This window comes from Pseudomassariella vexata, assembly GCF_002105095.1.
Source record: "Pseudomassariella vexata strain CBS 129021 chromosome Unknown BCR38scaffold_5, whole genome shotgun sequence".
Taxonomy (NCBI): Eukaryota; Fungi; Ascomycota; class Sordariomycetes; order Amphisphaeriales; family Pseudomassariaceae; genus Pseudomassariella; species Pseudomassariella vexata.
Window position 1 is genome coordinate 2,578,638 of NW_024467960.1, and position 134,158 is coordinate 2,712,795.

General features: G+C 50.4%; 31 protein-coding genes and 4 non-coding genes across 35 annotated transcripts; 17 read left to right on the top strand and 18 right to left on the bottom strand.

Moving 5' to 3' along the window:
• Positions 1-644: 644 nt before the first annotated feature.
• BCR38DRAFT_484143 (uncharacterized protein) lies at positions 645-1,103 on the top strand (the record flags this gene model as incomplete). Its single annotated transcript, XM_040863715.1, has 1 exon — positions 645-1,103. The coding sequence occupies one exon, from the start codon at positions 645-647 to the stop codon at positions 1,101-1,103; it is 459 nt and encodes a 152-aa protein (XP_040717494.1).
• Positions 1,104-1,733: 630 nt separating this feature from the next.
• Positions 1,734-9,320, bottom strand: BCR38DRAFT_512687 (polyketide synthase). Its single transcript, XM_040865046.1, has 5 exons — positions 8,929-9,320; positions 8,587-8,860; positions 4,847-8,503; positions 4,208-4,759; positions 1,734-4,149 (listed from the first exon to the last, which is right to left on the bottom strand). Exons 1-5 carry the CDS (start codon positions 9,213-9,215, stop codon positions 2,017-2,019), a joined length of 6,903 nt encoding a protein of 2,300 aa, XP_040717495.1. The 5' UTR covers positions 9,216-9,320; the 3' UTR covers positions 1,734-2,016.
• A 3,320-nt stretch (positions 9,321-12,640) lies between these two features.
• On the bottom strand, positions 12,641-14,952 carry BCR38DRAFT_408455 (cytochrome P450; the record flags this gene model as incomplete). Its single annotated transcript, XM_040858268.1, has 3 exons — positions 12,641-13,092; positions 13,157-13,221; positions 13,361-14,952. The coding sequence occupies 3 exons, from the start codon at positions 14,950-14,952 to the stop codon at positions 12,641-12,643; spliced, it is 2,109 nt and encodes a 702-aa protein (XP_040717496.1).
• A 6,662-nt stretch (positions 14,953-21,614) lies between these two features.
• On the bottom strand, positions 21,615-24,009 carry BCR38DRAFT_339941 (FAD binding domain-containing protein; the record flags this gene model as incomplete). The annotated part of the gene is made up of 5 exons (XM_040855734.1): positions 21,615-22,533; positions 22,599-22,665; positions 22,726-22,994; positions 23,056-23,581; positions 23,658-24,009. 5 exons carry the CDS (start codon positions 24,007-24,009, stop codon positions 21,615-21,617), a joined length of 2,133 nt encoding a protein of 710 aa, XP_040717497.1.
• Positions 24,010-26,873: 2,864 nt separating this feature from the next.
• On the top strand, positions 26,874-28,334 carry BCR38DRAFT_430585 (glutaminyl-peptide cyclotransferase). The gene has a single exon (XM_040860044.1). The coding sequence runs from the start codon at positions 27,030-27,032 to the stop codon at positions 28,161-28,163; it is 1,134 nt and encodes a 377-aa protein (XP_040717498.1). The 5' UTR covers positions 26,874-27,029; the 3' UTR covers positions 28,164-28,334.
• A 2,041-nt stretch (positions 28,335-30,375) lies between these two features.
• Positions 30,376-31,894, bottom strand: BCR38DRAFT_484150 (amino acid/polyamine transporter I; the record flags this gene model as incomplete). The annotated part of the gene is made up of 5 exons (XM_040863716.1): positions 30,376-30,675; positions 30,843-30,967; positions 31,019-31,390; positions 31,446-31,477; positions 31,569-31,894. 5 exons carry the CDS (start codon positions 31,892-31,894, stop codon positions 30,376-30,378), a joined length of 1,155 nt encoding a protein of 384 aa, XP_040717499.1.
• A 4,020-nt stretch (positions 31,895-35,914) lies between these two features.
• On the top strand, positions 35,915-36,969 carry BCR38DRAFT_484151 (Spherulation-specific family 4; the record flags this gene model as incomplete). The annotated part of the gene is made up of 2 exons (XM_040863717.1): positions 35,915-35,982; positions 36,039-36,969. 2 exons carry the CDS (start codon positions 35,915-35,917, stop codon positions 36,967-36,969), a joined length of 999 nt encoding a protein of 332 aa, XP_040717500.1.
• Positions 36,970-38,464: 1,495 nt separating this feature from the next.
• BCR38DRAFT_182637 (uncharacterized protein) lies at positions 38,465-42,222 on the bottom strand. The gene is made up of 3 exons (XM_040853947.1): positions 41,936-42,222; positions 41,347-41,785; positions 38,465-41,212 (listed from the first exon to the last, which is right to left on the bottom strand). The coding sequence occupies exons 1-3, from the start codon at positions 41,968-41,970 to the stop codon at positions 38,735-38,737; spliced, it is 2,952 nt and encodes a 983-aa protein (XP_040717501.1). The 5' UTR covers positions 41,971-42,222; the 3' UTR covers positions 38,465-38,734.
• A 281-nt stretch (positions 42,223-42,503) lies between these two features.
• Positions 42,504-43,498, bottom strand: BCR38DRAFT_512710 (uncharacterized protein; the record flags this gene model as incomplete). The annotated part of the gene is made up of 2 exons (XM_040865047.1): positions 42,504-43,333; positions 43,448-43,498. 2 exons carry the CDS (start codon positions 43,496-43,498, stop codon positions 42,806-42,808), a joined length of 579 nt encoding a protein of 192 aa, XP_040717502.1. The 3' UTR covers positions 42,504-42,805.
• Positions 43,499-45,045: 1,547 nt separating this feature from the next.
• On the top strand, positions 45,046-46,068 carry BCR38DRAFT_484153 (uncharacterized protein; the record flags this gene model as incomplete). The annotated part of the gene is made up of 1 exon (XM_040863718.1): positions 45,046-46,068. One exon carries the CDS (start codon positions 45,046-45,048, stop codon positions 46,066-46,068), a length of 1,023 nt encoding a protein of 340 aa, XP_040717503.1.
• A 5,843-nt stretch (positions 46,069-51,911) lies between these two features.
• BCR38DRAFT_t158 lies at positions 51,912-51,984 on the bottom strand. Its single transcript has one exon. It is a non-coding gene; the product is annotated as a tRNA-Lys (tRNA).
• A 568-nt stretch (positions 51,985-52,552) lies between these two features.
• BCR38DRAFT_340085 (uncharacterized protein) lies at positions 52,553-54,579 on the bottom strand (the record flags this gene model as incomplete). The annotated part of the gene is made up of 2 exons (XM_040855749.1): positions 52,553-53,354; positions 53,483-54,579. 2 exons carry the CDS (start codon positions 54,577-54,579, stop codon positions 52,553-52,555), a joined length of 1,899 nt encoding a protein of 632 aa, XP_040717504.1.
• A 6,958-nt stretch (positions 54,580-61,537) lies between these two features.
• BCR38DRAFT_t157 lies at positions 61,538-61,640 on the bottom strand. Its single transcript has one exon. It is a non-coding gene; the product is annotated as a tRNA-Thr (tRNA).
• Positions 61,641-64,266: 2,626 nt separating this feature from the next.
• On the top strand, positions 64,267-65,296 carry BCR38DRAFT_408465 (uncharacterized protein; the record flags this gene model as incomplete). Its single annotated transcript, XM_040858269.1, has 4 exons — positions 64,267-64,565; positions 64,632-64,778; positions 64,832-64,900; positions 64,960-65,296. The coding sequence occupies 4 exons, from the start codon at positions 64,267-64,269 to the stop codon at positions 65,294-65,296; spliced, it is 852 nt and encodes a 283-aa protein (XP_040717505.1).
• Positions 65,297-66,200: 904 nt separating this feature from the next.
• On the top strand, positions 66,201-67,694 carry BCR38DRAFT_473750 (xylanase; the record flags this gene model as incomplete). The annotated part of the gene is made up of 2 exons (XM_040862945.1): positions 66,201-66,787; positions 66,850-67,694. The coding sequence occupies 2 exons, from the start codon at positions 66,201-66,203 to the stop codon at positions 67,640-67,642; spliced, it is 1,380 nt and encodes a 459-aa protein (XP_040717506.1). The 3' UTR covers positions 67,643-67,694.
• Positions 67,695-67,936: 242 nt separating this feature from the next.
• On the top strand, positions 67,937-68,039 carry BCR38DRAFT_t153. The gene has a single exon. It is a non-coding gene; the product is annotated as a tRNA-Thr (tRNA).
• Positions 68,040-71,856: 3,817 nt separating this feature from the next.
• BCR38DRAFT_430610 (uncharacterized protein) lies at positions 71,857-74,230 on the top strand. Its single transcript, XM_040860045.1, has 7 exons — positions 71,857-72,434; positions 72,493-72,628; positions 72,685-72,869; positions 72,925-73,029; positions 73,088-73,470; positions 73,563-73,630; positions 73,690-74,230. Exons 1-7 carry the CDS (start codon positions 72,345-72,347, stop codon positions 74,067-74,069), a joined length of 1,347 nt encoding a protein of 448 aa, XP_040717507.1. The 5' UTR covers positions 71,857-72,344; the 3' UTR covers positions 74,070-74,230.
• Positions 74,231-76,843: 2,613 nt separating this feature from the next.
• On the top strand, positions 76,844-77,163 carry BCR38DRAFT_339661 (cytochrome b-c1 complex subunit 8; the record flags this gene model as incomplete). Its single annotated transcript, XM_040855716.1, has 2 exons — positions 76,844-77,027; positions 77,114-77,163. Coding segments are annotated over 2 exons (234 nt in total), but the record flags the coding sequence as incomplete, so codon positions are not given.
• A 1,660-nt stretch (positions 77,164-78,823) lies between these two features.
• On the bottom strand, positions 78,824-82,236 carry BCR38DRAFT_430612 (uncharacterized protein). The gene is made up of 4 exons (XM_040860046.1): positions 81,975-82,236; positions 81,765-81,882; positions 81,539-81,686; positions 78,824-81,480 (listed from the first exon to the last, which is right to left on the bottom strand). The coding sequence occupies exons 1-4, from the start codon at positions 82,049-82,051 to the stop codon at positions 79,115-79,117; spliced, it is 2,709 nt and encodes a 902-aa protein (XP_040717509.1). The 5' UTR covers positions 82,052-82,236; the 3' UTR covers positions 78,824-79,114.
• A 1,496-nt stretch (positions 82,237-83,732) lies between these two features.
• BCR38DRAFT_182831 (1-aminocyclopropane-1-carboxylate synthase) lies at positions 83,733-85,497 on the top strand. Its single transcript, XM_040853948.1, has 4 exons — positions 83,733-84,032; positions 84,091-84,132; positions 84,192-85,234; positions 85,287-85,497. The coding sequence occupies exons 1-4, from the start codon at positions 83,898-83,900 to the stop codon at positions 85,309-85,311; spliced, it is 1,245 nt and encodes a 414-aa protein (XP_040717510.1). The 5' UTR covers positions 83,733-83,897; the 3' UTR covers positions 85,312-85,497.
• Positions 85,498-87,266: 1,769 nt separating this feature from the next.
• Positions 87,267-87,686, top strand: BCR38DRAFT_457065 (uncharacterized protein; the record flags this gene model as incomplete). Its single annotated transcript, XM_040861994.1, has 1 exon — positions 87,267-87,686. The coding sequence occupies one exon, from the start codon at positions 87,267-87,269 to the stop codon at positions 87,684-87,686; it is 420 nt and encodes a 139-aa protein (XP_040717511.1).
• A 1,975-nt stretch (positions 87,687-89,661) lies between these two features.
• On the top strand, positions 89,662-91,584 carry BCR38DRAFT_430616 (cytochrome P450). Its single transcript, XM_040860047.1, has one exon. The coding sequence runs from the start codon at positions 89,711-89,713 to the stop codon at positions 91,307-91,309; it is 1,599 nt and encodes a 532-aa protein (XP_040717512.1). The 5' UTR covers positions 89,662-89,710; the 3' UTR covers positions 91,310-91,584.
• A 2,827-nt stretch (positions 91,585-94,411) lies between these two features.
• On the top strand, positions 94,412-95,145 carry BCR38DRAFT_296954 (uncharacterized protein; the record flags this gene model as incomplete). The annotated part of the gene is made up of 2 exons (XM_040854505.1): positions 94,412-94,965; positions 95,031-95,145. Coding segments are annotated over 2 exons (669 nt in total), but the record flags the coding sequence as incomplete, so codon positions are not given.
• Positions 95,146-97,179: 2,034 nt separating this feature from the next.
• BCR38DRAFT_t154 lies at positions 97,180-97,282 on the top strand. Its single transcript has one exon. It is a non-coding gene; the product is annotated as a tRNA-Thr (tRNA).
• An 841-nt stretch (positions 97,283-98,123) lies between these two features.
• On the bottom strand, positions 98,124-100,079 carry BCR38DRAFT_430619 (uncharacterized protein). The gene is made up of 2 exons (XM_040860048.1): positions 98,425-100,079; positions 98,124-98,362 (listed from the first exon to the last, which is right to left on the bottom strand). The coding sequence occupies exon 1, from the start codon at positions 99,860-99,862 to the stop codon at positions 98,597-98,599; it is 1,266 nt and encodes a 421-aa protein (XP_040717514.1). The 5' UTR covers positions 99,863-100,079; the 3' UTR covers positions 98,124-98,362; positions 98,425-98,596.
• On the bottom strand, positions 100,080-101,773 carry BCR38DRAFT_430620 (uncharacterized protein). Its single transcript, XM_040860049.1, has one exon. The coding sequence runs from the start codon at positions 101,473-101,475 to the stop codon at positions 100,288-100,290; it is 1,188 nt and encodes a 395-aa protein (XP_040717515.1). The 5' UTR covers positions 101,476-101,773; the 3' UTR covers positions 100,080-100,287.
• A 175-nt stretch (positions 101,774-101,948) lies between these two features.
• BCR38DRAFT_430621 (trafficking protein particle complex subunit 10) lies at positions 101,949-106,959 on the top strand. Its single transcript, XM_040860050.1, has 3 exons — positions 101,949-102,086; positions 102,151-105,062; positions 105,121-106,959. The coding sequence occupies exons 1-3, from the start codon at positions 102,053-102,055 to the stop codon at positions 106,873-106,875; spliced, it is 4,701 nt and encodes a 1,566-aa protein (XP_040717516.1). The 5' UTR covers positions 101,949-102,052; the 3' UTR covers positions 106,876-106,959.
• Positions 106,960-111,122: 4,163 nt separating this feature from the next.
• BCR38DRAFT_408476 (uncharacterized protein) lies at positions 111,123-111,990 on the bottom strand (the record flags this gene model as incomplete). The annotated part of the gene is made up of 5 exons (XM_040858270.1): positions 111,123-111,278; positions 111,378-111,406; positions 111,442-111,644; positions 111,706-111,803; positions 111,898-111,990. 5 exons carry the CDS (start codon positions 111,988-111,990, stop codon positions 111,123-111,125), a joined length of 579 nt encoding a protein of 192 aa, XP_040717517.1.
• Positions 111,991-118,522: 6,532 nt separating this feature from the next.
• BCR38DRAFT_182893 (terpenoid cyclases/protein prenyltransferase alpha-alpha toroid) lies at positions 118,523-120,119 on the bottom strand. Its single transcript, XM_040853949.1, has one exon. The coding sequence runs from the start codon at positions 119,821-119,823 to the stop codon at positions 118,546-118,548; it is 1,278 nt and encodes a 425-aa protein (XP_040717518.1). The 5' UTR covers positions 119,824-120,119; the 3' UTR covers positions 118,523-118,545.
• A 362-nt stretch (positions 120,120-120,481) lies between these two features.
• On the top strand, positions 120,482-121,117 carry BCR38DRAFT_340171 (increased loss of mitochondrial DNA protein 1; the record flags this gene model as incomplete). The annotated part of the gene is made up of 2 exons (XM_040855762.1): positions 120,482-120,619; positions 120,695-121,117. The coding sequence occupies 2 exons, from the start codon at positions 120,482-120,484 to the stop codon at positions 121,115-121,117; spliced, it is 561 nt and encodes a 186-aa protein (XP_040717519.1).
• Positions 121,118-121,476: 359 nt separating this feature from the next.
• On the bottom strand, positions 121,477-126,180 carry BCR38DRAFT_430625 (N-acetyltransferase B complex non catalytic subunit-domain-containing protein). Its single transcript, XM_040860051.1, has 9 exons — positions 125,744-126,180; positions 124,755-125,030; positions 124,616-124,696; positions 124,467-124,562; positions 123,997-124,409; positions 123,636-123,942; positions 122,746-123,574; positions 122,570-122,688; positions 121,477-122,519 (listed from the first exon to the last, which is right to left on the bottom strand). The coding sequence occupies exons 1-9, from the start codon at positions 125,903-125,905 to the stop codon at positions 121,692-121,694; spliced, it is 3,111 nt and encodes a 1,036-aa protein (XP_040717520.1). The 5' UTR covers positions 125,906-126,180; the 3' UTR covers positions 121,477-121,691.
• Positions 126,181-126,338: 158 nt separating this feature from the next.
• Positions 126,339-127,155, bottom strand: BCR38DRAFT_182943 (uncharacterized protein). Its single transcript, XM_040853950.1, has 3 exons — positions 127,081-127,155; positions 126,892-126,999; positions 126,339-126,805 (listed from the first exon to the last, which is right to left on the bottom strand). Exons 1-3 carry the CDS (start codon positions 127,143-127,145, stop codon positions 126,727-126,729), a joined length of 252 nt encoding a protein of 83 aa, XP_040717521.1. The 5' UTR covers positions 127,146-127,155; the 3' UTR covers positions 126,339-126,726.
• Positions 127,156-128,109: 954 nt separating this feature from the next.
• On the bottom strand, positions 128,110-129,330 carry BCR38DRAFT_457072 (uncharacterized protein; the record flags this gene model as incomplete). Its single annotated transcript, XM_040861995.1, has 3 exons — positions 128,110-128,122; positions 128,440-128,675; positions 128,794-129,330. 3 exons carry the CDS (start codon positions 129,328-129,330, stop codon positions 128,110-128,112), a joined length of 786 nt encoding a protein of 261 aa, XP_040717522.1.
• A 1,291-nt stretch (positions 129,331-130,621) lies between these two features.
• Positions 130,622-131,733, bottom strand: BCR38DRAFT_182946 (uncharacterized protein). Its single transcript, XM_040853951.1, has 2 exons — positions 131,220-131,733; positions 130,622-131,160 (listed from the first exon to the last, which is right to left on the bottom strand). The coding sequence occupies exons 1-2, from the start codon at positions 131,633-131,635 to the stop codon at positions 130,809-130,811; spliced, it is 768 nt and encodes a 255-aa protein (XP_040717523.1). The 5' UTR covers positions 131,636-131,733; the 3' UTR covers positions 130,622-130,808.
• Positions 131,734-132,894: 1,161 nt separating this feature from the next.
• On the top strand, positions 132,895-133,392 carry BCR38DRAFT_430633 (uncharacterized protein). Its single transcript, XM_040860052.1, has 2 exons — positions 132,895-133,317; positions 133,360-133,392. The coding sequence occupies exon 1, from the start codon at positions 132,907-132,909 to the stop codon at positions 133,294-133,296; it is 390 nt and encodes a 129-aa protein (XP_040717524.1). The 5' UTR covers positions 132,895-132,906; the 3' UTR covers positions 133,297-133,317; positions 133,360-133,392.
• The last annotated feature ends 766 nt before the right edge of the window (positions 133,393-134,158 follow it).

Sequence of the window (134,158 nt, forward strand, 5' to 3'; positions counted from 1 at the left end):
CACTTCCATCTTGACAGAACTATTCCTGACCTTGAAGATAATTCGCAGAAACTAAAAGGATTACAGCGATCGTATGGAAAGTTTGAGCCCTAGGAGAAGCTTCGTATTGCCTGGAAGGGCATTTTGCGGTCAGCAGGCGCCGTGAGATTCCTCCCCTTAACTGCAGAAGTTGAGAACTCGCGCGTCGTCGATGCCTTCGAGTTTCTTATTCCACTGAACTGTTAGGCAACCTTGATGGGCTTTGCCAAGACCACCAAGGTTACCACGTGACTTAGCCCTTCGGGACTAAGTCCAACCTTCGTGCTCCATAGGACTAGATAGAATGTCATGCTTTTACAACCTCACAAATCTTTGACCACCTTTGCGTGTAACATGAACTGTCAACCTGTAACCTTCAATTCATTAAAGTGACTCACGCCACTGGCATTTATTTACCACAGTTCATGAAAATTACCGAAAGGAACGCCTGTATGACATTATCAAGCTAATATGCTGGGAGTCGACGAGTCGGAAAAATGGGAATGGTCGGGGTCAGAAGAGACAGCGGGGCGATTTCATGATTCCAGAAGCGTTTTTATCGCTGGAGGAGAACAACATCGGCCGGTTCTGCCACGGAGCCTATCCAGGTACCTCCTTGATAGACAATGGAGAAGCAACCCAGCAAGCGGCCCAGCCTTTCAAAGCATGCCTATCGTCAAAGAGCCTCAGTCCTCAGAGCCACAATCGTGGGTGACATTCCTATCCGTTCGACGGCTGCTTCGTCTGCAAATGGAGGCAAGTCTGAGCTTCGACGCCCAATCGATGGCAGCAAGGCTGTGTCCTCGACACCACCCTACAGCTATCGAACTGCCATCGACGCTCTTCAGGGACCTGAGGGTTTCCGTATTCGCGGACTGTCTCTCTCTAGCAACATATTGAGTAGCATTGAGAAACAGTATCAGCAGCACCGAGACCGGCACCAGCTGGAGGATAATCCGACCCACTGTGTCCTCAAACGACGTCTCAAACAGCTTGCCGAGCTGAACGTAGCCCAAGACGAGACCATCAAGCAGCTACGTTGTGTGATTAAAGAGCAAGATAACACCATCAAACGCTACAAGTAAACCGTTTAGGGGTCAAGCAGATACTCGATTTTTAGATTCGACCGAGTGCGTGGGATGGAGCGTGCTGCTTTGGCAATGGTTGGTGGGTTTTCTTGAGTTTCCATATTGCGCAATTTGGTCCACTGGAAATGTTGGGCGTGGGAGACTTTTGATATGGCACTGCCGGCTGCATCTGTGGTCGCAAATTTGCGAGTCTACGGAAAGCAGGATAAAACGATATTGCCAATTCCATGAAGGGCTGGATGGATTTTGGCCCCAATATTTGTTACTCAGATACCCTGTATATGTAGTATGTGATGACTAGCAGCCAGGATTGCCTTCCCCGCAAGTCCCACGCGAGGGAGAGGGGACGGGGTTCAGGCTATTCCTGACCTGAAAGGCCGGATTCTGGTGTCCTGTTAATCAGTGATACTGTCGCACATGTGCAACGTATGTGGCCACTTGCTCTTGTCGCTAGAGGCATGGGGGCATACCATTGTTCTACGACAACACCAGATTCTGCCATGAACAAGCATTAAGTGGTATCCCAGTTGAACCTATAGTAGAACGATGCGGCATAAAACACCAGAAGGTTTCAAGTTACTGTAATTATATCAATTTGTCTCTAAAGCTAACACTACCTAAATCGAACCGTTATTGAGACCTTTCAAAATGAAAAAAAATAAATTGATAGCGTATTGAAGAATTTAAATCTATCTTGCCTGTGTGTGCCTTCCTTTTGCAGACCATAACAAACCATGTGTATAAACAAACCAGATAACCACTGACCCAGTAAACGAAATGACTACTCAAGGAAAAGTCATCTTACAAAGTGTCTTGAAAACCCTTATTCTCAAATAACCTCAACCCAACGCAAACTCGTAGATTTCAACGAGTGGAAGTAGCTTCAAGTCCCATCACCACCCTCTGCTCCTCAGTTCAAGAATCCAATTTCCTTCCAAATGTGCACATACTTCCTGGCGACCTCCTCACTCACCGGCCCAACCTTCCTCAAACTCTCAGAATGTTCAAGAGTCCTCTTCACATCCAACACCAACCCTCCACATGACATTCTCAAGAAGTTGTCATCCAAGAAATCCAACAAGGTGGCCGCGGGATTGCCCCTCTGAGGCGCATGCCTTACTTTCTCCAACCACTCCCCAAACGGCACCACGTTCTTTCTATTGATCCCCAGCGCATCAGCCAAGACCCCTGTCATCTCTCTCCAGGGCTGTCCGACGGGGTTCTCAATATGATAAACCGGGTACGGCTCCTTATCCATCAACACGAGGTCCGACAGAGCGGCCGCGATGTCGTTAACGGACGTCCAGTACAGGCCCCCCTCGAGGTCGGGAAGCGCATTGAGCGTTTGAGAGGATTTGACCAGGAACCCAAAGTGCTCCATCGGGTTCCAATATCCGCTCGTCTTGCTGCCGGCAATCTGGCCCAACCGCACGGCCATGGTGCGGAACCGCGTCGGGTTCTGGTGCAGCGTGGCGTCAAGCATGAGCTCGCAGCCCCATTTGGCATCGCCGTAGCCGTTGGGCAGGACCGAGTCGATGGTTGTGCGGGCTTCGGGAACAAGGGTTTTGGGCTTGGACGGGTTGTATTCATCGTGGACTTTGGAGGTGTCGGTGTTGGAGTAGAGCCCGTAGTGCCCCACTACGCCGATGGAGGATACCATTTGGAAACTGAATTTGAATCCCTGTGGCCGTCGAGTGGAGCCGTCCCGCGATAGGTCGAGAAGGTTCCGCATTACCTGGAATTGGGACTCGAAGCCCGAGAGGGGGCGCTTGGCGCTCATGGGCCAGGCGTTGTGGATTAGGTGCGTGACGGAGTTAACCAAGCCTTCGTACTCGTTGTTGGTGAGACCGAAAAGGGGTTTAGCCGTGTCGGTTTGGTAGACGAGCAACTTGTGCTTAAGGGCTTCGGGGAACCGGATCCCCTTTTCTCGCATGGCCTTTTGCTGGCGGATGTAAGGCTCTGCTTTGTTCTCGCGGTTCAGACAGACAATGGTCTTGATGTCTGGGAGGGCGGCGAGATGGTACACCAGGTTCCCGCCTAGTGATCCGGAGGCGCCGGTGACGAGCACGACCTTCTCGTTGGGGTTTGCGGCGGGGAGAGCGCCGGTAGGGGAGGGAACAGAGAAGCCTGAGGTGTATTTGGCTACTAACTCCTCGACGGCCTTTTTGCGTGATTCCAGGGCAGCTTTCTCAGTATCGCTCAGTTGTGAGGTGCTCTTGAGGACCTCCGACACGGGAGCAAGAGCCGTCATTGGTGGAAGTGACTCGGTCTCGTCAGCCAGCGATCGGGCGTAACCGGCCCCGCTCTTGGTTGCAGTGTCTCCTAGGAGCAACTGCTTCAGATCGGCCACGGTGGGACACTCGAGGAAGAGGGACTCGTGCTGAATGTCAAGGTTCAGCTCATCACGGAATCGACTGACGACTACAAGGGATAGAAGAGAATCCACCCCCGAGTCGGCGAAGTTGGTGTCATCAGTAAGATCTTCCATCGCGACACCACTCTCTTCCGAAACGATTTCAAGAGCGCGCTGGAAGTCGAATCCCTTGGGGGCAAGAGAGTCCTCATCAGTGACAGGAGTGGTCGCCCCCGTCGCCGCGGCGCTCGCAGTGGCACTAGTACCCGGCGTCGTGGTCCCAGTGCTAGGCCCCGACTCTCCCAGCAGTGTCTTGAGGTCGCCAACAGTGGGGTACTCGTAGAAAAGCGAGTTGAAGTCGAGATCCACATCAATCTCCTCCTTGAACCGAGCCGAGATGGTCAGACCGAGGAGAGAGTCAACGCCGACGTCACCAAAGACGGTGCCGTCCGTCAGGTCCTCCACAGCGAGACCGCTTTCCTCGGCGATGATGGCCAAAGCCTGGGTCGTCTTGGGCGCTTGTGGCTCTATAATCACTGGCAAAACAGCTTTAGGCGTACTGTTGTACGAAGCTGTGGATGCCGCGGGAGCCGCTGGAATAGCCTGCTGCCTCTTCTGCGCAGCCTGGCTCTTCTGCCCGCTTTCGAGGGACAGGATGACCTTGAGGACTCGGCGGGGAACTCCTTGGATCTGAATAGAAGAGTCAGTCATGTTGGTATCCCATACCCGTAGGAAACGTAGTACTTGCCGCAATCTGCCCAAGACTAGCCACAACCCTATCCCCATCAAAAATAGCCACGTCGCCATGCCACAACTTATCAGCCCCCTCCTCCATCTTCGTATATGTGGTATATTCCTTATCAAAATCAATCGGCTCAAACATCTGGAACGAGCCCCACCCATGATTCATATAAACCTGATTATCCAAATCGGTCGCATCGTTGCAATTCATCGTGAACCCGCAACTCTGCGTCAACGAGTCAATGATCGCCGGATTGGTGTGGAAATCCCCGCCACGCTTCACGCTCCCGTAGCTGAGGCGGGAAGACGCCTCGAAGGTCCCGCTGTTGAGAACTATCTCGTCGATGGCGCGGTAGTCGTCGTGGAAGCGGGCGAGGGGCCGGATGGCGCGGTAGGCTTGTGGCCGGTTGAAGCGCGCCGTGACGCCTTGGGCGATGCCATCGCGGAGGGTTTGCATCTTTTGTTTGATGGAGGCGGCCTGCTTTTGGAGCGTTTTCTGTAGGCTGCCGTCTTGGAAGCGGACTACGCAGCGGGCGTGTTCTTGAAGTTTTTGTTTACTCTGTTTCCAATTAGCTCAAGTATACTTGACCAACGAGGGGTGATGAAAGTAAATGAAAGGAAAAGGGGTATAAGAAAGCAGACTTACATCAAACGACATGAACTTAACCCTCGCCTCATTCTTAGCCCAATCCACATCTGCATGCGCCTGCAACATCTGCGGTCCCTCCCGGGGCTGCAAAATCAACGCCTTCGAAATCGTCATATCCGCCACATCCACCAGCCTCTCCTTCTTACCTGGGCGATGGCGCTCCAAGAAATACGTACCGAGCGTCAGCGCAATATCCGCATACACGGACGGCGTGCACAGCGGGATCCCATCGACTTCGTGTCCCTGGACCAGAGGACTCAGATCCTTGCGCGCTATGTCCGCTTCGACGACCATGTGGATCTTGTCCGAGTCGGCTGTTTCCTCAACGACGCGGTGGATCGTCGTGCTCTCGAGTTTGGTCGACTTGCTGTTGTTAATGATCAAGGGAGGGTCGCCCTTCCGCAAAGACCAGTCGTTCACGTATTGGATCCAGTATTCCTTGAGATCCCAGTTGTACGCCGGCAGCGCGAGGACCTTGTGCGAGGCCTTGAAGTCGGCGTGGTAGCCCGACCAACGAATGTTGGCGCCGTTGGCATACAGCGTCTTCAGGCTTGTTGCCAGGATCTGCCAGGTTGAGCGGCCGCGCTGCAGCGAGGAAAGGGATGCGACTTGGGACCCTAAGACAGCCTTCACCATGCCTGAGATGGCCGGGTGCGGACCAATCTCGAGCATGGCTGTTTGTTCGGACAGGAGGCCGTGGGTGTGTGCTGTCTCGAGGGCTTGCAGCATGTTGACGGGTTCGCGGCAGTGGCGGGCGAGGTATGAGGGGCCGAAATTGGTCTTGTCATCGCTGTTGACGATGCTGCCGTCCAGGGGGCACATGATGGGGATTTGAGGCTGGGAGTAAGTTATACCCGCTGCGAGTTTCTCGAAATCGGCCAGGATGGGGTCGACTTGCGAAGAGTGGAAGGCATAGGGGACCTTGAGCAGAGTGGACTTCATCCCCGCATTGGTGAGTAGTCCCTGGAATATGGAGATACTGCTGCTGGGGCCAGCCAAGACAGTCTCTACGGGCGAGTTGATGCAAGCAATTTCGTGCTTATGCTCCTTGAGAACCTTGGAAATGGCGTCTACCGCTCCCTTGACCACGAGCATCGAGTGCGTATCCTTTGTGCACTTCTCTTGGAGAAGCTCGGCCCGTTTTCCGACAAGGTAGACAGTATCCGCATCGCAAAGGACTCCAGCGACATTAAGAGCCGCATACTCGCCCAAACTATGTCCGACGACCGCAGTAGGAAGGATATTCCACGATGCCCAGAGTCTGCTCAGCGCAATCTGCAGGCACACACTCGCGAGCTGGACAGCCGTAGGCGAAAAGACGCCGACGTCTTGTTCATCTGAAGTGATGACGGTAAGAATGGACGGGAAGCCCAGACTCTGGCCAATCTGGTCCAGACGGCGCATCTCGTTGCGGAAGAGGGAGAAGCTCTCGAAGAGCTGCTTGCCCATCCCGGGGTACTGTGCGCCTTGGCCCGTGAAGGTGAAGACTACCTTTGGGGCGCTCTTGGGTCTCTTCATGCCCGTCTGGTCTCGCAGTGCAGCCTCGATCTGGGTGCAGATTTCTTCAGGGCGCGAGCCGGTGAGCATAACGCGGTGCTGGTGGTGTTGGCGACGGGCTGTGGTGGTGTAGGAGAGTTGACCCATTGAAACTTCCGGGTTCTGCTTCAGGAACTCGAGCATGGATCTCAGGTTGCCCTGGAGAGAGGCGCCGTTCTTGGCCGATACTGCGACGACGTGGGGGTTTCGTGGGTCTTGTTCTTCGCTGGAGAATTCCCGCTTGATGATGGGCGCATCTTCGATCAACAGCGCCGAGTTTCCGCCAGCGGCACTAAAGTTGTTGACGAAGACCCGCCTGGGCTTCGCAGGGTCGGAGCTCCTGTCCCAAGCCGTCGGCTTCAAAGCGATCTTGACATTGCGTTGGTCGAGGTCAGTCGGGAACCGATGGTTGATCTTGGTCTTGATACCGCAGTGCGGAACAATGGTGTTCTTCTGCATCATAAGCAGTACCTTAATCAAACTCGAGACACCCGACGCCGCCTCTCCATGTCCGATATTAGCCTTGGCCGACCCCAGGTACAGCGCTTCATCACTAGTTCTGCCCTTCTTGACTACCTCAAGCGGCGGCGCAAAAGTGTCAAGAACACTGGACATCTCCCCTCCATCGCCGGCTTGGGTGCCAGTCCCGTGCATCTCGACGTAGCTGACCGTGTAAGGGTCCACAGCACCCTGGTTCAGAATCTTGCTGAAGATGGCACGTTGAGCACCTACATGCGGGCGGGTGATAGACTCGGACTCGGCCGAGTGATTGGTGTACGCGCCCAGGATGACCCCCTGAATCGGGTCGTTGTCGGCAATGGCGTCTTCGAGACGTTTGATGATGACCGTCCCGATGCCTTCGCCACGACAGTAACCATCAGCCGCATCATCAAAGGTCTTGCAGTTTCCAGTCCGCGAGAGGAAGTGACCTCGGTCGAGCCCAGCCGTGAAATCAGGGTTCGTCAGGACGTTGGTGCCACCAGCAATAGCCGTGTCGATGTCCCCTCGCCACAGCGAATTGCAAGCCAGGTGGATACCCGCCAGACTAGAAGAACACGCCGTATCGACTGCATAACTTGGACCACTGAACTTAAAGCAGTAGTTGATGCGCCCGGGTATGAAAGCCCGATTTCCACCGGGTATGAAGTAAGTGTCGATATTCTGGGCGGAGTTGGTCTCCATCCAGTCATTGCTAGTGACACCATAAAAGACGCCCACGCGATCTCGTCTAGTCGAAGGGGTAGCATCGGGGACAATGCCAGCCTGCTCAATAGCTTCGTAGGCCGTCATCAAGGCCAGCCGCTGCGCGGGGTCTATCTGCGGCGCTTCTCGGGGCGATATGTTGAAAAAGCGTGCATCGAACACCGCCGGGTCGTCAAGCCAGCACCCAAAAGGGGTCGTGCTCGAGTTTTTGGTGGCGCCTGTGGGATCCACGTGCGTTTTGGCGTCCCAGTGCAATGCCGGGACAGGCTTGTGCACGTCGAGGCCTTGGTAGAGGAGGTCCCAGAATGCCTCGTTGTCCTTGGCCCCCGGGAACCGCCCGGACATGCCGATGATGGCCAGCTTGGGTTTCTTGGGGTTGGAGCTGGTCAGATCTTCCGGTGCAGCAGAAGGTATGCTCTTTGCCGGTCTGGATGGGAGTAAGGAGCGCAGGGAGGTTTGCTTGAGCGCCGTGTAGATGAGTTGCTCGGCAGTGGTTCCGATGGGAACGACGCTGAATGTCTTGGGGCCCACTTTCCGGATGCATGTCTGCAGTTCGTCCAGAACGGCATTCCAGCGAATCGGTTCCAGCAGTACTTGTGTCACTGCATCCTTTAGCCGCTTCTCAAAATTCCCGCCTTCGACTGTGATCCCAGTGCTCGACAGGACGGGTATTTGGTTGGGACGTATGGCCGCCCTGCTGTCAGGGCTCAGCAGCCCATTAACAATCTCTTCGACATCATTCTGCGAAGAAAGATGCGGAGCATGGTATGGGGCATATATGGGAATGCTCTTGAATCTGAAGTCCTTGAAGATTGCCGAGCTGCTCAGCTGTGCCAGCGCGCTTGGCGGGCCGCTCACGGTAATTCCGTTGGGCGCATAGGCGCTGATGTAGGGCCTGCTGGTCAGGGGTAGTTTCTAATGTTCAATATTTGGTCAGCAACCGAGGAAAAGTTCATGATGAGACACAACGAAAAACAAGGAAAGCGTCGTGACCTTACCGTCTCTTCGCAAAACTTGTGCACCGCCGCGGATGACGCCGTTCCAGGCACGATGATGGACCAGAACTGTTCCGAATCCTGCGAGGGCTCCAATCGCTTCCCAAGATCAGTCACATGCATGCCTATTCTAAAGGCAACAATTACGGCCTGAACAGCCTTTGGGACGAGGTCAAGCGTGCTGCAACTGCAACTAATAGCCGCGGCGGCTAAGGCCCCTGTGCAGAGACCGAGAATGCGGGCATTGTCCGCATGGGGGTACCAAGGGTCCGCTTGGCTGCACAGTGCATATTAGCTTCTGCTGGCCAAGACAAGGGCACATATATTTCGTAATAAAATCCTTACCTGATGAAGAACCCGAGCTGATACATACAGGTAACCGCCATATCTAGGGGCACACATCGCTTCCCGCCTTGCTTCCACAGAACGAGGTCATCCAGGCATGTGAACCGGGGAAGATCATCTCGGACCTGGCCTGGGAGCTTGAAGATCTCTGTCCGGATGGCATCGTAGGACTTGACGAGGAAGTCTTCTAGAACAGGGTTGTGTCTGTGGCGGAGGAGATCTTTGAGATGGGGCTGTATGTCGTAGGTCTGGTCTCCGAAGAGGTACAGCTTCAGTTGGTCTGACATGATGAAGTAAATAAGATATCAGTCAGTATAACAGGGAGCCTCTAAGTGTTTGTGCTGGCCTGTACCTATGACTTGGACCGGGGAATGATTCTGTGTGAAAGTATGATGCCCGAGATATATGGAGTGCGAGAGCTCTGTTATTTACATCTTTGACTGAGACGATGGTACTTCATATGTCTGCCTGCCTGCAAGAAATGGTACCCTTGCCTTGCCACCGTTCCACACATTCAGCCAAGAATACCACACGATAGCAACTATAGCCTCGTCCGTACTTGGGAGCCTAATCTCGGGAGAAGCTGTCGCATCGTTCCACCGAAGTTGGGAGCTATGAACATAGTCGGAGCGAATCCCACGTCAGCCATAAACAACGTAATACTTCAGCTCACGTCATTACTGTTGATTTGGTTCCCCGAAAGCATGAAACGGCGACAACTTCACATGGGAAACAAACCAGCTCTGCTATTCGACGGCCACGCCATTCAGCCTCCAGCTATGCCCGAGGATTATCGCTACAAAGGGAAAGAACCAACAGGGTGTCTTCCTCATTAGCCAGCATGAAATAGAATGATGTACATGGCGTTTCTCATTTTCCGAAAGTTGTTGAGACTAGGACTTGTGGCGCCGTGGAATGGAGAGACTATTGTGACAAAGGCTTCTGGAAGATATGGCTAGAGTACCCGCCGGGGAATTCTCCACAGATCTAACGTAATGCAGGAATAATAACCAGATGCCTCTTTTCTTCCCAATAATCCATACGAGCGAATCACTAGAGCCCAGAAAGGCGCGTACCGCTATACTCAGAATGGACTGCGTTATCCAGATTTGTTTAGTTTAGAGAGCATGACTTTTGATCTGTCCTATCCCTCATGGCGTGCAAATACGTCCTTTTGACAGGTTACATGACATAGCCGTCGTTTTTACTTATTTTTAAGGTTTCATGTCCTCTCGGATGATCACATCATGGAATCTGGAGCCTTCAACAAGGAATATCGATCTAGAAGCCTTCGCAGTTTCACCACTAATGCGTCGAAACGGCCACCTGCGTATCGGCCGGGTTGGAATCTATATGAACAGCTGCACGTAGGTGCCGCACGTATTTTGTGACCTTACGGCGCCAACATGGAAGGGAATGAGCGTGATTCTCGGGTAATTCTGCGGGTTATATTTCCTCACCGTTACACGTTTCCGGACCATCGGGTTTTCCAAAACCACGTAATACACCATTTTTCTTGGGCTGACGAACCGCAGAGCGGCATTAGGCAGTGATATTACCTAGTCTCTCCCGTGGCTTCGGGAGGGATTTTGGACAGCTAAGACAAAGGGGTTTTGCACGATTGGCCCATTGGCGCCAGGTTATAAACACCTATGTCATGCAATGTAGTTCAATTGAGTCGATCACTTCCTCGTCTGAAATTCTAATACTCCGTGGGGGTAATTTTTGTGGGTGGTGATTGCTCAGATGCCTCTGATCCTGCACACACCATGTCTCTTTTTTTAACTGCCTTACTAAAGTCCCTCACTCGGTGTAGATAACGTAAGGACAAACGATACACAGAGAACTCGATAATGGACCGTAAGTTGTACGATACGCCAAGGAAATAAGTTATTTATCACTTCGAGTCCTGCATACTGATCGGAAGCAACTTGCAGAACCCTAATGCCACTATTCTCGTATTGGTTTTTTGTCATCCCCCGCCGTGCGCTGTGAGAAATGTGCTAAATAGGTATGATTGAGTGCCTTGAGATGACCGCTGTATGGGGATTCCGCTCTGCGTTGCGGCTCGCGCATTCAAACTTAGGACGAGAATGTTGGTGACACAAATGGGACTTGCCAAGTCGGTGCTTACTGAATGACATTCTGAGAAGTAAAGTAGGTCTGCGCTCAGCTTGCGTACTGGTGTGTTGACCGAGATAGATGAAGGTGGGGGAAGGAAGTAGCTCAGGAGAGCAGGTTTCTTCGGAGGAGCCGGCAGGTCCCGTTTCGCTGGTGCTTATGCTGCCACCTCGTGGGAACTTGACTCGTTTGGTTGCTTTGCCGCGTTGTGCTAGACTGAAAAAGAGGCGCTACACTGGGGGTACAATGTCGATCTTCGTTCAATATACCTTATCGGCATGGCAGCCAATAGATAGGCGCGACGTTCGGGGCCATCGGTGGCTGATGGATTATCAACGTGTGGTTATCTGCGCCGCTGGATGAGGGTGAGGATGAGGGCTGAAGTTATGCATGAAGTTACTTCAGGTAGGGCTGACGTAAGTGGAACAGCTGCAGAGTCCCCCACCCTTCGTGAGCGACAAGTTGGGGGAAGGAGGGGGGGTGGTGGCTGGGTTGTTAACTAATCCAGTCACAATTGACAACAATGGTCCGGTGAAGTGTCTCGGATCCTGCTTGTGCAACGATCCTGCAACGTTGATTTGGTTTGTTCTTCACCATGTCCTGATTCCTGAGTGTGTCTATCGTTGTGGGAAGACCGTTTTAAGCCCCTTGTTCACATGGATTGAAATTTGTCTGGCCAAGTCCCACTGTTCTAGACTGGACTGTTCAACAGATCATCAGATATCTTCTAAAAGTTTCGCGGCAATAATTCAACCTCTTGCAGCATGCCAGACACTCCACCTCGACGGTTGAAACTACGATCGAGCTGTGACGCATGTGGTGCCGCCAAGCTCAAGTGTAGTCGGACCCAGCCCTCGTGCCAACGCTGCGTGTCTCTCAGCCTGGTCTGCGTCTATGGAGTGTCCCGGAAATCTGGCAAACCGCCACGAGAGTCTCCGAGGCAAATGCAGAGAATCAAAGCTCCAACGTCGAGCGATCATCCCGTGGGTATGGATATTGATCTGCTTGGCGACACTAGCAGCAACGGCGGAGGCATGATGCTGAATTTCGGGTCTTTGCCGACGGTAAATAGCGTCCTCCGGGATGATATGGACGACAGTATCAACAGCAACAATCTTATGGGCGGCGCTGATGGTCCTGACGGGTTTGGCACTCTGTTGGGGCCGCCCATTTCGATGGACTTTGAGGAATGGGTGTTTTCGAATGAATGCAGCGATAACCAACTCGCTACAAATATTGAGACTACACCGATATCCACGTGTTCAGATAACGGGGCACCCAACCATTCAGCGACACATCAACTCGACGGCACCACAGGCCACGACTGCCCTCGAGAAGCCTACGCGATCCTGGGCAGCCTGTCCTTCGTAAACATCAACCATATCGCCGCTCTGGCTCCAGCAAGTTCCGTACCAAATTCAACACCCCCCTCCTCCACCGCTCCAGCCGAGTGCGTCCCCCTAGACGACGTCCTTCGCATCAACCGCGAAGCGAGCGAGCGCCTCAGCCGGCTCCTAACTTGCTCTTGTTCTCGCTCTCCGCACCTAGCCCTCCTCTACGCCTCTATCCTCAGCCGCGTGCTAATATGGTATCAACAAGCGGCTGGCTGCACCCAAAGCGCCTCTTGGAGTCCCGCGGCCGCGGCCGTGGAACCGGTACTCCGCAGTGCGCCCGCCTCGGCATCGGGATCCACTTTCGGATTGGCGTCTTCGCCTTGGTCGAGCACGGCGGTAAGCACCGTCAGCACCGGGTGCGCGAGCACGCCTACGCTGACGCAGGCCACGGGATTGGAGGTCGCGCCGGCGCAGATGGCGATTGGGTCATTTAATATTGATGATGAGCGGGTGCAGACGGCGCTGAAGATCCAGCTGGTGTCAAGCGAGATGCGGAGGGCTGGGCGCGTGATTGATTTGTTTTCTTCGCAGTGCTCGGGAGCCCCTTGTTCTTCCGAGGCGTGTTCGTTTGGTGGAGTTGATAGTCTGTATAGGAGTTTGAGTTCGTGGCTTAGGGGGGAGCATTCGAGGATTACCGGGATTATGAGGACTAAGGTGAGGCAGTTGAGCGAGGGCATTCACTAGACTAGACTTCCCTTGTTATATAGACACACATCCATCAACCAATACTTGCGTGACTGGTTTCTCTGCATTCGCATTTGCATGCCCTTCTATCGATCTATCATCATATCATACCCCCCATATTGCTTGCACCCTTCTACTTGCCCTCTTTCCCTGCTGCAATTTTACCCCCTTGATCACCCCTTTAATACTGTAACATTCCATCCACATCAACTGCCACCCCCCTGAGCTCATACCCCTCCCTCTCCGCCCTCTGCCACTGCTCCTTCACAATTTTCAACCTATCCTCCCCTCGTGGCACAAACCGAGCCGCAAACGGCTTTGGCGTCGTGAACCCCGCATCCGGGTACGCATTTTCACTCAAATCCATGGTCTGCTCCACGCCGTCCACAACCGGCGGCCGTATCTCAAACGCCCACAACATATTCGCCAACGCGATATCGAGTGAGTTCTCCGCCAGTCTTGCACCCGGGCACGTCCGTCGCCCTGTGCTGAAGGTGAAGTGGTCCCGCTTGTACGGGTCGCTCATGGCCGCGTACTCGGAGCTGTACAGGTTGTGCTCCAGGTACCGCTCGGGCATGAATTCGAAGGGGTTTTCGTAGCGGCTCGGGTCGTAGTGCAGGAATGCCGTGTTAGCGAGTAGGATGGTGCCCTTGGGGATCACGTGGTGCTTGTACACGATGTCGTTGTCGGTGTAATGGCGGATCCCGGGGGCTAATACAGGGTTGATGCGCAGCATTTCTTTCACACAGGCTCGAATATAGGGCAGGTTGCGCACGTCGGCGAAGGTGGGCGTGCGGTCTGGACCGACAACGCGCATTAGCTCTTCCTGAGCGACGGATTGGACGCGTGGGTAGGCGGCGAGGTGCAGGACGAGGCTGTTTAGTGTGGCCGCGGAGGTTTCAAAGCCGGCTTCTACCATGCCGCCTGCTACCCACGCTAGGTCGATGTCGTTCAGACCTTGGGCGTACCAGGATTGCTTGGTCTCGAGCATTTCGCGCCCGTAACACGCTGGGGCCCGGCCTGCTTCGTGCAGTTTTTCCAGTCGGCGCCAGAGACCCATCTTAATATCGAGCACCTGCTTGGCACACTCGGCGGCGTATTTTCTTCCGGGCTGCAGCCACTCCGGTAAATGAGCCAGAGGCGGCAACTCATCGACAAGGAAAGCACCCGGCCGCGAAGTAGCCCTGAGTATGGTCTGGCTACGAACGGCATTATGCACATCCGGATGGTCCCAAGTCTTGACCCTTGTGCCGAAAGTATTCGTCATGATGATGCTAAATGCAAACCGCCGCATATGCACATAAAAGTCGCGCTCGTTCTCGTTATCGGTGGCAAGGTCAAACAGCAACTGCTTCGTCTCGAACTCCTGGCTCGGCACAAACGTCGCCGTGATGGGCACCGACGTGATCTGCCTCACCACGGACCTTTGTGCCCGCCAATGGGGGCCATACGGCATGGTCGGCATACGGAGACCGCCCGTTACCAAGTCGTGGCCTAGTGGAGAGGGCGCCTTGGACGAGGTGTTGATGGCTTGTTTCTCGAGGATTTCGCGCACCGCTTCGGGCGTGTTGATGACGACCCAGTTGTACCAACCCACCCGCAGCTTGAAGACGTCGCCATAGTCTCTGGCCCACTTGCGGAAGGTAGCTGGGGCTTTGGGAGGCAGTTTGTAGCCGACGCCGATTAAGGGGTAGCCCTTGGGTCCTGGGATCGTGTCTAGTCTGCGGTCACGGTGGAGCCATGCTGTGAGGAGCGCCGCGATGCCAAGGACTACGGCCAAGACCGGGATTCGGTGGTGTTGATAAAGGGAGAGTATTTGGTCCATTCTGGAAGTAGTGAAGGGAATGGTATTCACAGAAGGAGGAGATATATAGTGTTTGGAGCTTTTTTATATGAAACGTTCTCATTTACTGTTATGCCGCAGAATTGGAGATGTGCAACATTCCTATGCAAGAACCCAGAGTAGATGCTTCGATGGCCTGCAGAGATGTGTTGTGTCAACCAAATACTTATCTCGGTGAAACCAGACTATGAGTGCTATTACTATAGAGGCTTCCTCCCTGCCTGTCTGGAGGGATCACGTACAATCCTTGCCGTCTCGTGCCCCGTAGCGGCACAAAACTACCCTATGGCCACGGAGATTAAGGGCTTTGACGTGAAATATATCTCCGAAATCCCGACGACCCCCGAGACTTTGGACAAGAACAACGCCCGAGGTAGCATGTGTTTCACACCTTGAGCTGCCTAAACCTGAATAAGCCTAGCCAGCCACGCTTTCGGAGGATACGGCACACGGAAGCTAAACGACGATCATGACGGGAGACCAGGGTCCTATCTTTAACCAATGGGATAAAACTTTTAAATCCCGATCTTTCAGCCCCGAAAAGCTTGGCATCCCGCCCGGCTAGATTCCGTATTAGTGAGAATCCCACTCGGCAGTCACGTGGGATGCGGCAGATTAAGATGATACAAATCTCACCCTCGCGTATTGAAGCAGATTTGGGAGGTGAAAAGCGCCTGAGTGGGGGTGTCAGCTTGCCAGGAGGGAAGGAATTGGAATCTTTACCCGCTAAACATTAACAAGTGGGTGTGAGTGAGATGGTGAAGGGAACTCCACACCCCCCCTTTCCCCCACACCACACCCCCTTCGAAGAGCCAGCCAAACGGGTACGCGTACGTTTGACCTAATATGTTTCTGTCAGATACGGGGATCCCGCTCCGTAGTACTCTGAGGCTGTAGAACGTATCTTTGTAGTAGCATGCGAAGAAGGTACATGCGGCTTAGGAACACGAGAATTCCGACACATCCCACAGGTCGGTTTACGAACATGACAATTGCGACCATGAGTGGCTGGCTCGCTGTTTCTGACAAATAGAAAGTCAGTTGCGAATTGCAAAATTCTGCGGTTGAAAGCAGTGTGTTGAAAGCAGTGTGACGTGATGTGACGTAAGGTAGTTTAGCAGAGGGACTGCCTGCGCAAGACAAAAAAAGAACCAAACTTTGGCCTAGGTTGTAACTCCGCCCAAGTTTTCTCCCAGAGGCTTCCTATAATGGCGTCCAACAAGGAATCTCAGGCCACAACAGCATCCCCTGCTCCCCCCTCCAGCCAGCCGCCTATCCGTCCCCCGTCGTCTTTGGCATCAACCTCTTCGCGCTCTGCATCGCCGTCTTCTGCATGGCACTGGATAATACCATCATCTTGAGTGCCATCCCCCGCATTACGGATGAGTTACACGCCCTCGATGATATGGGATGGTATGGTTCTTGTTAGTTTTCTCCTTTTCCTGCTTTTCCTCGTTTCATCCCTTTACTGTGATGCTGATGTTAGTTGCGCTGCGTACTTCCTCACAGCATGCGCCTTTCAACTCCCCTACAGCAAGATCTTCCGCCTTGTCAATTTCAAACGGGCATTCCTCGTTTCGCTCTTCATCTTTGAAGCCGGATCGCTGATATGTGCGCTCGCCTACTTCCGTGGCGTCGATTGTTGGCGCAAGTCTTTTGTAACTTCGAATAGACACTAACGTAGTCCACAAGTGAACGGGTCACCTAACCGAACGGGTCACGCCAACTAGCAAAACATGGAATTCAACACGATTTCGCAACCACAACGCCGTAAATCAATTAAAACTACTCAGAATACTCTTGCCCAAATGATTCTATCTCTACCTGACAGGTTCGCGCATTATGCCCGGTCTTCCCGCATACGCCACAGCGCCGTTGCCGTGGCTGGCCACGATTTGATCCAGCGCTATTTCCACGCATTTCCTGCTGTCCTTGCTGCGCAACGTCCTTTTGATCTTGAAGATCTTGTACGTCTTGTGAATTAAGTAATCCTCCAATCCGTACTCGTGTTTTTTTGGCCCTGCACCGCTTGCTAATTAGAGCATTTGCCTCTCGAAGTTCGGCGACCTCAGCTTGGAGTAAAGCCATCTTATGCATAATACTCCGCGCTCCTTTCGAAAACTGATCGATAGCATCGTAAATTGACGTCGGGGAGCTATTTTTATGCCTGGTAATTCGAGATTTAATAAATTCGGATTGCGAAGTAGCCTCGGTTGGGTTGTTTGGCGTCCGAGAAGCCCAAGGAAGTGTTTCCCGCGTAGGGGGCCGGGAGGACGTTGGAGTCTGTAATTTCACATCCAGCTTCTCAATAACAATATCTGGGCTTAAAGGCACAAGCCCAGCCCCTTGAAAGCCTGCACGAATATTTCTTTCGGTCAGGCTCTTCTTGAACGCGTCGCAAAATGCCGGAAGAAAGTCCTCCTTTGTGATATGCGAGTCGCGTAGCAGTCGGTTTGCCATATCTTCAACAGCACTTAGCTGGGGAGGAAATGCTTGCGAATTTAGCTCAATTATCCTTTGAATAATCTGATTTTCTTCTAGTTTTGTTAAATTCCGACCTTTAGCTTCGATATTGCGACGTGATTGACGTTTTTGAAGACGCGCTTGGAGAGTAGTATTCGAAACTTTGTAGATTTTTGCAGCACGTCGGATACTAAGTGTTGAGTCATTTCTGATAGCCTGAGTTGCAAGGAGTAATTGAGATTCTTTTTGAGCAGAATCCATCGAGAATTAGTTGCGTGGTAAAGTTAGGAAGTTTAGTTCTTTTTTTTGCTATGGGCGTGACCCGTTCGGTTGGGTGACCCGTTCGCTTGTGGACTACGTTATAAGATATTCATATTATTAGCAGATACCGAAAGAGGGCAAGTATTTCGGCCTGAACCGACTGGAGGCGTCTACGCTGTGCCAGATCAGGACGGAAAAAATAGGACTAGCAGCCTTCTTATTCAAGACAGGGGCTTTTGGCGTGTACTCGCCGCTATGCCGCTGTGGCGATGCCCCTGAGACGGCAGAGCACGTAATCCTCTTTTGCGGGCTGTTGGAAGGACCGAGGGAACGATTACGGGCCGCCATCGCACCACGGCCACTATACTCTCGCAGAGACCTCGCAACGGCAACAGGAGAACCAGTAGTTAGTGGGACTATTGTAAGATGGCTGCTAGGGACGGATCGGACAGCTTCAAGGCCCAGATAGCATCGATCTTCTCAGGGGGGACTTTGTTGGTAGGTTGAGAACCAACGTAGTATGGTAGTGAACGCAACGCAGTCGCCAATAGGGCGAACCGACGACGCAGCGTATGTATTTAGTCCAGCCATTAGGGCATGGTTTGACATACGGGAGTACTAGTAGAGGTACCGGGGGCTTCGAGCCTACGGCGTATTTAATAATAATAATAATAATCATATTATTATGTAGCGATATATTGCCGGCATAGGCACGGCAGGCGTGTTTTCAGGGGCTCTCATCATTATCGGGCACATGTCGCCCTGGAGAAGAGGCCAATCTGGCAAAGTCTACTTAGTGGAATGTTTGGAATCTCCTCCGTTGTTGGATCACTTGTAAGAACCCCACAACTCTTGCCCATCCGAGAGCCGAGTACTGATGTCGGATAGGTGAGAGGTTCTTTCACTGACCACGTCACCTGGAGATGGTGCCTCCGGATCAGCCTCCATCTTGGGTCAGTATCCGTCATCCCTATCTATGCGATACGTTATTGAGGGTTAAGACATGCCTGACCGGGTAGCGGCATCACGGCAGTACTCATCGTCTTCTTCCTGCATCTCGCTGTCCATAACCCCCCTTAAGGACAAGACCCCATGCAGGTGTTCTGGGACTTGGACCCTGAGCTTCCAATAACCACCAAATGCAGCACAGTCAGTTCTTTGTCGCAGATATTCCAATAGGTATTTCCATCACGCTCTTCTTCCGCCCTTAGGTGCGGCCCTGTTTGTCGATACCGGTAATAATGTGCTGAATGCTGAGCTGCTCCGGCGCCTGAACGAGTGCGCTCTCCCAGGTGTTGATCCTGAGGCGATATTAGCAGCCGGAGCAACCTCATTTCAGACCACAGTGCCTGTAGACGTCCTGGGTGCTGTCGTACCTGTGTATAACACTGCTCTGCAAAACACGTTCCAAGTCGACCTCATTATCTCGTGCATCGCCGTCGTTAGCGCCATTTTCATAGAGTAGAAGAGCGTCAAGATGGAGAAGGGACCACCAAAGCCAACCGAAGAAAACAAGGCTGAGAAAGCTGAGTCTAGTGCTGGCGAGGCACCTGCATCTTATCATGGCCTGGTTGAATCTAGTGCATATGATTCTGGTCTAGCCAAGAAAGCTCATATTGGCCCTGCAAAGAAGACACACAAAGGATCTTCTTGATAGAATGGACCACAATTCAGGTATGCATGATATAGTTGAGTCAGTGATACAATACCGTATCACCTAAATTCGGAGGATTTCCTGATTTTGTAAATACCTCCAAAATCTACACTATAGAGCGTGGCGATCAGATGAATATCAGTAACAAGCATCATAAAACCTGATTTTATCGATATATATAACGTGAATGTACACCGAGCTGGCCATGACACCGAGCTGGCTACTTTCATGCGCCAACGCGACCGGCCAACTTAATGTTTGATTTTCTCAACAACCAATTATGGAAAAGTCATACAACGAAGCAGACTTAATGCTAGCCCTTCAAGCTCTCAAAAATGACCAAAAACTTAGTCTCGGACAAGCGGCAAAAACGTACCAAGTCCCCCGAAGCACCCTCCAAACGCGTAAAAACGGCGTACCTTTCCGACGCGATATTTTGCCCAATTCACGAACTATGACAGAATTAGAAGAGGAGGTCATTATCAAGCATATACTGGACTTAGATGCACGAGCGTTTCCGCCCCGGATTGCTGATGTGGAAGCAATGGCAAATTCTATCCGCGCGACACGTAACGCAGGGCCCATTGGAACGCGCTAGGCCTCGAGGTTCGTCGCACGCAAATATTTTCTCAGCTGTCGACCAGTTTGCGAAGGGAGCAAAAATGATAATGCACGAGCTCGCCCTCGTACGGGCCGAGTGCGCTGAGCTTCGAGAGGCAAATAAGATGCTAAGCCGGCGCCGGAGGACTAAAAAATGCAATTACGGGAAGGAGAATCACTTATTTTCCAAGAAGGACAGGACCTACGGGACTCTAGGGAGTTGGCGACGCAGATACAGCAAGAAAAGCGCCGAAATGGTGGTCGCGCAAAGCGTGTTGAAACGCGCCCGAGGCGCTGTGGTATTTGCAACGGGACTGGGCATAATGCGCGAACTTGTAATATCGCATTGCCATCTTCTGGAGAGGAAGATCCAGAGTAGTTTCAATTGATTTACGGCGTTGTGGTTTTACTATCGTAAAATTTCTATGCGAGGTTATGTAAGGGTGGCCAGCTCGGTGTACATTCACGTTAGAGACTATGAATTGAGGAAGTATATTAGAGATATCGATGACACAATTTGGTCGTCCTATTGCAGTCTCTCTGAATTACTGTAATGTGTGACCTACTCGAAGACAAGCATTTACATGATTCCCCTGCAACAGTATAATGTGGCATTCCTTAAGAGTGGATGTAGCACTAGTGAAATACCAAGATGACAGCGAAGTTTCAAAGTACCAGCCATTTTGCAGAGATTTTCAAGCAAACAGGTCTAAAAGTCTTATAGGAAGTCCTACAGGGCTGGCAGGGACCTTTAAAACGTTCAAATTACCCCAACATAGGGCTGAAAGGGCTGCCCAGCAAGGTCCAAAGAGTGATTTGAGTCTTGGCGACCATAAACCAACCAGGTTGCCTAACCAGGGCCTCCGGTGAGGTTAGCGTTGGTAACCAAGACTCTCCTCAGGAGAATGGTGGGGGTATTGGTGATAATCAGCGCTAACCCTGGCTCACCTGGATAGCTTGGTGAGGTAAGTCAGACCCTTGGATGTAGTGTTGCTGATCATAGATTTATATCAAGACCAAAAAAGGATGTTGTTTTTCTTTCCTCTGATGGTTACTTCTGGTTTGAGGCGGGGTTTTGTAGCCCTGTGATTTGCCGTACCTTCCTATGTATCATATCCCCTGCCGGATGAGCGCAAGGTTGATCACCCCCTATTCTTTGACAGAAGGATTGCCGTTGCAAGGAAAAGGTCAAATAGCTGGTTTGTAGTATACTTGAAATACAGAAAATACATTGAGTAATCAGATTCAGTCACTAGAAGCCAGTAGGTGGTGGACTTCTCTAATGTAGGAGCAAGTCCCCCTTCCCCCATTAGGGTCCATCCCTAGCTTCGTGTGCGAGATTTTCTGGTATGTTAGGCCATGATAGGTAGTTCTATGCCTGTCTGGTCATCGCAATTATAATGCTACCTTTTTCATCTTATTCATCGCATGCCCAATACACTGCTAAATAATAGATATGTCTCCATATCATTAACAAATTGTAGTATAGGAATGTGACAGTAGTGCGCAGTTAACACTGAATGCAGTGAATTAAGAGACGGTTTCAAGGAATAAATGGCGATTCATCAACCAACTTTGTCTCCATGATACTATTTATCCGTTAATAGATATCCAGCAGGCTTTACTCTGGTCATGGGAAAATACAAAGTTAAACCCCTTTCAAATCTCATGCCGAAGCAATCAAGAAAGACGACAAATACTTGTCCACAGCCCCCGTGTTTTCGGGCCATGTGCTCATGCCCACGATCAAATCTGGTCTCACAACCACTACACCACCCCTAGCATGGTTCACCCCGTAGACATAGTGTGCATCCTCATCTGGCGCCCGATCATCATAGACCACCGTTGAAACTTCGGCCAGACTCTTCATCTCTTCATCACGCAGCAGGTCATCAGCGTCATGCGGGAGAGCCTTGGTGACAAGCACGACATTGAACATTTCCTTCCCACCGAACTTGTTGAAGAATCCCCCCTTTGCGAACCCCTGAGTCGAGAGAAGGCCAAGCCTCTCGCGAACATGGCCCTGCAAATCTGACGTAAAAATCAGGACATGGAACTTCCCAACGCCCATCATAGCATCATACAAGTACGCCGTCTTCGCAGCGTCAAAGCAGACCCTCACATTCGGCGCTCTAGCCCCATTGATTAAACTCACAACCCTCCTCCCCTTCCTCTTCTTCATCTCCTCCTCGCTTATGGCCGGACTCAACACCGTATCCACGGACGGAATGCCCAACCCTTGATTAAACCTTGGAATCTTCCCAAAGAACCGTCTCAGCCACCCTCTCGCATCATCGGGGCTCATAGTCCCCAGGGGAGGCATTTCCTGGTCGTGGACCTCGAGGTCATCTCCCATGCCGCGGAGCGCGGCGAGGGGCAGGTCGAGTTGAGAAAGGAAGCGCAACCAAGCGCCCGAGAAACGGATGACGTGGTTGGCGAAGATGCGGCGCTCGGCGTCGTAGGTGGGGAGGATTTTGGAGGGGGATGCGAAGCCACGAGCTGCGAGACCGAGTTTCCAGGATAGGTTTGCGGCGTCGTAGATAGAGGAGTTGAGGCCGAAGGCGCCGAGGACAGAGTGGACGTGGCTATTGTGGGGAAAGGGGTCAGCGATTAACCACAGATGACAGAGGTGAGGGGGTAAGATACATACGCTGCATCGCCTCCAATGTGGACTCGCTGGTTGGGAGTTGAGAAGGATCGAGCTACTCGTTCATTGACTGTTGCTCAGGGGTTAGTCGTGGAAGCGAATAATGAAACATTGGAACATGAAAACCCACCCCGCCAGACGGCAAACCAACTCATGGGCCCAGCAAAATCAATCTTCCAAGGCGCCATGATCTTGTTCAGCTGCTCTTTGGCCTCTTCAGGTGTGATACCGTGGTCATACACCTGGGTCTCGCCAACCGTCGAATGATTCTCTCGCTTGCGTCTTCGCGCCTCGGCAACCTGGGCCGCCTTTTCGCCGGTAACTTGGACATAAACCCTCGTTACGCCTTGCTCCCGAGGCACGATAATGACACCACCGTGTTCCGTGCTAATTACCATGCTGTGCGAGTCCAACATTAGCTGGCTACAAGTTTGACTGGGAGAGAGCAAAACTTTCTCACCTGAAGTCCAGAATGTACGGGTAGTCCGTCTTAACCTCACAATCCATAATAGTAAAGAAGCAATCCGTCGCCAAGCCATCAAAAGGCATGCCCAAGAACTCACGAACCTTACTAGCCGCCCCATCAGCCCCGACCAGATACTTAGCTTTGACGACCTCCTCCTTGCCCGTCTGAAGGCTCGTCACCTTAGCCGTGACAGGATGAGTTACAGCGTCCGCATCATCTGCAACCTCGAACCCCGACACAGTAGTCTGCCGCTCGACGAGCACCTTGTGTCGCAGCAGGTCGCGCACGTAGATCTTCTCGATCTGCCCCTGTGTCGCCACGTGGTTGCCCCGGTACCGCGAGTCCGACTGCAGGTTGTAAGAGTGCACCAGCTTGACGCCATCGCGGTGCATGATCAGCTCGTTGATGATGGGACCTTCTTCTGAGACCTCATCGCCGAGGCCCCAGGCGTGGAGGTACTCAAGGGCCCGGGGCTGCACCGAGTCGGCGCGGCCCGAGTGGCAGGGGCCTTCGGCTTTGTCTGTAGTTTCCTTGTAAGCACCAATTCGAATTTGGAATAAACCCAGGTGTGGTGTGCAAAAGGGATTAAGACTTACCGACTATGCGAAACGAAACCCCCTGTCTCGCCAAGTTCAACGCCACGGCCAGACCGAAAGGTCCGCCGCCACAAATCAAGACATCAACCTCGCTGGATGGCTTCCACCAAGATGGCAAGGCCTGTCCTCCCTGAGTGCCGTTGTACAAGCCGGGCCAGCTGCGCAGACTGGTGAGGCCAAACTCATTCGCCACCGTCGACGTTGGCTTCTCGCCAGGATCGGAGACTGAATAGTGTGCATGCTGGCCACTCTCAGATTCAAAGTATGTTTCGTCGGCCCAGCCTGGTTCTAATTCCTGCGACGGCTCAGCAAAGCCGCGCTGCCACGTCGACCAAGCAAGTGACCGAGCCATTATATCTTGGGTGTAACAGAATGTGATTGATAACCTTTGGTTTCCTAGTTGTGGTTGTGGTGCATCTGCGTCCTTGGCCTTGTCTGCTTTGAGGCGTCTGGTATTCATATGTGCAATGCCATGGCGAAGGTGGGCGCAGAACTATTTTATTACCCGTTCCAGTAGTGTTGAATCCCGAAAGGCAAGGGTTTTCTGCAGTGGTGTACTACGGCAATTACCCGTCTGACTAAATGGCTATTTGCAACATTTTCGCTGTACGCAGCGCCGCGCCACCAACGAAAAGTGGCGGCTTACACCATAACAGCGTCAGTCTCGGGGCTGCACATTCCCCGACAGCAGGATCCCCGGGTCGAACCCCGGCAAGATCCCGTATCATACGACCAAGAGTATGACTACCGCCAAATCCCGACATATCTCCCGACCAGACCGCTAATAGGGTTAATGGTAGAGGATGTGATTATTTGCATCAATCATGTTACACCAAGAAAAGGCTCTTGATCTCGAAGCAGTCCAGCTTGTTATTTGTGAAGTATTGTATGGTTCATGCCACTGTAACAATCCGATTGTTGAAACTATACTGATATGCGCCCGACATCTGGTGGATGATCGAAATATTATTCAATAGTCAGAACTAACAAGTTTCAGCTACAATGGCCGTTTCTAGGATGCAATTTTCCTGAACTTGAAGGCAGTTGCAAAAGGGGATGAATCATCTCTCAATTAGCGCCCCGTCTTTAGACTAGGTGAACCGGGTCATTCCGAGGCTTGTGTGTGAGAACTTGAAACGGCTTACAACTCTCTGTTTCTGTTTCCATGATATCTCCATGTTCCCCATTTTCTCTTAAAGTGTCCTGTTTGAATACCTCATCTACGAAGTATTCGGCGAGTTTAGAATCACGGGTGTGTAGCTATAGGCATTACACATATACCCTGATGCCCATACATATCTGAAACTGCCGCCGGGGACTTGACATGGATGACCACGGCCCGACCCGCTTGTGCATAGGGTTGTGGGACATGATAGCTTGCCCTTACGTAAAAGACCCCAATGCATGGAGATCTCTAATCCTTGGTATTATATCCGAGTTGGATATGAGCGCCAAGCACCATGATTGTACCCTACACCCCCGTCAAACGGGCAGTTAAAGCCGAGAAGACCTCCATGGAAAAAGGTGTTAGGCTGGAGCAATCTCCAGCTATCGTCCGGAAATCTCTGAGATAGAAATGGAGGCCCCGAACACCAGCCATATACATCAAGCCGTGACTGCATAATAAGTGCACATGCTATCTGCTCGGAGTAGCCGGAGGAACAGCAGAACAGTCAGTCCGGCTGCAATATCCCAGGCACAAGTTGCAGGATAGGTTATACTTTAGCATTACCCCGTACTCTACTAGAGGTCAATTGTGATCTGCAATGTATGAAGGTGTCGGCGTGGATGCTAAAACCAACCGAGCCATAAATATTATTTCTAGAGTCCGGAATTGCTAGCCAGGAAACTCACAGGAGCCTTATGATGGGTAAAGTGAGTTTACCTCGGATTCATCGTCGAATAGTGGGCATTATAGACAGTGAACACGTGGTAGCAATCTTGTGAGGGCTGGTGAAACAATGTCTTGATGCTGGGAAAGGGGCGATATATCAGGCTGGTAGTTTTGTGATCAATTTTGCAGTATGGCCTTGAGGCCGGTAGGCAACGCCCTCCCAGAGGGCCAATTAGATCCTCTTGTTGAAGTGGTGAACCTGTTCTGAGGGGGATCCAGTCATTCCGTAGATTTGTCCCCAAACCTACATGCAACTTTTCCAGCCTTGAAATCCTAAGGATATCCAAAAGTCCGAACTGGTATGTGCTGATTAGAACGTTAAGCTTTGCAATACCCTAGGCGAGATATTAGCCAAGAAGCAGATGATCGACTTTAGAATGCTTGCATGGAAAACACAGATTATAGCTCCGCCAACTCTTGATTTGTGGATAACCTGCATAGCTGTGGGCATCTTGCCACTGGTGGAACTGTGAGTGCCAACCATTCTCAAGAGACGTCCAGTCCAATTACTTGAGAACCAAATACTGACCAGAGTCCAAATGGAAACCCAAACGCCAGCCCTGGCGACTCAGTTCTTTTCTACACCACGCAAACATAGATCGACTCTGGTGGAAGCAGCAGAAGGCCGACCTGACGGCGCGCCTTAACGACATGAGCGGCCAGATCATCCGCCTCGGTCCATCGTGACGCAGAACTGGTGACTCTACCCGTCAAAGGCGTACACGTACTGCGATGCTGATCTGGGCAACCAGTCAATGATGAACCATATGCTCTGGATGGCGGCATAATTCTCAACCAGATTGTAGCGGATGTGATGAACCTGCGGAATGACATGCTCTGCGCCAAGTTGAGTAAAGCTAATCAAATATTTGGGAAAATAGATAGTAATGGAAAGAAGGAATGAATTTTGTGTTCGTGATCTCCCGAAGCTTGCCTCGAATCATGTGACGTTGTGATGTATGTATAGGCCGTAGGCAGAGAAGGTCTATCTATCCTCACATCCATGTTGCTGTGACCGAGATGACACGCAATGCCAGGTCTTTCATTTCCGTCGCAATTCATGCCCCAAGTTGGATATTAACTGATCAGATTGATGAATCGAATCTCGTGCAAGAAGTCGCAGTTCAACTCCGAGCTCATGACCGTTTACCCAAAAGTGATAAAAGGGAATAGCAGCCCCTGAAAAATTCGAAGTTCGAAACGCCATGGCTCAGGCGCTGAAAATTAGACTTTGAAGCAGAGTAAGCCACACTGAAATTGCACCGCCACAGGTACAACCTTGAGCAAAGGACAACAAATAGTGAACACTGCGCACCTGGAACTTTGCATTGTAATTGTTTATCCAGCGGACTTCACAGTTTCATTGATAAAGCCCCTTCTCAATTGTAACGCCATTGTCCCGGGACAGTAATAATACAGGGAAAATCACTCGCTCCCCCAATTCAAATGTGTGACCATCTCGCAGGCCCGAGATAGCAATGACACGCCATCTTCCCTTGTTCGCAACAAGCCAGCATCTCCTCTGCGCCCTAATACTACATCTTCTCATCGTCACGACCGTGGCTTACCAGAAACTCTCCGACGACTTCCTCAAGAACATCACCTTCAACGACGCCGACTTCGACATCCACAATGCTGGGCTCCTAGCGCCCCTCCTTATAACCCGCGTCCCGGGCACCCCGGGCCAAGTCGCAGCACAACAACACTTCGTCAATTTCTTCCAGAAGGAACTCCCCAAATGGACCATCGAATGGCAGAATTCGACATCGACAACCCCCGCAACCGGCGATGAGCAACTCCCCTTCGCAAATCTAATCATCAAGCGCGAACCGCCATGGACGAAACCGGGACAAGCCAACTACCTGACCCTCGTCGCGCACTACGACAGCAAGATTAGTCCAAAGGGCTTCATCGGCGCAACCGACAGCGCTGTCCCCTGCGCCATCATCATGAACACGGCGCGCTTCGTCGATAAATACATGACGCAGATGCACGACGAGATGGTAGCGCTGGGCGAGCTGGGCGGCACGGTGCCTATGGACATGGGCGTGCAGATCCTGTTGCTGGACGGGGAGGAGGCCTTCGTAACGTGGACGGCGACGGACTCGCTATACGGGGCGCGTTCGCTGGCCGAGGAGTGGGAGGGCATGCGGAACCCGGCTATGTCGACGTATCGCGATCCGTTGAGCCAGATTAGCATGTTTGTTCTTCTGGATCTGCTGGGTTCGAAGGATCCCCACGTCCCGTCGTATTTCCAGTCGACGCACTGGGCGTATCAGGGCATGGCCAGCATTGAAGAACGGATGCGCAAGTTGGAGCTGCTGGAATCGAGTCCGAAGAGCCCGTTTTTACCGGATGCGGGAAAGCTGCCGATTCAGTTTAGCAGGGGTTACATGCAGGATGACCATGTGCCGTTTATGCAGCGTGGTGTGCCGACGTTGCATATCATTCCGTCGCCGTTCCCGGGTGTGTGGCATAGGATGGAGGATGATGGGGATCATTTGGATTCGCCGACCGTGAGGGATTGGGCCAGGATCGTTACGGCGTTTGCGCTCGAATGGTTAGACATGATGGAGCTCGTTCCCGGGGCGACTTCGCCACCTGTATCATGATATAGTAATTACGATGTGGAATCGATGTTTTAACACTGTGCGTGGATCGTTCACATGATTATTGGCACTCCAGGAAACTCGAGGTGGGTGTTGAAGTAAGTGCATGGCCGCCGTGAGTCTAAGCCGGGCGGTGTAAAAGCCTGTCTACGAGTTTGGGTGTTTCCATATGCCTGCTCAAGACACACTTGAAGGTCTGTTCAAGTGTTAGATGACTCGGACAATCCCAGCCCTATTGTAGTAGAAAAAGAAAATACGCGTGTCTTCCAGGCACTCGGCGACTATAGCTTGCCTGATTAGACCAAGCAAGCAAATATCCCTGCTCCTATAGCGCCCAGTCATGTTTACGAAGTGACACTTGCGTAGCTATTACAGAACTAGGTGTAAAATCCATCATTACCGTCGATAGACCCGTGGTTCGATTCCCAGTCGTACTAGCTACTAGACTGGACCTAGTGGAGCAACTCTCGAACAGTTCTCCTTACCCTTGTTCATTCTCTATCCGGTGCTGATACCTGAGGCTGCGTTTTAGATTCCGCTACATGTGTCTCTGACTATACCGAGTTCAGGCAACACTGAAATTTATCTTACTTCCCTTGGAATCTTCTCATTATAATCGATAGCTACGGCTAATCGTAATTATTGTCGATAAAACCGTAATATAGCTGTAATTTGATATGCTGTCGAACAATAGATAATATGATCTGAACCACGATGTCTCAATGTGCTAGCCCTAACAACGCCTTTCCCACTCTGTGTTCACCACCCCAATTGTCAAGCTGTTCGTAATATTATCGATTTATGATAAGAATTACATATATTTGTAGCGCTGCAACAGATTGGAATTTTGTTATTGTCAAATAAGGCTTTGGGTGTCGATGAACCTGGCCTGCAGTTCTCAGACAAGATGGGTCTATGTTTAGTGGCCATTGCCTTGGTTTGGCATCTCAAATGGATACTATCAGGCCATGGTAGCCGAGGAGGTCAACATGCATTTTGGTGGTATCCAAATTGTGTACTACAATATTACGGCCGGCCGCATACTATGTCCGTCACCAGGCAATCCCATCTCCGCATCTGACCTCTCTTCCTCCCCCCCTTCCTCCCCCCCTCTCCTCAGATATCTCCAAAATGACGTCGTCGCAGCGAAACTCGCACCACACCAGCGAATCGCTTGATCGGATGAGAATTATGGTTGCAGTCGACACGAATTTTCTGACGTCAAGTTGTACCACGACAAAGGATAATTGTACAGGAGTGGTTATATATGGTGGATGGCATGTCCAGCCCCGCCTGCCAGTATTCTACATTTGCAATCAACATTTGCAATCAAGCTCTACCAGATAAGCAGTATTTGAACATCTGAACAAATTATCAGTCGTCAAAAATGTCGGCAGATGGTCATGGACTCCCAGATAATGCCATCAAAGGCGCTCATGACCTGATCCATCACGCTGAGCAGGAGGAGCACGAGCATGAGGCTGCGGCGAAGCGCGGCTTGACCGACGAAGCCGTTGAGGCGGAACATGAATTCCTCGAGCGTGTGGAGAGTGAGGGGCAGCAGGCGGAACAGGTAAATCTGCTGTTGCTGTTTTTGATGTTCAACGTTGGCAAATGCTGATTAAGCGGCATTGCAGAAATCATCGAATGGCCCTGGGGCCAAGATCAAGAAGACTATAGAGAAGTTGAAGGGGAATAACAATTGAGTAGGATGAGGAGAATACGTCTAACGTTGGGCCTTGTCGCGACATTGATTTGTTGGATTATATGTGTGAATTATGTTCTCATCTAATTACAGACTACCCATATTTCCTCCTGATCGAAATGATGTTTTATGCAAGGGCCCAAAGAAAATGACTGATTGATGCCTACCACCACATCATCAACATGCAAAGGATTTGAATAACATATTCCACAGGTTCATTGGGGGACTGCCGCCGTGCTAAAGATATACAACAACATGGAATACCGAAGCTTCACACGAGGTACATAGACCATCGGACATATTTTTGTACTGCATCTGCTCCTTCATGGCTAAAATATATTTAAATCTTGATGTCTTGTATCAAAAAAGACTATGACTCTCGGAGGATAATATCAATGATGGCTTGGTTAGGTCCCTCCCAATGCTTCCTGCCCCTCACAAACCACACCGTCAAAACCAATACCAGAACCGCGCCTAATGACGGACCACAGTAGTTCATGTTAGATACACCTACGGGGAGAATAGAAGGGACAGGGCAATGGTGATGATAGACGTCAATGCCAAAGCCCGAAGAGGTACGCGATGTTTTCCGTCAACGTGGCCAAACCACTTGGGAAGTCCACCGTCTCTTGCCCACGCCCAGGTAAGACGGGAAGTGGACGAGATGCTCGACATGTTGCATGAGATGGCCATGACCATGAGGCCTGCTACCATAGCTGTAGCCGCCTTAGTAGATCTGGTTGCGTGGAGAAGGACTGTAACAAACGGGCTGGGCCCGTTCAAGACTGTCTCCACGTCCGGCATGCATATCTATCATTGGGAATAAGCCATAGGAAAAGGATTTCTCAACACTGAGTTGGTGAAAGGAAACATACATGTAAGAACAGAACAAGGCTTTGCCTTGGCCAGGTCTAAGAACCAACAGACGCAAACTAGCCGCGAGGTCACGAGAGGGTATAACAAAACAGAATACATACCATCAGAGTAACGAGCATTACAAGTCCTATCCAAAAATTGGTAAACATCGACCAGAACATAGCACAAGGCACGGCACGGTGAGCATTCCGAGTCTCTTCACTCATGTGGATCACGCCCTCGAAAGCTATAGAAAGATTAGTTGAAAGTAAAACAGACACCGTTCCGGATTTTATACCAATAAATAAAAAAATGTGAGATAGAGAGCCGACATTAGCGGCGATGAAGTAGTCCTTGTAGCCCGATGAAACGTTGGTTTGCCAAAAGATGTCGGCGCTGTTGCGTGGAGACATAACCCAGAGGACGACGATGTAGATTACAAATAGGCACACGTTCAGTATCCCGGCGAGCATTTCAAACCAGGGCACAACTCTGAATGCGAACATATTGATGAAGACACAGAAGGCGAGGTTGGCCAGGATTTGCAGAGTTGTGCGCCAGCCTCCTGGTTCGTAGCTGGGATAGTTCATGGCAATCAGGCCTTCGAAGATGACGGCATTCGCGTTCAAAATACTGCCCGTGATGGCAACATATGCAGTCCATGTTGACCCTGTTGTTCTCGATGAGCAGTCAGGAGAGGGTGTACAGCTGTAAGGTAGACATACAGCCTTGGAGCCACGTAAGGAAGCGTTTGATGCTCGGAGGGGCAAAGTGATAACGATAATAAAATCAGCAGTTGTCAAACGGTCAAGGTAAAGACATATATCCTTACATATGTCCAATAGTACTGAGCGCCAGCAACAGGCAGGATGGAGGCCATCTCTGCAAATGAAGCCGCTTGGGCGAGGACACCAGACACTACAATGAAGTAGCCAAAAAACCACGCCGTAGGACCGCCATTGAAAAGGGCAAAATACATGTTGCTGCCCACACTGCCCCAAGTCATCAAGTACATGATTGAAAAGGCGAACAACTGAGCAGTAGAAAACAGCCGTCTCGTTCGTGTCTGCTTTTCCAACTCGGTCGGAAAATTGTCGATGGGTCCATCACGGGGCTGGGAGACCTGGTCCGACACGTTCATCGATTTCAAGTCGTACTGGTCGTCTGCACCCATCGTTCCGGATTCTGTAGGAATATCGCTGCCTCGACGCTGGAGTAAAGGATGAACAGAGAGAGGCGACGATAGTGCAAAGTAAAAGTTCCTTTTTGCAGGAACTCTCGACTTCCGCGTAAGAAGTACGGCAAAGTGAAATAATACAGGGAGCGAGATAACCTCCAGCTTTTTGCACTCTTCTAGATATTGGGGTATGTCGCAGGGAAAAAACCGAACCGCTGCGGGCATGTCTTAGCTTCTCTTCGCTTGATCGCAACCCCATCGAGGATCCTAGAACTTGCATGAGATCCAAAACCCACGTCACTTGACCTAGGATCAAAACCAATACCACACAGTGACCCGGGCTTCTCGTGCTACAATAGTGTTGCGGTATGGGCATGACTGTTAAGTTACTATCCCTAAAGTCCGGTCGCACCCCATTATCTCGCCAATGGAATTTAGGTTATCGTCTCAGCTGTTAGGTCCTTATCAAATGGGCCAGCCAATTTCCTGTAACACTCGAGAATACACCCCTGGATGGGGGAACGCCGAGGTACCTCGAATCGGGGCCACCGTGTTTTCATCGCCTTCCTGGTCAGATTCTCTAAGACGCGGACTGGTTTCCGTCACCCGTACAAGTACAGCACGGCTACTAATGAAGCGACAAGCCACCCATACTATCATAACTTTCAAACTCATTGCTTCCCTCATCGAAATTCAGCCATTGGTTAATGAACCCGGGAGTTACCTGAATTTGCGATCCTGCGGACTAGATTGGCAGACAAGGAGAAAAATGTAGGGGGGAGGGTTAGGCTTCGTCTACGTGTAACCCTGCAGCACATAAATCATGAACCCGTATGACAGTTCAGTCCGATTCTCAGATTGCGATGCATTCGTGGGTGCCAAGCCAAGTGCGAACCCAGCCGCCTCAAAACTAGAGTCTCTGATAATGCAATGTTGATGGTAAATGTGACGGCTCATCAAGCTTGCTGATATATTGTATTTCTAAATATTCAGGCTGTTGGCGTCGGCTTCACTGACCCCCTGGGCTCCAGGAAGAGACTTTCTTCATGGGCTTAAACGGTCTGCTGTTGTGTTATTATCATTCCCCATTTGCCAAGGCCACAAATCGGCTGGCTGTTCGTTCTCTGCAGAGCCCGGGCCGCCTTCTTGACTTCATGACAACTTACTGAAGCATTTGTCGGCGAGCTTTTGACGTGGACCTGGTAGAACGCAGGTCACCGGATTCCACTTCGAATTAATGAATAAGAATGTAATTCACCTCTGATTTTCAAGGTGTGACGACCCTTGCGCGTCCCAAAGGGAATTTGCTGGATTGCATCAATCGCTCGGCGTAGCCAAAACCAAGTCACATAATGCAAGCAATAAACGCTCAATGGGAGTTTCGCAAACAACTTGGAAAAACTCACACTGATGCTTTAACTCTTAAATGATAACCAGCACGACTTTGATTGGGTATATCTTCCTGTGCTTCCTACAATGACCGACAGTTAAGTCTTCGTCACCTCTTGAAATGGACAAATCCGGCATGGGGAATATGACCACATTCGACCCGGACTTCAACTTCGCTGATGACGATCAAACGGCCCTCACAGTGGTACCTTCTCTCACTTGCACAATATCTATGGTCATAAGCATCATTGCCACATTTTTGATTCAGCGCAACTTCGCTATCTCCATCAATTCAACTTTGTCCTTTTTATCTGCGTTTTGCTCATGGTGATGCAGACTGGCTGCATTGTTCATGCTGCGAACTTGGGGTTGGGTAAACATTGAATAACCCGAACCCCCTATCAGCCTTGACGTGGTTTACAATGTATGTACTGCATACAGAGTGCAGGCTTTGAACATTCTGAATCTCTGACACACATGTTCTCTAGTTACTATACACTGCCTCGCTCCTTTCACTAGCCGCCATAGCATGCATGGCATGTTCAGTCTGCCTCCTCATCATTTCGATCAACTCCTATATTTCCTTCGCTACATGATCCATCGCCGGCCTTGTAGTGGCGACTTTCCTATATTTCTCGCCGCAGCATTCCGTTGTCCACCCCCCTCGCCATGGTTTGCTGTCAGCGCTGCCCAATGCCCTAGAACTGGGTGCGTTTTCATGCACAACGGGATCTCGAAAATCACGACTGACTTGCTGATTTTTCCTGGATATTGCACTGGTTTGGAATTTCCAGAAATCACGAAGGAATAAAGCACTCGTGATGGCGTTGTCTGGCAGTCGACTTCTGTAATGCTCATGACCCATTGTCCCAATGCTAGCCCCAGCTGCAGTAGGACTACCCTCTGCTCCAGCTATCCTATAACCATGATTTGTTTAAATATAGTAAGGTTGATCACAATTAAATATAGAAAAATTAATTAAAGTTAAATCAAACTTGAATAATTTAATGGACCCCTTCTCTGACCGACACGCAACATCTATATAACGATCCCGTCTCCGACTCGACCTGGCTCGCCGTCCATCCCACAGTGTGCCTAAAATCTCCTTCGATCTTTCCTTAATTACGGCATGCATCCCCAGCATGAAAGGTATATTCGGCATCCGCCTGAGCACAATATCGGTTGGCCTGGATATACCCTACCAACTCAAGACCTAACTCGGCGAGGGACAAATAAGTGAGAGTATCAAAAACCTCACGGATGCAGTCATCGTTATCAGAGAGGAGGTGGAGGTTCAATACGGTGGCCAGGAGCGCGCGGTCTCTGCTGATGGCTTTCAGGTTACGGTGGAGAGTGGTTATCTTCGCAAGGCTTATGCCTAGCTATACCAAGTCACCCCGTCATCCAAAATGGCATGGCTATTGTTGAAGAAATGGTTTATTGTTTTCAAGTGCCATAATGACGACGGAAATTTCGTTCGTTCTCCGATTATAGTGCTGTGAAGGCTGTGAAGACTCCATGTTGATGACTCGAAACTGAAGAGTGACAGTCGCGCGTGCCAACACCGTTATTGATTACCATGCGTACTTATTTAGGCACATTCAGCGACTGGTGAAGGGAGAGCGACGCTTAGTCCCATGGCATTATTAAAAAAAGTAAGCTGACATTCGCGCCATTTCGTAAGATTATTCGCGCACTAATAAGAGATGGGAAGGTACGGCCAAGTGGTACGGCCAAGTGTATGGCTACAAAACCCCGCCTCAAACCAGAAGTAACTATCATAGAAAAAGAAAACAAAACATCCTTTTTTGGCCTTCGTATAAATCTATAAGTGGCTCCCTTAGATGGGAAGGTACGGCCAAACGTAGGGCTACAAAATCCCGCTTCAAACCAGAAGTAACCATCATAAAAAAAAGAAAACAAAAACATCTTTTTTGGCCTTCATATAAATCTCCCTTTATCGACCCCTTCGTCATAAAGCCGCAACATATACAATCGCGACAAGCTAATCGAGTAGGGCCGAACCTTTCTCCACTGGATTCACATGATGCAATTAAGGAACGAAAATAAGCATGTAACCCACGTACAAATCCTTCATTACCTCGTTGCATGGTTGAAGCTGACATAACTAACCCATTTGGGCGTTTGCATGTCAAGTTGTTGGTTAGTGTAGGCCTTCTTCATTTCCTATTGGCTCAACTTGAGCACTACTATAGTCAAGCCCGTGGTCGTATTGGCCGGAGAACCGGCTGAAAGCCCGCGTATCCGAGGACGGCGTAGCGCTGAGACACTTTTATATGGTACCATATGTCAGCCCTTTCCCCCATGATCGTGCTTGGAAAGTGGAAGTTCTTTGGATAGGAATTTATGAAGACCCAGCGATGATAGTAGGTTGGAACCCATTACACAATACAACCATAGCTTGGCATTCCTCTGTTTTTTGATGTCAATGTTGCAATGTGCTAGTCTCGTTAAGTCTACATTTGAATAACCGCGAATAACTATAAATTAGCTGGGTTTGTACGTCAACTCTGGAGAACTTGAATCGCAATCTCCATCATCTTGTCCTCCCCCCTTTCCAATTAAATAGTTCACATCATTTTAAGTTCCCCGAACCTCAATATCATAATGAAGTCTCTTTTCGCCTTGCAGTTCTTGGCCACTACGGCTCTTGCTAGAACTGAGGTCATGCTTCCGTGAGTATACCAAAACGACTCCGTAGTTCACCACAAACCAGTTGACCCTTCTCTAGTCTCTACAGCTCCCCCATCGACGGAAATCTAAACCTAGCCACATCACTCGACTGGCAAGCCGCAATCGACACCATCAATTTCCACCGCGACCTGCACTTCTACGTCATCATCAACCCGGCGAACGGGCCCAGCAAGACCTCCTACCCAGACGACCCCACCATCGGGGCCAAGTGCAACATCGAGCACGGCTGTAACAAAGACTGGACTTATAACATCGCCAAGATCAACGCGCTGGAAAACGCCCAGACCCTAGGTTACATTTACACCCGGTACGGCGACACGTCCCGCCGCAGCATCGACGACATCGAGACGGACATCGCCGAGTACGCCAACTGGACCACAGCCCCGACGTGGGATAATCTCAATGGGAACATAACAATGCACGGCCTCTTCTTCGACGAGACAGCCACGGAGCCGGAGCACTTGGCTGAATACCGCGACCTGGTCAACTTCGCCAACCAGTCTTTCGCCACGCCCGACCGCGGCCTCTACAGTGTCGTCCTGAATCCCGGGACGAATCTCAGTCCCATGAATAACTACGAAACCGACATGTTTTCCCTCGTTACCGCCGTCGTAACCCGCGAGACATGCTGGGTCCCAGTCGGGAGCGATAGCGTTGACTGCCCCGGTAACTACACGCCTTTTGACTACGCTAGCCTAAGTTCTGGGAATGGTTTGCCCAGCAACCCAGCTTTGAACCCTCAGGCGGTGGTTATTGTGCACCAGTTCCACGATGCGACGGGTGGCAGACCGGCAACGAATGAGACGCTGCTTGAGCAGCTTAGGGGGATTGTGGGGTTGGGGCTGCATAGCACATATTTTACGAGCGGGTCGTGGCAGAACCAGACTGTGCCGCCGGCTGATGTTGGGAACTTTGCGGACTTGTTGAGTAGGGCTAATAACGATACGGCTACTGCCGGGAGACTCTGATTTGGGTCCATGCAAATTATTGACAACCTCAGGTGACCGGGACGAGGATCAAATTTTACTTTTCTTTCCACGGGCCTTCAAGGGTCCCCTAATTTCTATTATGAATGAGTAGTTAACATTGACTGCTTTTTGATGGTTTGCTGGTATTCAAACGGGATGGGGACGGACATGGGAGGTGGGAAGATAATTAGAGCATCGTTACTGTTGATGTGACACTAAAAGTCAATTATCTGCCCATCAGTTCCAGCAGTGTCCTGGACTATATACTACGAAGTCTGGTGCTACAGGCAGTTTCTATTCTTAATTCACCTCGTTGCTCCTCTTTTCTTTTGTTCAATGGCGGTTTGGCTCTGTTTCGTTCCTGTAGGAATTTTAGGTGGGCTGTTTGGGTTGTGTTCTTCTAGGCAACTCCTCTTAACTGTCCTCTATCACCTCGTTCTTAAGACTATTACATGGATAGTGTAGAGCAAAGATCTTCTAGATATCTACCGCGAAGATCGAGTTCAATGTCAGCTGTCCAGCTCGCTGGAGTAGGCGGTGGAGACAGCATTAATAGGAAGTATGACGAGAGTGAGCTCATTACATGTTAGGTTAATATCATTACGGCTGAATCAAGAGAATTGTAAAGAGATCCTGTAGGGGGCATCACAAAGTTATGGGAATGTATAGCCGGATACTTCGTACCACTTGACGAGGTGAAGAATCATACTTAGTACATCACGGGCATAAGGAAGACATTGTTAAACGTCTGCTCGAGTGTTTGCCATTTTTTGTCCTTCTCTTTCATATAGAAGCAAACCCCATTATTGCGTGAACCCCTTCTCTGAGAACAATGCATTGCATTAATAAAGGCTTCAGGCGTCAAAAGGGATCTCTAGTTCTAATGGTACCTAACTGAACAGTGTCGTTGCTAGAGCTAGATTGCGGGATTTGCATAACTTTGGGGACCAAGGTCCACAATCCCGTCACTATTCAAACAGATATTCCCATCAACTGCTATTAGTGAGTCTTGTCACTTGAGAAAGCTAGTGCGGCAGTGTCTATTTGGCATTCGACCATAGAAATTAATGGGCAAATGAGAAGGGCCAGGCCTGGAGCCGAGATAATTACATTATGGAAGAACTAATCAGATTTGCAGCGAGTGATAACTACATTATCACCGCTGTGGGCAACATTTATAGTGCCTGAAAATGTCCTGGGTAGCTCAGTGATGATCAGAATATCCCCATCTTTGGCCGAGGGTAATTTCAGGATACCGGGTTTGCCAGGATAGTAGCTTAGGGCGACATAGGGAGCCTTCTTCCCATCCGATTGGCATCAAACGTAGAGGATCCGCCACATTCGGAGGTATCTTGATATCGTTCTCTCTAGTAAGGGAGTCTCCTGGACTTCAGTTCACTTTCCGTGGTGCGTGCCGTCAGGTCCTGCGCGCCACTTAAATCCTGTGCATCCATGCTCCACTTGTCCTTAGCATCTTCACTGATCTTACATCATCCTCGATATTTATACCATTTTACAGCCATTGCTGGGAAAATGCCATTATTTGCGGACTGCAGGAGGTTATACATGATTGTGGTTCTCACCACATGAGATTCTGCGCCTTTGGCCCGACTGATTTTCCGTCCGACACGCGCGGTAAACCTATCTCGAACCTAATATACTCTTTCCATGTCCCAAAGCCATGCCAAGCGAATATTCCTCTCTATTCATTCCACACGTACCGAAGTATCCGAAGCCAGCCAGCCATGTTCCAGCCCTATAGTGTTTATGAGACATACCCCAACTCCTCACGCCGATCATCCACAATCCTACCCCATTCCAGCAGCAGCCTAAACATATAAACTTGCATATCCTCCTTCCTAAGCGCCTTCTCCGCCCACTCGCGTCCCTCCCGCGCAATCTTCTCAGCTTCCTGATCGCCTTCACCCCCAAAGTACCCAACAACCCGCCAGAGATCGCCTAACCTCACGTCGAGAGGAACAAAATGTCGCCAGGCGTGCACGCGCTCTTCCCACCAGGTGCGAAAGAGGGCGGCTCGATAGGGGAGGGACCCGGAGCGTAGGAACGGGAGAAAGCGGGCACTGAATGCAGCACCATCGAGGTCTACGAGGTGGCGGTGGCGCCAGTGCTCTTGGAAATCGACGGAAGGCGGTGGTTCAGCGGAGGCGGGACCGTAGAATTGCGTCTTTTCGAGGGCACAGTCACGTGTGTCGCAGCGGTGCCATTCTCCAACAAACGTTACATTTACCTCAACAGGCGAGGCTGGGTTCTGCGAGGAGCGCGGCAGCTGAGACCGCGAAGGAGAAATGTAGTGCAGTAGTGATCGGGATTTGGAGCGTAAGACGGCGTCGGCATGGGTCGCCATGTTCACGAAGCGCGCGCGGAGGAATGTTTGCCAGCTTCCGGTGACAGCATAGCCATCTGAAGCCGCACCGCGCCAAAACACGCTCTTGAGCTTCTCATTCCATGCTATGCCTTTCTCTTTCTCAAAGCTAACTTCGTCTCTCCAACTCCAAGGGCTCGGATGTAGAATGTCATTGAAGTTGTGCATGCGGCTCTGGCTAAACACAGGAAACAAAGTGTGTGACACCGCCGCGATGGAAGGCGATGATAAGAATCCATGTAGATACGCCAGGTCCGGTTGGTGGCAAAGATCCCCGGATAGCTTCCAATCTGAGACAACACCATCCGTCATGTGAGGGTCACTGCAAGTTGGACAGTCGGCCTTTCTGTTCCACCAGTGAAACTGGCGGACAGGTGAGTCTGGAGGGCACGTGGAAGAAATCCACTCGTAGAATATGGGAGCTTTAGACCAGTTCTGGAACCACGGTGATGTTTTCTCTGACGCGGTTCCTTGCACCAGGAACTCTTTTGACACAGGCAGGCTTTGTCCCTTGCTGAACCCGAAGAAAGCTGATTTAGACGCCAAGCGCGCCCGAGACTTCAGCGCTTCGTTTTCGTATGCCTGTAGGAGGTCGAAGGGGACAGAAACTCTACATTCGTCATCGAGGTTAAAGGCAAGCTGCATATCCGGCAACCACTTGGCAAAGGGTTCTATCATCTCTTTCATTTCGTCTAGCATCCATTTGTGGGTGCCATGAACATGCGCAGACAATTCCACTTTGCCATCTTCGATCGTAAGACCTCCAAAAGAATTGATAGGATGCTCAAGAAGGTGAGCTGTCCGCTGCCGGATGACAACAGGTAGAGTTCCCCAAAATGGAAGAAAGTCCGAATGGATTTGTCCGAAGTCATCGATGATTGGGGAGTCAACCAAGACCGCAAACCGATACCACTTGTCGAAGTCTGGTGGCGGTGGGACACCGTACCGTGTTCTATACTCCAGGACAGCCTCATCCAAGGTATTGCTCTGCTTCGCCTTGGATATCCAGTTTTCCGACATGGCTCTCGCCTCGTAGAGAACGTACGTCGGGAAGTTTGGACTGGTTCTGCTGTCTCCCCACAGGATTGCTTGGAATGTAAGTAGCAGGGCCGTCAACCCAGCAAGTACGAAGAACTTAGACCTGTAGAATGGCCTGGGCCTGTCGCTCGGTGGCTGTGGCCGGCCTAACGGCTTTGCGTGATGAAGCAGAACACCAGGACCAAAAACGACAACGACACTGGCAATCAGGCCCCAAGCACTGGAGCAAATCCTATTCATGGTTCCGTCGAATATCCTTCCCTCCATATAAACGAAGACGCTAGTCGCTCCAGCTGCAAGGGCGACAGTTGTCGGATGAAGGGCTCCAAGCAGGTAAGTCCCAGCTATCAGACCTGCCGCTGCCGCAATGCTATCCAGTGCTAGGTCTCGCACAGTCACCGAGTCGAGGTACATATTCCATCGAAAGTTCTGGCGGGAGAAAAACGAGGGTAAACTCAATAACAACAATATCCCAGCCGACACAAGCAACAAGGAGGCAACTGACCACCAGCTCCTCTTCTTGTCTTCGCGACCTTGTCGCAGCCTACTCACAAGAGTAATAATCAAAGCATCGCATCCCAGTGTGACCAATTGGGCCAGGGGTATCAAACGTTCCCAAGCACCGGGCGCACATATCGCCCCAGTGAGATGCTCTGTCATAAAAAGGATGTCGGTAGCGGCGATGCCCCAAACAGAGGCAGTCACGACGTAAAGGGCGATCAGGCTCTTATTGTGGCTTGTCGTCTCATAAGTATTGCTTGGCAGCACGAGAGGCCGCATTTCGAGAATCTCGACGACACGTAGGACGAGAGGAAGAAACGTCTATTGATTGGGTGGTCAGCTCCTGTGCGCAAGACAATGCTCGAGTGCCGACGGTGAGAGGAGTTTGCCAGACGAAATCCCTGGTCCAATCCCCATCCCATCCATGAATCTTTTCATTAGGTTCACCGGGATACCTGTCCCTGACTAATGCGTCCCATGGACAGACGAAACACGGAGGGTCGGCAATTCGACCCACTCCTTGTCGCATTTAAACGCACCTGCAGTCCATCCCAGGAGCAATGTATCGTCTGTATCGTCCTCCAGTACAATATCGTCCGACCCACAATGCAGAACAGCAACAGAAACCACGACGGCGATTGGCTTTGCGCAACGGACCTTGCCGCGATCTCTAGATGAGACAGACGACCGCCGAGCCATGGCCTGCTCCATGTAGTGCTATTCGTCGTTGGTAGCGACTCAAAACGGCTAACCTGGCGATAGATAGGGCGCGCCCATGCGGCGATCGCAAGACCTGCAAGGAGGAGGGTCAGGATGGAGAAATGGAACGGCCGCTCGAACGCTGCGCTTTGGTAGTATCGCGATGTCAGGAAAGCAGAAGATACGCCGAGGATGCTACAGAAAGATCGCAATCAGTATTCAACGAGGAGAATGGAAACGGAAGCCATAGCTGTTGCACTAAATCCTGCTTTGCTCAGAAAATCTTTACCAGCTGACTTGGACGGCGGCCGCCGCCCTGCGACGATAACAAGCATAGGTACTTACAAAAAGGAGAGAACAACATTCTGCAACTGCGCCATGGCGGGCAAGAACCGCTGCGGTTATCAGGAGAATGGCTTCTGACGTAGCTCGGATGATCCACAGACAAATCACAAGGAAAAGAAGCCTGGGAAGCTCTTCATATTGGGATGGAAAGACGTGGCGAGGCTGACAGTAGTCTCCTTTCCAGCAACTTTAATTGCACAACACTTAACCCCACGGCACCAGGGTCTCACGCAATCAATTAATTGTTTCATTCGCGCCTGCCCGTGTGGACAGCTTTTGGCCACGGGTTGACGTCATAGGAAAGAATGGAGAACTGCAATTTCGTGCAACTTGGAGGTCCCAGCTGACAGGGGTTAGGAATAAGTGGATCGGTTCATTTCAGACAGGGGTTAGAATTTTCTGCCCCGCACGTGTAACTTGAAAGTTGGCAAAAGCTCCCTGGACCCCCTGTAAACACAGCTTATCTTGGCTGGGCGCAAACTCGTAATGTGGGGAACTGGCCGCTAATAATGGGGAGCACTCCACCAACTTCAAAACAAGCATTTTGATTTCCCATTAGCTTGAACATCAATTCTTGGCTGCTAACTTCAAGGAGTCCCACAATCAATGGTTTAACGTGAAGACATCATTGTCAAATCACAGGTTACTTATCATTTGGCCACAACGAGCATGGTAGTATAAGAATGTTTATTCCATGAGCCCCTCATGGCGGAATCTGTCGACAGTCTGGTACTTCTGCTTCGGCTCAGCAACGGATATAACCACCTGTTGTCTATTTGCTTGGTGTGCGTATATCTATCCTGGCAAATCTCATGTGCTTCTTCATCGAGCTAGCAAGAAGATCCATTGCATTTCTGTCTCCCTTCCGCACTATCGACCCGGATCTTGTGCAGGACTATCTCGATCCAGCGACACCAGTTCTCCCCGTCCCTTCCCCCTGCGGGAACTGATCTCCACCACGACCTTGGCCTCGACGGGGCTGTCCCCGTCCTTGAAAATGTCGACGAGATCTTGCTTCATTTGGGCTACTTCAGTGCCGGGTATCCCTGCAAAAAAAGAGGGAATGTGTCCGTTTCGTCGCTTATAATCCCTGATATAGCTGTCATACTCAGCATAGACGGCCTTCTTGTCCTGGTCACTTGGTCCGGTGAAAGTGGCCAGCGGAATGACCAAATAAATGACTTTTAGAGATGTGTTGCGTGCGACAGTTGTTCGGTCAAAGTGGCCAAGTCCAGGGTGGACGCGTTTGTTCAGAACAAGGCCAAGCTTCTCAACGCTGAAAAACCAGTGCGAGGCATGCAAGGCAGACGGCGTAGTAGTTATGTAAGGACATGCAAGATATTGCAGCCAGTTATGTGCGCGACCACTTTGGTAGTTTCCGAAGAAAAATACACCACGCTTGAAATTTCCATGTAGAAAGAACCGGGCTCTGAGATCAGAGGGGTTGGTGCTGGAAATTCCATTGGCGAATTCGTCAAGATCTCTTGCAGAATTTGCGCTTGCTCATCGTACCTTCCCTGTCAGTCGAATGTTGGTCTTCGAGTCCCCAGCATATGGGTCCATTGTTTCTGTGTAATCTGGATTGTTAACGCCAGTCAGTGTGATTGAGGTGACGTCTAAGTTCGCTTGGTGGTTTACTGCCGAATACGGGCGCTCTCCACGCCCGTAATAGGTAGCTCCGTCATAACGAAGTTGGAAGTAGTGTCGGATGATAGGTAAGTCTTCTTTATAGAATTCCCACACTATGATCTGAAGCTCACGGGGGAGTCTTGTGAAGTAATGAAACCCCTGCTGCGACGCCATAATCTTGAAATGAAAAAGGCAGCTGAGATGTAGGCGTTATTCAGTGGCTGGCGATGTTAGATGAGAAGCCTCTGGAACTTAACAGTTTGGGACGCATTGAACTCCGTAAAGTCTTCCCGGGGGCCATCACAGAGTTGATGGGGAAGGAACTCTCGGAGTCAGCAAGTGCTTGTAGAGTCCAAAGTGATGAGTTGGCTATATGCAAGTCGAAGACCGCACAGTTGGGTACTCTAATATAGCTCTAGGAAGCAGGCTTCAGAGTCGGCGAGTTTTCGTAAGGTTGTGGTGAAGGCTGCTGTGACCCTTAAATCTATGTTGGGGAAAACAATGCAAAGGTGTAGGAAGGTCGGTGAAGGGTACTAGAGAACCCAGTTGATGAATTCACCACACGGGAGCCATGGAATTCAGCGATCTTGTGTGAGGTGAAGGTGAAGGTGAAAGTAGTGGAAGGAGCCTTTCACACTGATGTGTGGTAAGTTGAAGGTGCAGGATCCTGGCATCAGTGAGGTCCTACAAGTTATTTAATGGTGAAAATGGCAGTTTGGAGGCTCGGGAGTTGGCCATATTAGATGAGGTGGAGGTGCAGGATACGAGAATGCAGTTATAATTCAAGAGCTTTCAAAATCAGCAGGTAATAGAATTCTGATAGAGGTGAATTAAATGAGGGCTTTCTAGAATTTGCAGGAGGGAGTCCTTCCTGCATCCATATCTTCTTTAAGGTATGTCTCACACAGGATAAAGGGGGCCTCATGTCCTAGTATTCAGATTCTTCAACAAGGCGTTTCTTGTTTGTTAGTCTTAATATGGAACATATATGTTCAACTGACCAGCGTAGGAGCAAGCCATTATCTGTTATTATATAGGTTCAATGTTCCGATGCTTCACCCAGACATGATCGTCTGAAATCATCAACTCATCCTCACAATGAAACTGAAGCTCCAGATATGCTACTTTGAGTGCGTTCTGGGACAACTACTTGCGATCCGTTGTCGGCAGCCTTGATGTCGCATTTGACGATAGCTTCAACCGATTATTATCTAATCAAGACCTCTGTGAACTGAAATCCTCGTGAATACCACACTTCAGCCTCTTTTGTCTACTGCATTCGGCAAAAACCAGTCTTCCTCTTCTCCTTTAGTATCATTATCACCACAACTTCCTGCTTCCACCCATTGTAATCTCTGAATATTTGCAGAATTCAAGACGCCCAAAACCCCATTACATGCTTCAATCTGACCAACTTGTTTTCATCATCTTCTTCTTTTACTAGACCATCTTCCCATCACGATAATTGCCACCGCGTCAAGATGGCATCCACGCAAGCCTTGGAGCATCTGAGCACTCAGGTTATCCTCACAAAGCCCATCCAGTCAAAGATCTCGCCTCGCACCAAATTCTCCCTTTTCACTAAACTCCCACCGGAGATCCAACTCATGATTTGGGACCAAGCCCACGCCAGCTCCCAACAGCAACCCCCACCTCGCCGCGTCCGTCACCTCTTCCGGCTCGCCAAATGGCGCCCCTTCTATAACTCTCTCGACCCAGCAACCGGTAAGCACATGCCTTTCTACAGCGAGCAAGGCATCCGAACTCTCCATCCTCAACTCGCCAATCTCTTCTTCCCCTCCCTGCGCCACCGTTTTCGCATCCACGCCAACGGCGTCGAGACTGACAAATCCCTGGTATCCGTCTATTCGCCCGGCCAGTACAATGACAAGATGGTACTCGAGAGGCGACCGTTCCTCTGGATGAGCTTCGACAATGACGTCTTTGTCTTTCACGACAACTGGCAGAACGGGTTTCCCGGAAACTTCCTACGATTTGTTTCGGGACGGGTGGGCCTTCAACAAGCATTAACACTCCAGGGCATTGCGCCTTGGTTCTTTAAGATCCAGAAACTTGCTTTGGTCCCATGGGACACTCATAAGCTCGACCCATTCGACACGCTGGCGCTGCTCAGCAACTCTTCTCTCGAGGTGATCTACATCATCGCGCGCCGCAGCCCCATGTGTCCCTACCTGCCGTACCTACGCCAGCTGATCCCAGCTAACGCCGACGGGTTCGCACCGCACGATGATTTCCGGCGCGAGCACATCAACCGTCAGTTCGACGAGCTGGAAGCTGATATGATGATACAAGGGTGGGGAGTCTACATTGAGACTGGGGAGATATATAGACGTGAGCCGCAAAAGAAATGTGTTTGCGACTTGGCTGCCAATACTGCGGGCCTGCTGAGGAGGGAGCTGGATGAGATGTTTGTGAGGGCGGGACGGATGGACATCGAGATTCGGATTGTGGTGGAGTGGAATCCTCGGCAGGGGGAACCGTGAAATGGGAGAAGGGCATCATCATAAGTGTAAAAGGAGCCATGAGGTCTGGAAAGGCCTACAGCAACTACATGTGTTGTTCATTTGTGCCAGGAAAAGTCTCTAGGATTCGCCAGGGGCCTAGAAATATGGCCTTGTGGTACAACATCATCACGTTGGGCGTAGGGTACCAAAAATATCATCTTGTATTTCTATACGCGTATTGCTTTCAGATGTGATGAAGGCGTTGCATGTGGCCAAAATTAGTAACGAGTTGCAATATCCTCCCTGCGAGTCCGCATGAGCGCGTAGGCTGAGTCCAAGCTGCATAGTTTCACAACTGGAAGCAGTGCTTGCTTTGTCTAGCGCAGGACTATGGCTCAGATATGATTCCAATCATTTTCGCTGTATTCGTCATCGACCTCCGAACTCTCTTCTAAAATCTCACCCTCCGTGTCCAGATCCATATCATCCGAATCCATATTTATGCCACAAACATCTGTTCCATCAACTCCTTCGAATCCTGCTCGGGCCCCTCCGCCTCCCACCTCACAATAAAGTCCCGGAATGACCTCCTTGTGCCTTGTATTTCCCCTTCTCCATCTGCTTCTCCCCTTTGCACTTGATTCTCCCATCCAGCGCCAGCTGGTGGTTGCTATTACTGACCAACACATACGCAACCATGACGAGACGGAAATCCACGGTATCCGGGCTTCTTTTGATTGTTAACGCGCTCGAGCTATCTCGGAATGTTGATCTTGTAAGTGACCTCCAGAAGCTGATTTAGCTTACGGCAGACGGTAATGTAGTCAACCATGATGGTATCCATCGTTGTGCAAAGATAATCCTCGAGCTTAGATGACGGTTGCGTCATGGATACATGGAACCGGGCGCTCTGATGTTTCCTCCTCTTCCACTCTGGAATGACCAACTAGAACTTCGTCACAGAATGCTCGGCAGCCTTGCTTCTGATAGCCACAATTATCCAATTGAGCGTCTCATTGCGTCCAAAGAAATGCCTGAACGCCACCGGCGATGAGAATCGGCTTCATTTCGCGAAGGTTAAGTGTCATCTTCATGGATTGACCGTGGTGCTCGAGTCACGGTATTTGTACCGGTTCTTTCTTTTACTTGGTAGGATAGCTTCGGCGAACATGGAGCTGCCGTGCGAGTCAACCATGTGCTCCAGCTCGAGCCACCGGAACTCGCAGCCGTCCTCACGCATGAGTTCGCCAAACTGCTTGCATGCATTACGCAAGCAGGCTACCGCGAGGATCATTTCCTGTTAGTTGGCGAGAGCGAGACTGGTCGCCTTCTTGCGAATGAGTATATGCAGGATGGCGGTGCCACGGTAAGAAGGTTGTGCTTGACAGTCATCTCCTTGCCATCCAGGGAAATCCAGTCAAAGTTAAAGTCAGACGGAGCCACCACCGCAGCCGCCGCAGAAGCTACCTTCGCTAGGTCCTTCTAGCGTAACTCCTTGTCAGAGTGCTGGATGAATAGCACCGGTTGTGCACCGGTGTAGCACCGGTATAGGGACGTGCGAGTCATGGCATAATATGGAAGTCTTGGTATACCGAAGAATCCAAGGAACTAGTGCCCTACGGCTCCGATATACGGGATCTACAGCTCCGACTCCGGGCTTAAGCTATCTATGCAAGGGAAGGTATCTGGGAAGAAGATAGGAAGGTTAGAGATCAATGAACCACTTTGGGCAACCCTACCTGAGACCGCTAGTGACCTCCAGTGACCACCCGGCGCTAAGCAGGAGGGACGCCTCCTACTCCCCATCACTCTGTACTATTGCCTTTGGCCTCGCCGTACGCTGACACTCCTCGGCATCCCGCCTCTCTACTTCTCCAGTTCCTCGACACTACTGAGACCCCGCTCTAACGCCCGAGAAATCTTCTCACGCCATAATTTCTTTTATTTCCGAAGATGCCGAGCTTTCTCTTCAAGTCGATCTTTTTCCTCCTTCACGGCCTCTAATTCTTGCTCTAATATTTAGGGTTAAGTAGTCAGACGCCGTATCTGAACTAAAGACAGACCGTTAAAATCATAGTCCGTTAGTTTACGCTCTATGTAATGCTAACAGCGACCAGAATCCAATTTGTCGCTTATTCGCTTAGTTTTTATATTTTGTCGCATTAGGTAGACTCCTGTAACGAAACCTCTAATAGTCTAGCTGCGTAAACCACTAAAGAGTCTGTAAGGGTTTGTGCTAGTAAGTAAGTCCTGCTGCGGAGTCCTTTAGCAATAATATCGGGGTCTGACGTATGGAGTATAGAGCTCTGGGTAACTGAAGTATTCAAGTAGGGTAACTGGGAATAGAGTTGTCAAGGCAGTTTGCCTCACCAATGGGTTAGATTGATGCTTAGATTGATGACTGAAGTAGAGACACTCTATCTATGAAATGCCTGGGAGTCCTGTCCCTTATATATCCATTCCCTCCTTCACTGATAACTGGGGCCATTAGATCCTTCATGGATACTATTGGTCCTAACTGGTTGATTGATTGATTGAAATTTAACGTCTCATCACGTGAGACGTGCCGGGCGCAGTGCCGGCATGGTCTATGCTAGTCGAATCTATGTTACAGGGGACTGTCTTCATCTAACATTCCTGTTCAGTGCGATGGGCAGATCTCAGTAAAGAAATTGGTCTCCTCCGCCCATTGACAAAACAAACGAGCTCCCTTGGCCGTGCCTAGGAGGGAATCTATACTATTCTTGGCCATATGCGCTTTTAGATGACCGGGCGTGGCCTTGCGGCCGCGCTTGCAAAAGTAGAAGTGGACTGGTGTCTTTGTCTTTCCACACCCGCAGTTGAGCAGTGCGTCGCGATGCTGGAGTCTCTCGTGGTAGGTCACGAAATCCCCGTGGTGCGACCTCGCTGCGAGTAATCTGCCTAGGTGTTGCCGGGGCAGGCCAAGTTCGGGGGGTCGCGGGTGGATAGCGATCCCTAGATCTCGATACTGTTGAGGGCAGGTAGTGGCCCATCGATCGTTGAAACTCTTCCAAGTGTAGGATCTCGCGATTCTCTTTATATGTGCGAATGAGGCCGGGTGTTGTGTCTTGGGTGGTTGCTCACAGGCCGCTTTGGCCTGGACATCTGCTTCTTCGTTTCCGGGGATGCCTACGTGTCCTGGGCACCACCAGATATACACTTGTCCCGGGGATGTCCAGGGTTTTCGCTCTCTCTGTGACCAGGTTTTGGACAGCTCTTGGAAGGCGGTGAATTTTGCTTGACTGCTTCCGGGACTTGGACAGATGAGCCTACCCGCAACCGCGAGATTATCGAGGCAGATGTGGATGTTATCTGCCATGCTGTTGGACGGAAGCTTTACAGCCTCCTGAAGCCCCCGTAGTGCTGCGTGGGCTTCCGCATCGTATACCTCTATCTGAGAGCCCAGTAGTTCGGACCCGCAAAGTAGTCTTTTACCGGCCTGATAACCAGCCCAGCCTGCTCCAGCTAAGGTCCTGTCGTTGGTCCTAACTGGATATGTTGGATCATTTCATATCCAAATGATCCACCCTTGTAATTCACGTGACTTGTGATCCTTGCACTAGCTGGCTCCTCCTGCAGCTAGCCACTCCTGTGTGACTTTACCAAATGGATCGAACGCAGAATACCGCAATGAGAGCCATGCTCCCTGTATACAGGACCACGCCAATACCGATCCTGCAACGGGAAGCGGCACTACCGCCAGCAGAAATCGCACTCGACGCAAAACTCTATGCGGCTTCTGTTAGATTACACAAACTGGATAGCCGCCATCCCTTACGCAGGAGGCTCAGACATCCTACGGGCCCCGATTCGAGGTTAAGGCGTATGGCGAGCCTAACCCCAGATACTGCAGAATATATAGATCCTCTGCAAATACCGCCCTGGGAGCAGGCTGGCGAATGGTCCATCACCCTCGCCAAGATCGGTTATATCCCAGGACAGTCAAAGGAGGAGGCTGCCCGCTCGTTTCTACAAAGGATAAACGAGTTTTCAAAGCGCGATATAATAATCTATACAGACGGCTCGCTGGCTACCCATAGCGACAGGACCTTAGCTGGAGCAGGCTGGGCTGGTTATCAGGCCGGTAAAAGACTACTCTGCGGGTCCGAATTACTGGGCTCTCAGATAGAGGTATACGATGCGGAAGCCCACGCAGCACTACGGGGGCTTCAGGAGGCTGTAAAGCTTCCGTCCAACAGCATGGCAGATAACATCCACATCTGCCTCGATAATCTCGCGGTTGCGGGTAGGCTCATCTGTCCAAGTCCCGGAAGCAGTCAAGCAAAATTCACCGCCTTCCAAGAGCTGTCCAAAACCTGGTCACAGAGAGAGCGAAAACCCTGGACATCCCCGGGACAAGTGTATATCTGGTGGTGCCCAGGACACGTAGGCATCCCCGGAAACGAAGAAGCAGATGTCCAGGCCAAAGCGGCCTGTGAGCAACCACCCAAGACACAACACCCGGCCTCATTCGCACATATAAAGAGAATCGCGAGATCCTACACTTGGAAGAGTTTCAACGATCGATGGGCCACTACCTGCCCTCAACAGTATCGAGATCTAGGGATCGCTATCCACCCGCGACCCCCCGAACTTGGCCTGCCCCGGCAACACCTAGGCAGATTACTCGCAGCGAGGTCGCACCACGGGGATTTCGTGACCTACCACGAGAGACTCCAGCATCGCGACGCACTGCTCAACTGCGGGTGTGGAAAGACAAAGACACCAGTCCACTTCTACTTTTGCAAGCGCGGCCGCAAGGCCACGCCCGGTCATCTAAAAGCGCATATGGCCAAGAATAGTATAGATTCCCTCCTAGGCACGGCCAAGGGAGCTCGTTTGTTTTGTCAATGGGCGGAGGAGACCAATTTCTTTACTGAGATCTGCCCATCGCACTGAACAGGAATGTTAGATGAAGACAGTCCCCTGTAACATAGATTCGACTAGCATAGACCATGCCGGCACTGCGCCCGGCACGTCTCACGCGATGAGACGTTAAATTTCAATCAATCAATCAATCAACCTGTGTGACTTTCCCCTCCTTCTTTGTCCTGTATCCACTGGGCCTGCCATCGGGCCTGTTGCATTGGTTAGAATCGTAGATTCGTAACAGATTTATACAGCTTCTCTATAATAGTGATATAGTTAGACCGCCACCGTAGCTTATTCTACGGTTTTACCGATAATAACAGCTTTCCTCTCCTTGCCTTTACGGCAGTTTCTGGGCGCGGAACCTTCAATCAGCAGCGACATTAGCGACAGTAGAGACATTTTCCTTCTGTTTCAAGCTGTATAACTTTGTAGCAAGTGAAAACTAGAAGAGAAGCATGTCAGTATCCTCTTTGTAGCGGCGGCAAATACCTAGTATTTGCTCTCATGATGCCGTCTACATGAAGAATTCATAACAACGGCACTGTGGTATCTATCCATCCTCATTTCATGTTCATGAACTTCTGTGTTTGAAAATTTCAAGACACATCGAGCTTCAGCGCCGGGCGTGCCCGAGCTGGATCACGACGATCTAAAAATGGTACCTAAGATTGAAGACATGGTGAGGATGCCAACATCCGACCGAACTGCAACAGGTTCAAGCCCCTATACGAATTGCTTGAATAGAATAACTCGGCGTTGAATACAAGATAGCAACCTTTGCAGCCAGAGCAGCCAGTGTCTTCTTATCCGGCCTCGGACTCTTTTTCTCACTAACCGTTTTCTGCCAGTGGGACCCAGGTGGCGAACTCCTTGATAACAGCGGGACGTACCCTGAACCCGCGCAAAAAGAGAAACCTGCACAAAAAGAAAAAAAAACTTGCAAAAGAATTTGTTACGTCTTCCAGTCGTCAGGAAGGCATCGGGAATTGAGCCCAATGCGGGGGTCGAACCCGCAGCCTTGAGATTAAGAGTCTCACGCTCTACCGATTGAGCTAACCGGGCGGGTCTAAGATGTCAAGTCAAGGGTTTACCAGTCCATTATAATGGTCAGACAGTGGTCATGTGGGTAATGGCCCCATCTTAGTTCCAGGGTTTTCCATGGCTTGTTGAGGTATGAATTGAATGGGTGCTGATTGGTCGGAAGAGCGAGGTGTATGTGGCCGCTCCCATTAGTTGAACAATTCAAACTAGTGACACGTATCCACGGACTAAATCAACCACTTCATGCTTCTCATCATCGATATAATGATCGTCTTGGGGTTTGAGGGCAGTTGACTGCTCTGGCCGACCTGCCTACTGGATCACTAACCACGAGCAGCTCCCACTTCAGATCCAGAATCAAACTGACTTGAAATAAGGTGATTAACCACTAACATTAGGAACAAGACGACGACCTCCCAGAGGCAGGTAATGACCAATGGATATCATGAAAAGCAAACCCAGGAAAGAAACACCAAGTATCCTGTGACCCCCAAAGCACATATAACAAAACCGCCCACCCATTAGTTCAGCCCGACCTCCCCATATATACAAGCAGAATTTCGCTCACAAATCCAGCTCGACGACCACCTCAATTTGTCACCCCACTCGCCTCACCCTTACCCTTCGACCCGCTACGCATGAATTCCTTCTGCAGCGCCTTCATGGTACCATCTTGTTCCAGCGCATCCAGCATGCGCTCCTTCTTGCTCTTGCGCCCGGCACCGGCCGATTGCTCCAGCTCCTCCGGGTCGCTGACGTCGTCCGAGCTCATCGAGCTCGAGCTCGGGCTCCGGTTGAGTACCATGTGGATGTTCTCGCCCTCCTGCCTTTTGACCTTGCGCTGTTTCTCTTTCAGCTTCTGGTCCTCCTCGTCATCGCAGCCCAGCGTCACCACGCCCAGACCGGGAAAGTTTCGTTGGAGAAACTTTTGCAACTCGGGCAAGACCGACTTTTCGGGCCGGTAGGTGCCGCTGTCGTTGTCGATGACCAATTGATAGTACTCGGGCTTCGTCGGCGGTGGACCTCTAGGAGGTCCGCCTGACAGTTCCTGAGTCGGGTGTGTGGGCTGGTCCGGCTTGGGATCCTCGGATGCTGTCGGCTTTTTCAAGCGTCGGACGAAGAACTCGCCCGAGCACGCAATGTATGTGGCTACGTCGCTGTGCATGGAGTGTTTGCTAAGTAAGTCGATGCCGAATTCCTTACCGGTTTCGGTGAAGCGGAACAACCCATCCAGCGTGAGGACGTAAGTGAAGAGACGACCGCCCTGGTCAAAGTGCACCAGTTTGAGGAATTGTAAGGTGGCTTCTTCAGAACAGGGCTTAAACTGCCCATATTCTGTGGAGCTATCGAAATTGTATATTCGACCGTGTTGATGAGCCAAAGCTTTATGTCTAGACGACAGGTTAGTATGATGTTCTTAACACATAAACGACTTTCCTAATATAGACGTGTCGCCTGCACGGCGATGCTTGCGATTATGCATTCGTGGAAAGAAACAAGGAGTCTGGGTGCTGCTCACAAAATGCGACCCCGAATGCCACTGCGACTAAACATGAGGCCGATCAATGGGCGGAATTCGACATATCGATGATATAGCTTTTCAGGAACCGGTCCCTGGAGTTGGATCTCGTTCGCTTGGAAGTCGTACTTTTGGGTCTTCTTGTCGCCCTGTTTAATCTGCTTGTCCTGATCACCCTCGGGTGCCTTTGGCTCATAGCTCGTGGCCCCGTTGGCATTGGAATCATGATCTTCGTCCTTGTTGACCTGTACTCCGGCGAGCCGACCTATCATGGGTGAAAAGTGCCTGAAGTACCTCGTCGGACCGAGGGTGTACATTTGGCCGTGGGGAGGATCGGATACACCGAGGACGGTTGCGCTCACGAACAAACTCGGTGTCATTGTCACATCCGCGTTGAAGGCGGCACTGGCCGCCTTCAACAGATAAGCGCGCTTACTTCCCACTCGCTTCTTCACCTCGAACTCCCTTTGCGAAAAGCCATTCCATGTCTCATCGACCCGGGACACAATGATGGTCACGTTACCGAGTCGGTCGTTGTGGTCGGGCCAGTCTTCATCGTACAAGCGGCACTTAAGCTTGAAGCCTGACGCTGGCACGTTCGCCACGATCCAGTCCTCTTCCCATTCTGGGTCGACGGTGCGTCTGATAGTACGGGTCCGGTGGAACAGGTCTGGGTCTTCCTTGTGCCGTTTCGGCAACGAACTCGTGAGTGTAGACTCAATAAATGGGTCCGAAGCGTGCGACCCGATATCCGCGGCGGGCAGGTTGGTGGCGCGATGGAAAGTGAACTTAATGGCATAGCCGGGGGGTGCTTTTGGTATCGGCGTCGTATCGTAGCCACCGGGAGGCTTCGTCTTGGTCTTTATTTTTTCCTTCTGGTGAGTGAGTTGGCGCTTGATATTGAAAGTGCTATGGCGATCCGGAACCCCTTGCTCCTCTTGGTTGCCTCTCAGGTCTGAGTCGCCCGAAATGGTCGGGACCGGAGGGTCGTCGGTGACTTGTCGAACATTTTTCTCGTGGTTGACTCCATTGGTTCCCGTCGAAATGGGTGCCGGGTAAGCCCCGTTGGACTGCTGAACAGTTTCACCGTTGGACATGATATGGTAGTCGTGTATGATGTCAGTGCCGTCTTGGCCACTGGTTGACGGAGGAACTGAGCGCAAGTGGTTGTTAGTAACGCAACGGAACGCGACGCGGACAAAATAGTCCGGTGAGCTTGTCCTGAAGCAGAGCAACAGTCTTCCTGTGGCTGCTTGAGGCCTTGTGCGAAAGAAACCCCTGCGCGCGGCGCACTGCGATCGCCAAGAATTGTATCGGGAGAGGCGCAATGATGAGTGCCAAGACAACGGGTTATCCGGGTGTCCACCGACTTGTGCGTTATACGCGGTTCGGGCCCAGGTCGCAGCGCTGCCAATGCTGTTGCATAAATAGACACAAACAACGGCGAAGCGCCGAATATGACAAACTTGCTCTACCAGCCTGGGAAAACGCTTGGCGATTGATGATTGATGTTGGGGAAAAGAGCTAAACACAAATCAACGGAGGATGGATAGTCTGCTTGAAAGTCCATTGCTACGAAAACTTTTGTTCCAACTCCCGGTCTTCCATTCATCTGACTTCCAACTGTGCTGACGTCACCCCAGGAGCTTCTCAAAGCCGCAGTGCCGCAGTGCCGTGATATCCAGCCGTGTTTTCCGGTTACGAGCGAAGGCAGCGGCACCGGATTAAGTATTATCCTTAGCCCAGTTTCTCTCCAAGCTTGGACTGGTCTAGACCTACCGAATGCATCACGGACTTGCACAATACTACCTCAAGCCAGGCTTGCAGGGATGTATCGGACGACAGAAACGACAAGCTTTTGACGTGCAAGGATTCCCCATCTTCGCCCGACCGAGCCGCCCGAGCTTCTTCGTCATTTGTTGGGTCAGTTCTACTCTGGAAGTCGAGACCTCCTTTGCTGCTTGTACACAACCACCGGTACCAACAGTATCCCAAAATTATCATCCCCTTCATATTCTATCGTCTTCATGGGTGAACAAGTTTTGCAGACGTTGTACGCAATGGGTGGGAAATTGCTTCGGAGTCGAGTAAATCGACTGTGGAGTCGTGGGCTCGGCGTCGGATCCCGGCTTACGCCAATACGAGCATTCACAATGCACGTATGAATACGTAGTTGCATCCCGATCCCTCTATTCTCCTTCATGCGACGTCCTGTATTCAACATTGGTATCGAGGCTCAAGACATTTGAGCAGCCTGAAAATACTCGGGCTATTCAACGTTGCGGTTCAATGTGGTAGGAATGTGGTTTGGCCAGAGACATGGGACTGTGCTAGGGTGCGTATGCTATTGCTGCTCGCCCCTCCAAGTGCTTGCGCCTGACAGCCCGACTTCGCGCCCCCTTAGCTTCGGTTCCAAAGGCTTGTCGACGTAAACAAGGCGTTCTCTACTCGTTCCTACGGTTTCGCCTTGGCTTGGCGGCTTGGCTTGGCGCCGACATGTACACAGACACAAATGTAGGCGTTTCTTCGGTTAGACACGTTCTAGACCTGTTCAACGAAGAGAAGATGCAAAACGATGTGCACAACTTTGCCGAAGGTACAGGAGCAACTTGGAGATTCGATGAGACCCCCAACGCAGCCAGGATACAACGTTCCTGACTGTCCACTTGATTTCCCGGCTTCCTCCATAAGGACACAACATGGCAATGCCGTCATCCAGCAATATATACTTTGCTCAAGTACAAAGCTTGCTCTTCTCCTGAATATATACGTGCCTGCATCTATCGAATCCAGCCGCAAGCCACCCAAACGTCCATAGTGTGTGTCGTGGCTTCAAAGTTCTGATTGTCGGTTTTCTGGTTTGGTCAGGTCATGATTCACATTAACTCTCAAACAGCTATCCGCGAAAATTACAGGCTGCGTTGTGCTTCACGGGAACATAGCACTCTTGTCAGCCGGGATACTACTTACACTTCAATCTCGTATGCAAACAACGTGACAGTGTCGAGGGATCTCGTAAGACATAAGGGGAAGGGTCGGCTATTGGGTCACTCATTCGCCAAAATGACTAATGGCATGGGCTGAGCGATTCCGCTAGTTAATGGGCAAGGAGTCGTTTAGCCACCTATGTCCACCATCGCTCTGTTGAGCAACGCCAGGATGGCTATTCGACTTACGGGGAGAAGCACTAGGGCCATCAACAACCTATCCTATTAGTTAGGTTGAAAATACGCCCCTAGCATGTTCCTCGGGTTCTTATCGCAGTGCGTTCCGACGACGAGCTTGCATGCTTTTGCCAATAATGGATAGGCTAGTGGCTTGCCCCCTGCATCAATAGTCGTCGCCCTCATAGGATGGGAAACCCAAAGACTTGGTAACCGGGTCGCTCTTCTTGCAATAAGGCATCATTCCCTCATCCGTCGTATTATTTATTATGGCAGCGGCTGCCATCCCTTCTGCGTTGTCCGATCACCCCCAGATTTGATCGTGCGCCTGTCAGTCCGCTTTCGGGCAAAGTATTTGCATAATTTTCCCCATAATTCGGTCCAACTTCAGTCATTCGCTTATCTTTGTAAAATTTCCGTCACCATGGTCCGTTTCTTGAATATATATGGTAGCAGCATTCTGGTTGCCGCTGTGGCCGCCACTTACACAACCAGCAAGGAGGAGGACTTCCCTCCGGAGACCGAGTCGTCGTATCTGCCAAGCTTGACTTCAACTTCGTTGGAGTATCCTACGTCGACTTATGTCCCGAGCTCCACTAGCTCTAACGAAGATGATGTGAGCAACTTCTAGTTATTCTTCTTCTCGTCCAGTTTCCCTGAGTGTAACACAAATTCGAAGACATCACAGTTTGAAGTCCCAGAATACCACATATTGACCAACTTGTAGTGCCCACCTGAGACCGAATCATCCAGCTATGCCACCCTAACCGAGAGCTTTTCATACTCGGTGACATCGACCTACGACACGAGCTCTACTAGCTCTGATGATGATGACTGTGAGGTGCCCTGATAGGAACCAAAGTTCTTCATCTCTCTCGTGTTCGTGTCAAGGGAGTAGTGAACTCTGAAAGGAGCAGTCTCTTCTCTTAAGACACAACTAAACCTCACCTGATAGGCTATCGGTATCGATTGCTAACACTGAGAGTTAAACAGACCCCGAAACCGAAACCTCCAATTATCCCATTATTGCGGAGACTTCTTACGAGGCGACTTCTACCTACAGCGCCACATCTTCCAGCTCTGAGGATGACTATGTGAGTACATGAGTACCCCATTGTCAAAGATCACACCTAATGCATTCTATTAGGCAACAAAAGAGACCGAAACGTTCAGCTATCCAACAAGGATCGGATCGTCCGGCTACGCCAACACCACCATATCGTCCTCCGGTTATGAGACATCAAGTCACAGCTCAACCACGAATAACGAGGATTATTGCGTATGTATCCCCAAGCATAGTCGGGTTCACAACGAACTATGTCACTGACTTTGACTGTAAGCCGCCTGATGAAACTGAAACCTCGTCCTATGTTACTGGAACTGCTCCCTCCTACTCGGACACCGTCATTACGAGCAGTTACAAGGCCGCTACATATATGACCACCGCGTATCCAAACACGTCGTACTCTGTATTCGTTCTTTCGGAGTCCACCTCCACTGCTTACTCAACCATCACATACACGATTAGCTCGTGTGCACCGAATGTGACTGACTGTCCTTACGGATCGACGACTACCACAGTCGTGCCGTGCACCACTGGGTCCAGCGTCTACCCCACCACAACTGAAACGTCGATTTTCTACCCAACCACCACTGAGGAGTTCAGCGGCTACCCCACTGCAACTGAAGAAACTACCGTCTACTCGACGACCCCAGGGGAGTCAACGGCAACTGCTTACTCGACCGTCACCTACACGATCAGCTCGTGTGCACCGACTGTGACTGACTGTCCTTATGGATCGACTATCACCACAGTTGTGCCGTGCACCACTGAGTCCAGCGTTTACCGCGACACGACTGAGACGTCGAGTGTCTACCCATACATCACTGAGGAATCCAGCGGTTACCCCACTGCGACTGGAGAAACTAACGTCTACTCGACCACCCTAGGGGAGTCAACGGCAACTGCTTACTCGACCGTCACCTACACGATCAGCTCATGTGCACCGACTGTGACTGACTGTCCCTATGGATCGACGACTACCACAGTCGTGCCGTGCACCGCTGAGTCCAGCGTTTACCTCGACACGACTCAGACGTTGAGTGTCTACCTCACCACAACTGAGACTTCGAGTGTCTACCCACACACCACTGAGGAATCCAGCGGTTACCCCACTGCGACTGGAGAAACTAACGTCTACTCGGCCACCCTAGGGGAGTCAACGGCAACTGCTTACTCGACTGTCACCTACACGATCAGCTCATGTGCACCGACTGTGACTGACTGTCCCTATGGATCGACGACTACCACAGTCATACCGTGCACTACCGAGTCCAACGTTTACGTCGCCACTACTGAGACGTCGAGTGTCTACCCCACTGTGACTGAAGAAACTACCGTCTACTCGACGACCCCAGGGGAGTCAACGGCAACTGCTTACTCAACCGTCACCTACACGATCAGCTCATGTGTACCGACTGTGACTGACTGTCCTTATGGATCGACTACCACCACAGTTGTGCCGTGCACCACTGAGTCCAGCATTTACCTTGCTACGACTGAGACGTCGAGTTTCTACCCAACCATCACTGAGGAGTCCAGCGGCTACCCTACTGCGACTGGAGAAACTAACGTCTACTCGGCCACCCCAGAGGAGTCAACGGCAACTGCTTACTCGACCGTCACCTACACGATCAGCTCGTGTGCGCCGACTGTGACTGATTGCCCTTACGGATCGACGACTATCACAGTCGTGCCGTGCACCACTGAGGAGCCTAGCGGTTACCCTACTGCGACTGAGGAGACTATCGTCTACCCGAATGCTCCAGGAGAGTCGGCGTCGACTGCTTACTCGACCATCACCTACACGATCAGCTCGTGTGCGCCGACTGTAACTGATTGCCCTTACGGATCGACGACTACCACGGTCGTGCCGTGCACCACTGAGGAGCCCAGCGGTTACCCTACTGCGACTGGGGAGACTATCGTTTACGCGAATGCTCCAGGAGAGTCAGTGTCGACTGCTTACTCGACCGTCATCTATACGATCAGCTCCTGCGCACCGACGGTGACCGACTGTCCCTACGGGTCAACAACCACGACGGTCGTGCCCTGCACAACAGAGTCTACCGAGTACCCGACGACCACTGTTAGCACTCCGTTGCACTACGACACGGCCATTACTGTCCCAACTGAAACATACTCTTCGTACACGGATACCGTGATCACTGCTCCAACAGAGACTTTGCCATCGTACTCGGACACAGTAATCACTGTGCCCACTTACACAGCTTCGACTGGGAATTTTCCTTTGTATTCAGAAACCCTCATCACCGACACAGGCGCAAACGAGAATTTCCCATCTTATACCGATGTCCCGACTTTGTCGACTTCCGTCACATATGGAGTCAACAGTACGGCTCCCATCGGCACCACGACTCCGGTTGTTACTCCTATCCAGCCCAGCATATCGGCTACCGGAACCGAAGCCACGACTGCAAGCGCCACCAATTCTGTGGTGACTGCGGGAGCAGCTGTCTTCCGCAGCAATGTTGCTGGAGGTGCTATGGCTGCTGTTGCCCTTGCTCTGGGCCTTCTTTAGTGGCCGGATGTGTTTTCGCACAACTCTCTTACGAGGTGACATGATTTTATGAATGAAGGATACTATTAGATTGCATAATGTATAGATCATATTTTTTGCGCCGGGATATCATCTACGACGGATGAACCGCAACTCAGCGTCTCCTGTGAACGGCTTTCCCGTGTACTTTAACAATAGTGATTATTAATAATCAAACAGTCACACCCCTCTTAGGCTCCGACCTTTTATAGATTTTTGTGTTGCCGTATATATGTTACGGCCTAACCGGATAGGTAAGATAATAGGGTACTTCATGGTATGGTGTTAACACCCCGCTTCGCGGAGTCCTGCTGTTGAGCATAATCCAAGGATCGTTGAACTAAAGTGTTGATTCCCGAGAGTCGATAGTATTGGATGGTAAAGAAATACTGAAAGCACTGTGTTATAGATAAAGAAAAATAACGAATCAGACCTCAATAAAGGAGATAAATTTCTACTACCGAACTTGTATATGTAAATAAATGGCCAATTTCCCTCTAGATAGACTTTGATGAACATATTACTATAGTAGATAAAAAATAATATTAAATACGCCATAGGTGTTAACCCTCGGTACCTCTACAAGTACTCCCTTAAGGGGCTATATATGATATAGCGGGCCCTTAAGCCGCGTCGGGCGGTTATACAGGTAAACTTGTAGCCAAATGACTACTAAACCTCCTGTCCCTCCCTAAGTCTGTGCTACAACCCCTGCCTGAACTACCGATAAGTGTGGTAATGTGGCACTTAAATTCGTCCTCAGGGGTGGGATGCTGCTGATGTGCAGAAGATGCTCGACTATTTTTTTTGTCGCGACAAGTCGTAGTATCTGCTAATTGGGGTTCTCGTCGAGCGTATACATCTCAACCATACGCTCAAGTGGATAGACCGTAACGTAGTCTATACGCTCGCAATAATCGCGGCGAGAGGGGGTCCGATAAGGGGTCGGATTAACGATTCGAATTCTGGACCGGCTGTCGAGTTATATTCCGCCGACGTAGTGCTTGACGGTCGACTGGCTAGGATGCTCGTAATCCTAAACTGCACCAATCTCCCTATTATCGCTAGGTAGGCGAAGTCAACAAGGTGGGCAGCGCGCCTGATGCGAGTGCATATGAGGTGTGAATTGTTGTATTGGGAAACGATGGCCAGGTCAGCTTCTGGCCTGGCAGAGCTCTTTTATAGCTCTTATCTATCTTATCTCTAGCTATAGGGCAACCCCCCATGGGGTCACGTATCAGCGCCGTAAGGGTTGACTAAACCCCCTTGTGTGTCAGCTGCGGGATTCGAACCCGCGACTCGTCACCGATCCAAGTGGGCGAGGCTCAAATCGGGACTTATCTACCAGCGAAGTGACCAACTACACCAGCCGACTATAGTAGATAATAGTATTAACCTATTACACTCTATTACTCTTTCACTTAACGAACCAACCTAATAGTTACCCTGTAGCTACTAGATAGCAATCCACAAATATCCGCTGTATACTTGTCACCATTTAATAGATATCAGCATCAAATCGTTGCCTGAGGCGGCCCAGTAGTGCATGTTCATTTGTTCATCAAGGTTGGCTCGCTCCCAGAGCTACCGTCACTGAGGGTGGCTATCGTAAGGGATACTAGAGAAATAGAAGCCCTTCGGCTGTCAACAACGACAAGGGCAAGCCCTTAAAGAAACCTAGACCGAGAGCAAATCTCAAGAAGGCTGCGAAGAGAACCTGACTATGCTCTCTAGATAAGAAAGAGATCGGCCATGGTCTCAAGATTACACTTGTGCCCTGGCAGTATCACGTTAATCGGACATCCACCAATAAAAGGCTTCACAGCGACTAGCATGCAAACTGCATATCTTTTGATCTTGACTATAAACGACAACAGCTGTAAATAAATGTCAACTTCTGCCGTGCATTTTTTTCAGCAATAACAAACTTATCACATCGCTTCAAATCACACCAATTTAGTTTGATGAGACGACACCATTTGTTGTCGCGGAACTCAACAATGGACAGGCCGGTGAGTTATTAGCAGTCAGTAGGTCAAGGGAGCAAACATGTATTCGACAACTTATTTGGCATGATTATGGCAACTAATATCAGTGCCCTATGCACCTATATGGATCCCTTCAACCCTTGTAGGCCTACCACTTAGTTACCTGCATAGGCACGGTGGTGATGTTAGTTTGTTGTGGTTTTACGCTCCATTTTTTGCACCAATGATGAGGAGCCGTTGCCTAAATAACCGCCCTGGCGGTTAACATCAAACCGCTTCGGCTACCCGCATTTTCTCGCCTGCGCCTTTTGATTTCAGGTCGATTGTAAGGGTGGACAAGTCGAGGTTATATGAGTGATGAAGGGGGGGAAGAGGGTAGGAGGGGGAGAGTGGAGAAAGGGGGCAATATTGAGAGTATTACGCTCATGTCAACTAGGTCAATCCATATTACTGGAAATACGTTTCATCATTTTCACTTTCTAAAATGCTATATAATTCGCATAATCAATTGTAAATCTAGTAATGAAATACTGGTGAGGACTGCTCTAGTAACCACCAGTTAATACCAATACTTGAAAACGCAATGTTAGACTACTTCTGGAGATCCCGAATCCCCCATAACTTCAGTCGCCTTCATAATACTGCGAATTCTTCATAGCGATCTAACTCAGAGTTGCCCTGATGATCTTAATTAGCCATAGCCACAGACCCTCCAAGCCGACGTTGCGGACGCGACAGCAGGGAGCAACAACCAAGGCATGCGATTATTGTGAATGATTATGGTATCAAGCTCATACTACAACATTCGAGCGTATCTAGAGTCCAATATAGGGAGGACACAGAACTCAACCAATCATTAGCGTGATAATAATCGTCTTGATTGCCCAATTACTCCCATATTACAAATGAATAAACTGGTTTATCAGGTTATCCCATATTATTTACCCCAGTTGCAACGTTTATTCTGGCATGCGGTGACATCTGCTCAGACTTCGGTAACTACAGGCAGAGAATTTTGTGCTGCCATGCTGGTCAGCATGGCATGACTTGATCTACCTCCGATCAGATGACGAATCTGATGCCCGATTGTGCAATGATTGCAATACAGCGAAGATTCTCTGGGCCATGGGTAATATGACTTCGTGGCAATGCTAACGCCATTTCTAGGAAATTCGAACACAGTAGCGAAGCCTTCAGAATGCGTAGAAAAATGATGCATGTATCTTAGCCGCGTATCCTCATGACTGACGTTAATCTCTGTTATCGGTATTTGATCAGTGTTTCATGAACAGCTGCCTGTGGCCGTTGATGGTGAATATAAGAAACATGCGGCTATAACTAGAACACCAGAACGATTTTCAAGATTATTCGTAGAACACCACCGCTAACGCCTGAAAAAATAATTTTGTCACTACCTAGGTACCATTTAAATCATTCGGAAGACGTCAAACGTGAACTGCACTAAATATAGTCTTGTCAAGTGCCATGTGGATTATTGGTGGATCTGACCCCTATCCCTGAGTAGGACGGAAAGTCCCGGACTGCGTGTTGTGTTGTGGAACAAACAATATCAACGAAACAAATATACAAATGCCGAGCCCTGGCTAGTCCGTTTCAGTGAGTAGTTGGGTGATGAAACAAATTGAGGAAATTATTTTCCCCAAAACGTATAAATTGAAATAAAACCATTTTTCAAGGAATGGCCGGCAGACTTCCCCAGAACAGCCCAGTGCATATTGTGATCAATCATTCCACTGGGTGAAGCACCCCTGCCCATCAGATATTTTCCACCCCACTCACATGTTCCTTTGGACGAGAAGCACAAATGCTTAATTCTGGATTCATGACCACAAGGGTTGGATCTGGACAATAAAATAATCTGTCTTCCATAGGATTTGTCTTTCTCGAACTTCAAAACAACCCACACTCTTTTCTCGTCGACGGCAGGTTCCTACTTTTAGATCTCACACACCCATTTTGTCAACAGAGTTGCCTCTTTCCACCCACTCAACATGTATTCTCGAACCGTCCTCGGAGGCCTGTTGCTGTTGGCCAGCACAGGCGTCACAGCATCGTCCATGTTCACCAAGCGTGACTCTTGGGGTCCCGCCTTCAGTTTGGGCCCGGCCAAGCAGGAGATTATCAGCACGAAGACGACCGTCTACCCCGGACAGATGCCTGCCGACCAGGCCGGATACCTCTTCGTGTGGCTGGGTATCTCTAACGGAACCGGTGATCTGATCCAGAGCATCATTGGCTCGTACCCTAAGGGACAGAGTGAATGCAGCGGCTCGGCGGCTGATACTGCTTGGTAAGTCTTCTTGGGTGTTCATGAAGATAATCGTGGTGAGAAGTCCGGTCGCTTACAATCACGCAGGTGCATTTCTTCCGAAGTCTATGGGCTCGCTGATAACGGATATCCCAACCAGTGGGTTGGCAGCCTGACGACTGCCGATGTCAACTACGAGAACGGAATCGTCCTCAACTACACGCTCATCGACAAGTCGAGCTACCTTTGGCTCCAGTAAGTCGCCCACTCGATCCTGCGTCAGTTGCCCATACTAACTGCAACCCTAGAACCATGACTGACGCCGTCACCGGTGAACTCCTCTCCACCTTCAACAAGACCTCCGGTCCCATGCTCGGGTAAGTTATCTCACCTCCCCATCTCGTCCTTCCTGTATTGTCGACTAACAAACACATAGCTGGGGCACTGCCATTGAATGCAACGACAGTGACGACGGTGTCGCCTGCACCGGCACTGTCGCCGAGCAGACCTGGCTCAACTCAACCATCATCCTCGAATCTGCCGACTCCACCTTCGTAGAAACACTCGGCGCCTCGGAAGGAACCACCCACACCGACATGGTGTCTTCCGACAACGGCAAGACTTGGACCATCGCCAAGATCACCATTCCCGCCATGGACAGCTCTACTGCGACTGAAGCTACTTCCAATGAGACTGTTGACACTGCTGCCACCACGACTTCTTCCGGTGGTAACGGCCGTGGCGGCAGGGGACGGTGGTCCGGCCGCATTTAGATTGCGTTAGGCATTTGGTGGATGATGGATTATTTTTGTATATACTTGCACTTCGATTGCATATTCGCAAATAAATACTTGTCAGGGTTTATTTCCATATGGGCGCAACTCCTATTTCCTCGCCGTTCCAACGCCATTGAATCAGAATAGGTCTTCGGTATGATGCATACTTGGATGCATGGGCGTTCAACTGCATGCTGCGTTAGCAGGTATACTGGCGAGGCTCTGAAGGGACAACTTCTGTTGAAAGTAATCTAGATAGGCTTCTCTTCGCAGTTCGGCGAAGGTGGAGGACGCATCAGTCCAACATCATATTGCTCTGCTACAGTGGAAAGAGCCCATCCGCTATCCAAGAGTAACGTGGATATGGTGTCTTTACCGATTATCGAGGTTTTTATTCATTACACCTTTTGAAAACGAACTCGCCCAATACTGGTATCAGCAATCAAGCTACCTTCAGCTCTTGTCTATCCAATATGCCGAAGCCCAGATCGCCTAAATCTTCCGCGTAAATGAAAAATTGTGTCCTCTGACCGTTTTGGGCATCTCGGACCCTGTCTCGAGAGACTTCCCCGCATTGACGATGTTGCCATAAATAGGCAGCTAAATAGAGTTTGAGGCGACGACCCAGAACTGTCCCAAGAACCGTCTAACTGGGTAACATTCAAGTCAACTGAAATGTGTCTCGCCAAACAGGTCATATATGCGATCCACTTAGAGTATTATATATATAGTGCCAAGTACGTCAGGAGGGCATGGCCCCGAAAACAGATCATTAGGAGTCTTTTATACTCCCGACACTTGAGTTAGCCACCTGAGTCGGTTTTCTTAATAACACCATGAGTCGCTACTCCTTTCCCTCGTCGCGAGTCGACCATCGCAAAGTTCTTGTTTCCGCTCCAAGATGTTCAACGTGAAGGCTGCTGTGGTCATATGGGCAAGCATCGGCCTGTCGCTCGCTCAGACTCAAGTCACCGTCAACGTAGGTTCGACACTGCAGAAAATCGACGGCTTTGGAGTATCCCAAGCCTTCGGTCGTGCCGCAGAATTCCAAGCTTTAGCAGAAGGCCCTCGGCGAAAGGGGCTAGACTACCTCTTTAACACCACCACCGGTGCCGGCTTCACCATCATCAGAAACCGCATTGGTTCCAAGGGTGCAGACTCTATTCTGCCAAACAGCCCCGGGTCGCCGACTGCAGATCCCAAGTATGTCTGGGATCGCAATGATTCTGGACAAGTCTGGTTCAGTAAGGAGGCGATGGGATATGGAGTGAAGAATATCTACGCCGATGCGTGGAGTGCACCGGGTTTCATGAAGACGAATGGTAATGAAGCAAATGGTGGGTACCTTTGTGGCGTCACGGGCCAGACGTGTAGCTCTGGAGATTGGAGACAGGCGTTTGCGAACATGCTGGCGCAGTATGTCAAGTATTATCAGGAAGAGGGCATCCAAGTCTCACATCTTGGATTCTTGAATGAACCCGATTACACGTGAGTCTATGTCACCCCTCTAATCTAGACGACGTAGTAAATCTGACTCTATCCAAATTAAGCACCTCGTATTCTTCCATGCGCTCGGATGGCGCCCAAGCCGCTTCATTCATCCCAACTCTCTCCAAAACCCTGCAATCCAACAACCTCTCCTCCGTCGCTCTTGCCTGCTGCGACAACATGGGCTGGGGCACTACCCGCACCACGGCCTCAGCCCTCATCTCAGCAGGCATGGAGTCCTACCTGACTCTGCTCACCTCGCACAACTACAACGGCGACCCCAACTCCGTCATCTCCACCCGTCTCAAGACATGGCAGACGGAAGCCTGCGACCTGCAGTCGCGCTGGTGCACGACTTGGTATAGCAACGGCGGCGCCTGCGAGGGCTTGACGTGGGCTGGGAAAATCGCGACGGGCATCCTGAACGCGAATCTGAGCGCGTACATCTACTGGCAGGGTGTGGAAGTCAACCAGCAGCAGGCATCGAGCTATCTCGTGCTGAGTGATGGGACGGAGGTTTTCCCCTCGGGAAGGCTGTGGGCGATGGCGATGTGGTCCAGGTTTATTAGGCCCGGGGCGTACAGGGTTGCGACTTCTGGGTCGGTGAGTGGGGTTTCAGTTGGGGCTTTTAAAAATACGGATGGGAGTGTGGTGGGGGTGTTGACTAACACGGGAGGCTCAAGTCAGAATGTCAAATTGGCGCTGAATGGGTTTACGCCTAATGCAGCGGGGGCATGGTTGACGGACAATAGTCATCAGGTGGCGGGTGTGGAGGTTACATTGGATGGGAGCGCGGTGACGGTGGCGGTACCGGCGAGGTCGGTTGTTACTGTTAAGTTGACGGAGGCTTCGTGAATCAAGCCGAGTTCAGCGGCGATCGACACCAGAGTATACGATGGAAATGTGCAGTAATCTTGATTTTATATATATTCATTGCTTCGCAGTGAAGTAGTTAAGCAATCCTTACCTCGTTAGCAATCTAGAGCGTCAGGGAGACTACAGGTAGAGCCAGGCCTATGACAGGATGGGTCTGCTTCAGTTAAGTTCCAAAATGGGTATACTTGAAAAAGACTCCTATACTAAAGATCCTCCACGGGATACTTTACGAAGCAATAACTCAAGCTAGTTGTTACAAAATTAATATAATAAGTCGGCTGGTGTAGTTGGTCACTTCGCTGGTAGATAAGTCCCGATTTGAGCCTCGCCCACTTGGGTCGGTGACGAGTCGCGGGTTCGAATCCCGCAGCTGACACACAAGGGGGTTTAGTCAACCCTTACGGCGCGCTGCCCACCTTGTTGACTTCGCCTACCTAGCGATAATAGGGAGATTGGTGCAGTTTAGGATTACGAGCATCCTAGCCAGTCGACCGTCAAGCACTACGTCGGCGGAATATAACTCGACAGCCGGTCCAGAATTCGAATCGTTAATCCGACCCCTTATCGGACCTCGCCTTTCCGATAACGCTCGTCGGCGAACCCGTCCCCTCACGATAGAAGGCGCGCAGCACGCCCTCTCGCCGCGATTCTTGCGAGCGTCTGACCACGTTACGGTCTATCCACTTGAGCGTATGGTTGAGATGTATACGCTCGACGAGAACCCCAATTAGCAGATACTACGACTTGTCGCGACAAAAAAAATAGTCGAGCATCTTCTGCACATCAGCAGCATCCCACCCCTGAGGACGAATTTAAGTGCCACATTACCACACTTATCGGTAGTTCAGGCAGGGGTTGTAGCACAGACTTAGGGAGGGACAGGAGGTTTAGTAGTCATTTGGCTACAAGTTTACCTGTATAACCGCCCGACGCGGCTTAAGGGCCCGTATGCCAATCTTCGTTGCCACAGGATAACGTCCCACACCCACATCCGGGACACACCCACATGTGGGACGCCCTAAAAATGATGCTGTATATTATAACCATTGACTTTAACCTTTTTTTACACTTATTCTGATGCGACTACAATACAGCTTTCACCGTCACTAGGGTTTTCAGACTCGCTAGACTCATCTGTACTATCCTCAATTTCACCAGCCTCGATTTGAGCCTTCCGAATAGCCTTGATATTAGTAAACTTCGAATTAGGGCTCATCTTGACCTTCCTCCGCTTCCTAGCCCTACTGGCCTCAAGCTCTGCCTCTATTGCCTCAATATTTCGCTGTGCGACAGCTAACTGGTAGTCCTTCTCATCAAAGCCCTTTTGAACTTTCCGAAAGAGTAGCCGCTGGGTATTTGGATCACTATCAAGCTTGCTGAATAAGCTGAGTTGATCTTACTTGGATTTGATGTTCCCGTTGAAGGAGCAAAAGGAGGGCACATATGCCTAACCTGTCTGTATTGTAGCTAACTCTGGTCCTCTCTTCGAGGGTCTATGTATGGAAACAAAAGAGTTCTTATATAGTCAATGAATGGTAGACTTGCTGATTAATTCAGACAAGTTGTAGAAGCATATAGATAAGTAGGGAATGTTCTATCCTTGCCACATTTCTCGTAATAGAGGTATGTGGGGATGGTCGCCGTTCTAGGTGGCGATAGTGGCAAGTATAGGACCCACATGGCCCACAGGGCCCATATTGTCCAACTATCTTGGAGCTCATCTCTCCTCTTAGGCGTTGACCAGGCTACTGATGATGTCTCTAACGCCCAGTCCTGACTACTAGAGTGCCCTTTGCAAGTCTGACTAGGCTGTTTGATTGGTGCTGACGTATTCTCAAGGAGCAGGGGGCTCATAAGGGGTCTAGCTATGCTCGAAGGCCAGAGACTAGTATATTTCCATCCACTGATAACGTTCTTGACGGTCAATGCTGCTAGACGTGCCTTTCCATAGCAGAGGAGAAAGTTTCTCTTCCCTACGACAGTAGTAGTATCCCATTGGTTAAGGTAACCAAGCTCTTTCTTATAGGCTGCCTTGAGGGGTCCAAAGACTGACTGATCGAGAGACTGGAGAACGTGGGATGTGTGTGGCGGTAAGAAAAGCAAGTGTATCTTGTTTATGAAGCAGAGGTACATAAACTCTGTCGTTTCGTGGCTACTATGCCCATCTAGGATAAGTAACCTAGTCTCTTCAGGGTCCTCTGGTTGAGTCAAAGGAATAAAGATCTTTTGTAGCCACTCAATACCCGTAGAGTCTGACGTCCACCCATTCTCTGTTGCTGTAAACCTCCAGGCTTCGTATGGAGTCAAGTCCAGAGGAAACTACTGCTGCTGGACAGACTTTCCCTTGTATATCACAAGTGGGGCTGGTGCAGTACCAGTCGCAGAGATACACTCTATAAGAGATGTCCAAGCTCGAGATCCAGGCTGTTTCTTCCGCATAGAACGAGTCTCAGATGATCCTAGAACAAGACCATTTGATCCTCTACCTTATAGAATACCTGTCTCATCCATATTGTATCGATTCGAGGCCTTAATAGCTTTGATCTCAGGGATAGCGAGGTATTTGAACCATTGCCTGATCACATTAGCTGAGGCTCCATTAATACGTTGGGAATCGATAGCTCTGCTTCTCTGGACCTTGACTGAAGGGTTCCTCTTGATAAAAGCCTGGACCCAGTTCTTTCCAAGTGGTTCGGTGTCTCCGTGGATCTGTAGGATACGCTCGGCGAAGTCTTTGAGCTGTTGATGGGTTGGTGGGAGGCCTAGGGCAGCCTGGATTCGAACCCATTCAGCCAGATGAGATTACTGGGCTGGAGAGAGCCTCTGGTAGTCAGCGAAGGCTATATCTCTTCACTAGGCTCCCTGAATCCGTCGTGAAAGAGTATACCTTGGGACACCATGCTCATATGCTGCTTTCGGAGGCTTTGACTGGTAGCTATTGCTTGAAGAGCTCGATAAATATAATCTTCGGTATATTGACTTATATTAGTGTAAAGAAGACGTACGTAAAATGTCGTAACGATTGAATCGATATTGGTAACGATGAAAGAGGTTGAAGTTAGAGGCTAGCGGTGTTGATGAGGCATTTTTGGGTGTCCCACATGTGGGGTGTCCCGGATGTGGGTGTGGGACGTTAATTCCACTGACCGTTGACTCTCCTCACACCCTGTTTCAATCGTTGCGTATGTCAACTTTCCCCAAGTATTCATGCAGTTTTGAATAGTGGTGTTTTCATCTAGATATCGCAAACTGAAAGCAACTGAGCTGCCAAATCCCAACAAGTTGGAAGTGGCCCGAAACTAATCTGTAGTGTCAGGAAGGTGGCGGCAGTAGACTGAGCCTGTTTGACTGCGAATGTCTAACGGTAGGCACATGGCAGCGCAGTGTCGACCTCGGTTCCTCAGCACAAGTAGTTGCGACACGTCATTTCATGTCAAACGCAGTGGATCAATCCCACACTATGGATGCAACGCGACAATCTTTGGGATGATTATTCTATGGTATGGATTATGGTCGTACCATCTGGATCTAGATCAAACGCAAATACTGGAATGACGCACCTTCTTTATGGCCAGTGATGAATATATATGGTACTACCATTATTCACCGGCAGATGTATGTAGGAAAGTCTTTTCACTCGACAAGGTCGCATTTTGTTGAAGCTTAGAGGCGATCTATTCTACAAACTAAAAGAAGAGGAACCCACCCCGAATTTATCTACCCCAGATTATTGGACTCCTTTGGAATCGTCGGGTTTCGCCCAACCGTGCCAACCCTAGGAGTCTGGCATCTGTACCCGCAATCCTGACAGGGGCTGGCAGATCTCGACAATATTTCATCAGCTGTCCAAACGCTAGCTGTTTGAAATACAACTGTCCGACATCATCTCTGTCTATATTTCTTCTCCTGCTTTTGGAATAGTATGCATTATTGTTGTTGGCCGCGCGGAATGTGTAAGTATGTCAGTCCGGGTTTGGCATGCCAGCGGCCTAACGGTTAGACCCAGAAAAATGCACCTAACGGCGATCTCCTGGCCGGATCTTAATGACTCCAAGTGTCAGTAGATAGACGCCGGAATCGGACTGTGGAACGGAACAGCAGATGATTCGATGTTGATGTTCTAGCCCAATTCTACGCTACCAATTTTGCGGTACCAATTCTGCGTTGCAGCAGTCGCAATAAATGCAGTCTGACACGTTGCCCCTGCAGTAATCAGCCTCCTCTCCTTGGTCCGATGCGCGCCTGTAGCTTATACCCATTTCAGGCAGGTCAAGATCATGTCGTATGCTCCGCCAAGGGGCGTTCTAGGGCTTTTCCCGCGAACCTTGTAACACCGAAGGTTGAAAACGAAGAAAAACGTTATTTCCAGTCTGTCGCCACTATGGCCATATTACCGTTCATGCACAACACGACCAGGAACCCACGAGGAAATTTCACTTGGGCGCGTCTGCTTGACTGCTTGGTTGCTTTTAGTGCTGATATAACACTGCAGATCCGAATGCATTCAGACATTCCATTACCTGATGGCCCACTCAGTCCCAACCAACCAACCGTCGATGATGGTGGACATCGGCTCATTACTTATGGAGTCGATAATTTTCGCTCGGGTGGGCTCCTTCACTTTTGAGTCCCTCTTGTTTCTGGGATTCCATTTCGTTTGAATCCCATATCAGTGCTCAAGATGAGGTTTCAACATTCGACTACTCTGCTTTTAGTTGCGGTGAAGTCGGTGATAGCTGTCCCGAGCCAGGTGGAACCGCCGAGATGTGGCGTAAGTCGGACGTTCACTTGGCTCTATTATTCTTGTAACCTCGTTAACAAATGTCCAGCTTCTTTGCATCTCCCAATCGACATTCGCATCGACATGCGACCTGATGGATTTGACTTGCATCTGCAGTAACGAGCAGTTGCAGGCGGAGATACAGACATGCGTGGCGTCGAACTGTACGATACGGGAGCAACTAGGTGTGCAACGGGCCTGCGAGTTTTATATCAAGTTAGCCAATACTGACAGGGCTCAGCAACGAAGAAGTACTCGTACGATGCTTGCGATGTAGTCGGCGAGGACAGGAGGGCATTGGTGTGGATCATAGGCGTTGTCTTTGGCGTTCTCGGGCTAGTTGCGTTCCTCCTCCGCTGCTTCGCGAGACTCTACATCGGCCGACAGGCATGGGGCATGGATGATTGGTTCATGTGTCTGGCCGTGGTATGTCAGGTCTGCCATAAAAAGATGAGTGACTTTGCTAACCAAACCGCAATAGGGGTTCATGATGCCAGTATCATTCATGTCCGTCCCCATTGCTCAACATGGGCTGGGATTAGATATGTGGAACGTCCCTTTCGACGACATAACGTCCATCCTTTACGTGAGTCTCTCATTTCTAGTCACTACTTACAGCGCGCGCTTACCGCGTATTTACCTAGCTTTACTTCTGGGATGAGATATTGTATGCCATAGTGCTGTCTCTCACCAAGATTTCGATACTGTTCTTCTACATCAAGATTTTCCCGAAACGCTCATTTCGTTACATGGTCTACGGACTTATGGGATTGAATCTGTGCTACGCCATCGCCTTCGTATTTGCGCTAGTATTTCAATGCACGCCGATCCAAGGTGCTTGGCGAGCATGGGACGGCACTTTCGAAGCCAGGTGCCATAGCATCAACGTCATCGGCTGGTCCGCCGCCGCCATCAACATCGTCCTTGATCTCATTACCATCTGCCTCCCGCTACCGGAGTTATTCCGACTGTCAATGTCGCCTAAAAAGAAGATCCAGATCATGTCCATGTTCACGGTTGGCTTCTTGTGAGTTCAGACTTATAACCCCACCAGACCTCCTACCGAGCATCCAATTCAGCTGGAGAACAAATTAAACGCTGATCTGTTTACTATTATAGTGTTACTATAGTCAGCGGTCTTCGCCTACGTTCACTAATTGCGTTTGGCAAGACTGAAAATCTTACACGTAAGTCATCGAATGTGCCCTCCGATCAAGCCCAACGAGTCTTGCTGAAACTGGCACAGAGGACTATGTCGAAGCCGGCTACTGGACAACGATCGAAGTCCCCGTGGGCATAATCTGCGCCTGCATGCCGGCCATCCGCTCGCTCTTCAGTCTCGTCTTTCCAAGAGCTTTCGGCACAACGCGCGGTAACAACTACGCCAGTGGATATGCGAGCCAAAAGGCTCGATCAAGGGTATCGACGAGGCCGATGACGGGGAATGCCATCAGAGTCAACAAGGAATGGACCGTTATGAGTGGCCCAGCCGATCTGAACGGCAGTGACGTGGAGTTGTTTTCTTTTGAGCAGATGGCGACAGTGGAAGCTCCGCCTAAGAAGACGACGCCAAATCGGCATTCGGATATGTTGAGAATTAATGAGCAACAGGTAGAAGGGAGGTAGATTTCAGGCGCTTGGATTTGGGTTTGGTCATGGAAGAACAGCGCAGGCGCAAGGCTAGGTTTAGTTTCTGTACTTCGGGGGTTAAAACATCAACTAGAATTATTGTATAGACTACCTCGTTATACTGACTAAATCCATTTATACAGTGTACTTCCCATGGATACCATAGTATACTGTATTTGAAAAGAATTTGTCAAAATTGGGAGGTGCGCGTTGTAATTACAGCCACCTTCCTAGGTCCACCAGTCAGACGCCATGCCTTCGGCACCAGTCTCTATATCTGGAGCTGACTGTGGATCAGATCCGGCATTGATTCCGCCACCCATGCAGCCCTCAGGTCCTTTTTCATCGACCGAAATGCCGTCATTAGCCCTGTCTTTACTGTTGTTGGCCGCTTGGGGGCGACCTAGGTATTAGCCGATGCCGCTCTGGTCAGGGACTACAACCTATACAACTCCGGGGCGTATGTAAAAGCCCTTAATGTGTGGGAATAGGCTGGAGGCAATGCCTCGGACAGCTTGACGGAAATGTATACGGTGTCCATGACTGGGTTCGAGACTGAGATCACGCCAGCTTCCGTGTAGTCGTTCCAGGTCACCGTGTTTGATTCCGATGGCAATGCACTAGGCTTAACGGATGTTGTTAAGTTGGCCTAAGCCAGTAGAAACTCATTCTTCAATTTAGTTTGAATGAATGTTGCTAACTCGAGTTCGTAAATAGGCGGTCATTATAGGATGGAGCTATCCTAGTTAACGTGTTGAACCAGCTCTATACCATATCCAGACTACAGGTTCTACCATGATTTTACTAATTGCACGTCCCTCGTAGACCAGGGTCCGCTTCTAATAGTCTATTATGAACCATGGCCCTATAAGCCATTGGCAAAACACTACACTTTGCTTGATATGAGCCCTGCCGATCAAATTGATACCACTATATGTCAGTTCAGAACTTTTGCATCGTACACCACAGGGCACTGTCAGCGCCCGGCAAAACACTACACTTTGCTTGATATGAGCCCTGCCGATCAAATTGATGCCACTATATGTCAGTTCAGAACTTTTGCATCGTACACCACAGGGCACTGTCAGCGCCCGACATAAAGCAATGCCTAGCAAGCAAATCAAAGCAAACATAACTCGCCGATATATTCGCAAATACAAACACAATGGCCAAAAATTGGGATTTCCGGCGTGTAAGAGGTCTATCCGCATCTGCGAAATGAGCGAGATCGAATGCTACTTCGCCCAGAAACAATTTCGCGGAAGAAGGGGGTAATACAAACTATCATCTATACAGTCTTATTCTTGGATCAAACAGTCACAAGTAGGGCATGGATCCTAGTAGAGTCTGCCAGACTTACTAGATACCAAAGGCAATATAGCCTTCAACTACTGTGACTCCACAAAGCATATTTATACGCTTACCGGATCGCACTACTAGATGACCCTCGATTCGGCTAATATAAAAATATCAAAAACATCCGGCTTTAAGAGCTAGTAACCTGATAAAGTTAATGTGATTCGAGTGCTTTGTTGATGAATTTAATGCGAATCGACGGCTGGAAGGTTTGACCGACTGCAGAATTCAATGCTCTTCGCTGGCTTCAATAATTGGATGATTGAAGGGCTGGGGGATTGATTGACCTGTTACGATTCTAAGTGCGGTAGGAATTTTGATAGGTCGCAATTTGATGTTCCGGATAGAGATTTTCTGGCTCCAGAGTAGTCTTGGCAAATACTTCTATGATTTGTATCTGTATTGGCTAACACAAATGCAAATCAAATCTCAGACCAGATTTGCTTTTTTGCTTTACGTCGGACCCTGTAGGACAGGCGTTGAGACGCCAAACGCCTGTCTACTACCTCAGCCGTAAGACCATCAATCTAAATAGATACAAATTACGTACTAAGGAAGAATGGGACCCAGTTGTGTTACTGGCCAGCAAGTGTTGGATATGGTTATGCCCTACGTTCCTTGTTTACTCGCCAATCATATACGTCCAATAGTCGATCGACGAGCGTTAATCTGTTAAAGTTGGGCGTAGGATTGTCCGGTTCATGCAAGTCTTACACGGTGATACACAGGGAACGTACAAACGTCACAGCAACTCAATCCCGGACTGAGAACTGCGAAAGGAAGATATACTTGTCGTCACCGAAACAGACCAGGCCACTGGATGGATAGAGATATTTAATACTTCTTGCTATATCAAATTCAATGCCCGACAATTGTACGGTTACAAACACTTGAAATTTAGAAGATTTCGGTTGCCATGTCACTTGGCGAGCTGGTTACACCTAGCGCTGATTCGATCTTACGGGCGCGGTGCCCCGAACTGCCTCAGCGAGACTCCGACCTCGTGTCAGCAAACGCACGTCAATCTTTCGGGGACTTGACCATATATATGTGTCGCCAGACCCATCCATTTCTACTGGGATAGATGTGCTAACTATACTTGATCAAACACACGTACACAGCCATGAAGCCGTCGCAAGCACTTAGGAGCTCCGAGGGACCGGTTGGTAAATATGGCAAGTAAGTGAATGGATGCTCCATCAAAGGTACTTGTTTGATTATTAGCCATTTGGAGATACCTGAACCAGGTCACATGGGGCAACTTTGGTTAGTTTACCTCGACTTCTACATGAAAATGTGAGACAGATGAAAAAGATGAAAAAACAAATACCTTCTCCCTACCCCTCGAGCAGTGTCCATGGTCGGAATACCGAGCAAAACCTCCAATCTTACCCCCACTATTAATCATCCGACCAGGTTCCCCAACCCAGAAGGGCATTATCACATTCAGCCTGAGCTCCAACCGACAGAACCCCTTCGCCGGCGCCGCTCATGATGCTATGTTCAACACGTGGCGGCGGACTCGCACGCAGATTCTCTACTGGGCCCCGCCGTTAGTTATGGCTTACTATCTGATGAATCGGGCTGTGACGAGGTATGGTAACTATTGCTTCTTCCTATTTTCTTTTCTTTTCGTTGCTTTGCTTTTGTAATCAGGTGGATTCTGAATTGGGGGCGCAGACTAGAGTACCTCAACTCCAAGGCGGGTCGGAAGGAGTTTGGGGAGGAGGAATAATTTCACGGAAGTGAAGTTTAGGTCGTTAGGTATAAATGGATTGGAAGATGCTTGGATATCTCCCTTGGATATTGTGATCTCGGCAATGGAAACCCCTGATGACAACATTATTTTCAGACTGTATGCATCTAGCAGAAGCAACGAGCACTGAAACTAGCAAGCCAACCCGTGATTTACAACACAGAGCCTTTGGAAGACATTTTTACATTACAAGCTAATAAATGATAGGAATTAGCTAATTTAACACACACAGCAGCATTAAGTGATACAGAAAAAGTGAACAACGTTGACAGCAGCCCCAAAGACTCCTCGACAAATTTACAAAAACGCATCACATTACAGTGGCACCGGATTCAGGAAAACCGTCCCAGTGATCAGTTTCCAAGCCCGTTGCTATTTTCTCAATTTTTTGTCGTCCTGGTCGATACTCAATGTTGCGTACACGTAATAAGTGGTGTCACAGGGCTTGGCGCGTGGATGACCGTCCGCTGCCGGATGAAAGCCCTGCACTCCGCACCAACTCTAGACAAAGCCGTACAAAGTCTGGAGTCAAATTGAAGGGGTAGAAGATAAAAAACCAGGGCAAATGATAGCATTATTTCAAATTTTACAGCTTCAGAAGGTGCGGTTTGAAGGTCTACGGGCGGTGGTTGGACCGGACAAGTCATCGCTAGCGTATTCTTCACTATAATTTATTACTTGGGTTTCTCGTGCAATCGAAGAGGTTTTATTTGAATTGTAGGTAAAGTGGCCCAATTCTACAGCGCGTGCATACGCTCTGAAGCACAGGAATGGCGGGATTGGTGCTCCACCAGCTCCCTCCCTATTCCGTGTACTTGGCTACCCCTAACGTAGTCGGAGGACTACCAACTTCCTGGTAACCTCTTTAATAGCGGTTAAGTGCTGCTTTTATCAAGGAAGAAGTAGTCGGTGGCTACTCTCACCCAGCCAAGCGCCTGCAAGCAGAGAAAAAGCGGAAGCGTGAGGCCTATGTCCAAGCAAATAGCCAGGCCCAGGGCAAGGGACGGCCAATATTAAAAAACAACAAACCTCCAACGACGCAGGCTGCATTTATATGGGCGGCCCTAACGCGCTATCACTGGCACTGGCGTTAGGGTCCAAATTCATGTTCAAATATAACGCTATACGCGTGTACTTCTCGGCTGATCATAAGCTACGGTAAGTAGACAACCAGAGGGCTACATCCGACCGGTAGGCTACATGGGTAATTAGACCGAACTGTACTTTATACGTGGGGGAATGAGCGGAATCGATACTATGAAAGACTCCTACTTACCGTAGTGGATTGTTAACCATACTAGCGCTCTAAGGAGCATCCGTAGGTGTCTTAGAAATTCTGTACGTAGACTTCCTCTGTAGTAACTATATACTATTACGGTCGAATAATCGGTGAATTGTGATATTTAGGGCGCTGTCACCTCTTACGGAGGTATCGGATGATGAGCCACGCAAATAGCCCTGTGGTATCCTCTTGTCATTTGGCCCCCTTTTACCATATTCACTACATCAGCCGAAACTGGATTGTCCCGGTTTTTCAATAGAGCCTCCCAGTTGCCGACATTCGTCTGTCAAGATAGTCAATGTATAGGGACAGCCATAGTCGCAGTCCTGCAATTATGTCAAATCTCACATAAAAAACCATCCAATTTTGACATCTCACAAGTCTAGTTAAAATTACACCACTCAAGCGACTAGCAAACTCATCATCTTACAACTTCAAGGTATCCTTCACTAACAGCAACTATGATCCATCCATCCATTTGGACCTGGTTTTGTTCTAATCCCGTTTATACCACTCCCCGGTCCTACATCTACCCAGCATACTCCTTCACTCCCTCCCTCCGTTGCCTTATTATCTTCTGTTTCTGCTCTCCTAATTCCTGCTTCGCGTCAAAGGTATCATTCAAGCATATACGAAGAGGCTTCTCTCTCAAGCCGCCGCTGTAATTACCTCCTTGTGCTTCTCTGCCTCATTCTCTGTCTCCTTCCCCTTACCCGCAGCAGTCCCCGGCGGTGTGGCATCCTCGTCCTCGTCGCCTTCGTAAATCTCCTCGACAATCTCCCCCGGCAGGGCCGCGGCGACGGGGCTGAATTGATCCACTTCCTCAATACTCTCCTTGTCGATGTCTCCTCGCCTCGATCTGCTTTCGCCGCGGCCGTCGTCCTCTTCATCTACCTCCTCTTCTTCCTGGATTGCGTTTTCCCCGCTTCGCCTTCCTAGAACGGAAGCACTTGCCGTCCGGCTGTGGCTGTGGTCTCGACTTTTGCTGCCGCCGCTCGCGACTGGGTTTTGGCTCCCCATCGCTAGCATAGGCCCTTTGAAGAGGTTGCGCTTTCGTTTTGCGAACAGCACGTTACCGCCGCCGAAGGGATTCGGGCTCCCGGGCGGACCATTGCCATATCTTCTATCATTTGCCGGCATGCCTTCGTTGAAGTTCAATGCCAGAGCGGGGCCCCTGACCAAGCGGATGTTGGAGGGAAAACTAGTGGACGTCGGAGTGGCTGGCAGTACTTTCACGGAATGATGAGGCGATCGGCCAGGTGTCTTGGTCATCGTTGTCGAGATGCTCCCATTGGAGGAGGTGGATGATGCCTTAGAATGGCTGTGTTGGTGATGGGGTGGCATTGTCCGTATAGAACTCAGAGAACTCGAGGTCGACTTCCTGCCTCGCAGGCCCTTAGAAGAGCGGCGGACGGCGGTCGTGCGAGGTGTCATGGGTCCTGGTGAGAGTGACTGCCGTTTGTATGAAGTGGATGAAGGCATCCGTGGTGCTATGTGCCCTGACGTAGGAATGGGCACAGCCGACGTAGGTGTGTTGATGGTGATAGGGCTACCAAGCGATGCACCGCCGTCGTGTCCCGACTTCGCCGAAGTGTGGCCATTAACTGCATGCTTTGGGTCCGTGGCAGCAGCCGCACTGGGAGGGGAAGCGGTAATGGAATGCTTGCTAGTGTGGGGCCGAGGGCTCGCGTCCTTGGAGTTCTTCGTGCTGCCATTCTTCCCGACCAGATTGGGCGTAGAATGGCTCCCGCGTTTGGTGGGCCTGTGGCGGCGCGTTGTATCCACGAGCCAATGCGTCCAGTTCTTCATGTGGGCAACAATGACCTGCGATGGCTTCTTGCGCACTTTCTGGGGAGTGGGGTCCGCCCCCTTGGCGTGTGGTTGCGGATGCAGAGCGTCCGTTGTGGTCACCAAGTGCAGCGTCGAGCCTCTAGACCTTGCGCTGCGCAAGATGCCTTCTTTGGGTGGCGGTATAGGCCGCCTCTGGCGCGACGTGCTGACGGATCGAATTGAGTCTTTGTCTACAGGCGGCGGCGGCGGCGCTTCCGAGTCAGGACTGAACGCACCCCCCTCACTGGATTCGGGCAGGTGGGGGAGATCAGTGATGTTGATGTTCAAGTCGAGGTAATGAGCACTGCGCCTCTCGGTCCGACCTCGCGTTCGCGGTAGTGGGGGTTCCATGCCATCTTCATCGAGGATAGGAGCCATGCGTTCGAGCTTGCTGGATGCTGCCGAGAAGCGGCGAGAATTTCGATTTTCAGCCTCCTTCTCTTTCCGCCTCCGTTCCCTCCTTTTCGCCTTCCGCTCCTCCTTCTCCAAGAGCAAGGTCCACCATCCAGCCAGCGCATCGCATTTTTGGGCGAGCACGCTCTCGATGACTTGATCGATGTCTACCCCTGCACTCCTCATGCGTTGTAAGCAGTCCTTCTCGAGTGCCGTGCTGAACGGAGCGGGTCGATGGAGCTTGAGAATGGCATGCTGCTGGGGCGCATGCTCGGCGAGGAAGGGGTGAGTAAGGATATCCGGGAGTGTCGGTCTGATCAACGCCCGTTTCGAGAGGAGGAGCTTTAGCAGCGCGACTGCGTCTGGCGGCAGATGGTCAGGGTATTTTGCTTCTTCGGTCAGGATCTTCTTTCTCGTTACGTTGTCGTCGTCGTCATCGAAGGGCAGCTCGCCACACAGAAGCGCGTAAAGAATGACGCCCAGACTCCAGACGTCGACCTTTTCTCCAGCGTATTTCTCCCCCTTCAGCATTTCCGGCGCCGAGTAACATATGGTTCCACAGAAGGTCTGGAGGTAGTTGGACTTGCCCTCATATTCGCGCGTAAAGCCAAAGTCGACGAGTTTGACGTTTTCGTGCTTGTCGAGCAGGATGTTCTCGAGTTTGAGGTCGCGATGCACGCATGATTGCAGGTGGACGTAGGAGACGGCGCCGACGAGCTGGGTAAAGGTTTTCTGGACTTTTTCGACCGGCAGGGGGCCATGTTTCAGGAGGTAGTTGTAGAGTTCGTCGCCTGTGGAATATTAGTTCTTCTGTGCTGCTGACCGTCATGGCCGTAGGGTGCGTCGTACCGGGACAATATTCCAACACCAGCCATACCATGGACTCGGTCACTATCACCTCGTATAGTCGCGCGATATGCGGGTGTACAAACTGTCGATGGTGGTGGATCTCGCGAGCCAGATTCGAGTCGTCTTTCTTTGCCGACTTGAGCACGACCTGGGCATGTGTTGTTAGTTGGTTGCAGCGGTAGCATGGGGCGACTCAACGCGGGAGGAAAGCGTTCGTGGGACGAACCTTGGAGCCATTGGTGAGCTTGTGGTTGGCGAGGTAGACTTTGCCAAAGGATCCCTTCCCTATGAGTCTCCCGAGTCCGTAGTTGCCGACGTTTTTGAGGTCCTTGTTGTTAAATTCGCTGCAAGTGAAAAAATGGTCTCAGCAACCGAACGGAAACACATCAACCCCTGGACTGGACTGGAAGCTGCGACGTCTCTCGGAGCGACTTACTCAAGCAATTCCTGGTAGGAATTGGCAAGCTTTGCCTTCCGTCCCAAGGCGTCGGCTTTGGCCCTGTTTGGCTGCATGTCCTCCTCGCTCCTCTCGGTGCTGCGGCGACGTCGTTCAGCCTCGCTCGCTGTCGGATGCTCTCATAGTTGGGAGTAGGGAGATTGAAATTTGAGGAAATGCCCCTGGCCCGGGCCCAGCAAAATGCGACCACTTGCAGGGGGGGAGGCACTCTTGGAAATGCAAAGACGGGGAAGGGAGCACGGTGCACATGAGTGCATGCACGAGTAGTCTGGGTCAGCCCTGCTTTCTTGGAGAGGGATCGACCGCTGAACCACCGAACCGCTGGACGGTGAATTCCCACATCGACCGACGTTACGTTGCAGCAAAAGGCCTGGCCAGGTTTCTTTAACGTGGTTTCAGCTCTCATCAATACCGGCAATGGAATTGGGTCAGACCATCCCCAAAGAGCCACCAGGAGCTATTGGTTAGCACCCACCTTGTCTCCTGAGAGCGCAATTAAACCGTGACGCGACGTGCAGCTGGGGGTCTTGCTCAGTCTAGTCTCCATTCAGTCATTGGACCGTTGGAAAGGCTGACTAGGCCTGTGCAACTCTGCAAAACTCCACACTAGCAAACTCAGCTGATTGTCGCCACGACGTTGCTGCATTGCAAGTGGTTAGTATGATGTACTATGGTATCATGGGTAAGTTTTCAATTGTGTGTTTGTACCGTGCTCCACTTAGGCACGAGCCAACTCTTAGCTACGTGGCTTGAAGCGACCTTAACAGCTGTCTTAATCAGATTAAAAGAAAACGTTGTAGTAGTTTGAATTTCGGCTTTCGATTTACCACCGTCGAAATGGAGGGTTCGAATTCGTTAGCGATCTGCTTCTGTAAGGTGTTTAGTCCCTATTGTAGTTGCTACATACGCGATAATTAGGACGCGTTAACAGCAAGTTGGAATCAGAGGTGGAAGTACCTTTTCGTTAGTATGAATAGGCTAGGTAAGAATCGGTAAGAATCAGTATAGCGTTACCTTGGCAGTGGTCCACTGGTACTTGTCAAGGGGGTGAAAACTTTGGCCTGATACCGTAGTAGCTATTGAAAAACTACATCCAAATATTGCTGTCCATCCAAATTTCATCTATCATTGTGGCCTGCATTTTGAAGTCCCGACGGCATCATGTCGTTGGACTTGGAGAATCTGGAGCTTCTTTTGTGCTCAATTGAGTAAACGGCATAATCATGCAAGACCCTGAATGCTAGAGTCTCACGGCTGGCAAAACGCGCCCACAGCTCGACACGGAGAATTACGACATGCCAGGCCTTGCTGTATTCTATGCCTATTTGACAGTGCTTTGGGGCAGAGGTACGGAGGCTTTCCCAGAAAACAGGCGGCTAGCTCTCCTAGAGCCATGCATATAGCCATGGTGCTAGAAACAATCATGGCAGTGACGCTTTGCAATCCCGTATATTTCATCCAGTAGCACAGTCACGCAGGCACGCCTGGTTGGCATTACTGTGATCAACTCGATATCGCCCCAGAGTACGGCTCTGTGCTATCTGTTGAACGTCTAATAGATAACCGGTGAAACATATGATCCCCCGGCTTTATCGCGAAGGCGAACACAGTTTGCACAGATGTTAAACTAACATTAGCTTACTGGCAACCACGTGGATTCCAAATCTATTCGCGCGGCCCGCTGTGGGGCCTTGGACGCCCTTTGCATGCCCTCCATCGCCTCCGCATTGCGGCCGTCCCACCTCGGAAAGGCAACGTCGCCCAGAGCTATCGGCGAGGTCAACAACTTCCTTGAAGTACGTGGGTTCACTAAACCTTCCTCAATGCAATTGCGAAGTGATTCTGGACGTTTAATCCCCATCTTTTTTCTGCTCTTACCCACGTGGTCTCCAATAGGCTAGGATGGAAGACTCGTTGTCCAAAAGAGCTGCTGCTGTTGTCCCGGAGCTCGATCGGCCCTGGCGTTTTGCTTCCAAGGCGACCTATGATCCGGACAACAACCCATCCGGCTTGATTAGTTTTGGACTTGCCGAGAACGTGAGTTGCCCGCCTATGATGGAACTTCATATATTTTAATAACACCCAGCCTTTTCAGACTCTCGTCAGTTGGGAACTAGAACAATTTGCAAACCAAAATGTCAGCACCTCCCGGAAATCGCACTGACACCTTGAATACCCCCTTCTTACGCCTTCAAGGTTACTTTCCCACTCGAAATTTTCAGCTACGGCTACAGCACAGCCGGCGGCCAGCGCTTCCCCAAAGCGCTTGCCCAGCACCTCAATGAGTGCTTCAACCCATACCGGCCACTCGATGGTAGCGAGATCCAGATCACCGATGCTGCGACTTCGCTCCATGATATTCTGGGCTGGGCTGTAGGAGATCCAGGTGACGGTATACTAACGTCGAGACCTGTCTACGGGCGCTTCGAACTCGACTTTGGCAACAAAGCGCAGTTGCAGATGGTGTACGCTGACACAGAGGCCGAGACTTGTTTCGATGTCAGTGTGGTGAGCAAGTTCGAGGAAGCTCTGGTACGATCCAATGCCGCAGGAGTCAATATCAGAGCTCTTCTCATCGTCAACCCACATAATCCCCTCGGGAGGTGCTACCCGAGGGACACGATTTTGGAGCTCATGAAGTTCTGCCATAGGCATCGAATCCATTTCATCAGCGATGAGGTGTACGGATGCACCGTCTTCACTGAGGATGGGCTCGTGGGTTTTACATCAGCTTTATCCGTCGACCCGGCTGGCATCATCAATGAAGAGCTTTGTCACGTCACATACGGGTTGGCCAAGGACTTCGCGGCGCCAGGGCTGCGCATTGGTGCTATCATCACCAGGAGCAAGTCGCTTCATAAGGCGGTTACGAGCGTCATGAGGTTTTCAAACCCCTCCGGTGCCTCTCTAGCCATTGTGTCGGCAATGCTGCAAGATAGGCAGTGGTGCCGCAGCTTTCTGGCGACCTCACGGGAGAGGATAAGCGAGGCGTATAAACATGTTACCAAAGGGCTTCGAGAGATAGGTATTAACTTCCTGCCAGCCAACGCGGGGTTCTTCATTTACATTGATTTATCGCCGTATCTGAAACTGGACGCTGAAGACCCTGAATTTGAAGTCGCCCAGAGACTGCTTGATCAAGGCGTCTTTCTTCATCCGAAGGAAGAACATGGGAAGGCCGGCTGGTTCAGAGTGGTGTATACGCAAGATCCCCGCAACGTTACGGAGGGGTTGAGAAGGTTCGTCCCATGGAAGCCCTGGTTTCGACGTCTTTACTGACAATACGCCTAGAATCAAATCAGCTCTTGGGCTATAACATCCTAAGAGGCGCCAGGGTTTCTGACGGGTTATTTGTCCCGGCACAAATTGCAGAAAGGATCTTGGCCATGGTTTGGGGCAACACACACACTGCGTAGAACTCATCCATATTCACTCTGTTCGATCTCAGCCTGGGCGGACAAATACCGAGTTCGCTTGGCACATAAAACAATCATCTTAAATATAATGGGCCGTACCTGTTCCGAGTAGGTGGACCTGAATCCGGTTTAGTGGATAATTCAGTCTGCCGGATGACATTATGTGCAATGCCACAACGAGCACCGACGAAAATCCGAGAATCCATCATATGACAGAATAAGTGAAATAAGTTTGCCCCACGGGGGGGAATATTACACCGATTTCGTGAAAATGACGAACGAAACTTTACTCGATCAACAGAAGAGGCCGTTGTCTCCCGGTCTTCGGATAGCTGAGTATGGAAATCATGGCTATGATCAAGTTGAGCCTACTCACGTCGGGCTTTTGTCCATTGTGCGTGACTGGACATGTTCGAGTGGACCCAATAGAGCAAAAAGCATGACGATGCCTAGGCTATCATACGCTGAGATGGGAAGATTTCACGCAGTGTATGCACTCAGCATTGTGTTTACATAGACTCCATTGGAGCGGGAAAGGCTTTCTTCTGACGCTACATTATGACCGCATCATTTGATAGCGCGAAGTTACCTGTTAGGTCCTATCCGACGAAAATATGAGGGACCCACCATGCCGGTTTGATGTGAGATGTGGTGGGCGGAAGCGAAAGCCATTAACCTGGTGCACCATTCAAACCAAGCAAGCGGATGACTGCAACTGCGAAGATGAAGCTGCCTGCGCACCGGTAGTCAATGCGAAGATATGATGTAGTTGAATTGTGGAGCAGAAGGATGACCAAGCACGGTGAGGTCTTGGTAGTTCGCGGGTTGCGACAGTTCATCGTTTACCCAGCGTGCCTAGTAATAAAACAAATTAGACTCTGTCAGGAATACTACATGCCATCCCGTCTGGGCGATCGATCCTTCCCTCAACTACGCGCGAGGTTGGAGATCGGACCGTAACCCAAACAGGGGAAGTCTCAAAACTACCGTGCAACCCCTGTCGAAAGGTTTGATCCAAGGACAACGAGTGTGACCCTAGACGGGATATCCTTGGCAGGTTTCTGAATGAACGGTTGGATGAGGTCTGTCTAAGGACCATCATATTGGATCATTCCATCCTGTCTCTATTTGGTGGAGTCATATTTGGATGGTTATTCGGGACCGACTAGTTGAACAATTTTCTCATATAGAAAATACCAGGAGGGAGGTCATATGGACAAACTCTACTCCCTTCAATTGGTTGAACAATTCATAATCGTTTCAAGTTGGCTGGTCTTATCAAATACACACATCGCAGTGGACGCGAGGACATACCAGAGACAGACCTGGGGTGCCAATCAATCTCGGCGCTTCTTACCGACGAGAGGGCCATGCATCCCGGCCGTCTAACACTCACGAAGCCATACATCTCTCCACAATGCGCATATCATTGCCTTCTGCATCTAACCATCATCCAAGCTTCGTCCCGTGAAGCTCTAACAAGTATGATCTACATTGGGACAGGGGCTGGATGCCGACAACCTATGCCAGCCACATGTCTCTGATCTCTAACCGACATTTGTTCGTCAGACGATACGAGCAGCTCTGAGAGCTGGGGGAGATGCCATCTTCGAGACACAGGTATTTAGATGCCTGTCTCGCCGCCCATTAGTTGATGTACCCAAATAATCAAGTCCTTCATTTACGAGTAGATCTCGGTCGTTTCTTATTCAAGCAGTTCTGCGGACTTATTCTATTCTCGTACATACCTTTATTCTTCCAATCAATCACTCCAACCGCTAGCCGGTCTTTTCAATCTTTCCACTAAACGACCAATCTATCTCTTCCCTAAACCAAACCCAGACCAACCGCCAGCATGCAGACCAAGACCCTCCTCCTCGCCCTCTTCACCGCGGCCACCACCTCAGCCGCAACCATCAAATTCTTACCACGCCAGGACAATAGTACCGCCAGCGCCGACACCACAGCTGATGCCGCGGCCGGTGGAGCCGACTTCGGCAACTGCGTTCCCACCATGGACTTTCAGCTCGGCCGTGAAGGGCGCAAGGCCGACGAGGGTACCTTCTTGCCTACCGACCCGCTTGTCGCCGAGGGCCAGCAGGATGCCCTCAACCCCAACATCATCACCAACCGCATCTGCGACCAGTTGACCAACGTGTGCGAGGCGAATGATGCGGCTGTGTCACTGTGCGAGGACGCGCAGGCTCAGATTGAAGCGCTGGGCACGAAGGATGCGAGCACGGCTGATGCTTTCAATTCTGCTTTGGGTTTCTAAGGTGCTGGGGACTGCGCGGCTTTTAATGACGCATTGGTCACTTGAACTGTGATGGGAATCAAGGAAGGTGTTGAATACTGGGGTCACACTACAAGGCGCCGGGTTTGTGAGATGGCATAGGGTTGAAGGACAATACCAGATAATTCATTTACGAGAGTCCCATTTCAAACAATACCTTCATGCAATTCAATATTGGATCATGACAGGGGCAATACCAGTGAATCACTCGCAATGATCCAAAACTCTCGGTTATCTCTACCTCGGTTCGAACGATAGGAAGTATGTTTTTAACGAAACGTAATGAGACAAACATAAACACGTAGTAAGTCTGCGCGCAAACACATAATTACCCACAATATTTATAAGTTGATCTACGTTGTTACATAAGAATCGTGGGCTGTTAGTTGATATATGAAGAGTGGCCGGGGAACATTCACTTATGCAGTTTTCAAATATACATCAAGTTACATATCTGAGACACAAGTAGCACAAACCTCAGGTGCGAGTAGAAGGATTTAGGTAACGACCCAACGCTTCTCACCGTGGTATCTTTCTTTCCTCAACTTTCGCTGTTCGCGTCATTCTGGTAAAATGTCTGGAATACAGACTCCGGAATGAAATTTCCTTGATAAGAGTATCCACGTTCCAGTGCAGTCGAACGACCCAACCGCAAAATAGACAAAGGGTGAGAATACACGAACAGAAGAATACTTGATCTATACCAGCTAAGGGATTTTGGCTTAATAAAACAACTTGTGAATGCACGTTGGTTCCTTGGCAGGCTGAGCTCGTCATATGCCCTGTGAAGGTCAACCCTCGCAGACTCACTACAACCAGGTGACTTACAGCTGGAACACCTGCCATGGCAGTGTCAGATGGGAAGCCAATCATAACCCTTGTAGGAGCCCCGCCAAGCGTGGACGACTCAGTCGCGCTCCCTCAAACCTAAGTTGTCATCTTCTTTCCTTCGCTCCTTAGAGTAGAATCTTCGTCGATAGCACCTAATCGAGGTCTCTACCAATGCGATGCAACCCAGGTCGTGACATGCCCAAGGTGGCAAAAGCTAAGCATTCCAGAAATGATACCATTACGTTAGTCTCACATAATGAGAAGTATTGAGAGGTGGGAGATCCTGCCTCCCTTGAAATTCACTGGGCCTTTTCCTCCCGGCTTTCTTCCATGCCCCTGTTAGCATGCAGAAATTAAATCTGGCTCCAAGCTACACGATTCGACAAATGTAACAGTAAGTGGGCCCATGTGTCTTGTTTTGACCTTAAATAACGTCGCTTGAGACGATACTAGTATCGCTAGTGCCAACAAGAGATGATTATTCATCAGTAGAGCTAGAAGACCCGATGAACAGTGATACCATTGCTAATATATGCGTGAAGTTAAGAGAATTCCTGAAACAGGAAAGAGAAACGCCAACCAATCCTCTTATGGTACTGCAGGCTGGTAGCTTTGTACTTGTTCTATCTTGGCTCACGAGCGCTGTGTAACTTTGCTGTGATTAGTTCACTGGAAGATGTCGAGACTGCTCTGTGTTCCCATAGGGCTTGAGATATAGTTCTATAATTTACAAAATAGGTCTGCCAGTACGCTATGTGTTGTTAGTTTCCTCGACGAATGTGGTGTATCATTAGAGCTACCGTGGCATTGAAAAGCAAGGTCTTCACCCGATTGTTGACGCAGTAGTAGAGCTTCCTTGCGAATCACTTTTAATAGTTTTCTCAGCTGCAATGCACAAGTAGGGTCACTGAATGGGCCCGACCAACCAAACGTCGTCTAACGTTGCAGCGCATACTCGTGTTCTTGCATACTATGCATCATGTCACCAAATCACCGCTTGATTGGATAGGAGCAGCTAACATAAGTACGTATGATTGATACAACCAGCACTAGACGACGGCAGTCTCGATATAGAAGTGCCGCATTGAGTCGGACATAGAAATGCAACTACGGCCCCGCTCCATTTCTTGTTAACTCATTTCCCGTCTGGTTCAGCATCTGCATAAACTTTGGCAATGGCCATTACAATGGAGCATTCTATTCCAGTCGGCCTCTCGTTGTGCCTGGTTTACCTCCTTACCAAGCTCATCCGCTTCTCCCTATTATCCCTGCGTCCGAAACACTACCCTCCTGGTCCACTCGCCCTGCCCTTCATCGGCAACCTTCACCTTTTTGCCAACACCAAGCCCTTCGTGCAATTCACAGCTTTACGGCAAAAATATGGCGACATCGTTGGACTGAAGACTGGCCCAGGTCATCTCGTCATCCTAAACAGTGCCGCTCTCGTCCGGGAACTCTTAGAAAAGCGCGGTACGATTTACTCGGGGAGACCATTCCCGTACTTGCATAGGGAATACACAAATGGTGCACATCACATTCTCTTCATGCCCTATGATGGCTATTTGCGCCAATGGAAAACAGCTGTGCGGTATTTGCTTAGCCAAGCTGGTGCTGAGCGAATACTCCCCATCCAAGATGCCGCCTCAGTGACCTTGATGCAAAATTTGGCATCCAAGCCGGACCATTTTATGAATCATTTTCGCACATGGAGTCTCACTACTCCCTTTATCGCTATATGCGGCAGTTCTGCATTGCGAAAGGAACCAGGTTTGATCAAATCGTTCTTTGAAAACCAGGAAGACTGGCTCAAATTGCTTACCCCTGGCGTTGGTTCGCTCGTGGACATCTTCCCGATTCTGAGTTACGTTCCTGAGTTTCTGGCCGATTGGAAACGCAACACCCGATTGGTACATAACAACCAGCAGGACTTCTACTACATGATGCTTGAATTTGCCAAACAGGAACGAGCGAGGTCGAAGAATAGTAACGAAAATGTCAAACAACATGAGTCTCTGCTGGTCAAAATTCTCCGCGAACAGGAAGAAGGCGAGCAACAATTTGACGATGATCAGCTTGCCTACCTTGGAGGTGGCTTGCTGGAAGCTGCCGTAGATACGACTTTCGCCACTTTTATGACGCTCATAAAAGCCCTTGCTTCTCACCCCGAGGTCCTTAAAAATGTTCAATATGAAGTGGATGCCGTATGTGGCTCCGAAAGGCTACCAAAAGCCGACGACCTGAAGAAACTGCCTTACCTTAGAGCTTGCTTCTTCGAATCCCTGAGATGGAGACCCGCGACACCGACCACACTGCCGCATGTTCTCGACGCCGACGATACCATCGGTGGGTATCACTTAAAACAAGGCACAGTCTTGCTCCAAAACACATGGGCCATCACCCACGATCCCAAAGATTACGACCATCCCGAAGAATTCGACCCCAGTCGGTATCTAGACAACCCGTACGGAACGAAAAGACCTGCGGAGGCGTCACAGGCTGAAGGGCGGAAACAAGTATACGTTTTCGGCACTGGTCGGCGACAGTGTCCCGGAGATCTTTTTGGGGAGAATTCTGTCTTGATTGCAACGGCGAAGCTGGTGTGGGTATTTCACATCGTTTCCAAAGGGGAGCTCGACAATAGTATTGAGAGTGGTTTCCATGGAGGTCTCACGTTCGCGTCTGAGGAGTTCAAGGTGGATTTTGTTCCGAGGAGTGTGAGAAGCGAGAAGGTACTTCTTGAAGATTACCAGAGACTGAATTACTTGCTGGAATGATGTTGATGCCTTGGTGGGCTTTTCAGTCGGACCGCACTAGCCTTCGACTTCAACAACTGTCTTTTCCGATTTACCGCTACTATAGCCAGTCGACGGACGACGGATGGGGTTGGAACTTCAAGGACATTGCCACTTAATTGCCAGTTTGTGATAACATATGGGCACCCACCTTACCACACAACTTTTGCCTGTAGGGTAGACATCATTCGCTTTTCTGTAATTCAAGCCCTTATGGCCGGCCACCTTCACTCATTTGGACTTGGAGAAAATCAGAAACACATTCAATCCTATTCTTCGTTAATAAGCCCGATATTTTGCGACGCGGAGGTAATGAAAGTAGGAAAGTTTGAAACGGAAAAGGGGAACACAAAGATTCTCTATCCTAGCCAAGTGCGTACAATATAGTTGAAAAAAACCCACATCCAGTTATTCTAGCCTCGAGGTCATGTTGATCCAAAGTAGGCCCTGGAAATCCTATAACATTAACTATACCATATTTCGAAGCAATCACACCCTCCATCTGATGTGTTGAAGGTGCTCAAAGTGGGGATCGCTGTATCGTAGCACGGCTTTCCGTCGAGTCGATCATAAGTCTCCTGAATACACTTCTAGTTGGAATACCCTCTCTTAACGTTGCCACTGTCAGAGAACAGAATGCCATAGGCACCGGTGGGACACCGGTGGGGCTCTGGTGTAGGAATGTGCGAGTCATGACACGATATGGAAGTCTTGGTTTGCGGAACAATCGGGGAAACTAGTGCTCCGCGGCTCCGACGTCGGGTTCTAGCTATCTATGTAAGGGGCGGAGGCCCGGGAAGAAGATAGAGGGAGAGTAGAGATCAATGCATCACCGTGGGCACCCCTACCTGAGACCGCCAGTGACCACCCGGTATTACGTAGGAGGGACGCCCGTTACTCCCCATCACTCTGTACTATTGCCTTCGGCCTAGCCGTACCCTGACAGCCACCGTGACTTGATGGGGAAAGCAGAAGTGCTCGCCTCTGCCGACAAACAGTTGAGTCGAGTGTTGAATACCTTGGGACATGCACAACCCATCTAACTTGGCCCTGTGTTATAGATCATGATACAGAAGCGGAAGCAAGCTTCCAGTTCCTGCTGGTCAGGATTAGAAGCATTCTCTAGCTGGAAAGCTTCTTACTCCAGCAATACAATGACGTGATGTGCAAAACTTCCCGTAAAACAGTGCAAGAACAAGCTCGATCAACTTTTACAATCTCATTCGACAGGTACAGCGCTCCTCCTTGGTATCATGGAGCTTACCGCTAAAGTCTTGTATTAGGCTGTCGATACGAATTACATTTGTTATTGAAAGATGTCAAAACGCTTACTTGGGGTACCTCAAGTGTGTACAAAGGCATGCGTGATCTTCTGGCGATTTAAATATAGCATACGGGATTCTACTATACGGGGTATATGTTGGAGCACACAGAGAGGTGTTTAGGCTAGCGCTGGTAGGCTGAAGCCAAGCGGTAGTAACTATGCACGAACCATCTCTGACACTATATGTTCAGGATAACCGACAGTCACTCGGATTGCACATATCCAAATTCGCTACATCTCTCACTCAGTGTCCCTTCAGCAGGTAAGTAACTTACACGAAACAACTATCACAGCTGCCACCTCCGAAACCAAGCAAATCAAACTAAAGCACCTACCTTGGCGATTAATCAGTCTACAGCGCACGAGGTGGAGGGCGCACATGTTTGCACTTCAGGAAGTGGGGGTCCTGCCGCCTGCAGCCTTGTTGGCATTCACACCTTCTCAATCTTCAATGTAGTTCCGGACTGCTAGATCATCATAGTCTCACACTCTTCGGCTACCGACAATTCAGCTGACTCTCTCCGTCGCTAGCTTCTCCATCATGGCACAACCAAGCGCACAAAGCGGGCTGCCCGACGATAAGACAAGCGACGAACATGCTGTCAAACCCAACACATCGGTCCGCGAGGCAGCTGCTAGGATACATAATCGCAAGATCAGTAGAGAGGGTCACAAGCTCGCCCAGTACATCCGGGACCTGTATGCTTCAGGTGCAAGGATGTGGACCAAAGACATGATTCGCGACATTGAAGCAGAGCTGGAGAAGGAACCGAGGGCTCATGCCATCATGGTCCGAAGCAGTATGTCTGCACGTGTGGGGATAGTTAGTCCGATTTACTATCCACTCGGTACTAACGACTCTCATGTTGCAGTGAATGGAGTGTTTAGGCGCAAGCGATTGCCTCAGGATGGAATCGATCCAAGGATGCCTCATCAAGGAGAATTGTAAGTACCAAGTTTTTTTGGGACAAAAACATACGGCGTTTTTCTTTTTTTTCCCATTCATTATACTATACTATGCAAGCCTGCGGCTTATGGAGAGTGTGACCTAATAGGTCTTCATTCTACCAAAGACAGTCCTTAAACCCTAAACTCCTTTCTAGGAAGCTATAAGATATTCACCTTTTAGGAATAGCTCTTTACTCTTATATCGTTATATAATCCTAAATTCTAGGTTTTCTTATCTTTCAAATTCATAAGTTACCTGCGCTGTAGGTGACTACTGTTCCAGATACCACTCTCTATGAGAAAATTCCCGTACTATCTAACATGCGGCCTTTCTACCATACACCCGTTCTGTTTCTGTTGGACCTTCAAAGCAATTAGATCAAAAAGTGCCAGCTTATGAGGATATATGACCTCCACCCATCATACCATTCAATGCAGTCATTGTTCACTTCTAAGTATTTAAGGTCCTTCTGGCCCTTCTGGCCACTGTTAAATCCCCAGAGGAATCTTCAGAGATCATCACAATCCAATGCAAGACCATTGCCCTGCAGTCCAATAATTCTTCCGATTTCTCAAAGTCAAAGATGAAGCTAGAAATACAGCTAAACTAATTCAAATTAAATAGTTTCGTTTTGCCGCGTTTCATAATCTATCAGCAACTGGTCTACGACGCCGAGGAGATGGAATTAGATCTGGGCCCCGACGAAATCACCGAGTCTTGGCCTTCCGAATCCGTAGAACGAGCAATTGCCACTAGCGCTCTCACACTGGTACAACAGCATAAGGAGTCTCCTCGGCCATCGGATCATATCCAGCTGAAAATTGCGTGGGACGAGGCCCAGCGTAACTGGACCCAAAGTACGGCGTGCAACGAATTGATAGCCATCTTACGTGAAAGTGCATATGTCCCTAAAACCACCAAGAACATAGTATGCTTCGGGCTGGGGGACCTGGAAAGGGGGATGTCGGATTTCGGCTTGAACTTTGTGGCAACTTGTGACGGCCTGCCGCTCCGGAGATCCATGACCCAACACGCCGCAGCACTCACAATGGCTTCCGTTCTGGGCGAGCTTCTAGGCACTGGGCCTCTACCTATTCTGGCCCAAGACCCGGCCTACTCACCGGCGTCAAAGCAATTGCTGGCGGATGAGGGCATCAAGGTCGTGGGTGGCCGTGGCTCACTTGCCTTTACACATGTAGACGAGCAAACGGTTGTGTTCAGTTGTCATCCGAACATTGCTGTGAAGCAGGTGGTGGCCGATATTGCGAGGCCAGCGGCCATGATCTGGGATCGGGTGAAGCCAGAGACGGAGGAGAAAACGCAGTGGGAGGTTAAAGTAATGTGGGGAGAAGAGGTCTTATGCTCGTGAGTTGTGATCGGTGCCCTTCTCACTGTGATAACATGTTAATGTGCTGATACTGAGCATACAGACCATGGACGACGGATCAGGATTCGCCTCGCACCCGCAAACTGGTCGAGGATTACGATAAGTATGAGTTTCCTGCAGAGCGTGAGCGTTTTGGAGATTTGAATATCTACCTGCGCAGGGATTAAAGTGGTCGAGCATTGTCCTGGAGCTTGGGCTTGTAACAAGCGATATGATGCGCTATAGTATAAACTGTGGCAACGGATATAGTTGGGCAGAGTACATGTCTAGGTTTCATCCTGTCTTTCTGTTCTAAATCAGCAAACAGCGGCAAGTTTCCGGTGGCGCTTGGACTATGTATATGTGAGATTATTCCTATGTCAGCATCACGGATGTGTAAATGTAGATATCAAGGCGATGACCAGAGTATTGTTATCAGACTTCTAATGATACCAGAGATTCACCGACTCATCAATTCGTGTGATTCAGGGTTCCCTGGCGTCATTGAAGATCATACCACGCAACGTAGAAGTCAGTTGCTGATACACCAGAGGTTTCGTTCCAGAGATTCTAACGGGTGGCCGTTGCCAAGGGGTTGATGCACACGGTTTATTCATCATCATTCAACTGACTGTAAAAGCGGTAAAACGGAAAGAACAGTCGTTGGACGTCGAAGGCTGGTGCGGTCCGACAAAACAGTACTACAGCGTGATGTACCTCACCGGCCTCCTCGGCTCTTTGGGAAACAATGGAAATCGACTGCGACGGCACCCAAGACGGTCCCGCAGACTATGGCCGGTGCTGCTAATTCAAAGAGACCCGACACAGTCCGTCACCTCATTTAAAGATGTCGTAAGGATAAGTTCGTGGCATCAGTGACTTATGCGCGAAGATCCGTCCGTATGCTGTGTTCGGGAACGCCGGTCCAAACCCGGGATGGCGAACTTTCGATCCGCGAGAACGTAAGCTTGAACCTTTGAGTGTAGCAGCTGTGGTCTGCAATAATAAACTGGTAAATACTTGTTCGAATTGGAAAGGATTAAGATCAATAGAGTATCGCTGATCATGGCTAGAAGTTTATGGCATTTCGGACGAAAAGAATGGTGATGATGGCGATAAGGCACTAGCGATGACTTGCTTTAGGGAGTACACGAACGGAGATAAAAGGCATGATAAGAATGATATCCTGTACATCGTGTTTCCAGGACAGGTGTGTTTCCGGGTGCGGATGGAGAGAATTGGGCTGCTGAGAGCTTTGAGGAGTTTCAGGGTAGTATTCAGGGGTCAGGGGATGCATTTCTTCGGCGGGCTCCTTGTTGGCAATGCTAAGAAGAATATGGGGAAGTCTGTCACAAAGAGAGTGAAAAAAACGATATCGATCCATTGGACTTTTCAGTTCGATTTTTATTCATCTTCGAGTCTGCTAGATGAACTTTTTGGTCTGAAAATAAAGAAGAAACAAGAGTATAGGATTTCAGACGACCGAGTCAAGGACTACGTGGTGCTGGCAGAAATCCCATCGCGAGTAATTTGTCCAATATCCTACATCTCGGTCCATAGTAAAGCTTCCAAATCGTTCGTACAATTCCCCAAAAGCGATGTCGGCAAGCTCATCTCGTTCCTGGAAGCTGCCTGGTCAAAACTAGTCCATCATTGTCTCCACAGCCATGTCATCTTCGTCCCTCTTGTGGCACACTTGGGTCAGAAAATGTTTTGAATCCTTGTAAATCTGTAAAATTTCACCCACAAGCAGATTTTTGTTATTAGCCGGCTTTGCCCGCATCCTATTGTTCAGGTCGAACGCAACTCTCGCCAACTCGGCCAAATCATCTGATGATGACTGGAGAAAGAAGGCTGCTGACCCATGATGCTGAGAGTTACGTCAACGATCCTAAAATCTCATTGGCCTTCTTCACTAAATACTTGGATATCAGATGGTTCTGCATGGTCTGTCATCCTCCGTCTTGGAGAGACGAAGAGTGAAAGAATACCCCAGCCTCGGTACTAAATCCCAATTACAAAACAGTTTTATAAGTCTTCTTGACGATTTCTGCCACAAACAGAGACCAAAGAATATGTGGGATATTGACAAGCTGGGATCCTGGGTGTTGCAGCGGGGAAAAGTCTCAGTCTCCCCTTTACTATTTTCTAAAATCAAGACGACGGAATTGAGATGACGAAGGAGCTGTCTATGGGCTGTTACTATATCTCTGGTCGGCTGGTGTAGTTGGTCACTTCGCTGGTAGATAAGTCCCGATTTGAGCCTCGCCCACTTGGGTCGGTGACGAGTCGCGGGTTCGAATCCCGCAGCTGACACACAAGGGGGTTTAGTCAACCCTTACGGCGCGCTGCCCACCTTGTTGACTTCGCCTACCTAGCGATAATAGGGAGATTGGTGCAGTTTAGGATTACGAGCATCCTAGCCAGTCGACCGTCAAGCACTACGTCGGCGGAATATAACTCGACAGCCGGTCCAGAATTCGAATCGTTAATCCGACCCCTTATCGGACCTCGCCTTTCCGATAACGCTCGTCGGCGAACCCGTCCCCTCACGATAGAAGGCGCGCAGCACGCCCTCTCGCCGCGATTCTTGCGAGCGTCTGACCACGTTACGGTCTATCCACTTGAGCGTATGGTTGAGATGTATACGCTCGACGAGAACCCCAATTAGCAGATACTACGACTTGTCGCGACAAAAAAAATAGTCGAGCATCTTCTGCACATCAGCAGCATCCCACCCCTGAGGACGAATTTAAGTGCCACATTACCACACTTATCGGTAGTTCAGGCAGGGGTTGTAGCACAGACTTAGGGAGGGACAGGAGGTTTAGTAGTCATTTGGCTACAAGTTTACCTGTATAACCGCCCGACGCGGCTTAAGGGCCCGCTATATCATCTATAGCCCCTTAAGGGAGTACTTGTAGAGGTACCGAGGGTTAACACCTACGGCGTATTTAATATTTTTTTTTCTATATCTCTAAAGAGTATCAACGCCGTCGTGCAAGTGATTCTGCAACATGCGGAATTGCTGTTATCAGCGATCAACAGCTTCGTAGACGCCAGTCTAGTCATCATACCCATCACCGATTTCTGGAAACTACAAATCAGCTCTACGGAAAAGATACAGCTGAGTATCATACTCAGCATCAAGACTCACTGCCTCATCCATCTCGCACAGCCACATGATTACAGCTGGACCTCTTTCAACATCTTATCATGGCAAACCATGGAGCTACTGCTCATGATAGTCGGCGGTTCCATACCAACATTGAGCCCAATATTGTGCCAAATCCAGATCATCGTTGCAGCCATCGGGAGCACACTTTGGTCTTGGAGTTGCAAAAGAACAGCTCCACCGGGCAGGCCGACGTGCCGGATTCCCAACTATTAATAGTTCGAATGAACTTGTTAGCAAATTTATCAGACTAGAGCAGAATACACCGGCCCACGAGACTTACAGGGGTGGATGTCAAGGGGGATTGTCGAATGAAGTACCACAGGCGTCAAGTAGTACATGTATCACATCTCCCCGTAGCCTAGATTACTATCTAAGATCGAGAGGATGTGCCCAATTAATATAATATTGGTTGCTCCTTTACGTTCTAATGAAGTAGGGAGTAATGCCGGTATTCAGCTTTGCAATGCATGCAAAATAAGCTTCTTGTACCCCTCCACCGCCGCCTCGAGGTCGCTCAGTTTCAGCGCCTCGTCCGGTCCATGGGCCACGAAAATCGTGCCCGGTCCGTATAAGTATCTCGTATGATCACCCTTCAAGTTCGGCACATCAGTGCCGTAGTTAACCGTGATGTTCTTAAACCCGTCAACCTCGCAGTCACATATCACAGCCCCATACCCATTGCCACAGTCCATCTCCAGATCCTCGTCCACACTCTTTAGCACATCGCTGATTCTCTCCTCAATCACATTAGCCCCCTTATCCTGCGGCGCAATAGCAACCCGAATCGTCAACCTTGCTTCCGCCTTCTCAGCAATGACATTCGACGCCACCCCTCCCTCAATGCGGCCCACATTAACCGTCGTATTCCCAAACCTCTCACTACTCCCTAGATCCGTATCAAGGACCTTGATCAGTGCACGCATTAGCACCTCCGTCGCGGATTTTCCCAGCCAGGGATATCCACTGTGTCCCGCCCTCCCGGTGGCCTTGATGGTGCACGCAAGATGGCCCTTGTGCCCACACGCCAGCTTCCCCTCAGTCGGCTCGCCGAAGATACCCGCCTTGAAGGTGGGCGGGGGCTCCAGCAGGCCCCACGTCTCGGAGAAATACCGCATCCCGGCGCCGTTGGTCTCCTCGCCTACTACGTATAGCAGCATGACGTCCTTGACGTCGTCGCTGACGGACTTGTCGAGGAGCAGGTCAAGCAAGGCAGTAACTTGTGCTGCTACGCTTGCCTTGGCATCTACGCTGCCCCGCCCGGCGATCACGGTATCGGCGTTGGGTGGGTCGTCGGACGCGGAATACGGGATGAAGGGCGGGACGGTGTCGATGTGGCTGCTGACTAGGACTTTAGGGCTCGGGTTTCGGGTCTTGCCTGGCCAGGCTAGGACATTGAAGCGAGGCTTCTCGTCCGTGGAGGCATCAGATGTGGTATTTGATGGCGGGATGAACTGCAATTGGGCGTGTAGTCCTCGCTCGGTCAGGTAGTCGACTAGGTAGGTGCCGACTTCGTTCTCGTTGCCAGTTACGGAGGGTATTGACACAAGAGCTTTGTGGAGGGCGACGAGCGAGGCACGGTAGCTTGGAGCAGATCCCGAGTTGTAGACTTCGCCAATGGTTGATTGGAAGCTCAAGTCAGTGTCAAGAGTCAAAGGTCGTTGCGATGAGCTCGCGAAGACGGAGCTACCCGCGATCAGGGCGGCAAGGAGGAGCTTCATCACTAAGTGTTATAGACCGAGACTGGTGCAATAATAGAACAGTGTTCTCAAAAAGAATCAAGACAGCAGCAAAATCTCAATTGGCCCCAGAGACGCTGTTATAATCTCAGTCTAAGGACTCGCCCCGTTATCAATCCATGAGGGAAGATATTGACGACAGCTCCTAGCCCGGAAGGAACATGGAAGGTTGGGGTGGAGCTCCAAATCTGAATGACGACATTTGCGCTCCTACCGATTAAGCGCATGGGCTGACACCGTGAATTACGAACCGGACTTATTAGCGATACACCGAACGTTCACCACTTCTGTTATCGCAGTGCTAGAACAACGACAGACCCGAATCTTTCGTAATATGTGCTGGGCATGGGCCCCATTCACGTGTATGCCCGAATTCGCTGATTGGAAACCGTTTGTAATTCAGCAGTTTACGCGGTCCCGGCAACCTGTGCCCATCTTTCCGGCATCACACCGCTGAAATCGAATCTGCCGTCTGGCCCCTTCTCTACAACGCCCCTTTCCGTAACAACAGCATCAATTAGCTCCGCAGGTGTAACATCAAAGGCCGGATTCCACACGCCGACTCTCTGGTCCGCAATCGCGACCCGCGCCGTCTTACTCACGTCTACACTCCCATTGGCACCCACCACAGCGCCACTGATCTGTGTCAACTCCTCACGCTTCCGCTCCTCGATCTTGATGCCGAAGCCCGTCTCCGTCTTGAGATCTATCGATGTCGTCGGCGCCGCGACAACAAATTTGATTCCATGGTACTTGGCCAGGACCGCAAGAGCATAGGTTCCAACCTTGTTTGCCGTGTCGCCGTTGCGCACCACTCGGTCTGCGCCCACAATGACTGCAGCGATATGATCTTTCTGTTTCCGCGTCGCAAACAGAGCACCGGCCATGGAATCAGTAATCAGCGTCGACGGAATATTCTCGTACACCAGCTCGAAAGCTGTCAGGCGGCTTCCCTGGTTGTAAGGCCTTGTCTCGGTACAGAAAGCGTGCGAGAGTGATCCCGCAGAGTGAAGCGACCGAATGATGCCGAGTGCGGTGCCGTGGCCTGACGTCGCGAGGGATCCCGTGTTGCAGTGCGTCAGAACTGCGACTTTGCCCTCAGCTGACTGAACAGTCGCGTTCTCGACCACCCATTTCGCTCCATGTTCGCCAATTGAGAGGTTTGTCTCCGTGTCCTTCCGGAATATTTCTTCAGCAGCTTCGATGTATGCCTCTATTACCTTCTCTTGCGCCGCCTGGCCGTCCAACCCACTAACAACAACTCTCCGTACTGTGGTCTTCAAATGTGATATGGCATTCCCCAAGTCGACAGCGGTCGGTCGCGATTCGAATAGGTAGTCGAGCCGCGACTCGATATATGCGATCGTCTTTTCGGTCGTTGATGCCTTACAAGCGCCATTGTGGAGTTCCACAGCATGCGCCAGGGCGGCTACGATAGCAATTGCCGGAGCACCGCGCACCCGCATGGACTTGATGCAGTCGAACGCTTCTTCAGATGTTGTGATGTTGTCGTAGTGGTGTTCGTGGGGTAGGCGAAGTTGATCGAGGACTTCGAGGGAACCCCGCGTATATCGGATAGCTTGGAGGCCTGACATTATGCTATGTCGTAGCAAAAAGGTGGATCAAGTTATTGAGATCGGGAACAAAGTAGACGTGGGTATAGAAGCTCACGATCCGTGAATATTCAGGGTACACCAATCGAGGCTCGATCGAAAAGATGCCTCTTTTGCCGCAGGGCGCAAGAACCGAAAAATATATTAATTCTGCCACCCCGCCATCGGGAGTACACTGCAATTGCGTCGAACGCCGTTTGACCAATGAATGCTCTGCAGAATAGCCTGGATACCCGAGTCCACATCTATCCTAGCACGCGAGAAACAGCGTGCGATTCACTCATGATTCGTGGGAATGGCTTGTACACCCCGCTGCTCTCAAGAGATGTACCTAACCGGTGGCATGGAGCTGCTCCCTTACCGCCTTCCGATTTGAGCTAGGTACATCGCATCCTACCCCTGACGCCGAGTTTAAGCTTGAGCTGGCATTACTAGTTCGACAGTTCACTAGAAAGGGCTCTCCTACAACGTCTCGTAACTTGATACCTCGGCACTGCGCAAGCATACACTCCAATTACACCAATCATGAAGCCATGAACCATTGCCCAAGCTGTTCATCATGGAACAGCCGTTTTCCACCTCCAAAGTTACCGGTTAGTTCATAGTTCCAGGCCCGTTCCCGAGACACCGTCGTCGTCAATACTGAGCATGTGGCAGTCGAGTACTTTGACCCTCATGGCGTCTACAAGCTGCTAGCACCCGGGCTTGTTCCTCGCCTACCCCTACGCAACCTGCATTGGCAGTCGCATGCCGGACCTCTTCGATCGATTGATGCCCTCCACGTCGAGCTCCTAACCGCCGGCTCGACGGATCCGCGAACTATTCTCTCCCCTGACCCCTTCCCGGCACTCCAGCGAACCAACAGCTCGAACGCGCGCGATGACGGCTTCCAGACTCAGATAGGGAGCGTTACACTTACCGATGCAGCCGACAAACATGCGGCGGCTGGCCAGAAGAACAGCACCCCAGCGCGACGGCATCAAATCCCTGGCTTGAGAAGGACACCGTATCTTAAGGTGCTTTTTGTAAGATGCGACGACAACGACTCGTACAAAGCATCCGTTAGGCAAGAGATTCGCGATTGGGTCAAGGCCAACACCCGCGCATCGGGCGCGAAAAAGGCCAATACCGCCGAGAACCACGACGCCTTCGAGTGGTTGATTCTCCACGTTGTCATACCCAACACAGTCGCAGCGACCCAGCCGCGGGTGACGGGTAAGACCGATGCCGCTTCCGAGAAGAGCTCTGCTGTCCCAGCCAGATGGCGCACGGGATCCAGCACGCTACTGGAGAAGCTTCGAAGCGATTTCAACAGCAGCAGTAAAGGGGGCGTGGACCGCGTCGCCCAGATCAGGATCGGGATCAACGATGTCCCCTACGATCTCTTGCCTCGAGTTGTGCCAGCCGTGCCGAGTGGATACAAGGAAACTGGCGAAGAAAGCGATAATGCCTGGACCGACCTGATATCCAAGATTAGAAGCCTGATTTTGTCAAGTTTTGACAGCCGGGTAAGCCAGTACGAAGAGGACATCAAAGAGAAGGACGCCCAGAGGAGTTTGCCGGGGTGGAACTTTTGCACTTTCTTCATCTTAAAGGAGGGTCTTGCCAGAGGCTTTGAAAGTGTTGGCTTGGTCGAGGATGCACTCGTGGTCTATGACGAGCTGAGCGTGGGACTCGACATGGTTATCAAAGACCAGGCTCGTGGCGGCTCGAGTGCCGCTGCCAATACAATGTTGAATTATACCCAAGAGTTGCGAGAAGCAGCTGTCAAGGCACGAGCTGAAATGTATGGCGACAAGAGAGACAGCGACGGTGACAACGACGGTGATAACGACGGTGACGGCGACCCCGACGGCGACGAAGTAGTGGACATGCAGGCCTCTGTAACTGCAGATACGGACGCCAAGGAGACGTTTGACGATATTCCCATCAGCGCCACGAAGAAACCGTACCGAGAGTTGATACTCGAAAATAATGTTTCCGTTTTCGACTTCCGGTGCTACATCTTTGCCAGGCAGATCGCACTTCTCCTGCGACTTGGCAATGCTTGGTCCACGCGGGAAGAGCTACTTGCTAAGCTCAAGGAACAACAGGAGTCGACTATGCACGGCGTGGCGCCAAGAGCGCCGCCGCCCAGGCAGACAGAAAACGAGCATGAGGATTTATCCATACTGGCCGAGATCTGCCGGAGAACGATGGAGTTCATTCCAGCCGTGTCTCATGTGATGAGGGGCGACATCCTGTCTGCCCTGACGGCAGAAAAGAAGTCTGATGACAACAGCAGTGCACCGTCCCGGGATTCTGCAGTGGCGGAGATAATGGACAACCTGGTTGCGGCTTTCGCCTTCTCCATCGCCCAGCAAATACTAGCGCAGACTTCCACAAAAGCACTCCCAATTCCGCCTTCGATATTGGCGCCTCCAGATGGTCATGAGCCCAAGTCATCTATCCCTGAGCCAAAAACAATGATGCATCCATCCAGAAACTCGTCGTTGCGCATCACCACCGGCGGTGCTGGCGCAGGTCGACCTCCACAAAGCCCCAACTTCTTTCCCGGCCCGGGACAGAACAGGAATGTGTCAGAACACGAAGTGGCAAAGACGAATGCGTTCCTCAAGGTGGGCTTAGAAGAACTGGCTTCTAGGAGAGCCGAGCTCTACGTTCTTTCGCGCAACATTCTTGAGGAGTGCGGGAAGAAGCGGGGTTGGAGCGACGGTTGGACGGGAGTACCCGTTGTGGGAGAGTCCAGCATGGTGGACATGGTAGAGATTAGCCTGGACGCTGACACGACCCTTACCGCAGAGGGTGAGGATTTAGCTACCAAGGAGACGATCCTGTCGCTTGCTGGGCTCAATAGTCACCTCCTCCGCACTGCCCTCGACAACGACGGCGACTTTTACCGTCTGTACGAAATGTTGACGGATAAGGCGCTGCGACATTACACCGTTGCCAACCACACCCACTCAGTACAAGCAAGTATGGCTGATCTAGCCGTCTTGAAGTACCATCTTCGCGACTACGCTGCTGCAGCTTCTTATTTCTGGAGGACGACGCCGTTTTTCGGGGAGAGTGGGTGGAGCTTGTTGGAGTTGAGCATGTTGATTATGTACTCCCGGTGCCTGAAGCAACTGCAGCGTAAAGACGAGTACGTCAAAGTCACGCTTAAGCTTCTTTCCAAAGCGGCAGCCGCTGAACGCCAGAAGCAACAGTACCGTTCATCATTACGTTTGGGCAAGACGGATGTCGATTATCCAGACAGTGAAGCTATCAAAGGTCTCTTGGCCGACTTGCTAGCAGAGACCAAGACATTGCAGAACACAGTCCGGGTGCCGTTGGCAAATTTCTTTTCCGCGCTGGAGGTCGATGGCTCTCTAGAGTACCATGTCGGCCGAGACAGTTTCTCGGCTCGCTTGAAGCTGTTTAGCGTTTTAGTTGATGAGATGCAGTTGGAGAAAGCAAGAGTGCGTCTAGTCAGTCAAGTTGCCGGTGTGCAGAAAGAGATACTGCTATCACTATCGAGGCCCACAACTATTAAGCCTGGAAGGAATAGACTGGACCTGAGTAGTAATGTGAGTTTCTTCAGAACAACGCCCAATGCAACCACGAGTTATGCTGACACAACCATAGATGGTACTTCCGGGCATCTATGACGTTGACAAGATCGACTTTACCGCCAGCAACCTATGTATGCATTATGACAGAGAGGCCAACAAGACAGGCGAGCTGCTGAAATCGCCGAAAATTACCATATTTCACAGAGCGGAAGCACTAAACGTCAGTCTATCGGCATCTACTCATATTCAGCTGGACCGCAACAATACAGTCGACATCAATCTCGATTCTGGCTGGAACAACATCGTAAGCGCCGAAGTTCGTGTCAAGGCTGCGACTGGTGGCATGAGACTACTTACTGCCGAAGCCAAGTGCATTGAGTCCTCATTTGAGTTTTCCAAGAGCCCCACGGCCGGCCTGTTCAGCTTCGCCGCCATACCGGCGCGCGAAACCACCAAAATTCGTTTCCCATACACGAACGAACAGGAGGTTACGTCCGTGTCCATCCGGATCGATGTCTCATACACGACGGAGCACGGCACGTTCACCTTCTCCAAAACACCGACAGTGCCCATCACACTAGCACTCGGGGTTAATGTCCAGGATGTCTTCAAGCATAGCGCACTGTTCAGCCGCTTTACCGTCTCAACGGCCAGCGAGAGCCCGCTGCGTCTGTACAAAAGTGAGCTTATCGACTCTGAGCTCTTCCAAGCCGACTTCGGCGTACCTCCGGGAGATTCGGTGGTAGTGTTCCCACGTCTGCCGGCAAGCTTGCTTTACAAGATTCGTCGCAAAAAGGCGGTCAAGCTCACCCCCAAAACACAGAAAACTCTATTTCTTAAGCTTGATTACAGTGTGTTGGGAGATGATGTGCTTGAAACGATACGGGAAAACTTGACCATGACGCTCAAAGATACCGCATTGGCGCCTTACGGGAGATTGCTATCAGACACCATCGTACCACACTTCGAAGCATGTCTCGGCCCGCATGAGCTCGAGAGGGCTTGTCTTCTTGGTTATGTGGATACGGGATTTCTGAGCTCTCCTAACATCGACTGGACCTCATCCTTCACTGCCCTTGGCAATGATGCAGACGGCAGAGACCTAGCGATAGTGTTGAGTGAGTTTATCCGCAAGTGGCAGACGGAAAACTCGCGCGTTGCTATTCAGGGGGGTGAATCAAAGTCAATCCTGATTCCGGTCGATGTACCTAGCATCTCTATCGTACACACGGTGGACATTCGAGTCGATAAGTCGACTGTGATGACGAATCAACTTCTCCCTGCAACGCTGCACCTCAAGTGGACACGTGTCTGGGACACCACGCCGGCCAAGGATATGGTCGATTTGGAGTTCAGCTATGAGGTCGTGGCACCAGCGGATACCTGGCTCGTTGGTGGGCGGCGGAAAGGTCACTTCGTCATCCCCGCCCCTGAATCAGACGAAGTCGGCATCAGCAGCACAGAAGAAACCGAGGCTGACATACCGCTTCTGCTCATCCCACTTCGTGAAGGCTGGCTGCCGTATCCCAGTATCGAAATCCGGGAGGTCAGGCCAGGGAGCTCAGCGGATCCAAGCCCCGTGGCTGGACCGGGCGAGGTGCCAGCTCAGCAGCCGAAATCGGCAGTGGAGACGGTGAGTACGGATAGGGAGGCGGTATCGTGCGAGACGGACTTCAAGAACCTGGGCGAGACGATAAGGGTGGTCGCGGATAGGGAACGCGTTACGCTTAGTCTGGATGCGAGTGGGCCTGGAGGAGGACCTTTGGTCATGGAGGTTGTGAAGAGGGTTAGAATGGAGGCTGGGGAGGAGGAGAGGGTGGTTGTTTGATAGGAGCCCATCAGTCTCCTACTTATAGCCTATTTCAGTATAAATTTCGGGGTACTAAGAAATAATATATTTCAGCTATCAACGTGAACGAGGCGACGAGTGTTATGCCGAAGCTATGACTCCTACCGAGTTATGTATTAAAGAAGAGCATGATAACTCGTCTTCAGTTTGATCATAACCTATCAAAGCCGCAGTATCTGGACGACTTAGCTTTTGTGTCGGCTGGATATTCTTCATTTCCACAACAGTAATCAAGTGACTTTTCACACGCGTGCTCTGCGAAGAATCCACATAACCTTTCAAGATTCTTCATTCGTCGCCTTACTTCCATGAGTTCACTGATACTGATCACGATGATCAAGGCGGTGTACCGAAGATTCTACAAGCTCTGTGGGCAATACAGGCAAGAGAGCTGTATTGGTGATGATAATCATGGTTGGAGTAAACTTCCAGAAATCTGCAGCTACAAAAGGACTATCTATGGGCGGTTGACCCAAGCGCTGCCCCCAGCACACAGGCGGTGTGTCTGGGCCAACGCAATAAGTTCCCTTCGCTTGCCGCCGCTATTCCCGTTCAACCGCAATACGTTCTACCTGTTCCTTTAGAGAAAAACCAGACTTACCCCAAGACTGTCGTTCTTCGCGGTACTCCCGTTCACGGACCCTGTAGTTGGAGATTCCTGTCACTGTCCCCGAAGATGAAGGAGACACGATTCACCAACTCGGCGCTAAAAAGGCAGTCGGCCAGCTTTAGGAAAGGCGAGGCTGGATCTTCCAAGAAGGGCTAAACTTCTGAAGGCCAAATGCGATAGTCAATTCTCCGACATGGCCGAGCGTGAAGGAGTTCGCCTGGGCATCCAGTACCAGGTCTGTGGGAAATGGTGTTCATTCGTTGCCGGGAATGAAGGATCCGATGCTGACAAGACAGACTCGTGAACTTAGTGACCGACTCGCCTGGGCCTCAGAGCACTTTATGCATACGCACACGTCTCCCATGGGAGGTGCTCGTAAGATGAAGAGAGGGACGGTTCGATACTCCCAAAGTGTGTTGTCGACTAATGCCGTGCGGGAACCTTATCAGAAGGAGCGCCGCCCCTAATGGATAGAGTCAGAATCCGATTCTAAATTAAAGTTCGATTACTTGGCAACCCGCTGCAAGCTTAACCTTCCAGTGGCGGCTGTCTATTCGGTAGTCCCTCCGGCCAGACTCATCGTGGCGCGTATCTTCCAGCATCCGCATTTTCACTAGTAGCTTCAACTGAGATGTCGGATACCAATTTAAGTGATGCATATGTAATTGATAAAATGGAATCTCAGTCCAAAGAATATCTGACACATATCCTCCAGGCCCGCACTCCCCGTGCTTCATCGCTTCGAGGGCCACTGGGAGCTGGACGGTCAGTTGGAGAAGGTCATAAAGTGTGACGCCAACGCGCTAGTCTCGGCCTTCAAATCTGACAGCACGGCATAAAAGGCACTGGCGTCCGTTGATAAGAAAGCCCGCTTTGTTGGCACAGCTTGTGTGATGGCTTGGCTGCGGAAGTGGTTGGAGGATTAGAAGGATGAGTGGGAGCTTTTGTTTCCTGTGAGCACAACTTTCCTGACGATGAATTATGTTCCCCAACCCGGGAGTCTCATAGCCTTTCATACTAGTTGTGGATTTTGTCTGTAGCTATCATCAAATGACCAACGAGCTGCGCAATGATCAAAAGCTGGTTGGACCCCTTTGCCTCGCCGCTCTCGACACTCATTGTCAATAGGTCGAGTAGGACTTCTACTTCAGTCGATCCCGTTACGCTGCCTCTCATTTTGACATTTCTATGAGACACTTAAGATTTGTATGGTGCTATGAGATTCATTTTTCACCACTATTCTGTTATTGTTCGCCATCAAAAGTGTTTCAAGTGCTTGAATATCATCACTTATTATGCTTAGCTGCCTGGTTGTCCAGGTTCTAGCTGGTGGTCTACAAGTTGGGTACGAAACGATGTATTGGTTCAAGATCTATGACATCGCCTGGGCACTCGAAGGTCCTGATTACAACGTGATTCTGCCTTTCATTCCACGAGACCCAATTACTGTAAACGCCTGGAACAGAGGTTCCCTAGAAAAGGCCGACTCAATTTCGTCAAATCCATGGCACGGATTGACAACGCCGCCGAGGATCGCGTCTCACTCAAGTGATCCGACGACCTTGCCAAACTGGACCGAGACATCCGAGATGGCGGGTACGCCAGATCGCTCAAGATGAAGCCGGCAACGAGGGACAACAAGTTGAAGCAAGGCGCCTACAACTACTACAACTACTACATTACCAAGGCTGTCAATACAGTGACCAAAGCCCGCCAGCAGAAGGGCGAAGACGCAGCCTTTCAGAAACACCTCGAAAATACCCGCACCGTGACGGACCGCGTCCTGAATCTGCGGAAAGTTGATTTCTACAGCTGGATCAAGAAGCAGCTCGTGAGCAAGTAGGGATCGGCAGAGGCCGACGTTATTGCCAGGCATGTGCCGGCAGACAAAAGGATAGCAGCCCATGGTCGGTGGATACTGATAGGTAAAGATCAAAAATAAACTGGGGATGCAGGACGTGGATGACAGAAAGGCGGTTTCCAGAAGTGCATACAGGAGGTGGGTGAAGCAGTATGGCACTGATGAGTAGAAGGAAACCCGGGGGGCAGCCCGCATCGAAAACGCATTACAGAACACCGGCTACGAAGAAGGCCAAGTCTGCGGTTCTGCGTTGGTTTCTGATCAGTTCATGTGCGTGTAGGTATGTGTGTATGTTGGTTTGAAGGACCAGCGGTTCATTGTTCACGTGCTCGTGGGATGATTAGTTGACGTGTGAACGGTTCGATGCCGTGTTTACTTCACATTCTTTGCGTAATCCTGTACCTCACTTACTCACACTTTGAACTCCATGCATGCGTTTCTGGGCTTCAAAAGTACTCGGGGTGATGATGCTCTCATGACTCATCTCAATGACACCCTGCGCTGGTCACCTGAGCTGCTCCATCGTGTTTATTATGATGCGAAGACTTGGTCGACTGCGGGCACTGCATGGGCACCACATTACTTGAATTATTTTCGATCGGCATGACCGGGAAGAGCCACGGCCCGAAGTGCGTATCATTATGTTCTAATGTGGAAAAGGAACGACTTGCAACCCACAGTCATCTTTCTGGGTGGGATAAGCCAGGCTACGGTGGCATCGCAGATTATATCACGCATAGTATAGTTTCTTCATTCAGACTGTCCCAGGAAGGGAACTTGGAAGTCGAAATAAGCTTTAGCTCGACGCAGGTGGACCCGTGCAGTTCTATCGGGGCAATAACTGAACATGGGTTGGTTATAGTCAGGGGTCTTCTTTTTTGCAACTCTTAATCGTACGGCATGTCTTAAAATGCTTAATACACAGTCTTCTTGAACACGTGGGGTATCGCTTCGACTCCTTATTGAAGCTTCCCTGACCCATACCAGATTTATATGAAGGCCAAAAAAAGATGTTCCTTTTTTCTTTCTTTATGATGGTTACTTCTGGTTTGAAGCGGGGTTTTGTAGCCCTATGCTTGGCCGTACCTTCCCATCTCCCATATTCACAAACAGTCGATTTATCCTCGATGTGGGGTAAAAACGATCGGGTGGCATCACAGTGTCCATTTACCCGACGGTAATGCGTTGGCTTGAAACCGCAGGCGCTCTCCTTTACTATTAGTAGACACTCGCGTCCACGCGTGGGGGCCAGTTTGCAGAGACCTCAGTACGCGTCGAACTCATGGACCACGTGACGGTGGCCTTGAGAAATCATCTGAAGCCATTTACCCAAGAGTCTAGCGTTGAGCTCGCGGTCTGAAAATCCTTTGCTCGGGCGCAAAGCTCATCGGAAGAATGCCGAGTAGAAAAGCATATGTCATGAGATAACAGACTGCTTCTTTTCCCTCGGCTTGTCGTTTGGGTCTCAGTAAGCACTCAAGAACGTGCGTTCGGTCTGAGCCTCAAAACCGAGGGGGTGTTTGCATTATCGACTTGTAGTGTGCGTAATTAGCGAGCAAGGGTTGTATCGGTGTCAAAATTTCGGTGGTTTCTCTTCGAAATCAGGAAATACGCAACCGTGTCTATCCAGACTCCATGAACTTGATACCGCCTTATTCGTTCCCTATCTATGCGAACCTCCTTTACTAATACTTTGCCCTTCCTCAGACGTTAGTAAAGCTACCGCTCGAGCGGAGGTTTATCACAGAGCGGTCGTCAATTGAAATCGGGGCTAACTCGACCGCGCATTTGTCTTGAGCTGAGCAGGTCATCAGTCTTGGTTGCTTTTAGCCGAGTAGCCTTTGGTAGTTCATCATTAGGGTCAGCAACGATGCGTAAAAGGAGTGGGATAATGGTGTCAAGTGCGGCAAACTGGAATCCTGTACATCGGAGCGTCGTCATCGTCCTATATTATACGATTTTCAATTAGCATCAGGTAGCTCATGTCTGTAAGACGGAAAGGTTACTTACATGACCATTAACGGCAATAGGTCCCAATTCTGTTTACGTCAATTATATGTTGTATGAAACTCACCAATCATAGCTCGAAGCAGGATATCGAGAGGCGTAGTAGGAATGGAAGCACACCAAATGTTACTTCCCTGGCTGGGATTATGGAACTCCGTGTTTTTGAACTGTGGGAATATGAATAGGGGCTTGCCCCAACAACAAAGACCTGTATGGAAACTAGCTTTTGTCACTACGGGTGTTTTAAGCACCTTGATCGAAAAGAAGCCACTATAAAAGTATGAACGGCATACCATATGTGAAAGTATCATTCGTTATCCTCGCAGCTCACTCTTTTTGACGTTCTCGTAATTCGGCATGGACTAAATTTGATGCATCTCGAACATCGCGGACGGACCGGAGATGGCTATACACATCACTGGCTGCCACCTATCATGGGATCAGGCCCGATTTGTGCTTGACAACACCCACATCAGTCTTGAAAGCTTTCAATTTTCAAGAAACCAATTTGATATTGCCTCACTGAGTGACCGCAGAATCCGCATGTGTACAGTGCGAAGAGAGAAGAGAGGAGGCGCCTGCGTTGCGTTGTGCGTGTAACCACACCGTTGGACATATATGTCAAGTCAAGTGGCTCCGAAATTTTCGCGCGAAAGGAACCCCTTCTACCCGTCCCGTTTTTATATTCGTCTCGGTGTACCCGGACTGCCAGCACCACATGTGGGCGGCATTCGACTTCGAGATGGTTCAGATAGGTGGAAGACACGACTAAGTGCCCTACCAAACCCCGCACTTTGGCGACTTAGCCAAGTCGTGAACAGAACAAAAAACAAAAACATATTTTTTACTGTGTTCCCAATTCTCAAATAATGCAGAGTGCGTACAACCGGCCTACATGCCACGCGTCGTGTGCGACCTCCAGACGGGCAGGCTTGTAATCATGTGTCCCCCTCAGGTAAATGGAATCTGCTACGTGTGTCGCAATAACAGAATGCCCAGACTGAAGAAGTTACCAACAATGTTTTTCTGCCATTCGATACGTTTAACCACAGTGCCAAATGTATGGATAATGCTAAGTGGCAACAGGGCGTGATGAACGATCGGCAGAGCTTTGCTGATATGGTGCAGTGGCAGTATACAGAGGACCACTCCGATAAATGGCGAGTGGTAGGTCAACTTGCAAAAATAGAGATCAATTAAATTCACGAACTGCTCTGATTGAACGCGAGCATGTTGATCTGCCTGTGTCAATAAAGGTGTGCGATTGTGCTGTTCAAATCCCCCTGTACACAATTTGCAACTCATGAATTTGTGCATAGAGTAGCTTATTAAGTTTGCACTTGTTCTGTAGCTTGAACAAAAGTTTGCACACCAACTCTCTATACATGGAGGGGGACCTTCATCCGAAGTCAGAAAGAAAGTCGTCATGAGTATACCGAGTTTCCCGCCTATAATATGAATAGGGGTTCCAGACCGGTCGAAACATAATTCAATTCCAATCGGTTTGTATAATGCTTTGATGCCCGAAAAATTTGGGCATAAGGAAGTCGGAATCTAGATTTTATTCATTCTGTAGTCATGAGTGAGTCGAGACTATGGCTACTTTATCAGGGGTGGTGATGGTCTATGGAGCAATAGAAACAACCCGCCACCTCGGAAGGTTTGCGCGACAACTTTCATCCTAAGAGAGTTCGATCTCCGGCTGATTCCGAAGAGGAACTCAATTAGCCAAGAAGAGTCAGTCAACCATTCAGGTGCTTGAGTCGTAGGCCCATGTTCACAAGAAATATGAAATACCCTTTGCGCTATCCGAGTTAGCACGTTAGACTGCTCTAATCTGATAAAAGCCCGAATGCTTGCCGGCTCGCTCGCACCGCTAAGAATAGCTGTCCAATCCAGTGATTTTGGCCAAGCGTTCTTCCCGCATCATGAAGCAGTCATAATGGGTGGCAGATATCTTCGCAGGCGTTCTAGACCCTCTCTAGAATCTCGTGGAATTTCGATCGAGGCAAAGAAAGGAGCAAGCATGAGCTGGTCATCCTATGCCTGGTGATTGGACTTCAAGCTCCTATGAGAGTTACCACGTGTGCCGAGTCGTGTCAAGATGAGATGCTGGAATTAGATGCTCTGAACCGATCAGAAGCCTCCGAATGGAAGGCTCCGTTGGTGCCATGCTTGTGCATCAAGATTATCCGTTGCTGCTTCTTCCAACACATCCAAGCAACTCCTGCCCGAATCGGAATCCAAATCCAAATTCTGAGCCTTGTTCGCAGGAATCGTTCGACCTTCAAATCGAGATCATCGAGATGTTCCATAACCCCACTTCCGAACCACATGGACTTACATACTAGCTGTCACCAGAAACTTCAGATCGCGATGAATTTTGTCCGAACTTGACCCTTGGCCCATGCACAACTTTGGTACTATTCCTCGGTCGAGCATTAGGCATATGTTCCCACGGTCTGCACAGGTGGATACTGCCTCGTAGAAAGTTTTGTATAGTATATACAAAGCTGGAGCGGCAACAGGGAATTATGTGTATAAAGCTTATTCCCACAGGCCAAACCCAATTGCAGGCTGGTATCTGAAATATTACGTGCGGCGTATATCATTGGCTCGTATATTACACATATGGACATGCATACCAGCTTTCGTAGTCACTGCTAACTCCCGTGTCGAAAGGACCGAAGCGCAGAGGGAAAAGGGACATCCCGCAAAGTTATTCACATCTGCCGGCTCCAAAGCAGACATTGTTGCGAAACGGGAGACTCTTCGAGATCTTTTGCGCATTAGGTACTGTGGGTGTGGTATTTTTGGGCTATATGAAGTCGCGAGTGATTTCGTGAGGATGAAAGTGTATGCATCCTCAAGTATTAAAGGGGGTCTGGTGCCTCACTTACATTAATGACAAACAGTCACAGCAGTACTACACTCAGCTTCCAAGACTTGTTAAAAACAATCTCAACGACTAAATCATATTTCGATTGACCATGCAGCTCCTGATCATCCTCTGGTTGCTCACTTCTATTGTTGGCCAGGCATACGCCGCCCCGGTCACGACTGGAAGGCAAGTTCGTCCCAGGCCACATCGGCAGTAAACAAAGATCCAGAAACCTTTCTAACTATATTTGCTAGTGACCTGTCATCCAGAAACACCCCAGGCACCGCCCCCACGGCTGAGAACCTGGTTGAGCTTCTGCCCAGGTCCAGTACCAGGTCCAGGTTCAGAGGCCAAGCAGCCTTCCGCCCTCCCAGGGATCTCCCCAGGCCCGTTCAATTTAACAGGCCGACTGGAAGACTGCATAAAGACCTGACTAGCATTAACCAAAGATGGGCGGCACACCGCGTGGAGGACACGCGCTTTCTAAAGTCGAGCATCGCTAGGAACCACGCGCTCGCCAGGTACCACCCGCAGAACGCCAAAGCCTATGCGAAGGCCGATGCGGAGTGGGTGAGATTCATCAAACAGGATCGCAGGAATGATAAGAACAGCTATGACAATGCTGTTTACAGGGCGCAGAGATATGCTACGAGGAATCGCAAGGGTTGGTAATGGTGAGGGTTGAAGAGTTACCATGGCAGGTGTACCGGTTTCGTTTGCTTGATCTGCAACATGAATATTCCCTGTTCAAAATGAACGACTTGGTTGACTAAGCCTTGTCTCAAAATATCACAGTTACTCGTCCTTGCTGGGTATTTTCACTGAATCAATACATCTGAGCTTTTTACTCAGCAAGTAGAAGATTACGCAGTGGTAGCATCATAAGCACCGAATATTGCCCCCCACCAGATCTTCAATATGTTTGTGAAAGACATCGACCCATTTGTGAACATTAGGATGGCTTATTCAGCGGCAAAACTTCATAAGGTTAGTCGATGCTACTATTGCCGGCCTTGCTGAACCAACTTGATGTGGTTCGTCGTTCAGTGATTCTATACAAAGATAGTGGCACTCCTGCCAATGTCGCGACAAACACTTCCACAAGCTCTCTGTTATTCATGAACTAGATGTAAGTCGAGAAAAAGGCGCCAGATAATGCAACAAGACTAAGCCGCTTGTCCATGCGTTTAACTAGGTTCAGAACGATGATGGTAAGGACGGGAGTGATGGAGGTGATGACAGTGCCGACTAGGTTAGCGACCCTGATGATACGGGAATTTTTGTAGTTTCGGAAGGAGGCTATATTGTCTTTGGGTCTTGGAATCTAGGTCAAATTTTAGTGTCGGGACCTACAGAGTTCAGTTAAGACTACAATCATTATACGAGGTGGTTAAATATTTGTTCTCACAGCCAAAGCCTATTTCACTCCTAGCTTAATCCTGTGAGATGGACTATGATTATACTACTTAATCTGCAAAACCCGCCATTTTATTGCTTCATCCTCATCTTCTACGAGATAAAAAACAATCTTCCGCAGTGCCCATACAAGCTACCTCAGGTGTGACGATAACTGATGTCGCAGAATACTGCACCAAGATGACTATTACAGATCCCGAAGGAACAATATGGACAATGCCTGCCATTTCCAGACATATCATCAAAGATCCCCTTCTAACAATTAAAACATAAATCTACTAGCCTTAGGACATGTCATTCCCCAATTCAAATCCGCATAGATCATTCATCTCATCTTTCATTCCGGAAAAATCTCTTTTCAATCTCATCAAGAGGCTCCGTGAGTATCAGCAGCCTCTGGTGAGCCATACACTCGCACTTGACGGCATCATCCTCTATATTGAACCTTTGAACGCCGCTTCTTCGTCCTCCCCCAAGTGCCCAGGCAGGATTTCCAAATACGCGATATTGCCACTGAGCCAAAGCCATAACCAGTGTATACCAAATGGAAGTACAATAGGAATGTGGTCAGGTCCGAGTCAATTCCCAGACCACCTCTCTGTACCTTTGCGCAACTTCTCGAGGACGACTAGCTAAGGATACATGGCGTAGTTGCGCCTGCATAGAGCCGTACAGTGGTCGAAGATGGCGTGAAGTACCTTCTCCTCCTCACTTATCCAACAATGGCAGTGGTATTCGACGTGTGAGATTACGGAAGAGGTGGGAGAATCTTGGTCGCCAACGGGAATATGCAAGTGGGAATTGATACCAGGGTCTGCATGGTTGTTGTTTCACTGGCCCAGACACACCGCCTGTGTGCTGAGTGCAGCGCTGGGGCCAACCACACATTACAGCTTCCTGGGAGTTAGTCCCATCACCATCACCCATGCATGCTGCATTGGGTACGGTTGTGATGAATTTGGATGATTCATCTCGAATTTCTTAGTTTCTATGTTTGTTGACCATCAATTATCAGATGTGGCCATAAACATTTTTATACCTTTTATAATGAGATGGTCAAAAAATGCAATGATGCAATTCCATTAACGTAACCCACAAGCAAGTTGGACACTTTTTCTTGGCACCGTACGAACAACCTTTTAATTAACATCTTTACACATACCAAGATGGGATCGAATTGGAAAGAAAGCGACATGATTCTAGCGTGCCAGGCGCTTCAATCGAAACCCGAATTAAGCATCCGACGCCCTGCCCAACTCTACAATGTCCCTCGGTTTCAGGGGGACAGGACTTATTCCGTACGACCCGGAATATGTGATTTCACAGCTGGATATTAAGCTACATACGCCTACACCTCCTGGGAGCTCGTCTGGCGCCCCCTTAATCTGGGAATCAAAGACTCCAAATAACCCAACCGAGGCGCAATCCCAGTCTGAATACGTTAAAAACAGAATCGTACAGCATCAGAATAGCTCCCCGACGACAATACTTACGGCTATTGACCAATTTTCACGTGGTGCCACGGCTGTTATGCATCGGTTAGTTTTACTTGAGCATGAGGTTACTACACTTCGGAAGGCCAATTAAGAGCTAAGCCGTCGTCGAAGGACTAAAAATCGACAGATACAAGATGGAGGATCTCTTAGTTTACGAGACGCTCAGGACTTACAGTCTCAATGGGATATTGAACAGCAGCTACAGGATGATATACGTGTAAGTCGTCGTCGTACGAGACCGGCCGAACCACGCCGACAGCGCTGTAGGATCTGCGGAGAGCCCGGACATAATGCTCGTACTTATGAGAATGATAAAGATACGTACGAGGAGGAGGATTCCGATTAGTTTGAATTATTATTTTTTAGTTTAGTTTAGTTATTGAAGTTATTCATACGGTGCCAAGAAAAAGTGGCCAACTTGCTTGTGGGGTACGTTAACGTTATTGCTTAAAGTAGTTTAGCAAAGACTGTAGACTGCTCTTCTCTGAACCAACTCCCAACAAACCCCTAAATACCAGTTAAACGCTATGCCCTCCCCAGTATACACAAATCTACCGTCCAAATACCACAGCGGGATTATTCTCCCCATATGGAAGTAGGATATACACCCCCCCACACCTATGCAGCGAACAGTCCACCCAGCTATGGAATCGCCCGCTTGCCCTTGAAGACATCTTTGTCCAATTGAAGGCTACACACCATGAAGGCCCCCGTTGCTCAAACGAGCGGCGCTGATACAACCATGGATATGTAAAGCCTGGCTATGAAGTAAAATATTCGTAGCCGACCAGGGCAGTTGCGGAGTTAATAGCGAGCCAGACGCAGGGGAGGCATTCTTCTATGCACGCAAGACGCTTCGTGAAAGGAGGAGGATGCTTGACTATGCTTTCGGCTCCAGTGGGATAATTCCGGTCTAGTCGGGATAGCGCCAAAGAAACAGGTTCTTCGCCGTTTCCCTAGGTCATGTTAGCCATGGCCGGCAGATTTGACATTGATTCGTGGAGTGGATGATATTGATGTCTGACTGGTGGTACGATGGATCCACATGTTACCGGAAACGAGAAAATAGGGGAAGCCTTGTCCCAATTGAATAATTGGACTCTACTCGAGTTGAAAAATAGCCCAAGCAGAAGAAATTCCCGAGAAGCGGATTACGACATGGCGGATGGGGTTATGCTTGTAAAAACGAAAAGGCACTTTGCAACAGGGTTGGGTTTTCTTGTTTTGCTAATAGGCGACGACGGTATTAATTTTCACCTTCGCTACCGAAAGGTATTGCCGCATCCCGCATTTCCATCTCGGCCAGTTGTTGACTGTCGGATAAGGGATTAACATATTCGATTCATTGCTCCTGGCCCGCATCTCCGTCTTGCAGCAATCAGTTCCAAAATCGCCTCGCAACCTCTATTCGCGCCGCGGCATCCGAGCTGATGCACAACCCGGCATCAAACAGTGACACACCCTCCTCGCCATCCTCACCAGCCATGGTCTCCAAAGCGGCCAAGCCCATGTACGAGTGGTACACATCTGGCGGACGTTCTGCGTGTTTGCCAAAGCCGCCTAGGACAGGGTGTTGCGTCTTCTCAAGCAAGAAGCTTCGTGATGGTGCCCTGTTGATGGCCTTCGCTGTGCCAGGTTGTGCTTTATCCAGCAATCGTAAAGCGCCAAACACCCACCACGTGTAGCATGTATCTGCTATCTTATTCAACCGGCCATTGAATCCGGTAACGTAGCCTTCCGACTCACTGATGTTGAGAGCTGAAAGCTCGGGCTCGTCCTTCGCCGATTCAGACTCGGGGTCCTCCGATGCAGTGTATATGAACTGTCTTGCGACCAGCCAGTGCACGAGGGCGGGTATATCTCTGATCCCCTTCTTGAGGTACTTGTTGTCACCGTCTGGTTCGGCGCGGTCCAGCAACGACAGTGCCGCAACTGCGCAATACGCGTAACCAGCATGACTCTCGCCCATGGAGCTTTCGGCGATCCCACCATCAAAAGTCTGACCCCTCCGGATGTGTCCTACGAGGCCGTCGACGTCGAGATCCTGGAACTGGCGCGGCTTATCGGGGCCATCTTGCGGAATTTCGTTGCCACAGAGCATCCACCGTATCATTGCGGCCACATAACAATATCGCATGTCTTTTCCACCGCCAACAGTGCCATCTTTCTTGAGGAACTCGCCGAAACTGCCATCGGGTCTTTGAAGTTTCCTCAACCATCGCAGGGTCTGTACTCTCTTGACGCCACGGAATGCGCTGACGCCCTCTCTGTCCTCGCCAATAATCCCAAGCATCAGTAGCGCAAAGGCCGTGGCGGCAATGTTAGCGTTCTCGGTATCGTCGGCAGCAGGTTTAACGGCGTGGTCGAAGCCCTTCTCGAAGGATTCGGGGAAGACATGGTGGGGACTACCACAGAAGCCGCCGTATCGGTGCTGCAGAGAGAGGATCCAATCTCGAAGGCGTTTGCGGTCTGCTTTGGGGATCAGAGGCTCAGTTGTCACCGACGCCGAGAGTGTTGAGAATAAAAGATCAAGCCCGCCAAGGATGAAGTAGCCAAGCGCGAGTCTGCTGCTGTCCATGGAAGTGTAATGGTGCGGGAGGATTGACTTGAAGCATCGCTGCCAGTACTTCACGTGGCGGGGGGTGTCCAACGACATTATGTTCGAAATGTGACGAAACGATTAAAGTGAAGCTACCGTTAAGTCATTATGCGTCCAACTTGTCTCGCTCGTCGAAGCGGGATGCGACAGCAGCCTGAATCGAAACTTGGAGAAAGTAAAAGTGACGCTGTCTCAGCAGGCCACTTGAAGTCCATTGCGGTCCACGAGCAGGTTGATTCAAGTGCCCCGCCATCGTTCGCACTTGCCTACCCCTGTTAACCAGCTTGAGCTTCAGGCCAATCAGCACCTGACGGTCTGTCCCTAGCTTGCCGCGATAAGCGATAAGACATCTTAGCTCTGTGACAGACTGCCGGGTCCCTGAAAAAGTTGGGCGCAGTTGTAGTGTTTCATGACAGCACACCCTCAGGACACACAACAAGGAAGGGAAGGCAAGGCATCCCATCTTTCCAGCCTTTCTGTCCTGTAATACGACACCTCTCTACAGACTGCAAGCGACCAAAGGCTTGACAAGGCGATCGAACAAGCTGGCTCCAGCAAAGCGAAATACCCCTGAATAAACCGCGTCTATTCCCTTGGGATAGCGCTGGTTGATTCTCGTACGTTTCTTTCCTGCCAACAGCAACTGCGAACTTGGAATCGAGAAAACGACTGCCGCTTCATTACGTCTGCTTCCAAGCAGCAACACCCGCCCATCATGGCGCTCATATCCGCCAAAACGATCCTGACTTCGCTGTCCCTCTTCCACATCACCTTGGCCTTCTTCTTCTTCACGAACCCGGAGTCCATCGCGGATCAGGCACTGGTTTACGTCTTGGGTGAAGCTATGGGCATGGTAAGTCGCTTTGCCTCTCCCCTCCCTTTGCTTGCCACAAGAAAGAATGCACAAACTAACTTCTACGATGACTAGCCCCAAACAACCGCCTTCAACACCCCCACCCCAACAACCTCCTTCCTCTCCATCGCCCTCCTCGTGTTGGGCCTCAGCGATATCCTATCCCTCTCGATGCCCGAAGAAATCTGGCTAGTCCACTACTGGGGCAGCCAGACGCCCCTTCGTGTCATCCTCTTCTCCATCCTGACCATTTTCACCTTCCTGACGTCCGGCTCATCTAAACGAGGCGGGGGCCGCATGTCGCACCCCGTTGCACCCTCAGGCCTAGGTCTTGCGGCTGGAGGAGGCTGGGGCGGATTGAGAAATAGAGTATTCTTCACGTTTGCGTTCTTTGAGATGCTTAGTTGGTTTTGGGTTTGGGTTACGCTGAGGGAAGAGGCCGGACGGTTCACGCAGAGGAAGAGGAGGAGAAGTTCCGCAGCTGCGGAGAGGTATTAGAGGAAGGTAAAGATGGGGGTTGAATTTGAAGTTTTGGTGAAAAGGGATGATCTGAATGCCACCCACCTATGGAACATGGAGATACCGGCGAACGTAGGACCGGCTCTTTGGGCAGCTGTTTTACTGCGAGCACAAAAGAATCGCGATAATTTTGTTGGCAGAACCGATGGGCGAGATATTTGCGGCCACTACAATGGATTTTTCAGTCAGGGCAGGATGGATTCAGACGAGTTCATCACGAGGCATGGCTTCAGAGTATGAAATATACCCCTTTCTTAGTTGCGTTTTCACAACATACGCTGTTGACTCATCGTCAACGGGAAATACACTCAAATATTACCAAGAAAAGCATGCATTTTGTCAACGTCATTGATTCTGACCTAAATCTGCCCTGGGTCTTTACGAGCAAGCAGTTTGCCGGAGTGGCATAACCAATTCCCAGGGCCAGAAAGAAGTGCCTATCTAACTGGCAGCTTTATACACAGAAATCGAGGTCAGTTTTCAGCCATGGCTACCTCTTATAGGTCAGTAATATCATCAGAATCGAGGAGAGTTCAGGTGGGGCCAGGCCCATTCAACCAAGCTTAGTCTTAGCCAAGCCCTTGACAGCATCCTCCCACGAATCCAACACCAAGCTGGGAAAACGCTCCAATCCGCCCAACGGCGTCGTCTCGATGAGCGTGAGCAAGAGCGAATCCACATCTTTGGTACGGTCATCCCCGTCACCCATGAGCAGCCCGCCGAAAGCCCACTCAGGGATGCGGTCCATCCAACCGCCCTCGTTGATACCATCACTCAACAACTTGATGCGCTGCTTGAGCACGGCAAAGACCTCGTTGCTGGCGTCCTTGAGCTTTTCTAGGTCCTCGATGAACCACTTGGGCGCCTTGCTATTGGCTTTGAAAATAGTCTTCTCGGTCACGGCGTCGATGGTCAGGATGGCCATGCGGACAGCCGTGGCGGACTCGCGTAGCATGCCGTTAGCGTGCAGGGAGGAGAAGGCGTAGAAGACCGGCCGCATGCCGATGACCCCTCCGGGTAGAGCATTGAGGGCCGTGGTCTGGTCCTTAAGGATGGCTATGATGTCGTCAATGGTCTCGGATGTGGCCAGGGGCCGTGCGTTGGCATTCTGGGGCAGAGATATAGTGAGGTTTGTCCAGACGAGTTCTTGAAGGGAGCAGACCAGCTTGAAGTACGAATACTCCGGTCCTGTCAGGCTCTCTTCCACGCGAGGGCCCTTTGTGAGCAGTTCATCCATCTCGTAGAAACCATCCATGCACTCTTTCGCGATGTGTAATCTATCCACATCAGCGGCTTTAGCTGACCTGACTTCCTTAAGGGCACTCCAGCCAATGAGGTTCATGAACATCTCCGCAAGTAGAGATAAGCGCATGCGAGTGTGCTAGAAATAGGGTTAGCGGGCTAAGTTTGGTTGGGCATTGGATACTATACCGAAAGACCAGGGCCAATGCTGATGAGATCGTGGATGGGCTTCTGAGATGAGTCTTCATGGTTGGGTAAACAGCCATAGGCAGTGGCATCGAGGAGCTCGGTTTTGTCTTGAATGCGCCCTAGATTATCCATGTAAATAACTGACTGGCAGGGTAAACTCCGTCAGGGAGGCTTACGTATGAGGGGATCTTCGAGAATCTCCAAGCCAGCTTTGCCACCAACAGCTCGGATGCCTCGGCTCTCTTCGACGATAGCCATGACGACGGTGCAGCTTCGTTCCAGACGGTCTTTGAGGCCAAGAAGGCCCAGTATGCTGTCATAGCTACCCTGCTCGAATGCTGCGCGAAGGTTGGCAGGAATATCGTTGCTGAACGCCTTGTCATAATGCTTAATGTATGGTGTTATAGGCGACCACGCGTGCGCTGACACGGCCCAAAGCCCTGGGGCTATACTGGAGAGACGATCGGAGAAGAGAGGGCCGAGCGAGTCTAGTGTCACATTTTTGACATCCAGTTTGTCCCAAAGCAACTTGGCATGAGAGACGCAGCCAATCAGGGTGAACAATTTGACTAAAATGAGACGAAGGGTAGTACTGTGGGGGGCCTCCTGAAAGCGCAAATCCAGCCAGATGATGGCCTGGAGCAACCGCGGTAAGTCGGCCGTCTGGATTCGCGAAACCTTGGCAAGTGAGGTGACGGGGTCTACACCCGCAAGCTTGAGAAGGCATAGTGCGCCTATGATGCTTAAGTCGGTCAGAGGATCTAGCTCTTCCTCCTCGAGCGCCTGTCGCAGCGGCACCTGTTCACGTTTGAAGCTTATGGTGTAAGTATGCATGCAAGCCTGGGCAATGCTGTAAAAGCAGGCTTCACACTTGTCGCCGGGAACGATGGCTTCGCAAAGTCCACATTTCGACTCGAAGATGGCTCTGCCCGACGTAGTGACCGTATACCGGAATCTGAAACGGAGGGTGACCAGCATGATGTTCTTCAGCGCGTTGTTCTCCTTCTGCCAGGTCCATGTTAATTGGGACGGAAGGTTTCAAGTAGTATAAGTGAAAAAGACTTACGCGCTGGCCCTCTATGCCCAAGTTCAACAGGAACGTTTTGAGCAAATTGACCGGAAGCTTCTCGAGGAAGGGCTTGAGGTCGTCAAAACAGGACACCTGCTTATAGTGTGCATTGACAAAGTCTAGGAGACCGGTCAACATTGTTGGCTCATGCAGGGAGAAGTCGTCGTCTTCCGGGTGAGCCTCGGACCACTGCAGCCTGGAGAATGCAACGTGAAGGCCCGCTAAGTCCAGCATCTTCTGTTGGATGCGGTAGTTTGTGCAAGGTGCTAGCTTGGCGAGAATGTTGTCAAGTTGCTCAAAGGATCTATGCCGGTCAGCACAGTCGTTGACAGTAGGTCGAGGGGCAGGTATAACTTACCTCCGGCGATCCCCTTTCTCCGCAGCCGTGATGAACTGAGTCCACAGGGACCAGTCAAACAGGGCCCTAGAGAAAGCGTTCGTCTCAGCCGCAGCTTTTTCGGCATTGGCATCTTTACCCTCGGAAGCTTGAGTGCCCGTCTCGGCTTGCTTCTGAAGGAGCTCAATACCGCGCATGAAGACGGCATGGCAAACATCGAAGATCTCGCCCCACTCCTGGAGGACCTCCAAGTGGTTCACAATCGCTTTGAAGACTGGATAATGGCTTTCGGTGATGGCCTTCCAGGCATCGACACCCTCTTGCTTCAGTCGGTTGGCATCCGCGGATTCCAGCTTCAATTCGATGTGGACCCACAGAAGCATCTCTTCCTCAGTGATAATGGCATGGGGTGGAAGTGTCTTGCCATCAGGGGTCTATATCACAAAGTAAGTCAAGGATATTGATGACGACTGTCTCCTCTTGGCACATACCTCGGAACGTAAGGCATAAGCGCGGTCAATTGTTTTCTTTGCTATTTGCCATAAGAGAGCGCGCATCTTGGGGTCCTGAGTTTTCTTGGGATCATTCTGTATCAAGAAGATCTCAACAGCTGTACCCGCAATGACAAGGTTCAACCTACTGCGCGAATGTACAACAGCACGATGTTGTTGAAGTGATCAAGTCTATCACCGGGTATGTTTGTTCCTTTGCTCTTGACAATCTGCAGGTAAATGTTAAGAAATGGAGCTTAGTTCACCAAAGTTTGCGTTGTCACTCACCTCCTGGGCATGCTCCCAGTCTTCGTTAGCAATGCAAGCGGTAAGAGAAACCTTGTACACCTCTTTGTCACGCTTGCACATCTTCACCACAGCAGAGCGGAGGACGCCAATGGTTTCGGACCAATTGGGCATGCCACGGCAAGCCCAGTCCAGTAGGTCCACAGCCCAGGGATCAAAAGGATGGACCTTGGCCTTGGCCATTCTCTGCACCTCTTCCCGGGCGGCATACTTGTCACCAGGGTGTTCCAGCTCAGATCTGGCAGCCAACGCGACAGCCTGTTGTAGATGTTAGTCTCGAACTTGACTTGCAGATGAATGTGTCAGAGAGAATCTTGGGAAAAGGCCACTCGAGATCCGGAGGTCAATTAATTTGGAAAGAGAGCTGCCCGGACTGGCGAGGACTACTGTGTTGTTGGAGGGAGTTACAACAATGTCGGGGTGGATTTGCATTTTGTAAAAAGGCTAATTCAGCAATTTCCACAGCTGCTACCATGATAGCAGGCCAACCCAACGAAGATGCAGATTGCTCCATCCATTGAAGGGGCGGCTCCGAGACTGACGGGAGGTTGCCACTGCCGAACACGAGTTGCTAGGTGGCATGGAAAGTGTTTTGAAGTGGTTGATGGTGAAGTAGGCACACACGGCAACTCAAGAGTTCCGCTGCACTTAACATACACTTGGGACTGCAAGGGTGACCAAGTTGTCGACAGTGAAAGCAACATTTTCGTGTCGCAAGAAGGGTTGTGATGAAGGAGGAAATCGAGGTAAGGGCACCAGTGTTACCAAGTTGTTTGCCGCACTTAGCCTCAGGTGCACTTGCTCTAGGACGAGCTCACAACTGCACCCAGGACAACGAGGACAGACAATAAGATGACCGCCGTTGAAGCAGGATTTCCTGGGCCAACTAGGAGTTACCTGCGCTGAATACGAGTTTTCGAAGGCCATGGAGGGTTATGGGGGTTAACAGAGAGGAAATAAGTGTCACCTACCTCGTAATAGTCCTTGTCAGCACCTTGAACATTCCTGAGCAGCTGCTTGGTGAGGTTCACGACGGCACTCCACTGCTCATTGTTCCAGGCCTCGATCAGCTTGTTGCTGCATGAATCCTTGAGTCTGGGCTTACGCCCAGGTCCGCCGTACGAAGTGCTCATCTTGATAGGTGATGATGAGAGTTTTGGCTTCAGATGGTGGTGGTGCGAGGTTCGGAAGTGGGAAAATGGAATTCTCCGTGAGGACACATGGCGTGATTGAATAAATTCCAGGCAGGGCTGGATTGGATCTCACTGATAAGATAAGGCAGTCACATGGAGGCAGCAGAACAATGCACCAAAATTCACTTTGCTATTCAGATATTATCGGTTGGTGTTTTCCAAGTAGATCAGCAAGCCATACCAGACGCAATTTGCCGAAGTCGTTAAGATGAACTTGCACTACGATTCTGCCATGACGCACGGGCCAGTACTCGCAACGCACTTGAGCAGTGAATGAGCGGGCGGTCTCGGCTATTCTTCGGGCATCCAGGGAAGGCACGCTGTACTGTGCAGATAGATCTCTGAACTTCGGATGGAATGATCACACTGCAGTCTTGACAGCCAGCTCAATGCCATTGGGTAAACTAGTAGTCGCAACTCTCGAGAAACTCGTCATGATAATATGGTCTACACTGTGATTCCTTACAACAACTAATGCATAGATCACCACTACTGGATCGGCATGCCTCTCGTTACTGAGATGTCGCAACAGTCTATCAAGTTGTCAATATGACTCTGTGCCGATACTGAAACAAGTGACAGACTGCATTACACACATCCTCGCCACAGTTTCCCCGGCAATTATGATGGAAAATAACCTCAGTAACCCTTGCTTTCGCGTCCAGTTCCAAGTAGCATATTCTAGAAGTCCTTGCTACTTCCGGTCTACTGTCTGGCCTCTGCCGCTCATATCTGTACATTTCGAGGATACCATGGGGATCCTAGAACCAAGCGCCGCCTTGCCTTTTTCCCTCCTCTTTGCGTCTATTGATCCAATCCTTCTTGCATGCGCGATATGCTCTGTGACACTATCAGCTCTGTCCCAGTCCCGTATTCTTCGCGGTACCCAGGAGAATGCGCTAGCCCGAGGAACTCCAGCAACTCACTCAAAGTAGTCGGTACACATCTTCCTGTCGCCCTGGTTTCGATTCAAGCATCGAATGCTTCTCGCGGCGGCTTCCTGGCAGGGATCGAAGTACTCGCTCTTAGATTTACTGCAATATCGAGGCCACGGGTTAGCAGTGGTTCTTCCAGGTTTCGCTCTGGAGCGGGCAAATCTCGAGAGGGCAACATACTTGTTGAACTTGCGCTTTGTCTCTTTGTCCCAGGGATCCCCGTTGCTATCATTTTGTGACGACATCTTGATCCATCAACCACTTCCACAGAGTCAGCGACGCGTTGTTTCCAATGGTCTTGAACCTCTGGCGGGTTTGTCGATCTCCCGAGGTCCTGCCGTACTGACGTCACTTCTCAGCTGGAGGCAGCTGCCTGACTGCGTATCTCTTCTGCCACTGCAGGCGTTGCTCAAGCGTCGGGTCAAGTCCGGATATCTCCTGCGACTGCTGAATGTTGTAACTTCAACTTGGCCTTCAACCCATTTTGGGAGATTTAGATATTGATGGAGTGAAGTAGTCATTACTTCTCGCGGTAGATCACCAACCCGGCGGTGTCTGATTTCTTTAGCCTTCGATTTCAAGCATGACTCTAACATCAGCTTTGATACAACCGAAGACATGGGCAGAAGGTCCTTATTACGCAGAGCCACAGACGTCCGATTGGTCTACTCCGTATCTTTCAAGATATGTAGTACCGTTTGTGAAGGTATCCACCCCACAAGTAAGGCCCCTCCAAGGCTTCAACCTTTCCGAGACAACTTAAATGTGGTCATGCAGATTAGTCTTTCTGATCCAGCATCCTTTTCCTGCCATCGCAACTTCCCAGCATTGAATTGGCAGTATAAGATTAACAAGGAGTCCCTTTCGCGCATGGATAACGCCCTCGTTATGGTCCCGTATTCACGGCAGTGAACGATTGTGGCTATCTTGTTCAAGTAGCTGGCCAGCATCGTGTCTGCCGTACAGGGCCTTTAATCGAGATTAGAGCCATGCGCCAGGAAGCCCTCAATCGTTGGTTTCCACTTGGAGTCTCAATGTTCACACTCGAGTTGTCGCATATGCTTTCCAATTCAGAGATGCGACCTGGATCCTCAAGTCGCAGAGTCTCCTCTGGTTATGTTACTAGTTTTGAGGCGAGGGACCATCCTTCTCGACGCGACCTGTTGACTTGGAGCTTGTTGATCCGGTGGATATCGCATCTGCCTGGACTCATGATCGTCGCCTTCCCTAATCAGCACCTGGTTCAGGGTCTGGCGACGGATGTCGCATGAACTCCAGGTCTAGGTACTAGCAGCATACCTTCTTCAATAGACGGCAGTTGCCTCCCCCTCTTTCTAGTTTGCGCCATCATTACTTAGATCTCCCCGCAGTTTCAGATCCGTTTGGTTCTCCGACTTCTGCTCATTGGGAGTCAACGGACTCCGCCTAAGAGTCGTCTGACATTGTTCGGTATTATTATCACCCGACGGCGTCGCAATTGCATTTGCGCTCGTTCCTCCCGTCGTCCTCGCAAACGTTTGTTCCATTGTCACTTCCCACTCTCGCTGCATCTGTCTTGTGATCTGAAAATTCGAGTCCAGCCTCCGGGAGCGCTTGACGAACTCTATTAGGCGGTTCAGTATGCCAACCTCGCATTTCACCTTGACGCTGTACACGAAGATCTTGTATGTCAGCTGGGTCAGGTAGAGCCCCAGGTATTCGAGGACGAGAATGGTGACGTCGAGCGCGACAACGATGATGTTGACAACGATGAGGTAGGTCAAGATCTCGCGGATCTGTGGGTAGCAAATGAGAATTAGTGATCTGTGCCTCCGAACCGTCTCGACAACAAACTGGGAGAAGACGACGCCACTTTCTGCACTAGTTCGAAAGGGAAGCCCCGAAAGTACTGACCGTGCGAGCAGATCTATCCTGGGAGTTGATGAGGTTGCTTGAGTACTTCCCGAGGAACTCCTTTGCTTTCCACAAGTATAATCCCGAGATGATGATCTCCTGGATGAAGAATATCGTGACCTGGACCTTCTCAAATATATTGTACGGGTAAATGTACCGGTCAGGACTGTTTGAATTGGCCCCCATGGTCAAAATGAAACCGGCGCTGTGCACAACGATGGCATTAAAGATGATCATGATAAGAACCAGACGGAGTGTTCGCAACTCGATATATAGCAGATGCAACCGCGAATATAGCACAAGTGACTGCCCCGTGACCATGGGAATCCACCCCACGCAGCTCAAAGCCGCGGGAACCAGATTGGACCGATTCGTAACCCAGATATTGATGATTTGCGCAGCGGAGCAGATGAGGACGCCCGTAACGGTGACGCAGAGGCTCCAGAAGTATAGCGTCCGGTATCGGGTGAAGGTGAGAAACACGAGGGGCACCATCTCAATCGAATTCCATATCGCGATGCCGACGAACGACGCCATGAGGAGGCACTGGCCTGGGGATACGTCGCCGGCGCGAATGCTGCTACCGATACCTGTGTCCGTGAAGACCGATCTGCCTACATTCAGCCCGAAAGGCTCAGTCGCTGGGTCGGCCATGGCTGTGAGCAAGTTGGCGACCAGTGACGGCGCCACTGCTTCTCAACGGCCAACGAGCTATTCCAAAACGCCACGAGGATATCAATTCGTGAATCTTTATATCCCGTGGGAAAAGTTTACATGAAAGAGTTCCATACTAGCAGCCATTTGCTCAACTCTATCAGCACCCGAAGGCCAGGTGAGCTGAAGGTTTGCACGCCGGCAGGGGTCGTCCCTACCCATGTGTTGAAAAAGCAGGACTCAACGGTCGAGATGGAACAGAGTTCGACACTAAAACAATATTCTGATATCCCTTATCCGTGTTCCATGCGTCGAGGCATATTATCATTCCCAGATCTCATTGGACGGTTGATATCATATAGCCCGGCAATACTTGATATGCCGTTGCTAGATTTACGGAGCTGACGGTGTGCACTGGTGCCTGACTCGGTTTCGTCTCTTGGCTGACAGTGATTTTTTCAGTCACTTGGAGGGGGGAGGGTGTGGAGGGTGTGGAGGCGGGGGAGGTGCTGTTCAGACGCTTGGGAGCGATCGACCCACCATTGAACTAACTCCAACAGATGCTCTAGATACTACCAAGGTAGTCCTTTCCTTAGGAGTTCAAGATCTTATACACTGTCCAGACTTTGCACTGTTAAACACGCTCATTAGATCCGTCCCGTCTATTCGTTTCCCCCTCATACTGCTGGGCGCAAGATTGTCGCCAGGATTACGACTGTCGTCTGCTAGTGTCTATTTGTTTACCATGCCGCGCAATGGTAGATATGGCGGCGACGGGACAGATAACGAACGGTGCGCAGTTGGCCGCGAAGATGCCCCTTCCTCTTCTGGGTCTCTCGCCCTGTTGATGTCAAATCCGTCAAAGCCGACCCACCTACCCCAGCCCCCGCGGAACAATCTATGCCCAGCAGGATTCCGCTCATTTTGGACCTTCATGAGCACAGGGCGTGAGGGACTTACTGGATCCCATTCAGAAGCCAATCGATAGGGTCCACGACACCAGTAGTTTGGCGACGGCTCACAAGGACAAGCTTGTACCGTACTCAACGCCGGAGTGGGATTGGTCCGATTGCGGGTGCGCGCTTTGAAAGGCGTCAGGAGCCGGCTCCAAACCGGTGGGACTCTTCCCGCCAGTTCGATCAGGCAACCGGGTGCAGCTGCAACGACCGACCGCTTTGCTCATTGTCCATTGAGAGGGTGAATGCTCAATTGCCAGATGATGAACTTAATTGCGTACATAGTCATGCGAATGAATGAATAGTATATCACCCGGTTTCCCAGCATCCGAGCCCAAACCGATCCCAATCTCGAAGCACCAATAGTCCAGCCCAATGCGCCGCAGGCCTTGTTCCCTCGTTCATCTACTGCTTTACCATGAAATACCAGTTGACGGCGTCCTGCGGCTCCCCCAGTCCAGACTTCATCCAGCATGTGAGCGACCCTTCATAATTTCCCCAGCCAGCACCCACGCAACCAGCATTAGATGCGCAGGTATTTGCGCATTCGACGGCCGTTGCCGTCACCAGATTGGACATATCCGTCGTGCCGCCGCCGCTGTTATAGTCGAGGTTGCAGAGCACGAGGAAATTGTCATCATTGTTCGCCGTGTACACCGTTGCATTGTCCGATGGGCAGGATAGGGATTGCGTTGTCGCCGTTGCGGTCGGGCTGCTGGATGTGGTGGATGTGCTGGACGTGGTGGATAGGGTGGAGCTGCTCTCTTATGTTAACTTCCTCCGAGGCAGAACGGTTTAATACGGTACGCAGCTTACGTTGTGGTTGTCGCACTACTCTCGGTGCTGTGTGACGTCCCTAGCCCTACGCCCAACCCAACGGCAAGGCCGATGACCAAGATGGCGATGAGGGGACCGAATATCAGCCAGAACCTCCGCCTTCTTATCCCCATGATCCTCGGCTCATATGACTTTTCGGGCGTCGAAGGCGCATAGCTTCCAGTGAATTGCGCTGGAGATCCCCCGGAGCCCGGGCTTAGGTATCCAGCCTGGGGGGATAATTGCCCATACTCAGGCGACGTTGGTACATGCTGGTGCTGCTGCTGAGGATATGGCGCACCGACCGGCGTGTCCCATGTTTTCACGACATGGGGACCCTGAATAACGTGCGGTGCCTCCGGCTCTGGCGCAACCTCAAGGCCAGCCTGCTCGTGTAAATCTGGTCTTGCCGCCATGTTGTCTTCTGAATGGATTAAACCGTTGTCGATCTCGAACTTGGTGTCGTCGCTCTGCCTTAATCACCTCCAAGTCGCCATTGTCAAAAAAAACTTGACAGGAGCAAAGCGAGCGGGAGAGGAAGCAGGCAACCACTGCAGTTCTGTCTCATTTTTTGAAATCCTTCGCGCCTGCAATCTCGAGTTGGGGCCCAGGATTAACCGAATCTGGACTCCAATTGTCTGATCCATGCCGTGCTCTGCATATTGAATTCTACAACGGGTTTAGAGGTGCTGCGAAGTGCTTTTGGTTGGCTTCCGTCTTTGCCAAATTTAGCGACATCGTTCGAGTGACTGAAGGTTATTGGATTGTCGACCTCATGATGCGGGTCGACTGGGCCGTGCAACGGTGCAACCCTAGGACAGTGACTGGGCCAATAGTGTTCGGACCCCCTGCAGAAAGATTGTTGGCGCTGGCGACAGCATGCGAAGGTCTATTTTTGGGCAGGATCGCTGAAGATCTTGTTCATGTACGGCACTTTTTCAATATTTTGTGAAGGATCTATGGGTCATGCTTGCCAAGCAATGCTGCCAACTTACGACAGATTGCTTCGTCTCCTTGATCTGAATTATACGAACGAGAACGAACTGGGATCATTTGGAGGACTCCGAGCACTAAAAACTGGTCTCTCGCAAAAGTTATCTGCGGAGTAACTTACTGCGACCACGGTTGCCACAGCCACAGTTTTCAGATCGAGAAGTTCGACCTCACCCGAACAGGTAATTCCAGCATGAATTGAAGGATGTACATGCTTCTTATAAATAGTAGATTATAAGGTTTCCACGGCCAATATTATGCGGGCGGCCTTGCAACTAGCGACAAAAACGCTCAAAGGGGCCAGTATCGTCGGAGGGAGTTTCGACGAATAGTTAGCCCTGGTAAGGGGCTGGTCGAGCCTATTTGGTGGAGAACTAAGGTCCTGATCGGCAGCGTGTCCAGCGGACCTTGTAGGGTCGATTCGGCACATCGTTTTTTTATTTATCGACAGCTAATGTGCCACTTAACCTATTTTGGCACTGATTTGGCCACAACTGCATCCACTGTGTCCAGACGAGAAACTTGGCATGTACCGCGCTAGACAGGGGCTCCTCCGGGGTATGAAATAGGTAAGGCGCCCTAATTCTGCCAAATCTGTGCCCAAACGCAGTGTGCCCAAATAACAGTCCAAGCGGTCGGATTCTGCAGTATTTTGACTGCTGGACACCAACTTGCTGAGTCAGCAAGCGCTAAGATGGCGAGCGAAGTTACTGATATCCGACGGACTGCCTTTATTATAGCAGTCAACCCTGCGTTACAAGTGCTATGCGATAGCTACAGTCTCGATCGGGAAGGGGACCGTAGGTTCCTAGGCGCCGAGGATCGTGAAGTAGTCCACGAGGGGGGGTTCGTGGCGGCGAGGCGGCTAGCGAATCGACTACTTGAAGGCTCGCCAACGCGCTTCTTTCAGCTATTTCGGATGAATAAGGACACTTTCTGGAAGCTATTAGAATGGCTTGAAACGTACACAGCGTTCAAGGGGACCTACTATCAATCGGTGGCGCAGAAGTTGATGATCTTCCTCTGGATTGTCAGGTTACGGCCTGGACCGAAGGCGATAGTACAGAGTGAAGGGGAGAAATAGGCGTGTCCCCCTGGTGGTCACCTGGTGGTCACTGGTGGTCACCTGGTGGTCACTGGTGGTCACTTGGTGATGGCAGGTAGGGGTGTCCACAGTAGTTCATTGATCTCTGCCCTCTCTATCTTCCTCCGTCTCGACTCCTTACTTATAGCCAGCCGAGGTTCTCTCTTGGATTCTGGATGTTTGCTTCCGTATGTCTGTGTTCCTCCGACTTCGGCCATTATCTTGGATAGCGGCTCCTTATCTGCAACCAAGCGATTCCCTATCCGCTGCAAACGGCTTCAACGGCTCTCATTCGCCACAAGCGGCTCTCTAGCCGCCACAAACGGCTTCCTACCTGGTGGAAGCCGGCCCGCCTCGGATGACACTTGTGGCTCTGACATGGATCTTGGCATATAACGAGCCACAGCAGAACGTAGCCCATCGATTCCACTGCGCGCAGAGCACTGTATCAGATGTATTCCATTCGTTATTACCTCGGATGGTTCGCCTCTGTAAAGCGGTGGTGAAGTTGCCAAGCAGCAGTTATCTGAGCCGTGAGATCGAATTCAGCCCGAAGTTGAACGCCTTCAGTGGATGTATTGGAGCAGTCGATGGGACTCTGACCCACGCCTTTATCCCAGTCAATCGACAGAGACGCTGGCGTAGCCGCAAGGGCTGGGTTTCTCAGAATGTATTCGCAGCAGTCCGGCCCGATGGCACCTTCTCGTACGTGGTGGCAGGAGGGGAGGGATCGATCCACGATTCGAGTCTCACTTCTAGGGCCTTCGCGGGCTCCTTTACGATACCAGAGGATCGATTCTACCTAGGCGACGGCGGATTTGGTCACCGACGAGGGCTTCTAATCCCATACTTCGATACACGT

Coding starts and splice junctions, on each gene's coding strand:
- BCR38DRAFT_512687 (XM_040865046.1), bottom strand. CDS start 9,215: ATGTCAGACCAACTGAAGCTGTACCTCTTCGGAGACCAGACCTACGAC. Junction 8,861..8,928: donor CAGCTCGGGTTCTTCATCAG/GTAAGGATTTTA, acceptor TGCACTGTGCAG/CCAAGCGGACCCTTGGTACC. Junction 8,504..8,586: donor ACAAGTTTTGCGAAGAGACG/GTAAGGTCACGA, acceptor ATTGAACATTAG/AAACTACCCCTGACCAGCAG.
- BCR38DRAFT_430585 (XM_040860044.1), top strand. CDS start 27,030: ATGACACGCCATCTTCCCTTGTTCGCAACAAGCCAGCATCTCCTCTGC.
- BCR38DRAFT_182637 (XM_040853947.1), bottom strand. CDS start 41,970: ATGGCGCAGTTGCAGAATGTTGTTCTCTCCTTTTT. Junction 41,786..41,935: donor AATGTTGTTCTCTCCTTTTT/GTAAGTACCTAT, acceptor ATCTTTCTGTAG/CATCCTCGGCGTATCTTCTG. Junction 41,213..41,346: donor GACGCATTAGTCAGGGACAG/GTATCCCGGTGA, acceptor CCCAATCAATAG/ACGTTTCTTCCTCTCGTCCT.
- BCR38DRAFT_430610 (XM_040860045.1), top strand. CDS start 72,345: ATGAGGTTTCAACATTCGACTACTCTGCTTTTAGTTGCGGTGAAGTCG. Junction 72,870..72,924: donor GGTTCATGTGTCTGGCCGTG/GTATGTCAGGTC, acceptor AAACCGCAATAG/GGGTTCATGATGCCAGTATC. Junction 73,471..73,562: donor ATGTTCACGGTTGGCTTCTT/GTGAGTTCAGAC, acceptor TTACTATTATAG/TGTTACTATAGTCAGCGGTC.
- BCR38DRAFT_430612 (XM_040860046.1), bottom strand. CDS start 82,051: ATGCAGCCAAACAGGGCCAAAGCCGACGCCTTGGGACGGAAGGCAAAG. Junction 81,883..81,974: donor TCCTACCAGGAATTGCTTGA/GTAAGTCGCTCC, acceptor TTTCACTTGCAG/CGAATTTAACAACAAGGACC. Junction 81,481..81,538: donor GGTGTTGGAATATTGTCCCG/GTACGACGCACC, acceptor AATATTCCACAG/GCGACGAACTCTACAACTAC.
- BCR38DRAFT_182831 (XM_040853948.1), top strand. CDS start 83,898: ATGGAAGACTCGTTGTCCAAAAGAGCTGCTGCTGTTGTCCCGGAGCTC. Junction 84,133..84,191: donor AACAATTTGCAAACCAAAAT/GTCAGCACCTCC, acceptor TACGCCTTCAAG/GTTACTTTCCCACTCGAAAT. Junction 85,235..85,286: donor GTTACGGAGGGGTTGAGAAG/GTTCGTCCCATG, acceptor CAATACGCCTAG/AATCAAATCAGCTCTTGGGC.
- BCR38DRAFT_430616 (XM_040860047.1), top strand. CDS start 89,711: ATGGCCATTACAATGGAGCATTCTATTCCAGTCGGCCTCTCGTTGTGC.
- BCR38DRAFT_430619 (XM_040860048.1), bottom strand. CDS start 99,862: ATGAAGCTCCTCCTTGCCGCCCTGATCGCGGGTAGCTCCGTCTTCGCG.
- BCR38DRAFT_430620 (XM_040860049.1), bottom strand. CDS start 101,475: ATGTCAGGCCTCCAAGCTATCCGATATACGCGGGGTTCCCTCGAAGTC.
- BCR38DRAFT_430621 (XM_040860050.1), top strand. CDS start 102,053: ATGGAACAGCCGTTTTCCACCTCCAAAGTTACCG. Junction 102,087..102,150: donor TTCCACCTCCAAAGTTACCG/GTTAGTTCATAG, acceptor AGCATGTGGCAG/TCGAGTACTTTGACCCTCAT. Junction 105,063..105,120: donor GACTGGACCTGAGTAGTAAT/GTGAGTTTCTTC, acceptor ACACAACCATAG/ATGGTACTTCCGGGCATCTA.
- BCR38DRAFT_182893 (XM_040853949.1), bottom strand. CDS start 119,823: ATGTCGTTGGACACCCCCCGCCACGTGAAGTACTGGCAGCGATGCTTC.
- BCR38DRAFT_430625 (XM_040860051.1), bottom strand. CDS start 125,905: ATGAGCACTTCGTACGGCGGACCTGGGCGTAAGCCCAGACTCAAGGAT. Junction 124,697..124,754: donor ACTGGGAGCATGCCCAGGAG/GTGAGTGACAAC, acceptor ATTTACCTGCAG/ATTGTCAAGAGCAAAGGAAC. Junction 122,689..122,745: donor TCTCGAAGATCCCCTCATAC/GTAAGCCTCCCT, acceptor TGGATAATCTAG/GGCGCATTCAAGACAAAACC.
- BCR38DRAFT_182943 (XM_040853950.1), bottom strand. CDS start 127,145: ATGTCGTCACAAAATGATAGCAACGGGGATCCCTGGGACAAAGAGACA. Junction 127,000..127,080: donor ACAAAGCGCAAGTTCAACAA/GTATGTTGCCCT, acceptor TCGATATTGCAG/TAAATCTAAGAGCGAGTACT. Junction 126,806..126,891: donor ATGTGTACCGACTACTTTGA/GTGAGTTGCTGG, acceptor ATAGTGTCACAG/AGCATATCGCGCATGCAAGA.
- BCR38DRAFT_182946 (XM_040853951.1), bottom strand. CDS start 131,635: ATGGCGGCAAGACCAGATTTACACGAGCAGGCTGGCCTTGAGGTTGCG. Junction 131,161..131,219: donor AGTAGTGCGACAACCACAAC/GTAAGCTGCGTA, acceptor ATAAGAGAGCAG/CTCCACCCTATCCACCACGT.
- BCR38DRAFT_430633 (XM_040860052.1), top strand. CDS start 132,907: ATGGCGAGCGAAGTTACTGATATCCGACGGACTGCCTTTATTATAGCA.